General features: G+C 44.0%; 2 protein-coding genes across 3 annotated transcripts; one reads left to right on the top strand and one right to left on the bottom strand.

The window, feature by feature from the left end:
- Positions 1–45,082: 45,082 nt before the first annotated feature.
- On the bottom strand, positions 45,083–56,388 carry PUS1 (pseudouridine synthase 1). Its single transcript, XM_063457025.1, has 6 exons — positions 56,226–56,388; positions 55,595–55,827; positions 54,794–54,931; positions 53,479–53,581; positions 47,176–47,864; positions 45,083–45,310 (listed from the first exon to the last, which is right to left on the bottom strand). The coding sequence occupies exons 2-6, from the start codon at positions 55,811–55,813 to the stop codon at positions 45,260–45,262; spliced, it is 1,200 nt and encodes a 399-aa protein (XP_063313095.1). The 5' UTR covers positions 55,814–55,827; positions 56,226–56,388; the 3' UTR covers positions 45,083–45,259.
- Positions 56,389–56,466: 78 nt separating this feature from the next.
- Positions 56,467–138,848, top strand: LOC134610965 (uncharacterized). Of its 2 annotated transcripts, none has more exons than XM_063454389.1 (5): positions 56,467–56,550; positions 61,345–61,487; positions 116,314–116,697; positions 128,420–128,732; positions 138,507–138,848. In XM_063454389.1, the coding sequence occupies exons 2-5, from the start codon at positions 61,430–61,432 to the stop codon at positions 138,688–138,690; spliced, it is 939 nt and encodes a 312-aa protein (XP_063310459.1). In that variant the 5' UTR covers positions 56,467–56,550; positions 61,345–61,429; the 3' UTR covers positions 138,691–138,848. The 2 variants fall into 2 exon arrangements, with proteins under 2 accessions (XP_063310459.1, XP_063310458.1); XM_063454388.1 differs by lacking the exon at positions 56,467–56,550 and adding an exon at positions 56,567–56,640 and having other exon boundaries at positions 61,345–61,368.
- Positions 138,849–144,179: the final 5,331 nt, after the last annotated feature.

Here is a 144,179-nt window from a genome sequence, read left to right as displayed (position 1 = left end):
GGCTGCCACGTGGGGCGCTGCGCTGAGATTCAATCAGTAGTAGTAGTAGTAAAAATAAGTGTTCTTCTTGATGTGTTTCAAAGCGGATACATGAGCTTATCCTTACTGACAATATGTATTGAACTGAGGTATCGGTGGATTAAACCAAATTTATATATATATTTTTAAATTAATAATAATTAGTATTCGCACTTGAAGTGGTGTTGTTCACCTAGTTATTGTTTTATTATTTGTGCATTAATGTAACAATGCAAAGTTCCAAAATCTGGTGCTTCAACCGTGTTTTTCAGAGATGTTTGCAATGGTGTGAAATAACCAGCACTTTATTATTATTATTATTATTATTATTATTATTATTAATTATAAAGCGCCAACAAATCACAGCAAAATGCTCTCAATTTACATGTAGTCGATTTCCTGGCAAATATTCTTAACCCTTTAATACGATAATGAGATAATAATGCCAAACCAAATACATTGTGATGAACAAATGATTAAATATATAATAATATTAATAGTTATAATGTATTGTTACTTGCACAATATTCGAACAATAAAGTAAACAATGAATTCAATTACACTTTTTTTTTTTTTTTTTTTTAGTAAAATATGAACAGGTAGTAAATAGTGCTCGAAATTAAAGGAACACTCCGCTGAAAATGTATTTTTAACAGTTTAGTAGATATACCCTCAAATAAAATGCATGTATTTTTGTCTGCATGTTTCATTTGGGGGGGATGTGAAAAACAACTTGCAAAATCTGCAGACCTTCTGTTTCATAGATAAATAACAAAGGAACTGCTTTATCTTTCAACAAAATGCAAGAAAATATAGCATTGACTGTTTGCTGTTGCATGTTTGTTTAAAGTAAAAATGTTGTTTTGTTTTCAGTAAATATATTGCATGACTGGAATCTGACACAAGAGCAACAAAGACTGGGGGAAAGACAGGGTTATTTTTGCAGAAAACCCAAATATTAAAATTTAGAGTAAAATAGCCACGCTAAAGAGGTTGGAGAGTTTTTCCAGATCAACTATTTTGGCCTAAATTATTAATTCAAATATTCAATTAAGTGAATAGCTAAATATAATGTAAGCCCTGTACCATGTATAGCAAAGGATCTATGTGAGAAAAAGACAATTCATTTTAAGATTTTCTCTGTAGTAAATAACCATGCATTTCTTCAGTTCTGTGCGTTAGCGTTAACTCACAGTAAACATTGCAACCAATACAAAGAGCTGGAATATCATGGTTGTAATATCACTTTCCCACCACACTGCATGCAACATCAAACTGAAGACTAGGTATGGGAGGGCTGACAAGAGGGCAATTGCCTCCAATGCCTCTTGCATACAGTGATTGCGTGCTGAAGCCTTAAACCGCCTTTGCTGATATAAATAGCACGATGTGCATTTAGATGTTTGTTGTCACAGTACTGCAGGTTTTAGGCAACATTCAGGTTTGTGCAGGACATTACTGTGGTGGAATCCTATGGAATAGCCTGCCTACCGCCATCAGACTCTCCCCTAGTCTTGCATCTTTTAAGAAGTGCCTTAAAACCCATCTCTTTAGGAAAGCTTATGGCCTCCAAGACTAACCTCTACCTCACATACCTGTCTCTTGCCCTCTCCTATAGGGCAGCCCACCTTATTTGATTGTAAATTCCTGTCCTAATGTGTTTTACACCCCACCTCCTATAGAATGTAAGCTCGTTTGAGCAGGGTCCTCTTCAACCTATTGTTCCTGTAAGTTTATTTGTAATTGTCCTATTTATAGTTAAATCCCCCTCTCATAATATTGTAAAGCGCTACGGAATCTGTTGGCGCTATATAAATGGCAATAATAAATAAATAAATAAATAAAAATAAATTTACTAGGACAAGATTGCCACGTGGTATGCGCACTTGCATATGTTGATGTATCAGTTAGTCAGTTACACGTAGCTAAGATACAATCAGTAGTGTAAGGAGCATATGTAGGAATACAGGATATACGAGTATTTCAGTAAATAGAAGAAAAGAAATGACTACAGAGTTAGAAAAAAAAAACAACTAGCTCTGGAGTCAAAGAGGACTAGATGGGCAACATACATGGGCATAACCCAGAATGATATTGACTGAACAAAAAGAGGAAATCCCTTTTTTTTTTAACTTTATACATATGGAGCTTGCCTTCCTAAGTGTTTTGTAGGTTGGGGGCTGTTTAGAGGTGTCCCTACAGTGGCACTGACCCTCAATTCCACCTGTACCTACATAACTTACTGTAGAGGTCACCCGCTGGCTTTTGCGCTGCCCACAGACTATTATATAGGTGACACCTCCACCTTGACTGTTAGTCGTACTAGGTGGGCAGCTCATACCAGGGGCCGACTCACTGTATGGTCTACAAAGGTGACCGCACTACGCCTTTAAACTGTGCTTATGCAGGGGAGGTTCACTTACGTACCTATAAGTCCTCCATCTGTTTACACTACCACTAGCCCACCGCTGAGTTTGACTTGGCGTATCTAGCCTGTCGCTTTTATATGGTCCCCCTGTGATATACTCCACATATAGTATATTACTCCGCAGGGGTATACCCACGTGACCTCCAATTTAATTTAATTTACTTTACTTGTAAGGTTGAGACCTAGTGCGTGTTGCACGTGTTTCCACATATATACCCCCTCTACCCCTCTCCCCCCCCTTTCCCTTTTTTCACAGTTTATCTGCACCTCCTTGGTTTACCAATTTTTGGTTTTTAGCAACTTAACTTCTTATTAAAGACTTTTTTATTTTCTATGTACCTATTTACGTTTACCTGCATGATGCAGCAATGGGACTTTAGTTAATTTTGTACCCTCCTGTATGGGCACACCCTCGATTAGTGGTCTTTGGAGGCAGGGCCCTTGCTCTCCCTTCCATCTACCCTAATACTTGGGATTTCCTCTTTTTGTTCAGTCAATATCATTCTGGGTTATGCCCATGTATGTTGCCCATCTAGTCCTCTTTGACTCCAGAGCTAGTTGTTTTTTTTTTCTAACTCTGTAGTCATTTCTTTTCTTCTATTTACTTATATTTGTGTGGTTTTAATACCAGGACTAAACTAAATTACCAGTTACTTAAATTGTACCAAGCACGTCTTTCTATACATATCAGATATACTATGGCAGGATTCCTGTCCAATAAACCCGATAGTAACCTATGGTGTAGGGATTCGGAGAATGTGTTTTCAGTAGAACAACTAGAATACTCCTCCTCTGCTCCTGACATAAACCAGTCCTTCAACACCTTACAGAACCTCTATAAAAAACAAATCAAATCTAGCTGGGAGATCTCTTCCCTTGAGAACTATAACAAGAAGGAGATGATCCCCAGGGGTTTGAGAGTTCGTAATGTACCATCATCTCACACAGAAAATGTTGAGCTGATGAAAGAGTGGGAGGCGGCAGCAGGAACATGCTCTAAACATTTTATGGAAATCTTAATAAAATTCGAAAAAGAGAAAGTACTAGAAGTTAACTCCAGTCTTGAGAAAGAGATTGCTACGGTTCAACAATATCAATCTCATCCTGAATTTACGCAGTTCGAGTCTAGACTTAAAAACAATCTAGACAAGTTTCAAAACAACATCAAAATCCGCAAACATCAAAAATTCATTAGGGACACTAAAGACTACCAAACCAACAATGTATATGGTCAGTTCAACCGGAGGGTTAGGACCAACTCTGACAACTATCTGACATCAGATTATGAGTCCTCGGACACGGATAGCGATTTAACTAGTAGTGTCCCATCCGGTTCCCAGCCACAAAACGAGAACACCCCCACTTACACTAACCCAAAAGGGATACTTAAGAAAGGGGTTAATTTTTTAGAGATGGGCCAGGCAGATGGCATACAAACACGCAGAAACAGGTATTCCACACGAAACAGGGAAGGGAGCAGAGGAAGGGGAAATGGAAGGAGAAGATTCTGACCCCCAGTAAGGATTCAAACCTGGACCTGAGAGTTGTCAACCTATCTACACAGGTCCTCAATAAAAACCATCTCTCACTACTAGAGAAAGGTTTATCTTTTGTACCAGTACCCCCTTTTAATAAATTTATGTGGGTCAAAGATCTCCACTTGTTCGCTCGTAAACTTGCCCTCCACAAATTTCATGTAATCAATAAAGAAAAAAAGGCCCAATCCCATGGTATGTCAACTAGGGAATACGAATGTCTTATGACTCTCATGGATCTATGGGAAGAAAATAATGAGACTAGGCAACTAAAATACACTAACCTGAAACAAAAGAGTAAATTCACCCCATACTTGGGTAATTACCGCAACATTGACTTATTCCTAGAAACCATGAAAGATGAAATTGACAAATTAGACACCAGATCTCTAGATTTCTATCCAAACATGAACTTGTCGAGGAATGAACAAGCAGCACTAAAGTCCCTCAAAAATAACACCAAAATCATTTTGAAACCCGCAGACAAAGGCGGCAATATTGTCCTCCTGGACCTTGCAAAGTATGTGGAAATGGTACTCAATGTCTTAGAGGATGGGAATACTTACAAAATCCTAGGCTCGGACCCTACCAATGCTTTCCTCAACAAATACAAGGAAATCTTGGACAAAGGCCGCAGTAGAGGGTTGCTATCAGAGGATGAATATGGGTTCATCCTCAACCGTTACCCGAAGATAGCAACCTTCTACTGCCTGCCCAAAGTACATAAAAGTTTGACATCACCCCCGGGCCGCCCGATTGTCTCGGGCATAGAAAATCTAACTCAAAATGGGAGCTTGTATCTAGATAAAATCTTAAGACCTTTGGTTGAGAAACTTCCATCCTATCTGCAAGATACAAAGCAGACTTTGGCTCTTCTATCTAACCTTGAAGTACCACCCACAGCAAAACTCTGCAGCCTTGACATCGAGGCTTTATACTCTTCAATCCCGCATTCGAATGGTATTAGACACATACGCCATTTTTTAGAACAAAGAGGGGAGATAGACTCAGCACATACGACTTTCTGTTTGGAACTCCTAGAATACATCCTCACACACAACTATTTTATTTTTAAAAATAAGTATTACCACCAAATTAGGGGGACTGCGATGGGGACAGCTTGTGCCCCATCGTATGCAAACCTCCACCTGGGATGGTGGGAGGAAAACTTATCCAACCAGACAGGAGTTGCACAATACCTCCCCCTCATCTACTTATGGCGTCGCTACATCGACGATGTGTTTATGGTGTGGCTAGGGACCTCTGAGGAGTTTAAGGAGTTTGTACAAATCCTGAATATTAATGATGAAAACTTAAAATTCACAAGTGAGTTTGGTGATCATAAATTAAACTTTTTGGATTTAACAATCTCCATTACGGACAACCACAAAATAGAAACTACCCTCTACCGCAAGCCATCTGCGTCTAACAACCTACTAAGATGGGATAGTTTCCACCCGGTGCCTCTCAAACTAGGCATTCCAACAGGGCAATACCTCAGGTTGAGACGTAACTGCAGCTCTATCACAGAATATAGAGCCAAGGCAGGTGAACTCAGGAGTTTCTTTAAAGCAAAAGGATACCCAAATAGATGCCTCAAGAGGGCATACAAGAGAGCCCTCAATTCAGACCGCAATGATCTGATTACAGACAATACACGGAAAAATTCAGAAGACACCAAAGGGACTATACGCCTCATTGCAACTTATGATGCAGGCTGGGAGAGTGTCAAAAACTCTCTCAGACGGTTCTGGCCGCTCCTGACTAATGACTCACACCTCCAAGAGGTACTAGCACCAAACGTGACTATCACAGCCCGGAGGGGTAAAAACCTCAGAGATCTACTTGCCCCCAGCCACCTAAAAACAGGACCTCCCCCTACAACTTGGTTACAGACCCCTTTGGTTGGTACCTTTGGGTGCGGGAGATGTATCTCGTGTAAATTCATAAAAAGGGATTCCAAAAAAGTGAAAGACACCTCAGGGACAAAAGAATTCGCAATAACCTCATTTTTTAACTGTAACACTGCTGGCATTGTGTACCTTTTGACCTGTGGATGTAATAAGAAATATGTGGGCAAAACATTCCGTCCATTTAAGAAACGGATACAGGAACACATTAGATCCTGTAAAAACCTGAATGACAACCCCATTTCAAGACACCTCCGCGAACACCATAATAGCGATCCTAAGGAACTACGTTTTTGCGGTTTGGAACTTGTTAAAAAGAATCCAAGACGGGGAGATTACGATAGATTCCTTAGACAAAGGGAGTGTTTTTGGATCTACCAGCTCAGTACCTTAAGTCCTAGAGGTCTGAACGAAGGTTTTTCCTTCTCCCCCTTTCTCTGAACCCCTGCTCTTTAGACGTGCTTATTATTCTTGATTATGATCATCACTATGTACTATCATACATTTTTTCTGGTAATGTTCTATTAACTTTTTTATTTTCCCATTGCTTTCAATACTATTACCTCCAAGGAAGGTCTTACTGTCACTGTATCTATATTAGCACACTATAGGACTCCAACTTTATACAGGGGCTTTTATTCCCTGTTTTACCATTTATTATCTGAATATGTTGGGCTCCTGTATGTGTGTCTAGAACTACTTATTGGGACTTGTATTGTGATTGCTCTACTCTAGTTCACATATGTTGCCCTCTTGCCGAGTATGTTTATACCGGCATAATCAGTGATTACATTAAGCATCTCTTTTGGCAACATTTTGTCCTTTTGGGCTCTTGATGCTGTTTTACTTTGTAACTTTCTGTTACATTTTTTCAGGCATCAGTACCTTTTCCCCCCCCCCCCTATGACGTGGCAGTGTAACGAGCAGCCGCCCCCTTTTTCTCCCTCGGCCGGCATCATGCTCCCTGCCCGTCCTAAACTGAGGCCCCCCCCCCCTCCGTGACGCGGCGGAATCCGATTGGCCGCGTGACGTAGCATGAGGGGCGGGCTCTTCCTCATTTAAACCATGCTGGGGCACGAGTAGCCTTCACTGCTCTTGATAAAGGCGCCACATAGCGCCGAAACGCGCGTCGAGCTAGACGCTGGGGTGCTGGGGCTTTTTTTATTTTAACTTGTCTGGGTCTCTCTGGTAGCGATATGTCTCTTAGCGGTTAATAGATTTAGGGCTGTATCCTGCCTGGCGTTTTTGCCGCACAGTTTTAGGAAGGCTTTAGGAAGGCTTGCATCTATTTACCTACCTCCTTAGGGTTTGCCTCTCAGATACTGCAGTTATATTTCGAGTTATATTCAGGGACTCCTCTGCTGATATCTCCTGAGGACCTCTCAGGTACTGCAGTTATATCTCGAGTTATATTCAGGGACTCCTCTGCTGATATCTCCTATTTCTGTTAGCCCGCAATTACTCTGTTCTGTTCGGATAGGGCTACCTAGCATTTTTTAGTATCGTATGCAGTTAGGAGTTTAGGCTACCTACCCCTTTTACTCGAACCTGCAAAGAGGGCTTCTAATTATTATTATTTTTTTTTTTTTTTTTTTTTTTTTTTTTAACTTTATACATATGGAGCTTGCCTTCCTAAGTGTTTTGTAGGTTGGGGGCTGTTTAGAGGTGTCCCTACAGTGGCACTGACCCTCAATTCCACCTGTACCTACATAACTTACTGTAGAGGTCACCCGCTGGCTTTTGCGCTGCCCACAGACAATTATATAGGTGACACCTCCACCTTGACTGTTAGTCGTACTAGGTGGGCAGCTCATACCAGGGGCCGACTCACTGTATGGTCTACAAAGGTGACCGCACTACGCCTTTAAACTGTGCTTATGCAGGGGAGGTTCACTTACGTACCTATAAGTCCTCCATCTGTTTACACTACCACTAGCCCACCGCTGAGTTTGACTTGGCGTATCTAGCCTGTCGCTTTTATATGGTCCCCCTGTGATATACTCCACATATAGTATATTACTCCGCAGGGGTATACCCACGTGACCTCCAATTTAATTTAATTTACTTTACTTGTAAGGTTGAGACCTAGTGCGTGTTGCACGTGTTTCCACATATATACCCCCTCTACCCCTCTCCCCCCCCTTTCCCTTTTTTCACAGTTTATCTGCACCTCCTTGGTTTACCAATTTTTGGTTTTTAGCAACTTAACTTCTTATTAAAGACTTTTTTATTTTCTATGTACCTATTTACGTTTACCTGCATGATGCAGCAATGGGACTTTAGTTAATTTTGTACCCTCCTGTATGGGCACACCCTCGATTAGTGGTCTTTGGAGGCAGGGCCCTTGCTCTCCCTTCCATCTACCCTAATACTTGGGATTTCCTCTTTTTGTTCAGTCAATATACGAGTATTTCCCCTCCTCCATTGTGCTGGGCAAGCCATGTGGTCAAACAGGAATTTAGTCTCTATTCGGTTGATGGATAAGAGTATGTGTAGGTTGAACTGATTATGGGAGGAGCTACATGCCTATATAAGGGACCTACACTGTATGATCAGGGCTCAGATCTTGTTGTATTTTGGTGACATTAGTCCCTCTGAGTCCCGGTCGTTGAATCGAATAAAGAATCTCTTCCTTCCTGAAGATACCTGTGTCCATCTCTCTGTGCTTGGTTTCCGTCAGTTTCTCCGGTATCATTTGGTGCATTGGCCCGGGAAGCTCATCGTTCAACGGTAGCTGAGAAGCAGAGGCGTGAGACGGTCTATCTTTGCCCACGCTCCCTACGGCTGCACCCCTGAACTTCTGCGTGGACCTCCCTTCGTCTCGGCGCCACTGGTCTGTTGTCCAGGAAATCATCGGCCTCTACGTAGTAAGTGCTGGGGTGCCCCCGTCGATGAGTGTGAACCCAGGTTTAGGAACGAGGAGGTAAGACGACTACTGTTTTAGACGGTGGACCCACTAGGGGTATTGGATACCGATTGTGCGGCAGGCCCATAAGGGGTTATTTGTGTATGGAATCTGCCCCCTCCAGTGGAGGGAAGGAGCAAAGGCACACCGCTCAATTAAACGCCCTGTAGTCAGCCCGTTTAATTTTGGTTTGGAGTCAGGCTGGGTTCTGGTGTAAATAGCCCAAGCCGGACACCGGTGTCTTGTCTAGACTAGCGTTCTAGGGTGTATATTACGTTCGCTAGGTCGGAGGGACCGGGAGACTAAGCAGCGTCTGTGTAAATTCGGTCCGCTAGATCTCAACCTATCTTGGCTAAGTGGGAAGGCGTGTAAATTTGGAACCCACTAGATTTTTGATAGAGTATTTAGACTAATAGGGTTCTGTGTAAATTCCGCCCTCTAGTTCGCTATATGTGGTGCTTGGGCAGTGTGGCTAACCAAAACGGATGTAGATAGTTTTAGGTAGTCCATCAAGGTACTGGCCAATAGATTAGTTGGGAATTGTAAATGTGTTAAAGATTGTTGTAGTAGCGTGTATATCTTGCTAGATAGCGTGAGCTCTGCCGTCTAGCGAGAGTGTGAATAGTGTGTAACTGTATTATAGCGCACAGTACCATAACCATGTATAATTACTGATACTGTAAATAACTACTAATAACTGTCGTCTATGTTGTATGTTTAACACCATAACCATTACTAATTGAACTGTGACTTTAAATTGTACTCTAACCAATGCTAACCGTACTATAACTACTGTTTGTAAAGACGATGTTACTGGGGTATGTTATAGACGGGTAATTCAGATATAGGGAATTATAGCGTGGGTGACTGTATAGTTTCGCCAAAAGGCACAGTAATAGTTATTTAGTGACTGGTGTAAAAGCTGTGAGTGTTTTGTTGTGTGCGTTTCGCTTAGTAACTGTACACCTGTCCATTGTTATCATCCAGGAGATCAAGTTTGGATAAAGGAGTGGAACAGTGTACCGTTGGGGCCAAAGTGGAGGGGTCCTTATGTTGTTCTTTTGTCTACCCCTACAGCTATAAAGGTGGCTGAAGTGACTCCGTGGATTCATCACTCCAGGGTTAAACCAGCAGCAGTAGATTCTTGGCAAGCTACACCAGATCCAGAGAATCCCTGCAAGATCCGGTTAAAGCGTGTAATTCAGTCGGAGTGACGAGGAGGTATTGGGACTTCAAGAGTAAACAAAGAGATCAGCAAGTAGGTGTTTTGACGGCCATAATAAAGCCTGACCACCTACCCACGTAACATAGCCAGAGTGTCTTGAAGGGACCTCTGTGAAGAGAAGAGAGGACTTGAAGGACTCCATTCCTTACAGCCCTTACATCTTGGAAGCTGAGGTGCCATCGCACGGACGAAGAATTAGGATAAAGATGTCAGGAGAAATGCATTTGATAATGTGTATATTTGTGTTTTTAATTATTCAGGAAGGTAGAGGTACCGACACACCTGGCTGTGAGGTTTGCATTAAGACTACAAAAACAGGTAATCATATTTCCCAGACCCTTATTTGGCATTCACAATATGAGTGTAAAGGATATGTATCTAAGTGTAGATACTTATGTATAGATTATAGTGTATGCCATTTAGGAGTAGGAGAACCTAAGTGTTTTAGTCCAGAGTATCAACCCCGTACAATTTGGTTGACCCTTCGGAATGGAGACTCACAGGGGACCCTAATAAATAAGACAATACTAGAAACCGTACATTCTTCGGGTGTTCTGCTATTTGATGCATGTAAGGCGATATCAAGTGGTAGAAAACCGTGGAATGTATGCGGGGATCTTAAATGGGAAAGAACGTATGGGTCTAATGATAAGTATATTTGCCCCAGTAGTAAGAACAAGTATATAGATCCAAAATGCCCAAATAAGAATTATAATTATTGTCCATATTGGTCTTGTGTAGGGTGGGCAACTTGGGGACAGACAGTAGATAAGGATATGATTGTTACTAAGTTGCCTACCAAACCATATTGTAAATCTATGGAGTGTAACCCAGTCCATATACTTATTAATAATCCTGAACAGTTTATAGATAGGTTCGGAAACTTATTTGGGTTCCAGATAAATGGGGCAGGTTTGGATCCTGGGACAATATTATTTATAGGGATAGAGACCGATACTGTGGCAGCCCAGACTCATCAGGCTTTCCATTCTTTCTACGAGGAGATGAGTGTAGAGAATAAGATCCCCCATAATGCTAAGAACTTGTTTATTGATCTAGCCGAGAGTATTGACGGTAGTCTTAATGTAACCAACTGATATGTGTGTGGAGGTACTAATGTATTCCGGTTCTGAGACAATTGAACAGATAACATCTTCTCAAGCTGATTATCAAATGAGTGTTAGAGGTAAATCTGAGTGGCGATTAAAGACCTCCATTATAGGTTATGTTTGCATAGCAAGGAAAGGAATAATGTTTAATACATCTGTAGGAGAATTGACTTGTCTAGGGCAAAAAGCTTATGATGATGATACAAAGAATACAACTTGGTGGTCAGCTTCAAATGTCTCAGAACCACCTAACCCGTTTGCAAGTTATACCAATTTAAAGGATGTGTGGTTTGACCTATCTACTACATCTAGTTGGAAAGCACCAGCAAATTTGTACTGGATCTGTGGTAAGAAAGCCTATTCGGAGTTACCACAGGACTGGGAAGGGGCATGTGTGTTAGGTATGCTCAAACCATCCTTCTTCTTGTTGCCTATTGAAACAGGAGAGACTTTGGGAGTTAAGGTATATGATGTGAATCATAGGAAGAAAAGAGGACCCCTAGAGATAGGTACCTGGGAAGATAATGAGTGGCCTCCCCAGCGTATTATAGATTATTATGGGCCAGCTACATGGGCAGAGGATGGTACTTTTGGATATAGAACCCCAATATATATGCTCAACCGTATTATAAGGTTACAGGCAGTGGTTGAGATAATTACCAATGAAACATCGCAAGCGCTCAATCTCCTAGCGAAACATAATACTAGGATGAGGACAGCTGTTTACCAAAATAGATTAGCCTTGGATTACCTATTGGCAGTAGAGGGAGGTGTATGTGGGAAGTTTAACCTAAGCAATTGTTGTCTTCAAATAGATGATGAAGGGCAAGCAATAGCTGAGCTTACTAGCCATATGGTTAAACTAGCGCATGTGCCTACCCAGGTATGGAAAGGGTATAATCCAAGTAGTTGGTTTGGTAATTGGTATGAGCAGTTTGGAGGACTTAAGGCATTGGTAGGTGGAGTCATGCTAATTTTGATGCTGTGCCTTCTCCTACCATGTCTGATTCCTTTGGTAGTTAGGTCTGTGCAGAGCATTATAGAGAATATAGCAGAGAGAAAGGCTGCTGCACAGATAATGGCTATATATAGGTATGAGGCTCTAAATCAGGGAGAATTAGTACAGGAAGAGGAATGTTGAGGGATTCGTATCTTTAGGGAGTCTGGTCTGGTTCATGGCAACTTGAGGTGTAAGCAAACTATGGTTAAGTGATGCTTCTGAAATTGTGAAATATCAGAAGCGTCAAAGGGGGGAATGTGGTGGAATCTCAGTAAAAATAAATTGGAGCTGGAATATCATGGTTGTAATATCACTTTCCCACCACACTGCATGCATCATCAAACTGAAGACTGGGTATGGGAGGGCTGACAAGAGGGCAATTGCCTCCAATGCCTCTTGCATACAGTGATTGCGTGCTGAAGCCTTAAACTGCCTTTGCTGATATAAATGGAAGCGTCTGATTGCTCCCTGCTCGCGCCCGCCTATTTCGTCATTTTGACGAAATAGGAGGCGCGGCTTCACGAGGCTCCCGGCGCTGGATACAGGTAAGTAAAATCTCTTCCCTGGAGAGTCCCTTTAAAGGATCACTATAGGGTCAGGAACACAAACATGTATTCCTGACCCTATAGTGTTAAAACTACCATCTATCCCCCCTGGGCCCCTCATGCCTCCATAAATATAGCAAAGTCTTACTGTATTCAAGCCTGAAGCTGTAGATCTGCATGCTATGTTACTCAGAAAAACAAGTTGTCTGCTGACACCATCAGAAGTGGTGGCCTGATCCAATCACAATGGCTGAGACTGACAAGGAGGCTGATCAGGGGCAAAGCCAGCGTGATTCAAACACAGCCCTGGCCAATCAGCATCTCCTCATAGATATGAATTGAATCAATGAATCTCTATGAGGAAAGTTCAGTGTCTGCATGCAGAGGGAGGAGATACTGAATGTTTGGATGCATTTTAGGCAGCCATGACCCAGGAAGGATCTCAAACAGCCATCTGAGGAGTGGCCAGTGAAGTTATCACTAGGCTGTAATGTAAACACTGCATTTTCTCTGAAAAGATAGTGTTTACAGCAAAAAGCCTGAAGGTAATGATTCTACTCACCAGAACAAATTCAATAAGCTGTAGTTGTTCTGGTGACTATAGTGTCCCTTTAACTCGTGTCGGAAGAAACTAATTTTCATTTAAAAGGCATCAATAAGAATACCTGTCATTTCTGGGGTACAGGAAATCCACGGATAACTTATCAGCGCCAGTTGAAGGATGTTATAGGGTGTGTGTGTGTGTGTGTAACTCATCAGCATGAGGTTGTTTACCGGCTTGCTATTGAGGCTTGGTAACCAACCTCATGCTGATGAGTTGCATTAACAGAACAGCTGTCCATGAGTGGTTCACTGGCTTTGCATCTCTTCCCGAGTTGTGTTTCAGTGCTGTTGTATACAGAAAACATTATCTCCAAGGAATCATATTTAAAGGACCACTATAGGCACCCAGACTACTTCAGCTTAATAAGGTGGTCTGGGTGCCTGGTCCAGCTAGGATTAACCCTTTTTTCTATAAACATAGCAGTTTCAGAGAAACTGCTATGTTTATAATAGGGTTAATCCAGCCTCTAGTGGCTGTTTCATTGACAGCCGCTAGAGGCGCTTCCGCGCTTCTCGCTGTGATTTTCAGCCGAGGAGGAGGAGAGCCGAGGCGCATTCAGCAGAGGAGGAGGAGAGTTCCCTGCCCGGCGCTGGAGTAAGAGGTAAGTTTAACCCCTTCCACCCCCTAGAGGTAGGAGGACCCTGAGGGTGGGGGCTCTATAGTGGTCCTTTAAAATGAAATAATGAGGCAAAAAGGGGATACATTTTTTTAACTAATTTGCATATGCCCACCCAGAATACCTTGCGGTAGTAACATTACTGCAAATTTGAGATTTCTGTGGGAAAAGCAAGTCTTATGGCTTGACTGGTGTGTGCAGGTATGTTTTTAACAATGTATTGACATTATATTATTTTCTTATCCCTCCTAGTTGGTATGTACCTGGGAGTCTGAGGGTTCTGCACAATATCTTAGCTTTTCCTAGAACTGCACTCTTCTTGACAGCAATCTCAGATGTTCCACCTGGAATTTGTTGAAATCACTCCCCCAACTTGGTAGTCACACCACGAGTGCTCTTATCACAACAGAGACGACTACTACTACCTTAATTTTCCACATCCTTTCTAGCTCTTCTTTCAATTCTTGGTATTTGTCTATAGTCTCATGTCCCTTCTTTCTGATGCTAGTCACTGGATACTGCCACATTCACCACAACTGCAGTCTTGCAGTCTTCTGTTCCCTGTCTACCATCACAGTGCCTGATTGGTTGGCCAATACTTGCTTCTCTGTCTGGACCTGGAAGTCCCTCAGGCTTTTAGCCCTGTCATTCTCAACTACCCTTTGTGGTATCTCCCATCTAGACTTAGACAGGTCCAGCCCATATTCTGTACAGATGTTTTGTTACACAATCCTGACAACTTGGTTGTGTCTCTTTTTGTATGCTGTTCCTGCTAACATCTTGCATCGAGCTAATATATGCTAGATTTTCTCAGAAGCCTCTATGCACATTCTGCACCTTGGGACATGCCTGGTGTGGTAGACTCCCGCTTCTATTGATCTGGTGCTAAATGCCTGTTCCTGTGCTGCTAGGATTAGTGCCTTAGTGCCGTCTTTTATTCCTGCCTTTTCCAACCACTGGTAGGATTTTGCCATGTGAGCCACATCCACTCTCCGCCGGTGATACACCCCATGGAGAAATTTGTAATGAGTAAGGGCTAGAACAGGCCTTAAATAGGTTTAAAGTTCACATTGGTCCACATCATCTCTGCAACCCCAAACAGCATGGGGTCGCCTATTTAAGGCGGTGTATTTAAGGGCGTGACGTCATGGGAATATAATTATATAACAAGCTCGGCCAGCAAACCAGCAGAGGGAGTTGTTTGCGGGATTGAAGGTGAGTATACTATTCAGGCCATGTGGAGCTTTCAGGCCATGCGGCCTGAGGACTGCAGTAGTGTGTGCACACGGTGCGTTCTGCTCATGTGGCCAGAGGAGCGGGCGCTGGGCACAGGTAAGTTTGTGACAGAACCCTCCCGGGAGGATATGCCTACTGGGTGTGAAGGACCAGGCTTGCCCATGTGACAGTGATGAAAGGAACAGACCAACCTTGGAGAATGCCTATCAACTTGAGGGACCCAGGAACGGTCTTCAGGACCATACCCCTTACAAGTCCAGAACATACAATACAGGTTTCACGTTGTGCAGGATGCGGAAAGGACCAATGAAACTAGGAGCAAACTTTATCCAGGGCACACGAACACGGATGTTTCATGTAGAAAGCGAAATCCTATCCCCTGTCCCATAGGGAGAAGCTGCACGACGATGCCTATCCACCTGTACCTTCTGTCTCTGAGCAGCCTTAGCCAATAGTTGTTGAACCTGCACCTAAGTACTACGCAATCCAGCCATGTGCTCATCCAGAGCAGACATTCCCTGTGAGGAGAATGCAGTCGGAAGTACAACAGGATGCAAGCTATAAACTGTGTAAAAAGGGCTGAACCCAGAGGATTCGTGAGCAGCGTTATTGCGAGCAACCTCAGCCCAAGTAAGCAGGTCAATCCAATCATCTTGTTGAAGAGAAAGGAAACAACATAGATACTGCTCAAGAGACTTGTTGGCACGTTTGGCAGCTCCATTAGTCTGAGGATGGTAAGCAGAGGAAAAGGACAATTCAATACCCATCTCCAAGCAAAAGGCCCTCAAGAAGCAAGAAACAGATTGACTACCTCTGTCAGATTCCAATTTGTTCCATGTAAATGGAATATCTCTATGGAGAAAATCCAGCTAATTCTGCTGAGGAGTAGGAGTTTCCTCAGCGATATAAAAATTGCCATTTTAGAAAACCTATCTACGACCATAAGTATGACAGTATGTACATTGGAAGGGGGGAGTTACACGAAAAAATCGATAGACAAGTTGGACCAGGGTTTAGTGGGTATGGGTAAAGGTTGGAGCAAACCACATTGTACCCTGTGAATGGTCTTGTTGGCTGCACAATTGTCACAAGCAAGCACATAGTCTTTTATGTCCCTCTTTAGAGAAGGCCACCAGAAGTCACTAGCTACAAGGTTAGTGGTCTTGGTTATTCCAGGATGTCTGGCGGGTTTGCTAACTTCCTGCCTGGCAGTAGAAGTAACAAAAATGTATCACTGGGCTTGTCTTCAGGTGACTTAGTGTAAGTAGATATGATGTGACTTAACAGTGAAGAGGATATGGAAAGAACTGTTGTAGCTACAATTCTTTCTGGGGGAATGATATAACACGGGTTTCTCATCTTTACTCACATCGAACTGTCTGGAAAAAGCATCGACCTTGGAATTGCGGGGTCCAGGTCTATAACTAATTATAAAATTAAATCTGGACATGAAGAGAGACCATCTTGCCTGCCTGGAATTCAACCTTTTTGCCTCTCTGAGGTACAGAAGGTTCTTATGATCGGGTAGCACCATGATGGGATCTTGTGAACTATCTAGGAGATGTCTCCACTCCTTCAAGGCCAATAAACAGCTGACAATTTCTTAGGATCCATAATTAATCCAGAGGCTGAAATAACATAACCCAAGAAATGGACTTCTGCCAGTTTACAATACAGAACGTTGTTGAGAAGTGTTTGTAAAACCTTAGAGACATGTACGTGATGTGTACTTAGGTCAGGGGAATATATCAAGATATTGTCCAAGTACACTATCACAAATGAATGTATAAAGTCTCTGAGGACTTTGATAAAATTTTGGAAAACCGCTGGAGCAATACATAGGCCGAAAGGCATGACTGCATATTCATAATACCCGCTTCTGGTGTTAAAGGCGGTTTTCCACTCATGCCCCTCTTTTATGAGTAACAAGTTGTATGTACCCCTTAGATCCAGCTTTGTAAAGACAGAGGCCCCTTTTAACTTGTCAAAAAGCTCCGTGATAAGGGCAATAGGATACACATTTTTTATTGTGATCTTATTCAACCCTCTACAGTCTTTGCAGGGGCGAAGACACCCTCTTTTTTGGACACAAAAAATAAACCAGCCCCAGCCGGAGAGGAAGATCTACATATAAACCCTTCGCTAACAAATCTCTAATATACTCCTCCATGATAGTACTCTCCTGGGAAGACAAGGGATAAACCATTCCTTTAGGAGGCATAGTACCAGGTAGATCTATGGCACAATTATGAGGCCTATGGTAATCTGTCTGCCTCCCTCTTGTCAAACACCGCCTTAAGGTGTATGTAAGGAGAGGGTATGTCTGTAGACAGTGGTGGAGCAGTAAAAGCATTAATGCTATGAACAGGTGTAACCTTTGCTATGCATTTCACCTGACATGTATCACTCCATGATATGATTTCTCCCTGTCTCCAGTCAATAGTGGTGTTGATGCAGACATAACCAAGGATAACCCAGTACTACTGAGAAAGAAGGGAAGGTGATCACCTGAAAACATAAATTATCCGTATTTACCAGACCAGAACGCATTGTCAACTGTTCTCTCTTATGAGTAATTAACAGTGAATATAAAGGTCTACCATCTATGGCCTCAACGGCCAAGGGTGTCTTTTTCTTACTTAAGGGTGGTAGGTGGGTCCTGACAAAACCTCTGTCTATAAAATTATTAGCTGCTCCAGAATTTACGAGTGCTAAAATGTCTATAGACTTCTAGTCCCAAGATAAGGTGATGGGGAGAAGTAATCTTTTATGAGGCAATAAAGGGGATTCTGATGTCACACTCAAGGCCAGTCCCCTGAGCGACCTTAGATGGACAGTTTTACGGATGTATCGGGCAAATCAATCTAAGATGCCCCTTCTGGACACAATATAAGCAGAGCCCCTCTTTTTTCCTATACTGTTTCTCAGCCTTAGACAATTTGGTCACCCCTAGTTGCATGGACACAGTATCTGTAGATGAAGAAACATCAGGAACTGAGGCTCTAGGGGTTATGGTAACAGTAGGATGTCTAAGTCCTCTGTTGGGCTCTTTCCCTTATCCGATTGTCGATTAAATAATCAATAAGGTGTTCTGGAAGATCTCTGGCTGCCACTTCATCAAGGATGTTATCATTAACCCCTTTCCATGAATGCAGAAACCAAACCATTATTGGTCCAATCCACCTCAAAAACTAGACTGCGAAAATAGCATAATCTGCTATGAATCTGTTTCCCTGCTTAATCCTCATAAGATTTAGCTGCACTCTTTTCTCTGTCAGGTGGATCAAACACTTTACAGAAGGCTTTTACAAAGGTCTTGTAATCATAAACCAAGTCCTTATTTGCCTCACATAAAGCATTAACCCATTCCAAGGCATTGTCGGTTAGTTGGTGTATAAAGAAACCAACCTTGGACCTTTCGGTGCAAAAGACCTGGGAGACGTTTCAAAATGAAACTATCTAGTTTATAAACCCTCAACAGCTCTTAGGATCACCACCATATCTAGGAGGTGGTGTCAGGTTTGTGGTCATACTGTTCTGACCAGAAGCTTCAATCACCACAGGCTTAGAGGCATAGCTGCCAGCTGTTCTGGCTAACAAGGTCTGGAAGCCCTGAGTGAATTAGTCCATTCTGGGGTTCATTTCCTCAAACTTAGCCTCGCCACGATTCTGTGGAGCTCCCATTCCTGCAGGTCCGTGGCCTTATCATAAATGTCACAGGAGGCTTACCCCAACACACAGGAAAGTGGAAACCCACAAAAGGTGGATCAGAAAGACGTATTACCGAGCCTTAGAATGGCCGGACTTAAATTATTAATACAGCAAGAAACAAAATACATGCTTTTCCAAGATTGTATACAACGCCGGGTCAGGATACCAGAAAATCACGCATCAAATACGAAGCCAAGTCAGTATACCGGAAATTACAAGTCAAATACGAGCCGAGGTCAATAACAGGAATACAACAAGAGAGACATATATACAGCACTAATGTGTATCAGGACAGAAACTACGACAGGGCAATGAGTAAGGCCCTAAATAGGTTTAAAAGAGTTCCCATTGGTCCATGTCATCTCTGAGACCCCGAACAGCATGGGGTTGCCTAGATGAGGCGGTCTCTTTAACCCCTTGAAGGGACACTCCAGGCACCCAGACCACTTCTGCCCATTGGAGTGGTCTGGGTGCCAACTCCCACCACCCTTAACCCTGCATGTGTAATTATTGCAGTTTTTATAAACTGCAATAGTTACCTTGCAAGGTTAAGTCCTCCTCTAGTGGCTGTCTATGAGACAACCACTAGAGGGACGTCTGTGTTCTTAGAACACGAAAAATGAACCATGACATGAAAATACTAGCCAAAATACAAGCAGACAGGTTGAACCCGATTCTGGACTCGATCATCAACGCAGATCAGGTTGGATTCATACCTGGTAGACAACTTTTTGAAAACACCAGGAGGAATATAGATCTTATCTGGAAGCAAACGGTCACGAGTACACCCACACTGGTCTTTTCCATAGATGCCGAGAAGGCTTTTGATCGGGTCAGGTGGCCATACCTATTTACCCTGCTTACACACCTGGGATTCCCGGCAGAATATATTGCGCTTACCAAGGCGATGTACAGCAATGTGAGGGCTCAGGTACGGATCACGGGGGCTCGGCTACGCCCTTTTCAATTGCACAAGGGCACCAGGCAGGGGTGCCCACTCTCACCCCTGTTATTCGTCCTGGCCTTGGAGCCCTTTCTACAAGCGATACGTAGACACCCGAATATTCGGGGTGTGATGCTGGGCGGTAGCGAGTTTAAGGTCTCCGCCTACGCGGACGATGTTCTCTTGACCCTAACGGACCCGTTGGAATCGATGGAGGGTCTACGGGAAGTGATAAAGGAATATGGGTCGATTTCCGGGTACAAAGCTAACATCACTAAGTCCAGTGCCCTACCAGTAGGGATGTCTCCGGACGCGGTGGCCAGGCTGCGGGACTCACATCAGGTGCGAATGGAATCTGATTCCCTAAAATATCTAGGAATTAACCTGACTGCGGACCCTAGCACGCTATATGCTGCAAACTATACGCCGATGTTCAGAACTCTGATAGGGGACCTGGAAAAGTGGGTGGACAAGCCAATCTCGTGGATAGGTAGAATTCATTCTGTCAAGATGAATATTATCCCACGAATTCTCTTCTTGTTTCAGACGCTGCCCATACGCATTGCAAAAACACAACTTGTTCCCCTGCAACGCGCAATCGGCAATTTCGTCTGGCAGAACAGGAGACACAGGATCGCCAGGCAGGTCTTATACAGGAGAAAGGATAGAGGGGGACTGGGTTTGCCAAACCTTTATTTTTATTACCTGGCGGCCCAATTGGCGCAGGTGATGATGTGGCATTCCCCGCCGGACGAACGGAAATGGGTTGACATAGAGGCCCTCATGGCGGGATTGGACCTTCCGCAGTTTACGATGTGGGTTCCGAAGGAACACAGACCTATAATAAGAGCAACGTGCCCAGCAATCCTGAATGCACTACGAATCTGGGATGCGACTAATGTCAAATACGGTCTGGCGTCGTTCCCGTCCCCACTCACGCCGTTGCTCCGAAACAGAGCATTCCCCCCGGGTATGGCAGCGAGGGTCTTTCATAGAAAGGGCTGGCCTACAGAGAATTGGCAACATGTTCCAGGGTGGAGAAATAGTGCAGTTTACAGACCTTCAGCAACATCATCACTTAACACGGTCTGACTTTTTCAGATACGTTCATTTTTTTTTTTTTTTTTTTTTATTTTTATTTTTTTTAATTTATTTATTTTTTTTTCATTTTAAATTCTTTATTTTTGCAGTGCTTATAATGGTTACAGGTTGACATATGGTACCCCAACGGCATTCCATACGTTGATTGCTAAACATTTGTTACAGTGGGTATTAGGTAGACAAAGCACTTTTTTTGTTTTATGTTGCATATCAAACAGGTTCAAACGTAGATTGAGATTACAAATTGTATGAAGGTAACAGATTATTAGGCATCGCTTATGCGGTATAATATGCTTTAAGATATAGTTAGCTGCGCTTAAGGTGACTAAGTAAATTATGTGATCAACGTTATGCTTGACGTCAGCGTTTTACAGAAAAATATGCCAGGTCGCATGGACGCAGAGCATTGCTTTATAAGAAAGGAGAGTGTGGGAATAAGCCAATCGTGTTGGTGTATAACAAGCTTAAATTGCCATTTTAGGTATGGCCAGCTAATAAAACAGCGCGGTGGAGGTAGGCGCCTGTAGGCAACAGCGTGGGAAACTCTGTAAAGGGTGTAACAGCGGTAATTAAGACATATTAATGCAGCGCGCAATTCACAACAAATGGTGCATAAACTGAGTCTGATCAGTTGGATAGGCCATAAAAACGTCCTTGTGTGAGTCCCGCAGGCCAAGTCTAGGTAAGGACATGCTAGGGGCATATAGGGAGACCCTTACATGTGGAGAGTTCATCAGGGTGGACCAAGTCTGCAGAGCCGTCTGTGCCTGTGCCGGGAGACAGTCCGGGACCTCGTGCCTGTTCATCCAATGCCCAGTCTGTTATGCGGTCGTTGGTCTCTCCGCTTTGGGCTTGCATCCCGTCGGTGTGGTCCTGTCACAGAGGTTTGAGGTGATATTGTGTCTGGGTGCCTCGTGGTGATCCTTCGCTCAGGGCCGCCATCTTGTGGGGCTGCATGTGTCCTGTTGGTTTTATTTTTTACCTCGTCTCCTGTCGCCACTCGCTTTCTATGAAGGTTAACCAGGTGAGTACGTGGCTTGGTGACAGGCACTGCTTTCTTGTTCTCCGGGAACATAAGGGCTTCCAGCTTGTCCCAGAACGCCTGGAAGGTCCTGTTCAGACGGTGCTCTACATCTAGCTGTTCAGTGCATGCTTTAGGAGAGGTAGCTGCCTCCGCCATTTTAGTTGTTGTGCCTCCGCTTGTTTCAGGCCCCTGCATCTCCTCAGCCTTTTCGCCGGGTCGTTCCAGGGTCTCCTGAGGGTAGACCGGGATAACCCCCACCGGTCCAGGGGGGGGGGGGGGAGGCTCGGGTTGGTCGTTGCCGCTGCTGGCACAGAGTCGGGTGAGCGGCCGTCTCACCTCGGCTCGTTCAGGCATAGGCCGCAAGCCTCGGGCTGGTCTATTCAGGTTCCGGGGTGCTCATGTCGGGTATCACCGTGTGGAGCAGCTTCCCCCGATCTCGAGTGTGGCTATTTGTCGCCGGAATTTTGCAGGTAGTGGGGGATTTTGCCCCGAAATCTGCTGCTAAGCGCAGGAGCTCCAGCCAGGCACGTCTGCTCGGTTTGGCCGGCAAGCTCCGCCCCCTCAGATACGTTCAACTTAGAGATTTTGCTAACCGCCCCCACATAAAAACGGCAGCCTGTAGACGGCTGACCTTCTTTGAGAGGCTGTGTGAAGCAGGGAGAGCACCGAAGGGTCTAATAACGCTGCTGTATGCCCACCTCTGCTCCGAAAACACGGAGTGGGGCAGACTGACTTACACGGACCAATGGGAGAGGGACCTGGGCGAGACCCTGGAGGGGGTGGAATGGCAGGAGATCTGGGAAGCCACCAAAAATACATCAATATGCGTGACGCTTCAGGAACAGGCGTGGAAAACCATGTTCCGGTGGTATACCACCCCAGTGCAGTTATTAAGGATGCGAAAAATAACCACGGATGACTGCTGGAGGGGGAGGGTAATAGAGGAACTTACATCCACATGTGGTGGGAATGCCCGACCGTGCATGGATTTTGGAAATCGGTGGAGAACTTAGTATGACAGGTCTTCTCTAGAACACCGGCTATGGACCCGTGGGTATACGGGAATAGATCAGTGGAGGGGTGGACTAGGAGGGAGCAAAAATTGCTGCACAAAATCACTCTAAGTGCAAGTAGAACAGTAGCGACAGCATGGTTGGCGCCTGAGGGCCCAAGATTTACAGAAGTATGTTCTAAGGTCAGGGATAGTAGATTAATGGATGATCTTACAGCCAGGGTGAATGGCACAACAACAGCGTTCCAAAAAATTTGGGAACCCTGGGATAACAGCCCAATGGGACAGGGAGGTGGTTGAGGGGAGCCCTACGGGAAGCTAAATGGCAGGAGTGGCAGTCGCTGTAGAGAGTGCCGGTGGAAAGGCGACGAGGTTACTAACGATACGGTCCGGGCCGCCCGTGCCTCCCGCCGCGCGCCGCAGGGACCCCTCTTTTCCTTTTATATGTCTATATTTTCCTTTCCTTTTCTTCTTATTCTCTCCCCATGCTTTACATGGGAGCGAGCGTGTGCAGCACACAACACGATAAGAGACTGGGTGGCAAAAGCTCTGCAGACATAGAGAATTATGGGAAGCACGATGACGGAATAGCGAATAGGTAGCCGGTCGTAGCCACTTATCGTGTATCTCCACTGGTTGATTGTAGAGAAGAGACGTGTAAACATAGCTTGGTACTAACCCACCCACCGTATTCTGACGTTTGATTGACCGACTTGTATCACAGGCATCTGCTTACACCGGATTGTTATAACGTTAGGTCTATTGTTTCCGCAGTCTAGGACGCACTGAAAAACACGAGTTTCGTGTAACAAAAATCATTGGTGCATAGCTGAATAGGCCTAACGCCTGATGCGCCTGGAGTTGTATGTATGGTATGGGTAACTGTATCTCTACATTCATCTATGAGGTAACATATTGGGCTTTTGCGTAAGCCGTAATTGCACACTTATTACATGCTACCTTTGTCAAGATGGAAAAATGCAGAAATATAAAAATGTATGCATAACTAATGTGCCACATTCTTGTAATAATAGTATTATGCGAAATGAGCCTGCTAACGCTGTTGTGGCGACACAGGCACTGTTGTACTCACCTGCATACCGAAAAATAAAGAATTAAAAAAAAAAAAAAGAACACGAAAAATGTTTTAAACGACGCTGGACGTCCTCACGCACTTGAGGACCTCCAGCCTCCCCGGAATCCCCATAGGAAAGCATTTAATAATGCTTTCCTATGGTGAGGTCAAATGCGTGTGCGCGGGCATTGCCACGCATTAGGTCTCCCCGCCGGCTAACGTTGGCAGGGTAGGAACGAGGGCAGAGCCTGACCCAGCACCAACGGACATCGGCGCTGGATGCAGGTAAGTCACTAAAGGGGTTTTACCCTTCAGCAACATGAGATAACAGTACCCCCCATGTACAGATTTTATAGCGTTTTTGAAAGTTACAGGGTCAAATATATGGGTCAAATATTTTTACATTGAAATTGGCCAGGTTAGTTATGTTGCCTTTGAGAGCGTATGGTAGCCCAGGAATGAGAATTACCCCCATTTGCAAAAGAAGACAACAAAAAGTATTGCAAATGGGGTATGTCCAGTCTTTTTTTAGTAGCCACTTAGTCACAAACACTGGCCAAAATTAGCGTTCAATTTAGTTTTTTTGTTTTTTCACACAGAAAACCAATATGATCGCTAACTTTGGCCAGTGTTTGCGACTAGGTGGCTACTAAAAAAAGACTGGACATACCCTATATTGAATACCCTGGTTTGTCTACTTTAAAAAAAAATATGTACATGTGGGGTGTTATTCAGAGACTTTTGGCAGATAATAGTGTTACAATGTCACTATTGATAAATTTGAAAGAATATATGTTTTGAAATCGCAATATCCTACTTGTACCTATAACCCTATAACTTGCAAAAAAAAGCAAAAAAGCATGTAAACACTGGGTATTTTAAAACTCAGGACAATATTTTTAATCTATTTAGCAGTTTTTTTTATTCGCTTTTGTAGATGAGTAAAAGATTTTTCAAGTAAAAGTAAAAAAAACATGTATTTTTTTTAAATTTTTCATCATATTTGTTTGTTTTTTAAAATTAAATTACATGAGATTATATAAATAATGGTATGTAAAGAAAGCCTTTTTTGTCCTGAAAAAAACAATATATAATTTGTATAGGAACAGTAAATGAGAGAGCGGAAAATTACAGCTAAACACAAACACCACAAAAGTGTAAAAAGAGGCCTGGTCGCAAATGTACAACATCGCAAAAACAGTCCAGTCCTTAAGGGGTTAAAAAAAAGACACGTAGTTCTGCATGGCGTTTTAACTGTGAATGTCATAATACTGTTCAGGGCCGGACTGGGATAAAAATTCGGCCCGGGCATTTTTTTATCACAGCGGCCCACTAAGAAGGGGGCGTGGCAGAGAGGGTGTGTTTTGTCATCACTAACGACAAACACGCCCCCTCTCAAAGTGCAGGCCAGGGCAGACCATGCGCAGAGCTCTGCTAAAGAGCTCTAGCATGAGAAAAAAGCCCTGTATGTTGTATTTTCTGCACAGCGCAAGCAAATTTAATAACATGCTTGCACTGTGTTCCCTTGCAACTTGTCTCTGGTGTCTCTATAAATGGATACCAGGAGACAAAAATGCCAGGAAAGAGTATTGTGCATGTATTTGGAGCCTGCTTGTGGGATTGTGTGTGTGTATAGAGTGAGCTGATTGTGGTGTGGTATTGTGTAATAAGGTCGGTTTTAGTCGTGTTGTGTTTGTGGTGTAATGTAATGCATATGTGGCTAGGGGCTGTAGAGAATGTGTGTATAGGGGATGTAGCAAGTGTGTGTGTCTGTGTATAGGTGATGTAGTGTTTGTAGAGAGTGTGTGTTTAGGGGTGTAGTATGTGTTTGCGTACAAGGAATCTAGTGTGTGTATAGGGGATCCACAGTGTGTATGTCAGGAATGTAGTGTGTGTGTGTGTATATATATATATATATATATATCTATATATATATATATATATATATATATATATATACAAAATACAGAATCCAGCGCACTCGCTTATTAACTAAACAGTGATTTCAAATCTTTAGAGATTGTAATAGTTTTATTTAAAAACACCTCACCTAGGCAAAAAAATATGGGGGTTTAGTTACATTATATGATCATACATTGCATAAGCCTGCCAACTACGTCAAAGTACCCCATATTCGGCAGGTCTATACACACACACACACATATATATATATATATACACACACACATGTTTGGAAGTATTGTGTATGTGTGGTGCAGTGTGTTGGGGAGGTTCTGTGTCTATGTGAGGGGTGCAGCATGTGTGTATGATGGATGCTGTTTGTGATGTGTGTGAGGGTGTGGTGTGAGGGTGCTGTGTATGATGTGTGTGAGAGTGCTGTGTATGATGTGTTTTGTGATAGTGCTGATTTTGTGTAGACTCATAATTTCCTGTGATCCTTCTCGTGACACTCTGAGAGCTTAGCTAGCCTCATTGTGCACGTGGTAACCCACAGTTTCGAGTACTGGGGCTAGTGGAATTCCAATTTTGGTAACCACTGTCCCGAGTACCGAGGCTGGGGGGATTCCAGTTTTGGTAAACCTCAGCTTCGGCTGGGGGGATTCCAGTTTTCTCTTGGTAACCGCCGCCCTGAGCGCTGGGGGCTGGTGGAATTCCAGTTTTTCTGTTTATTTGTGGTAGTGAGACTTATAAGTGGGTTTTATAGGGGCACTACAGGGGTTGAGGGAGGTGACTTTGGGATAAGCACATGAGTAAAGGAAAGGAATTACTGTTGATTTCATTTGAACTGTGATGCATACACTGTATTTCAACTGTATTGTTGTCTTGTTTGTTTAATGAGGAGTCTCATGTACTCCTGTGTCTGTCTCTAAGGATTTTTCCTTGCCTTTCATCTTTTCTACACTTTCTATATTATTATACTATCCACTCCCATTCCTCTTAAAAGAGAAGTGATTGGTCACACACTTCTCACCTCGCTCCAATCCGTGTCTACCACCCCGGGTAGGCGGATTCAGTGACTAGTCTACGTTTTGGGAAGACGCACCTGAGAAAGTCCCACGATTCTCGGGTGGCAGTCGAGCATTGTAGACGTTCTTGTTCAATTTTCCTTCTCTCCCTCTATATCTAGGACGCTGGTATAGGGGTAAAGGGATTATGGGACAGGATTTAGATAAGCCCAGCAAGGGCTGGTTAGCATGTGATTTGGTAGAGAACAGAGAGGGTGAAGAGATGGTTAAAGGTGTTGAAAAGATTGCAAAAGTATGTAAAATTGCTGTACCGACATGTGGGAGATTGCAACCAGAAAGTTGGCGCAAGTTACTAGCAGAAATGAAAGGCAAGCTTACAGATAATGGTTTATTAAAGACTGCTGAAGCATGGTACAGAGTAGCGAAGGCTATTCAGTTAGAAGGTTGGGTTGAGGAAGAAGTAAATCACAAAGGTGTGAAATTGTTTGTGTATCATAAAAACTGTGTTGCTGGGGTTTTCCCTCAGCCAGCGCCCCAAAATGGCGCCCAGGGGATGTCCGTCCCTAAGGTTCAGTCAGCCATAGGTGATAGCCAGCTGACCATGTTCCCCACTCCCGATCCTCCCGAATCCCATCCCATCACCTCCCCTGTCTGCCCGGTCCTGAATTCTGATGGATCTTTCTTTACCCCTTCCCTTTCTCTAACGGTCCCATCATCCTCAGCCATCCCCACGCTCCCTTCCATGCCTAATCCTAACATCTCATCTGCCGCCTCCTCTCTGCAATCCCTCTCTATGGTTAATCCCCTTCCATCAGCACCCGTTCAGCTAACTACCCCTCCCTCCCATGCTACGACTCCTCTTTCTGCATCCATCCCTACTAATCCTGTCCTGTCTCCTCCGATAACCAGCTCCGCCCCAGTCCAATATCCTACCTCCTTAACCGTACCTGCCCACCCTACTCTTTTGCCCTCCCCTGCCTGGCCCTACCCCTTCCCATATCCCATGGCCCTGCCCTACCCCGGTTACCCTCCCTTTCCCCAAGCCACTCCCCAGGTTCCGGTCATGCCCAGTCCGGCCCAATCTGCCCCGGAAGTGCCCATATCAAATATGGCCGCCGCTTCTTCCCTTAATCCTGAAGCAACTCCTTTCCCCACCTCCAATATGGCGGCTCCCAGTTCAGCCCTGATGCCAGTAATTCCCGGCGACTACCTGTCTCCAGGTTACGACTCGCTAGCCACCCCTGCATCTGGGGCTCATTCCCAACCACCGGTCCTTTCACCTCACGCGGGACCTGCACCGCGTAGAAGAGTCAATATCATAGAATTCGATGATGACGAGATGGACAGGGTGTCCCATGTCTCATCGGAACTTGCTGCGGGAGCCCCATCTCATCGTTCTATCGATGATCCCTTCGGCCACAAGGGTCGGGGAGAACAGGCCCCTCCTAAATATGTAGCTTTTAACCCCACTCAAGCTAGTGCTCTGATGAAATCACTCCCGGACCCAGAAAAGCAGCCTATGCCCTTCTACCGAGGGATAGTTCAAATTCAAAAGACTTATTCAGCCGCATGGCGTGATTTATTGAGCATTTGTGCTATTAAAGCAGGGGATGCGTATTGGCCAAGTATGGCCCGACACCTCAGTACAGATCAGCTCAACAGTGATGTTGATTACCCCTCTGGAGTAACTTTTTGCACCCAATTAAAAGAATGGGCTAAGGACAAACTTGCAGATCAGGCTGCTGGCCTTACTGATGTTATTCAAGATAAAGGAGAATCAGTGGAAAGGTTTCATGCAAGACTGTATCAAATGTTTACAGATTTGGGGTTTGATCTTACTGACAAGATTCATTCACAAATGCTGTCAGGTGCGTTTGTCCAAGGTGTTAAGGACTCTATACGCAAGGGAATCATTGCTGCACGCCCTGAATATAAGGTTGTTCCCCTGGACACCCTACTTTTAGTTGCTAGAGGTTTGGAATCCGCTCAGACCCCAAGAAGATCCACTTCAGCGCCTCTCATGGTATCCCGCTCCACCCCAGTCCCAAAAGGTACTAGACCGGAGGAGGGGGGACATTGTTTTAATTGTGGAGCCAAGGGGCACTTTAGAAGTGACTGCCCAGAACCTAAAAAGGAGCCAAGGGAGCCCAGAAAGCCCTCCAAACCTGCCCCAGCTCCCAAAGCCACCAAACAGGTTCCGATAATTGAGGAACCAGATGATTAGGAAATTGGCAAGCCTGTGTCTGCAACCCCTGTTATGGCAGTGTCTACAGGGGATAAGGGGGGGCCACTTGCCACAGTGACTTTGCCCATTGAAGGCCACCCTACCACATTTCTGGTTGACACAGGTGCAGCCCGTAGTGTTCTGCGAGAACAAGACCTGCCAGACCCATCCTTTCTGTCAAATATTGACGTCTCTTGTGTTGGAGTGGATGGCCAGCCAAGACATAGCCCTCTAACAACTCCATTACGAGTTGGCTCTAGCCTGCTTGCTCGCTTTGTGGTATCCTCCACATGCCCAATTAACCTATTAGGTGCTGATGTTCTCTCACGCCTGCAAGCATCCATCACCTTTACCCCGGATGGGCAGGTAGAAATGTCCACGCCTCTATCTGAATCAGACACCTCAGCCTTGTGCTCCTTGCCTCTGATGCTGCATTTAGAAAAGCCCCGTGAGAAAGCAGCAGAATTAAGGTCCAATTTCCCAGAGGCATTAAAGATACAGGTGCCCGCCAAGTTATGGTCCTCAGGCCCAGAGGACATAGGTCACCTAAATGTTCCCCCTGTGGTGGTAAAGCTCATTCCAGGAGCTAAATTACCAAGAAAACCACAATATCCATTAAAACCAGCACAGGCCGCTGCCATTTCTACCCACATCAAGGCACTCTTGGAGAAGGGTGCCCTGGTGAAATGTAAATCTGAATGCAACACCCCATTATTCCCTGTGAAAAAGAAAACTCCCAAAGGTGAGCCAGAGAAGTACAGGATGGTTCAGGATCTCCGTGCTGTTAATGAAGCTACCGTCCTGGACACCCCTCTTGTACCAAACCCTCATACTCTGCTCTCTGGAGTCCCACCATCTGCAAAATTTTTCACAGTCATTGACCTAGCAAATGCTTTCTTCAGTGTCCCACTGGACCCATCCTGCCAATACCTGTTTGCTTTCACCCATGAGATGCAACAGTATACCTGGACTGTCATGCCCCAAGGGGCACAAAATTCACCAAGTCAGTTTGCAAAGGCCATGGCCACCATCCTTGACCCATGGCAAGCCGAGCACCCAGAAGTTGTTCTGCTTCAGTATGTGGATGATTTGCTGCTCTGTGGAGATGATATACCCACTACTGAAAAGTGCTCAATTAGCCTGCTTTGTTATTTGGCAGAACAAGGATGCAAAGCTTCACTCATCAAGCTACAGTTCTGCCAACCCTCAGTAATTTTCCTTGGACATTGCCTATCTCAAGGTACCAGACATCTTACCCGGGACCGGGTAAGAGCCGTACTGGATATTCCAACTCCAAGAACCTCAAAATCTCTCCATGCCTTCCTAGGCCTCATTTCCTACTGCAGAGCATGGATCCCAGAAGCCTCCCTGCTCATGCAACCCCTCTATGACGCACTTAAGTCTGACCCTTTCTGTTTAACTAATGAAGCTCTGGACAATTTCAATGCTCTCAAACGTGCCATTGCTTCTGCTCCTGCCTTGGGCCTACCTGATTACTCCAAACCTTTCAAATTATTTGTCTCTGAAAGACAAGGCCACGCAACAGGAGTTCTCACCCAAACTAATGACTTAAGAGGCCGCCAGAGGCCTATTGGATATTTCTCATGTCAACTGGACATTGTGGCCAGAGGGACTCCTTCCTGTCTCAGGGCTGTTTTTGCTGCAAGAGAGCTCATAGAAAGAACCTCAGACCTGGTCCTTGGCCACCCCCTGGTTGTTTTGGCCCCTCATGACATTTCTGCCATCATCAACCAAGTCCAGCTCAAGCACGTGTCTCCAGCCAGACACCTACGCCTCCAGTGCCATCTTCTTCTACCTGACAACATTTCCATCCAAAGATGTCAAGTTCTTAACCCATCCACTCTTCTTCCACTCCCTGAGGGGGGTATCTATTATGGATTTATCACAGATGAAACCTACATTTACCTGCTTTGTGGATGTATCAAGAAAGTCATGCATCCACATTTGACATTTTATGAAGGTGAAAAGCCTCTCTGTGAAGGCCCAGATCACGCCTTCTGTACCATGTGGTACAAACCAGACATTACTCCCGAGCCTTGCTATGAAGATGAGCTCTACCATTGGACTGATGTTAAGCTCACTGCTCAAGATTTCTATTGTGACTCTGAAGGCAATAGCATGGTCTTGGTCCAACTACCTCAACAACTTAACTACCTCTACCGCCATTGGGATACTGCTATCCCACATATTCCTGTTACCAAATTGAAGACAAGGTCATGGAATGACCTTGGGCCCATGGCAAAGCTATGGGCCACCATGGATGAAGAACAGCTACAGGAAAATGGTATTGTCAAATACCCAACAACTGACCTTCTGGAAGCATGGCCACGCCACTTCCTAGAAAAGGAATTTCAAGATCTGGTCATAGTGAATGATTATGACCCCGAAACACCTCATGACTGTTTTGAACAGATGAAAATGGAGACAGTGCACCTACCAACTGTGCATGAGAATCCATTACAAAATCCAGATTTTACCCTGTTTGTGGACGGCTCAAGATATGCTGATGAAGAAGGAAGATATCATACAGGATATGCCGTAACCACAACAGACGAAGTTATCAAATCATCATCTTTACCGCCAGCAATGTCTGCGCAAGAAGCCGAATTACAGGCTCTGACTTCAGCATGCAAAATTTCCGAAGGAAAACGTGCCAACATCTATACAGATTCAAGATATGCTCTGGGTGTGGCACATGACTTCGGCCTAATTTGGAAGACAAGAGGATTTCTTACCACCGCCGGTACACCAGTCAAACATAGTACTGCAATTAAGGAGCTAATGGATGCCCTCCTACTCCCTGAAGAAGTGGCCGTTTTGAAGGTAAAGGCCCATGGGAAATTGGATACAGATGAAGCAAAGGGCAACCATTTGGCTGATCAGGCTGCTAAGCTAGCAGCCAGGGATCTGCAGGAAGTGGATGAAGAAGTGTCCGGACAAGAAGAAGAAGAAGAAGAAGTCCCTATTTTTGCTCTGCAAACTCTTCCTACTGATTTGCGAATTTTGCGAGAACAGCAAGCTGCAGTCACTCCTGAAGAAACCCAAAAATGGAAAAATAAAGGAGCTGTCCAAAAGGACGGAGTATATTACAACAACTTCAAATTTTGCCTTCCAAAAAATTTATATCCAGCAGTTGTCCAATGGGCACATGGGCCTGCACACCTGTCAAAAGAATTGATGGCCGCCCTCATACAGAAGTATTATGAAGCACCCGGAATCACAACATTGATCAACAGCTTCTGTAAGGCCTGTGTTATTTGTGCAAAATGCAATCCAGGAAGACCAATCAAGGTGCCTGCAAAACACCTGGCAAAGCCCATGTACCCCTTCCAGCGAATTCAAATTGACCACATCCAAATGCCCAAGAGTGGGCCCCATGAATATGCACTAGTCATAGTGGACATGTTCTCAGGGTGGCCAGAGGCCTACCCAGTGGCCAATATCACTGCAAAGACAACCGCAAGACGCCTACTTACAGAGATAGTATGTAGATTTGGACTCCCAGAAGTCATTGAAAGTGATCAAGGCCCAGCCTTCACAGCAACAGTGACTAAAGAAATTTGGACTGCTCTAGGGGTGACCCTAGCCTTCCACACCCCTTACCACCCACAAAGTAGTGGTAAAGTAGAGCGCATGAATGGCACTCTAAAAGCCAGAATGTTAAAAATGTCGCAAGAAACAAAGATGCCCTGGCCAGAAAGCCTGTCAATAGCTTTATTCAGTGTTAGGCACACACCTAGAGGGAAGCATTCACTGTCCCCATATGAGATTCTATTTGGGACAGCACCCAGACTAGGTTGTTATTATCCGCAGAAGTTACAGCTCCAATCAGATGTTTTAGTAGATTATGTAACTGAACTTGCAAGTGCCTTAAACAAAATACATGCCCAAGTTTTCTCTTCAATTCCAGATCCCGAATTGGATACAGGTGCCCATAACCTGCTCCCCGGAGATTGGGTTCTGGTCAAGAAGTTTGTGCGGAAAAATACCCTGGAACCAAGATTTGACGGTCCATTCCAAGTTCTCCTGATTACCGCAACTTCCGTCAAACTGGCCGGTAGGCCAAATTGGATCCACGCTTCCCACTGCAAGAAATCTCCTGCCCCAGAGGAAGCAGATACCGCACAAGCATGTACCTCTGGCACATCTTCTCCTTAATCAGCCTCATAAAGGCCCAACAAGTAGCCATCACCAAAGATATTAGTGGGTATACCTTCTGGTACAATTCATCATGCACCCATGTGGCTACTTACACCTTTGACTATTGTGATATTGTAGAATGCCCGTTCCCCACATCACAAATCCAGAGTATTTACAGAGATATCCCACATTCAAAAGATCCATATGTTTGTGTAGTTGACAAGCAATGGGGGCACAATTGTAATCATTGGGGGGCGGCGGGATGGAATGCCGGGCCTGCCTGGGGTTACAAGCCAAAAAGTGCTTTATCTAAAGTAGATGATCAAGGTAGATCCCTTCTCCAGAGAATGACTTTAAGAAAGCCTGGGGGGGGTACACCAATGAAATTAATCCTTAACATTGAGCATCCAAGCCCAACGGATGCAGACCAGTATGTGATGGGAATGTATTGGAAAAAGGGTTCCTACCGTAAATTAGGGCATTTCTTCTTAAAAGATATGTGCAACTCTTCTGAGTGGCAAGGGGCCACCCACATGGTCCCTAACCCATTAAAACCTCACATCCAGACCTTTCAAGACATGATGGCCATTGCTAACCCCACCTTTGAAGATACCATGGCCGCTGAAACAGGTTTTAATGATGTAAATCTATGGTTAGAATGGATGAAATATAATGCCAATAAGCATAATAAGACTGCATGCTATGTGTGTGGTGGTGCCCGGCCTCACCTGGGCACTGTACCTCTAATCCTGCCAGTAGATATAGAGGAATGTGTTTTAAGCCTTTTTGCCTATCACTATGATTTTAACAGGTCCATATGTATTGCATGGACAAAGGAGTATCCTCTCCTAACCAAGGATGTCAAACCCCCAGATGGTATTACCGTGTATAAAGGTAATTACACTTGTTATGCTAATTATGATGGAATTGGTAAATTCTTGGGTAACTTCTCTAAGGGGTATTGTGCTACCTACAGGAGTGTCTCTATGAACTTGTTGCAGTTTCACACCAGGTCATTAGGGGATATCTACTGGTTGTGTGGGGATTTACAGTTAAGATCCAGAATGGACAAGGAGTGGTGGGGGGAGTGTACTTTGGCTAAAGCTATTATGCCTATACATATCATCTCTGACACACACCTCAACACCCATGAGTCCAGACACACTAAGGTTAAGCGTGATGCCCCAGTAAAAGGAAGTTTTGATCCTCATGTCTATATTGATGCCATTGGGGTGCCTAGGGGGGTGCCCAATGAATTTAAAGCAAGAGATGAAGTTGCTGCAGGATTTGAATCACTTTTTGCCATAGTTACCACAAACAAGAATTTAAATTGGATAAATTACATTTATTATAATCAACAGCGTTTTGTTAATTATACCAGAGACGCCCTCCAGGGATTGGCCGAACAATTGCAGGCCACATCCCAAATGGCTTTCCAGAATAGAATGGCCCTAGATATGATCTTAGCCGAAAAAGGAGGAGTTTGTAAAATTTTGCCCGACACCTTGACATGTTGTACCTATATCCCAGAAAACACAGGCCCTAATGGTAAAGTTACATTAGCCATAGAGAAATTAAATGACCTGTCTATAGAGTTGAAAAGGAATTCTGGGATACAAGATCCCTGGGAAAGATGGTTTGGCTGGATGACGGGATGGCAAAAGGCTTTAATGCATATTGGTATGGCTATACTAATTTTTCTTTTTCTCTTTGCTCTTCTCTTTTGTTGTATTCTCCCATGTCTGAGAAAATCCCTCCTGAAGACTGTTGACCAAGCGGCACCCACTTTCGCCCATCTTGAAGTTGATGACCAAGATTCCCAAGACATCAACTCACCCTGTCTGCCGCTGCAAACAATCCCTTTTGTTGATAAAGTGCAGGAATTCTAGGAAGGGACTAGCTCAGGGACAGCATCTGTCAGTGAATGGTAAAGGCCCCATGTGGAGAAGTGGTGGGTTAGCTGCCATGGGATACCCTTGGGTGTGAAGTGTTCGAGAGCCATACTGACGGATGAGTTAGCCTATTAGGGTCAGATCTAGGGACAGCCTTGCACTTTGCATTAACACCTAGCTAGCGGCCACGGGGTTTCTGTGCCTTTGGGTTAACACGTCTTCCTGGTACTAACTTAATAAAGTTTTATCTCTTAGAATCTAACATTTCATAGGGGGGACTGATGTGGGATTATTTAAAAAACCTTATTGTATTTGTATTCAATTATTGCACTAACTCCATTTTAACTTTATACTGTGACAATCCTCCATTTTGTCCCCCTAACCTGACTTCTTCAATCCTCCATTTTGTCCTCATAACCTAACTTGTTCATTTTAAAATCACCTTACATGACAGAATTTCCCAGCACATCTAATACAATAGAACAAAGACTGTATTTTCTATAAAGATATGATTAACACAGGAATTGCTGACTTTTCCTTAGATTTGCAACAAAGTATAATTTGAAGGCCATGCGAACACAGTAGTAATGAAATGTTCTATTCATAAGAGACCTTGCACCTGGCCACGAGGCCTGAGATCACCGACCGTGTAAAATGACGCTCAAGACCCCTTGTCCCCCACCCGTGTCCAGAACAATCCCACCTCTTGGTGGGTGGACACGGGATTAACCACTTAGTCTTTTGAGCCAATTAATAATATTGATAGGTGGACACTAATCCCGACACTTGACAATTAATCCAATTAATGATGTTTATTTACTGATATTCTAATAAGCAATGATGACGTAAAATGTCTCTTAAAAGGACCTGCGTGTCCGCTTTTTAATCACTTGCCAATAAATTTTCTCGAAGTTATTTTAACCTGAACCTTGTGTGTCAGACTTAATTACTTCAGCGTATATACGCAATTTATTTTATTAATTTGGACAGGAACAGATAGACATTTAAACATTTTGGTTTACTGCTAAAAAGTACCATAACAATAGTGCTGTGGATGATGTGTATGAGTAGTGAGGGTGCTGTGTGTGAGAGTGCCGAGTGTGATAGTGCTGTGTGTGATGTGTGTGACAGTGCTGTGTATGATGTGTTTTGTGATAGTGCTGAGTGTGATGTGTGTGAGAGAGTGCCGAGTGTGATAGTGCTGTTTATGATGTGTGTGATAGTGCTGAGTGTGATAGTGCTGTGGATGATGTGTGTGAGTACTGAGGGTGATGTGTGTGAGGGTGCTGTGTGTGAGAGTGCCGAGTGTGATAGTGCTGTGTGTGACAGTGCTGTGTATGATGTGTTTTGTGATAGTGCTGAGTGTGATGTGTGTGCTGTGTGTGATGTGTGTGAGAGAGTGCCGAGTGTGATAGTGATGTGGATGATGTGTGTGAGAGTGCTGAGGGTGATAGTGCTGTGGATGATGTGTGTGATAGTGCTGTGGATGATGTGCGTGAGAGTGCTGAGGGTGATAGTGCTGAGTGTGAGAGTGCTGTGGATGATGTGTGTGAGAGTGCTGAGTGTGATAGTGCTGAGGGTGATTGTGCTGTGGATGATGTGTTTTGTGATAGTGCTGAGTGTGAGAGTGCTGTGTGGGATGTGTGTGAGAGAGTGCCGAGTGTGATAGTGATGTGGATGATGTGTGTGAGAGTGCTGAGGGTGATAGTGCTGTGGATGATGTGTGTGATAGTGCTGTGGATGATGTGCGTGAGAGTGCTGAGTGTGATAGTGCTGAGTGTGAGAGTACTGTGGATGATGTGTGTGAGAGTGCTGTGGATGATGTGTGTGAGAGTGCTGAGGGTGATAGTGCTGTGGATGACGTGTGTGAGAGTGCTGAGTGTGATAGTGCTGTGGATGATGTGTGTGAGAGTGCTGAGGGTGATAGTGCTGTGAATGATGTGTGTGAGTGCTGAGGGTGATGTGTGTGAGAATGCTGTGTGTAAATGTTAGGGATTGTGTTTTGGGGTAAATAAACAAATAAATAAATCTAAGCAGGCATTAAATCCCCCCCTCCCTTCTTACCTTTAGCCTGGGAGGGGGGGACCGGCACGCTGGTGAGTGGGAGGGGAGGACCGGCACGGTGACATCATCCCTGGTGGTCCAGTGGGTGAGTGAACTCTAGTCTGCGGGCTAGAGTTCCCTCTCGCGAGATCCGGTCATTGACCTGGCAACGCGCCGGATTTTGCGAGAGGAACCCGGCGGAGCTGCAAGATAGAGCTCCGCCGGGTCCTCTCCCTCCCTCCCTGCCTCCCCAGCCACAGGTCTCTCCAAGGGGTCCGGTGAGGAGATCTTTGATATCCCCACGGGCCCGTCGTGGCACACAGCGGGGCCGGCGCTCGGATAGTGCCGGCCCTGCAAAGACCGGCAGGGGAGATCCTGGGACCTTCCCCTTCCGGCCTCGGCCCATGGCCACCGCGGCCCAGCGGGCGTTTGCCCGGTGTGCCCGATGGCCAGTCTGGGCCTGATACTGTTAGTGGTTACAGCAATAAAGCACACATTTGTATTATGAGTAAAACAGTACCCCCCATGTACAGATTTTATGGTGTTTTGGAAAGTTACAGGGTCAAATATAGCATGATAAATTTTTCAGCATATACACATTGAAATTTGCAAGATTATGTTGCCATTGAGACCATATGGTAGCCCAGGAATTAAAATTACCCCCATGATGGCATACTATTTGCAAAAGACAACCAAAGGTATTACAAATGGGGTATGTCCAGACATTTTTAGTAGCCACTTAGGCACAAACACTGGCCAAAGGTAAGGCTCATATTTTTTTGTTTATGAAAAATGCAAAAAAACTAAATTGAATGCTAATTTTGGCCAGTGTTTGTGACCTGCAGGCACTGCATAAGCTGGCTATTCCGGCCATGTGATTGCGAGGACCCCGCGATCACATGACCCGGGAGGGCCGGATCGGGTAGATGGGGGCTGCCTCCGGCGTTTAGAGCCACCCCAAAAAGGACGGCATAGAATGCCCGCCGTCCTTAAGGGGTTATATAATTATATAAAGAGCTGCAGTTCAGCCCGCAAACCAGCAGAGGGAGCAGTTTACGGGAGCAAAGGAAAGTATACTATTCAGGCCACACGGCCCGAATAGTATATTCACTTTTGGTGAGGACCTAAGGACTGCAGTAGTGAGAAGTGCGGCGTGGGCACAGGTAAGTTTGTGACATGTTGCCATGTGTTCGTGGTACCCCCAGGTATTGGTAGCTGTCCTCGACTTCATCTATTTGGCCTCCTGGTACTCGAACTCCTTATTTTCAGATCTTCTCATCTTTCCTCTTTTTGCTATTATCCACAAACACTTCTCTAGTCCAAATAACATTCCAATATCCTTGATGTATATCCTAGTTAGGTGGATTAGTGAGTCAATGCCTCGCTCATTCTTGGAATACAGCTTGATGTCACCCATGTAGAGTAGGTGGATGGTGGTAGCTCCACGCTTGATCCTGTATCCATATCCACTCTTCTTGCTGATCTGGCTAAGGGGGTTGAGGCCTATGCAGAACAGCATTTGAGATAGCGCATTACCTTGGTATATTCCACATTTGATGTTAACTTGTGTTATTCTTCTGAAATTGGCTTCTAGAGTTGTTTTACTCTTGTCCATCAAGTTCTTGATGAAGTCTCTCTTGTCTTGTTGACCTTGTATATTGCCAAGCATTCCAATATCCATGTATGTGGCATTGTGTCAGATGTATTGTAGTCAATCCAGGCTGTGCACAGCTTGGTCTATCTGGTCTTAAAATCCCATTTGCTTGGTCTAGAAGTGGTTTGTGTTTTGATCCTCTGGTGTTTCCAATCCCCTTCTGAGTATTGCTCATATGCCCATCAATCTTGGAAGCTACAATACCTGACAGGAGCTTCCATGTTGTGGGGAGGCAGGTGTTTGGTTGATAGTTGAATAGTGTTGTTTCTTTGTTAGAGTCCTTCATGACCAGTATTATTCTGCTTTGTGTTAGCCAGTCAGGGTGGGAGCCTTTTAGTAGCTGGTTAGTTTGTGCTGCTAGGGGTTCATGCAGCGCTGTTAACTTCTTTATCCAGTGTGGATCATGTCCGGTACTGGGGCTGACCAACTCTTCATGCATGTTGCTCATTGTTGAATATCTTCAACTGTGATGGTGACTGGTTTATATTCAGGCAGCATGCAGTAGTCTGCTTTCAGGTCTAGTATCCACTGGGCCTTGGTGTTATGAGATGCTTCTTTTTCCCAAATATTCTTCCAGTACTGTTCAGTCTCTGCTCTGGGTGGGTACCCTGCAGCTGTACATACACATTGGATGGTTCTTTGATAAAGAGGGCATTGATTCTCTTAGCCTCTGCTTCTCTTGTGTATTTGCTCAGTCTGGTTGCCAGTGTGGTCAGTCTTAGCTTAGTTGTTTCCAGCGCCTCTGGTATGAGCATATCCTTGTACTTCTGCAGTAGCCAGGATCTATCCTAGATCTTTCCACCAATGTGAAGTTGATCCAGCTTACTAACTTCCTTGAGTGTTCAGTGTCTTTATCTTGGCTTCCATTCGTAGTCTCAATCTAATTTTTAAACTTCCTTTATTGCATATTCTGTTTAAATTTAGAATTCCTTATCTCCTGCTCAGGCTATAGCCTGCTGTGTGTGATAAAAGTTTAATTTAGAAAACTTATAGAGCAAGTTAACATAGGATTGAAAATTAAACGATTTAGTGTCAGGAATACAAACTTGTTTAGGCCCCCTACCCTCCTTACCCCCAGTTATTCACCTTTTTTCAATGCCCCGTGCGTCCGGACGCAGCTGGCTCCCCCCATGCTCCACCACTTTGGCTGAGATTATTAAACTTGATGATCTCCCATAGGAATGCATTAGGAGTATCGCGCATGCGAGCAAGACGCCACACTAATCAGCATCTCCTCATAGAATCTCTAGCAGAACATTCTGCGCCTCAATGCAGAGTGTAGAGATGCTGAAAGTCAGTGCTGCACATTTAGCAGCACTGACCCAGGAAGCACCTTTAGTGGCCATCTGAGTGACTGTTACTAGATGTGTCCCTAGGCAGTAAACACTGCCTTTTCTATGGAAAGGCACAGTTTACATTAAGAAACCTGCATAGTATAATGTCCCTTTTAAAATGTAAATTTAAAGGGATACTCAAATAATCAAGACAACTTTCGCTTAATGAAGAAGTTTTAGTGTATAGATCATTCCTGTGAAGTCTCATTTCTCAATTCTCTGCCATTTAGGAGTGATTTTTTTTCTATTTATGCAGCCCTTGAATGTGACTCAAGCGACCTAAACAAAAATATGGTTTCCATTGAACTGTAATTGCACACAAGAGGCTCCTGCAGGCTATTAACCCCTTAAGGACAGAGCTTCGGAAGCTTGTCTTTCACTTTATGCCTAGGGCAGCACAAAACCAGGATACACCACTGGTTACAGGTCACAAAGCACAAGGAGTAAAATAAACTTTTAATGTGGAGCGATTTTAGAATTTGGTATGTTTGTCTTGTAAGCTTAATAGCCATAAAAGAAAACAAAATTGCCACACAAAAGTATATATTTATATAAAGTAGACACCACAGGCTATTTACCTAAGGTTGTTTTGACACTTTCTACGTAGCCATTTTACCACCAACCTCTGCTAAATATTGGAGTAAAATTGTGTTTTTTGGGGGTTTTCGCACACAAACTTATAACAAAGAACTTGTGTCAGGAGCTTTTGTTCAGTTTGCCCTGAGTTCCCAGTTCGAGGTGTCTTCATGTTAGGAGAGTGCTTTAGTCTTCTTGTGCGGTCGGCGGGTTTCCCCTTCTGTCGAGTACCAGGCCCCGGGTGGCTTTGGCGTTCCCGAGTGGGAGCTGGAGTCCCTGGCTCTGCAGGGAGCGCGGTGTCTTGGGCTCTTTGCTGGATTCGGTCCCAGAATGCCTGGCACACCATGTTGAATCTGTGCTCAAATTGTATTCTCCACGCTTGGATCTCTGGGCTGTCTGAGAGGATCGTGCGGTTCGACTTGGCGGCCATCTTGGTCGCGCCATGAGGTTGCTGGTTCACAGAGCGATGCCCCTCGTGGAGGTGAGGCTTCCCCAGTGGGGACCGGGATATCCCCCGCCGGTCCATAGGGGGGGGGTTGCGTTTTGGCAGGAGCTCTGTGGCGTGCAGCGAACCCAGCATCTGGAGATCGGCTGCTGCCCTCGAGCTTGGTGCAGGCCCCAGGCCTCAGGTCAGTCATTCCGGCAGGGATTCTAGGCGTGTGGGGTGTCCCCTAGGTCGCCAGCTTCTGCAGAGCAATTTGTGGTAAATTAGGGTTCAGGATTGCGCAGATTGCCCCTGATTTTAGCCGGTATTCAGGCCCAGGCCCAGGAGCCCTTAACATGTGCGACTGCACAGCTTCACAGTCAGGCCACGCCCCCCACGGATTGCATTTTTGCTGGGCATTTTGTATATTTCATATGTGCCACTAAGTTCAAACCCCCCAAATTATGCTCAGCTAAGTCTTCTGAGTAAAAGGACATCCCCATTGTATGTCTATGGCACTATTTCGTGAAGCTACAGTGCCATACAGGAGACCTGTCCTTTTCAGTATTCACAGTAGAATTTTGAGACGGATTTAATGAGCCTATGCTTCCATTTGGGGTATTATAACAGTTTGACTGTTCAAAAACACCCCACAAAGGCCTACCATTTGTAAAAGTAGACACTCCAGGGTATCTCATAAGGTGCATATTGTGCCTTAACATGCCCCCATTTTTTTACCATTACATGCCAAAGTATGTGGTAAAAAATAATTTTGTGCATTTTTTACATACGGATTGCATTTTTGCTGGGCATTTTGTATATTTCATATGTGCCACTAAGTTCAAACCCCCCAAATTATGCTCAGCTAAGTCTTCTGAGTAAAAGGACATCTCCATTGTATGTCTATGGCACTATTTCGTGAAGCTACAGTGCCATACAGGAGACCTGTCCTTTTCAGTATTCACAGTAGAATTTTGAGAGACGGATTTAATGAGCCTATGCTTCCATTTGGGGTATTATAACAGTTTGACTGTTCAAAAACACCCCACAAAGGCCTACCATTTGTAAAAGTAGACACTCCAGGGTATCTCATAAGGTGCATATTGTGCCTTAACATGCCCGCATTTTTTTACCATTACATGCCAAAGTATGTGGTAAAAAATAATTTTGTGCATTTTTTACATACGGATTGCATTTTTGCTGGGCATTTTGTATATTTCATGTGTGCCACTAAGTTCAAACCCCCCAAAATTATGCTCAGATAAGTCTTCTGAGTAAAAGGACACCCCCATTGTATGTCTATGGCACTATTTTGTGAAGCTACAGTGCCATATAGGAGACCAAGCCATATCAGTTTTTACCGAACTTTGAATTTTGACACCGGGCCTATGTGCAATTTCCAAGCATCTTTGCAGGTTTTAAATTCAAACTACCCCACAAAGGCCTACCATTTCTTAAAGTAGACACCCCAGGGTATTTCAAAAGGCATATTTTGAACCTTAGCGTGGGATCATTTTTCCGCTAGCGTGTACCAGGTGTAGTGGTAATAAGTGTTTTTTTCTGCCTTTTTGACACACAAAGTGAGTTTGCACCGTATATTTTGCAAACCATATGTGTACTACCACTGTATAATACTTCATATGTTGCTCAGCTATGTCTGCTGAGTACAAAAATACCCCCGTATGTACCTTTGCCAGGTATATGTGGACATTGGAGGGGCACATTTGGGACACAGCCATTCCATTTTTTTTTTCAAACTTTAAATTTTTACGCTGTGCCCATGTCCCATTTTAGAGTATTTTACCAGGCTATATAATCCAAATACCCCATAAAGTCATACCATTTCTTAAAGAAGACATCCCAGGGTATTTCAAAAGGCATATTTTGAACCTTAGCGTGGGATAATTTTTCCGCTAGCTTGTACCAGGTGTAGTGGTAATAAGCGTTTTTTCTGCCTTTTTGACACACAAAGTGAGTTTGCACAGTATATTTTGCAAACCTTATGTGTACTACCACTGTATAATACTTCATATGTTGCTCAGCTATGTCTGCTGAGTACAAAAATACCCCCGTATGTACCTTTGCCAGGTATATGTGGACATCGGAGGGGCACATTTGGGACACAGCCATTCCATTTTTTTTTCAAACTTTAAATTTTTACGCTGTGCCCATGTCCCATTTTAGAGTATTTTACCAGGCTATATAATCCAAATACCCCATAAAGCCATACCATTTCTTATTTTTTATTAAAATGGGTAAAGGCGGGGTAAAGGGGGGTGGGATTTGAAATAAACTTTATTGTTTTGTCACCAGGGGGCAGGATCAACACTGATCCGTCTCCCTGCACTTCACACTGAACCCGGAAGTGCAGGGAGGCGGAGGTGAGTATACAGAGCACATGTGCCCGCTCAGACATGCTGTCAGAGCGGGCACATGTACTGGGACAGCCCGATCCGGTGCTCCCGGTCTGCCTCTAATGCAGAGGCAGACCGGAGCACCATTAACCCCACGATCGCGGCGATCTGGGGTTAATTTTAACGGGTGACGGACGAGGTCCGTCACTCGTCATTAACGCATTCCCCTGAGTGACGGATCTCGTCCGTCACTCGTCGTTAAGGGGTTAAAGAGCAGGAGTTAGAAATTGTAAATTAAACAGACAGGAAGTGTGTAGGTCACATGCAGTGGAAGTGTGTCTAAGGCTGCATAAACAAAGCTATTTAACTCCTAAATTGTTGACAATTGAGCAATTAGACTGAAGGGTCTATACACCAAAAGCCCTCAATTAAGAACCTTTTTTTGGGTGGGGAGGTGCTTATAGTGCCCCTTTAATAGGCTTGACATTTAGTAACAATTCTAAATCTTAAGAGCTGAATTCCTTCCATTGAGTTCAAGTAGCAAATCACTTTTGCACTAAACGTTTCTAAGCAATCATAGAAATGGAAACAAACTTATATTTTACTAAGAAATAGAATGCATATGTAAAAACATTTCATTTTTATTGAAACAAAATATTCTGCAGAAATATGGCAATTTCTGTGCGATTTTGCAGTCTTATTTGTATAGCAGCTCAGTGATGTACATTCTAATTTGCTGTAGAAAGAGGCACATACATTTAAATTGAGATTGGAGAAAGTTTAAAATTCTTGTGACATAGGTTTAAAAGTTTATGCAGTCTTTCGGAGTACACCTTGTAACACAAAATGTATCCTCCTACTCAAAGGAAGATTCTTCATAAGTTAACCAATGGTCTATGGACAAATTGAGTCCTTTAACAAAGTTATCAGACATTTTGCCTTTCCATTTCTTAGAATTCCTGCAAGTCACATTTCAAGGGCGACAATTTTCTTTTCCTTCTTTTAAATAGTCAAGGAGTGACCATAAGCATGTTTTTCCAAATGAGAACAATTTGCCTACACAACACATCTGTGCTTTCTTTTCTGTCACACACACCAACTTGGCATATATAGAGGCATAGGGCAAAATCGAGAAGAGCATGCATTCTTAATTGTATGTAAATGCGAAAAGTAGGTGTGGTATAGAAATGCTAAGGATTATCGAAAAACTAGGACTCATACATCAAAGGTTAGTTTCTAATGTTATGTGCCATTTTACTTATAAAGAGTAATTTATATGCAGATGCTCAGTAAGATTTTTTATATTTCTGAATCATTTCATGCTATAATGCTAATTTTGGTCTAATGAAAACTTAAATGACCTAACCAAAAAAAAATAAAAAAATGGAAACCCTCTTACTTCCATGCATTTGTCCAGTGCCAGTTTGTATCACAAAGATGATATTTGAGACCTTTACAAAAAAAAAAAAAAAAATGTTGTGGGTGTTTGGGGGTGGGACAATTTCTTTCATGTGTAGTAGGTCCAAAAAAAAAAAAAACCCTCTGTTCACAAGACCAGTAGTACTGTGCATTGGAGAGGTGTATATTTTCATGCAGACAGTTTATAGTCTTGTAGCTATCACAACAGCCTTTTCATTCAAGGGCAGATTATCTTATTCATCAGTCTTTGATGTTTAGTCAGAGCCTCCCTCTTCATCGCTAACAGCTTGTACTGCAGCTTCACCCTAAACGAAAGATAGAAAAAAAAAATTTTTAATAATTAAAAAGACGTTTCAGTTCAGAAACCAGATACAGGAAACCGTCATTTTAAAGGTTGCGTATTCATCAGCAATTCCTGATAATGGCCAATGATAAGGAGTACAATAAAGTGCTTGTAAATATGAAAATTACCATTAAATAAACAATGCAGTTTAAACATTGAGCAGTAAAAGTTGCAATAAACTCTTATCTACAGCAGTAATAACTAGAACAGGTTTAAAATTTTTATTTTCCAAGTTCATGCTTTCTTTCATCAGGGGAGGACAAGCAATTCCCCTGCATGGTGTCCCAGTTCCCAGTACTGAATACGCACCAATTCAATATTCTTTACTTTAAAATGGCTGTGGAAAATTATACTCCAAAAATGTCAGTGTAAAGCAGCCACAAGCAAGTTAACCCACCTGTGCCACAAACATTAAGCTTCCCCTGCAGGAGTGTAGAGAACTAAATATTTACCATAATTTGCAGGCTCCCTAAAGTTTGAGTGGTCAAATGGTCGACCAGTTTACCAGTCGCTCTCAGACAGCTGACTGGTAGATAGCACATCAGTAGCAGTGATAGAGGGCACTCCGTGAAGGCTTATTTTGTTGGAGGAGGAAGCCTAGAAGACGCTCAGTCTGCTGGGTGCAGATAGAGTAATCATTTTAAGAGCCCAGGCCTATTCGATCATTGCCACGGGTTATCATGGAAACGTTTCACCATCACAGAGAGGTCTGCACTCGTCAGAGGTGTAGGCTACAGTCATCAAGTACCACCTTGTATTGTTCTGTCCCCTCTCCCTGGCTAGAGGTAAGAAGCCAAGAAGGAGGGGAAACTATTGGGTAATTAAAAAAATAAATAATATACATATCCATCCAACCACCCAAATTCACAAACAAACACAATGGATTCCATAAACACACACACACACACACTTTATCACCTGCACACACTCATTACATCCCTTATACCAGTGATGGAGAACGTATGGCATGCTTGCCACAGCAGGCACAAAGTGACCTCTCCAGTGGCACGTGAACCATAAGTTTGCCACATCAACTTGCAGCTGTTTAAAAATCTGACTGTGTGCCTGTATGACTGAGCCTGTTAGAAAAACAGCTTTTTGTTCATTAGTTCCACCTCTGGGCAGAAGGAAGAGCCTGAAGCAAAGGAAGCAGGCAGATTCTGCTCAGCTCAGCCACAAATTGGCTTCACAAGTTTAACAGAAGGTTTGCCTAGGCTAGAGAGTTTTTTGCTTACCTCGGCTAGAGAGTGCCTGCCTTTCCACTCTTCTGAAGGAGTGTGCCTTCAGGCTTCATAGCCAGTTCAGTTTTGTGAAGTGGTCATGTTGCTTTATGTCTGTATGTACAACATTTTTCTACGAAATACTGCACATACAAAGTTGCTGTTGTAGGTGTAATTCCACCTCCGGCAGCATCATTCGCCAGCCTGAAAACAAAAGCTTCTGCCAGGCTAATGTCAATTGTCTGACAGCAATCAGCTGGCCAATCAATGGCCAACTGTATCATCATTCTGTTTCTGCAGCTGTGCAAAAGCTGGATGTGCATCACCTGGCAAAACAGGATCCACCATGCCTGGCGGGACCCAGGTAGGAGTGTAGACCGATGCAATATTATTTACCCGGAATGGCGCAAGGGTACGCCTTGCATCATATGCACTAATGCAGGCTTTCAATATGGTATATATCAGGGGTTCCCAAATGGTACAACCCAAGATATTACAGAACTCTATGAGCACCAGAGCAGAAACACAGAAGGAATGAACCAATTGTTATATGTTGTCAAAATTATATACTAAAACCTACATTTTGGGAAACAAAGATTAACATTACCTTGTGGTTGCCTGTGTTCTGTGTTGACGACGCATCATAGTCATGTATGGGCAATGTGGTAAGCCAAGTGGACATTGACTTTTCCTGTATTTCGGTTTGTATGATGGTGGGGTAAATATGCTCTTTCTTAAATGACTCAATTTTAGATTCTTCTTCTGCCCAATCCAAGGATTCATGGAGTCCATCATTACCAAAACGTCTATTGTACTTCTCAAAGTGAACCTTTTCCAATACTAGGCCTAAACCAGGTGCTTTTGGTATGTCTACTTTTTCTTCTTCCCAGCTACGCTCAATGACGGACATGGGAGCATAGCCTTTTACCACTGCAATAACCAAACCAATCATCTTGCGAATTTGATGCATCATGAAGCTCTGTCCTTTCACCTTAATTACAGCAAGCTCTAAACCACCTTGCTGGAAAGGTGGCTCACAATGCATCTCCATGATGTAACGTTTCGCGCTGGGGTCCCATGGTCCCTTCTGAGAGGTAAAGTTGTGGAAATTGTGGGTGCCCTTGTAAAGAGCAAGCAGCTCATTAACCCTGCCCAGGGTTTCCTGGCTCAGCCGAAAGCTGTCTTCTTGTGTTTCATGGTCCTTGTGCAAGAAGGCAAAGGTTGGCAGAGTGTATGAATAAGTGCGAGCGTCACATGAGTTCTTTGAGTTGAAACGTCCCGTCACCCTCTTTAATCCTAAAACCAAAAACAGGATATAGGTTTTTATGTTATTTAGTGTGTTTTAGATTTGCTTGATCAAAGAAATGCAAAAAAATAAAGCTTGTTCCAATTCTTATAGTGTTAGAAACCTGGCCCAACTGCTTTATCTTAAGGCCTCATAAGATGTTGATGTATTTCCTCTAGTACCCAGACTACATCCTCCATTACTGTTCACCCGGATATTATAATTGGATGTGAGGCATTCTCATGCCTCCCTAAAGTAAATTTCCACAGCTCCTGCAAGTAGAGGAATCCAACTTAAATGGTGTAAGCAAGTAGGGATATATATAATTATATATATATACACACACACCCCCTACTTGCTTACACCATTTAAGTTGGATTCCTCTACTTGCAGGAGCTGTGGAAATTTACTTTAGGGAGGCATGAGAATGCCTCACATCCAATTATATATATATATATATATATATATATATATATATATATATATATATATTCCAAATATTTTCATAGCTTGTCACACAATCAATATATGACAAGTCACGGTTTAGCAAATCTGACTATATTTTGCTTGGTAGTAGCAGAAAGTAAGAGACATTTTTTTCCTCTCTTAAACACTATTTATTTAGTGAAAAGAGAAAAGAATTGTGTCTCTTATTTGCAGTACATATCGTAAAAGCCTTAGAATGTGGATAAGTCTCCATCTTTTACAGCCCTACACTGCACATAAAAATTTAAGTATTAGAAAGGAGGATGGGTGGAGGGGTTTGAGAAGAAGGCCAAGCTTACAATATAATTAAGTTTAGTTATACATTATAATAATACTCTTTAAATTCTTATATTTAAAATACTAATTTGAAAATATTTCATTATCATTAAATTCTAACACTAACTTTGTGTGTATTAAATATATAAACATATGTAAAAGGGACACTGTAGGCACCCAGACCACTTCAGATAATTCAAGTAGTCTGGGTGCTGTGACCCTTTTCCAGAGAACCGCAATATTTACATTGGAGCGCTAAGTCTGCCCTCTGTGGCCTGTTATCTCACAGACCTCCAGTCAGATTTTCCCCCATAGGAAAGCATTGAATAATGCGCATTAGGCCTCCCCCGCTAGCCGACGTCGGCGGGGGAGGAGCGTGGCCAAAGCCTGACCCAGTACCGAGGGACATCGGCGCTGGATTCAGGTAAGTGGCTGAAGGGGTTTTAACTCCTTGAGCCTCAAAAGGAGAGGGCCCTCCAGGAGCCTATTGTGCCATGAAAACTGTTTTTTTTTCCCTGGCACTATAGGATCCCTTTAACCCCTTAAGGACCAAACTTCTGGAATAAAAGGGAATCATGACATGTCACACATGTCATGTGTCCTTAAGGGGTTAAGACATTATCAGCAACACGTAGTCTAACACAATGGATGGTTAGTGAACCTGTAATGCAGAATCAGATAAGAATTGCCCATGAGACATACTCCTTACCAGCAATTCAAATTAAGAGGGAGTCTATGTTTAATGGAGATATCTACAAAGTCTTATTGTAAGTTGAAACTATTCCAGCTACTTAAAATTACGATACTACTACCTTTCTGTCTGTTAAAAAGTAAGCACACTCTTTGAAACTTGACAGCCATCTATAAAGATAACAGTTTTCCACGTAATTTGTGTAATGTATTTTAATTAGCCCCTTAGAACAAAGTAGTTATTGGAAATAGTGATGAAAATAATCATGAAATAACTACGCCATCTATTGGTTATTATCGATACAACTAACCACTAGGATGAGTTCAGCACTCATAATAGTGTACACCCATCTGATTCCATTGATCACTTTAAAAGGTTGACATGCAAAATAGAGATGAGAGAATTCCTTAAAAGTAAAAACACACACTTGTTGAAAAGGAAAACAAAAATCAAAGACATACATACACTCTTGCGAATAGATACTCAACACTTTTGAAGGCACACCTATCTTTTCCATCGTGAATTCTTGGGACTGAGAATTTCTTTGTTAGCCAGACTAATTCTGGATTTATTTATTTTTTGCATAACTGCTCTAACTTTGCTATTCTCATACTATATTCTATCTTTAAAGACTCTTAGCTCACATTCATATATCCATTGGATTATTTCATCCGGAACAGCAACAGATATTCTACAAGATTGGTAATTATATATGGGTTTAACTTAAATTTTACTAAAAACTAAATATACCTGGATAATGCTGATCAGATTTCAACATTTTGGAATCACAATTAGCTAAAAGGGAATAATATAATTCAGGATTTCAGACTGCAGCTAAAATTAAGGAATTATATTAATTTGCTGGTAATTTGCCAAGTTTAGCACATCAAGCTATTAGCCAGAGATATTAGACACATACTTAGTAATTCAGGGATAAATTTTAATATTGTATCAGATACCAAGAGATTGCAATGAGTTGTAATTAGTGTTAGATAACTAGTAAAGCAATTTTAAGACTTAGGATTTTCTTATGGTTATTGGATGGTAAAGAATAGTTAAAGCGGCACTGTCATGCCGAACTTACCTTTCCTCAATCTCTTCCTCTTCTCCCCCTCTCTCAGGATCTGTTCTTTTCTTCCGGTCTTCTTTAGTTTTCTTTAAAATCATAAGCCAAAGTAGGGACTCTTTGCCTTATGGAGGTTTCCTCCGCTTGACCAGCTCTGACCAGCGGAGGAGCAAAGTGTGCTTCATTTCCGCTGGTCAGAGCAATTTTCCCACAATCCTTAGTTCCCACGATGCTTCCTGTCAGTATTGCCGAACGTCCTGTCACTTAGAACGCCGGAAAACTGCCGAATTGCATCCTAACAGAATGAGAAGAGTTTCTCCATTCGTGTTAGGATGCAATTCGGGACTTTGCTCGGATCGCAATTTCATTAGAAAGAATGAAACTCCGATCCTATTCATGCTGTGGCTGCATCTTGCAGCCGCTTAGTAGATAGCTCCCTGATACTGTGGGAATTAGGGAGTTATCTACTAAAAGGCTGAAAGACCTAAATTGGTCTTTCAGCCAAATTTACTAATACTAAGTAAAGATTACTTAGTATAAGTAAATTCAGCCCCTACTCGCTATACCGCGAGTAGGGGCATGTCTATTAAACAGTGAGCAGCCTGTGGCTGCTCACTGTTTAAAAAAAACAAAAAAAACTACTAACCTATTGTCCTCCCCCCGGCCCCCACCCATGGGCGATGGGTGGGGGCCCTAAATAACAATGGGGGGGGCTATAAATCACAATTGGTTGGTTTAAGCCAATCAGAGTGCTCTGTGTCATTTTACACAGCGTGGGAAAATTCCAAAGAACTTTCCCACGCTGTGTAAAATGACACACAGCACTCTGATTGTGTGGCTTGAAATCCATGCAATCACAGTGCTCTGTGTCATTTTAAACAGCGTGTGCTTAGCCTAATTGCAGGGCGGGGCAAGGCTTTATAAGCCTTCCTCCGCCCTGCAGAGCTCAGTCTGCGCGGAGCCCTCCATGGGTGAAGATGGATTAATTTTTTTAGCGTCGGGTTTTTTCTTTTTCGTCAGGATATTTTTTTTGCGCTCGGGTTTTTTATTTTATTTTAAGTTTGACGGGTATGATGGCTTTTTATTTGGCCTTTTTTGGTGCTGAAAAATGAAGATTTTAGAAAAAAAGAAGACGTCGAATGGTAAGTTTAATTTTTGTTTACAGGTTAGTTATTTTATTCCCCCCTCACTATTTTTAGGGTGAGGGGGGTAGGTAGGGGATAGTTTTATTTGGGTGGGGGGGAGGACAGTAGGATTTTTATTTAGGGCCCCCAGCCACCGCTCAGGGGTGGGGGCCGGGGGGGAGGACAGTAGGCCTTATTGTTTTTTAGGGCCCCTACCCACCACTCAGGGGTTGGGGCCGGGGGAGGACAGTAGGTACCCCTCCCTTATTGTTTAGTAGACATACCCCTTCTCGCGGTATAGCGAGTAGGGGCATTCGGGATATTTTAATCTCCCTTGTGCTATTATGGGAGTCATATTGACCCCCATAGAGTGAGGGGGGACATGGGGGTTTTAGGAGGTGCCGGGGAGCACTGCTCCCTGCTGCTTCTATAGTTACATATTACAAGGAGGGAGCTGCACGCCGGTAGCTCCCTCCTTGTAATAAACTGAACAAACAAACGAACACTGATACTCAGTTTGTTCGTCTGATTTTTCTATTCATTTGTCTGTCTGATAAATGAATGAATAGATGAAATTCCTGTTCACATGTCCAAGTGTTTCACTGGGCATGTGCGGGAATCTCACAATGCTCTCTAGTGTGGGCAGATGACGTGTCCCACAGGGACTTCATCTACCCACACAAAGATGGTGGCGCCCTGAATAAAGATCGGGGCAGAAAAGATTAAAAAAAGAGGTAATATGGGGGGCTCAGGGGCATTTGGGGGTAACTAGGGGGTCAGTTACACGTAGTGGAGGCGGGTAAAAAAAAAAAAAAAAATTTTTTTTAAAAAAAAGGGATTCGGCCATGACAGTGCCGCTTTAATTTGACTATTTGCGTAAGATGAAACATTGTAATTTGGTTATAATGGTTTAAGTGTTTACTGTGTGAGAATTCAGAAAGCAGTGAACGTAACTGTTAATTTTATCTGAACTGCTAATATAAGTTAATGGCTTTGTTCTGTATACATTTTTCTGATCTATATTGATATGTCAATTAAGTTCTAGACAAGATATAAATTAGTATAATTCTTTTAGAAATGAATTGATAGGTGATGGAATATTGTTCCTAATAGCCTATTGATTATTCATGTGTATTGAAAATCTGTACTGTTACTTGCCAATTATACTGACCCCGACTGGTAGATAATTTCTGAGTGGACTGCTAACCCATCACTATAAGACAAGTGATCTAGAAATTATCTCTGTTGTTGTCATGGCTGCCATAATTTTGTCATATTTTATGCCTATTGTTATACTAAATATTCACCGATTATCATGCATGTTACATATTATTTATTGTCACAATAAATTATATTTTTATAAATTGGTTGTGATTAATGTGTGCAATATAAATAGCTAACAAACGTGCTCCAGGGACTAGAGTTAAAATAGTAACTCTTAGCTTTAAACCAATCAAGGGGACAATGTGCCAAAATATTGATTTCCATATTTAAAAATGTTCTCTTTTTTTGGTAATTTTTATAAAATATTTTTAAAATAGAATATTCTAACAGGCTGAATGACAATAGTCATTGAATAATAATAATTCAAATATCTTCCAAATCCATGAGGATTTAAAAAGGCACATATCGCTAGCACCATAATTATAATAAACTGTAGTAGACATGGTTTTTAGACTGTCCCCTTAAATGAACCGTAAACAGCCTTTAAATTATATATAAATGTCAATGTTTATTTCAGGGTGGTACAAATTTGTGTAGAATTTAGGAGTCAGCTCAGACCTGTTGTTTATGGAACTTAGAACGGATACATCTAGAGATAACAATATGAACTAGTACATACATGTGGTCAAGTACAAGCAATATGCTAGGTTACTGTTCAGCTCTGATAGATATATTTTTTTATTTGAAGTGTAGTTCTGATAGATAAATAGAAAATACTTTATAAAACAAGAGAGAATCATGCATAAATATACAATTACCCAAAATCCTGATGTGTGATGGAAGGTGTTCATTAATCTTTTCTACTACGTTGTCTATCAACCAGATCTTTAATGACACCACTTGCCCTGCAGCCGAAACACCCTGAGAGAGATATTACAATCCAGTGAGACAAACACTTGCCTTTAGAATTCACTATTCAGATTCAGAAAAGTATACTTGATATATGTGGATGGTTGAAATACTTATCTCTAACCTGTAGTCAATTCACTTATTATGAGTGCATATTTTCATCTTGCCAGATTTACTAAGGTCAGGGTTTGTGAGATGGTAGGTTTATGTGTATCAGGTTTTTTTTGCAATATGTTACACTGGGGGAAAAATCCACACTTCTGAGCTATATTATGATTTCTGCATTGTTTATCAGTAGATCTCAAGTAACACTACATGAATATCACATTCTGACAATGACAATTAGGACATGAGGGGAGCTAGAAGGAATGACAAAACATGTATTCTGGTTTGTGTGAATATCATTAAAATATATATATATATATATATATATATATATATATATATATATATATATATATATATATATATATATATATATATATATGGAGATAAACTTGGCACTCACCCTTTTTAAACAAATATTTCTCAATGTTCTTGCCTGGGTGCTGACCTCAGCGTCCGTGTAAATATTCCAATGTAATAAGGTGCACTCACAGGACTTTTTTCAAAGACTTACTTTATTTTTAAGAAGTGAATTCCATGTGAAAAAAATATCAAATCGACGTTTCGACCCCTATAGGGTCTTTTTCAAGATCAATGATCTTCATTGATCTTGAAAAAGACCCTATAGGGGTCGAAACGTCGATTTGATATTTTTTTCACATGGAATTCACTTCTTAAAAATAAAGTAAGTCTTTGAAAAAAGTCCTGTGAGTGCACCTTATTACATTGGAATATATATATATATATATATATATTTTTTATATAAAACAGCTGCTGCTCCGGGGATGCAAGGACTTGTACAGCGTGTGCGAGCATAGAAGTAGTAATATTTCCCCTCTACCATGGAAATCACTGCAGGTGCATAGATACAAGAAGCTGCTCTACTATGCAATACGCATAGATTGCTATAGTGCAGGGGACGGCAACCTTTGGCTCTCCAGATGTTCTGGACTACATCTCCCATAATTCTCTTACAGCCATACTGATAAAGCAATAGAGATGTAGTCTACTACAACATATGGATTGCTGAAGGTTGCCTACACCTGCTATAGTGCTTTGTGTGTCCCTTGAAGCCTTGCCATTAAATGTCCAAGTACATACAGTTTAAAGATTGCTTACCTTGTCTGTCCGAGCACACCGCTGAAAAGACATCTTTTTCATTTCTTCAGCATGATTCTCTGGGATACAGCCAGCCCCTACAAGTGCCTGGACTAGTTCATCTTCAATTGTTTTGAACTGGGAGGATCCCACATTTCTCTGAAGGGCACAGTATAATCATCAGAATAGGGCTGTGTTTGTAGTTCAAATCAGTGCGATACAAGGAGGTTCAACAGAATACTTTGACTATGAACACATATTGCACTATACAAGACACAATCCAACTGCTCCACTGGGTATGTTCTAAGTCTAAAGGAACTTTCTAAGGAAACTAGCCATTTCTTGGTTTTACATTGCAAGACTGCAGAGACAGGGACTGTTGCTCTGGTACTCAGAATGCATTTTAAGGCAATGAAAATAAAAATCTCAGATTTTAAAGTACCTAACTTTGCAACTACCCAGGCTTTACAGCATCCAAAGTGAGCTTTGTCTTGAGCAGAAGAGGAGCATACTCATAAACCCTGGCAAAGCAGAAGTTTATGGAGCATATATTTAAGTACTTGGAAGCAATTACATAGCATTACCTCTGTGGAGGTGTTTAAGATGATGGCAGCTTCACAATAAACAGCTTGTCTGGGAAGGTGGGGATTTGCATTGTGTGTGAATGCTGCATAAAATATGTTTAACAAGCAAAGAATTGAGTATAGCTGTATAAATACAGATTTATCATTGCACTATAACTTATTATTCTGCTTTCCTTTCTTTTCTACTTCCTGAATTTCCAAAGCATAGTAGTATTATACCCAAAAACAGAACTCTTACCTGCATTCCATGATAACCTTTCCCTGAATAGGCCATTAGTAGGACCACCTTCCTTTTCGGCGTTTTTTTGCTCTGTTCCTCATGGTCAGGTTTAAATCTTTTGGCAGTGTGTCCATTTTCCTCCACAGCCCCAGGCTCCTCTTGGAGGGCACATGCCTTTCTTGTCTCTTTAGTATCAGGGGGCTGAGACAAACCATCTTTATTAGGTGCAGCAGCCATAAGATAAAGGGTGACTGCAACAAGAGGTATAGAAAACATTAACTAAATGTTAAAACACAGGTGTATGCTGTACTTCACACTTCCTTGCAGGTAATTTAAACCATCACCCCTTCAACTTCCTACATGAAACTGATGTTTAATGACATATCTCACGTCAAAGTTACTGTAGAAGAATTGATGATACTGTTTTCTTGATACAATGAACATATACTGACAGATAACATGCCTACAATTATAAGGCATGCTAGATTTAAATGTTTATACCAAGCAGCTAAGGGAGGCAGGCACGGTTTAGAGTTAAACAGCCGCATAGCAGGCTCTGAGCACATGGTTACAATATATTGCTGAAGGCTGTTACCATGCACAGCGTGGATAAAGTACACTATGTAAATAGTAGCACGGCGGCTCTGACCTGGGCAGACACTGTATCCTCAGCGTGGCTCTGTCCTGCGAGCACTCTGCATCCGGCTTCAACACGTGGGAGAAGCAGGAGTCCAGGACAGAACCACTACGGATGCTCGGCAGGGCCAATACACGCGGAAACGCGGCTCGGTGTCTGTGGGCGTAGCTAGACTGTGCTCTGTGTGTGTGTATAGGGAAGGCGAAGAGCGCATAACTGTGGGCGCGAGGACTCCAGTCAGTTGGCAGCACAGAATGCTGGGGCCGTTTATTACCAGCCGGCTGCCAACTGACGGCAGTGCTCGTGCTGGCGGGAGTACCGTTACCAGAGGTCCCAGGTGAGCTCTGCCTCCCGGGTTTGGGGTGTTTTGTGTATTCATTGCTCCCCATGCCTTGTCATAGGGCTGAATGGGGAGAGACCGTGGAAGGTAAGGCTGGCTGCCATGGCTGATAGAGGGGGCATGGAGGGCATGGAGCTGGTATTGCTGTCTTTACCCAGCAGCAGACTCCTGTCACATACAATGGCACCTCTAGTTTTTTGTTGTTTTTTTTTTTTTAGTGCAAAAAATTGTTCCCGATCCAAAATTTTGTGCTGAATATTTGTGCAAATGTAAACCAGAAATAGTTTATATTTTCATGTTGGTACAGCTCGGCCTTTCTCTCTTGGTTATTATTATTCTTATTAGTGCCATTAATATACTGCCAACAGATTCTGTAGCGCTTTACAATGTTATAAAAGGGGGGATTTAACTATAAATAGGACAATTTACAAGAAAACTTAAAGGAACGATAGGTTGAAGAGGACCCTGCTCAAATAAGCTTACAGTCTATAGCTTATAACGTTACAGTATTGCTACATGATAATGTAGTATTAGTAGTTACACAGCAGTATTACTGTAATGTCATTCACACAGATAGGCCTCTCTGCTAGTGCTCATCGTGGTCCCCCAGACGGCCCATAGAAAGTATTAGGGACAATTAAAATTCTTCAAGATAAAGTTTCCGGCTTATTATATTTAAAAAAAATTCCAAGGTGCCCCAAATAAAAAAAAAAAAAGTTTCAAGTTGTATATCCGTGCAGCACAAGGGCAAAAGAGTAGGAAAGAGGGTTGATCTTGCGAATGACACGAAAAGGACCTATGTACTTGGGTGCACACTTCATAGAGGGCACCTTCAACTTGATATGCCGCGATGAAAGCCAGACTTTGTCACCAACCTGGTACACAGGTGTTGCATTACGCTGCTTTTCGGCCTGAAATTTAAAATGAGCAGCAGCATTGTTTAAGGCAGCATGAACTTGAGTCCAAGTGTCCTGAGGAATCATGAGTGGTATTGTTCCTAGCACACTCATCCCATGGTAACAAATCAGATCAGTTCTCTCGAGTGCTATTGATGAAGCAATGTAAGTATTGTTCCAGGGACTGGTAACTTTTTCAGCCGCACTGTTATTCTGAGGATGATAGGATAAGGAGAACGATAACTGTACCCAATTGCTTGCTGAAAGCCCTCCAAAATCTAGACACAAATTGAGAACCCCTGTCTGGCACAATATTCAGTGGAATACCATGTAACCTGAATACATCCTTTATGAATATGTGTACGAGTTCCAGGACGGTGGGCAGCTTCTTGTAGTGGAATGAAATGCGCCATCTTAGAGAAATGGTCTATGACCATTAGTATGGTGTTAAAACCTTTAGACACTGGAAGCTCAACAATAATGTCCATAGCTAGATGAGACCATGGAACATGAGTTATAGGTAGTGGTTGTAGCAAACCACATTGCTGTCTATATGGAACTATGGAAACGGCACAAACAGTGCATGTCATAAGATATTCTCTTATATCCCCTTTAAGAGAAAGCCACCAAAATGTTCTAGTGACACCGGATATCGTTTTGCTGATACAGCCCAGCTGTTATGTTATCATAAAACACCCTTAATATTTCCTTTCTTTCCTTAACTGGTATGGTATTTACCATGTGGTTTGTCGCTGGTAGCCTGCGTCTGAGCTGTCGCAATGGCACTAAGGAGAGGTGAAGATAACATAAAAACAGTTGAGGCACTAAGGAGAGGTGAAGATAACATAAAAACAGTTGAGGCAATAATGCATTCAGGGGATATGATAGGGGACATCTCTAGCTCCTTTTCCTCCTTGGAATCATATTGCTTTCACTTTTCTTGTGCCTGGTCTGTATGTAATCATGTAATTGAAACAAGACAAGAACAGAGACCATCTGGCTTGTCTGGAAGATAACCTCTTGGCCTCTCCTATGTAAGCCAGATTCTTGTGATCAATGATGATCAAATGTTGATCTTTAGAACCCTCCAAAAGATGTTGGCATACCTTTAAGGCCAGGATAATGGCTGACTGTTCTTTGTTGCCAATATCATAATTCCGTTCTGCTGGCAACAGCTTTCTGGAGAAAAACCCACAAGGGTGCAAATGGGTGTCCTGTCTTTCCCTCTGAGAAAGAACAGCACCTACCTCGGTTTCAGAGACATCAACCTCCTAGAATAAAAGGTTTGTGGTATCAGGGTGCACTAGTATGGGAGCAGAAGCAAACAAGGTCTTGAGATTATTAAATGCTTCTTTTGCTTCTTTTAAATATATGTGACAGTTTACATCCTTACGTGTTAGTAATGAGGGTTAAACAGTAGAGAACCCCTTTATGAACCTACTATAATAATTAGCAAAGCCTATAAAAATGCTGAATAGCTTTCAGTCCAATGGGTAGGGGCCATTTGGAAAACAGAAGCTGAAATCATGTAACCCAGGAACTGACCCACTGTCTGATCAAACAGGCGCTTTTCAAGTTTACAGTATAACCCATTTTTTAGTAAAGTTTGTAAAACTTGTTTTACATGCCCATGGTGAGTATAGATCAGCAGAATATATGAGTATATCGTCGCGATACACCAATACAAAATAATACATTAATTCTCTAAGCACATCATTTATAAGATCCTGAAACACAGCTAGGGCACTACATAAGCCAAAAGGCATGACTAAGTACTTGTTATGCCAATTTCTAGTATTGAAAGCCTTTTTCCACTCATGTCCCTCCTTTCTCCTCACCAAATTATAAGCACTTCTAAGGTCGAGTTTGGTAAAAACCTTGGTATGTGACCTTTAGACAAGGACTCGTTTAGGTATTCCTCTATGATTTTGCTTTCTTGAGGGCATAAGGTATATACACCACCCTTAGGGGGTACGGTACCAGGAAACAAATCAATGGAGCAATCGTAAGTTCTGTGAGGAGGTAAAACATCAGAATGTACTGTGTTAAACACTTCTTTTACCTCCAAATATGGGAAAGGCACATCAGTAGAAAGAGGAGTAGCAGTAGGCTCATTCACCATGCCCAATATCTTAGAAACGGGTTGAATACACTTATGTCTACATTCATCACTCCATTCTAGTATCTCTCCCTTAACCCAATCAATACGTGGATTGTACTTGAGAAGCCATGGGAAACCAAGCATGGGACAAGAAGGAGAGGAAATACCGTATTTTTTTTTCCGTGTACAAGACACCTCCATGTATAAAACAAACCCTATTTTTTTAACCCAAAATTAAGAAATCAATATTTTAAAGGACCACTATAGGCACCCAGACCACTTCTGCTCAATGAAGTGGTCTGGGTGCCAGGTCCCTCTAGTTTTAACCCTGCAGCTGAAAACATAGCAATTTCAGAGAAACTGCTATGTTAACTTTGAGGGTTTATCCAGCCTCTCGTGACTGTCTTCCTGACAGCCACTAGAGGTTGCTTCCGCAATTCTCTGTGTGAAAATCGCATTGAACTAATGCTGGACATCCAATGGAAAGCATTAAGTAATGCTTTCCTATGGGCGGCTTGAATGCGCGTGCCTCTGGCCGCGCATATGCATTCGGCTCCACTCGGGTGCTGATATCGGCAGGGGGAGGAGAGGTCACCAGCGCAGAGGGAGCCCAGCGCTGGATTAAGGGAAGTGACTAAATGGGTTTTAACCCCTTCAGCCCAGCGGGGGGGGTGCTCAGAGGGAGGGGGGACCTAATAACCCTATAGTGCTAGGAAAACAAGTTTGTTTTCCCGGCACTATAGTGTTCCTTTAATGCTTTCCTATGGGGAAAATCAGACGCTGGAAGTCCTCATGCAGAGTTTGAGGACATCCAGCATCAGATAATGGACCAAAGGTCCGTTTTGATTCCAGAAACACCCCCAGTGACTGTCTGGTAGCTATAAAAGAGAAACCAAGGTCAACAAAAATCACAGAAATGGGAAATAAGCCAAGGTAATGGTAGCAGAGAAACCAGGGTAGCTAGCATATGCGAAGTAAGAAAAACAACTATAACCAGAATTAAAACACAGTTCAGACCATAAAGCTACATAACCACATTAGGGCAATGATTTCCCAGTTTAAGTTCCCTCAGATCAAATGTTGCATCAAATGACTTCATAGAAAGAACTGAGAGAGCATATCCAGTATCAATGTGGCAAATTGAAGTAGATTAGGTTTCACGTGGGAGTAGTTGGCATTAGAAGGGCTGTTTGCCAGGCGAGGGCTATGGGCTGCCATGCAAGTAAGACTATGCTGTGACAAATCAAACAACACCTAAAAGACGTTTTGCTGGCTGAATCCAAAGGTGCCCTCCTTGCCACCAAAGATGGCATACATACACATCTAATAAGTCACATGCAGTGAGAATGGCTATGGATGAGAGGCCTGATGGTGTGTGTTTTACTACAAGTATATCTATAAATTGTTATATTATTGCCCCATTGCAAATATAGATATGGTACAGAATTATGTTTAATCATCTGAATAGACTAGATATAAAAAATGTGTTTGAAAATGTATATAACAAAATATTCTTACTTCCCAGATATATTTCTCAGAACTGAAAACCAATTAATCTATAAGGCAAAATTGCAGAGTTTTGAAATTCATCCAGCTTGATTATTTTGTTTAGCCAAAATTTTGTGAGGCCTTGCTTTTCAATTAACTGTTTACAATGTATTTAATTTCTTAATGTAAAAGTAATATGATATTTTTTAAAAGAGCCTTTATGTTTGCTAGCACTTGTTATATTATTTTGGTTGTGCATGACATTAGTATTAAATTAATAACAATATCATCCACTCATATTTTTAGGAGGAGTAAACATCCCACCTCTCGGTAATTCCCTCTGTTGTTTTTACATTGGTTGTTTGTGATTGAACATCTACATGACTTCTCAATGGGCATGTTCTTTTTATTCTCTGGGTTCATTCTTCTAAATTCACACTTCACATCTGGTAAGAAGCGATATACAAATATTTAGTGAATGCATTACATGTATAATGTAAACCTAAACAGGGATTTCATATTCATTCATATTGCCAATTGTTTTTTTGAATGTATATCTTCCCCTATCCTTTCCCTGCATATGGAGACTTGGGGTGTTAGATGATGATAGTAGTTATTCTAGAAGTAGATATTCTGGAAAATATAATTTTGTACTTTAAATTTTTTCTTTAACTTTTTACAACTATCTACATATTTGCCCAATATCCTTATTATTTAGGGTAGGCAGGAAATGATTTTTTAATTTTATTTCAGGGCAATTAATTAAATCAATTACCTTTTTTATTAAGGGGAATTCCTGTCCCATTATTACTTAAATTATATACTGTATCTTTGTCCGGAGTCAACAAATTGAGCTCACCAAGTCCAGTTCTTCGTGTAGGTTATATATGTGTTAGGAGAATATATTTAATATTGTGTAGGATGGGAATTCATTACTAGTATTTTCATTCTGCTGTAGTGGTTATGGTGCCAGGAGTGCCTTTGCAACCTCTCTAATTTTTTTGTATAATTAAAGATAATTGATGAATTGACATTGTCAATCTTAACAGTGCGTTTAAGTGAATATATTGTATACAGTGTACAATGAGAATATAAGCGGTAGAGACTGTCACGCAGGGCAGCATAATAACAAGTTTTAATGATACATCACATCCAGGGCCGTCTTTAATATGAATAGGACCCTGGGCAAAGAATTTTGTTGGGCCCCCACGGCCCTGCGACCCTCTCAATCAACCAACCCCCCAATTACGCCCAACCCCCAATCCCACTGACATATTGACACATACACACACACAGACAGACATATTAAAACATTCACAGATACATACTGACACACACATACACTGACACACAAATATATACTGGCAGACATATTGACACACATTCAGACATACTGACACACACACAAACACACACAGATGCACATACATACACACACAGACACATACACTGACAGACGTATTGACACACACACAGACATGCTGATACACACACGCATACTGACATACACACAGACACAGTGACACACACAGGCATACTGACATACACACAGACATACTGACACAGACAGACATACTAACACACACACATACACAGACACATACACTGACAGAAATACTGACACACACACACATAGACATACTGACACACACACACAGACAGAAATACTGACACACACACAGACATACTGACACACACACAGACAGACATACTGACACACACACAGACAGAAATGCTGACACACACACACAGACATGCTGACACACACTGACAGAAGTATTGACACACACACACAGGCATGCTGACACACACAGGCATACCGACACACACACAGACAGACAGACATACTGACACACACACAGACAGACATACTGACACACACACAGACAGAAATACTGACACACACACACAGACATACTGACACACACACAGACAGAAATACTGACACACACACACACAGACATACTGACACACACACACACACACAGACATACTGACACACACACACACAGACATAGTGACACACACACACTGACAGAAGTATTGACACACACACAGACATAGATACTGACACACACAGGCATACTGATATACACACACAGATACACTGAAACACAGACAGACATACACACACAAACATACTGACATACATTTAGCCACCCTCCAACCACCCTTACCTTTTCTGGAGGGTGGTTTCCCTGGGGAACAGTGGCAGGCTGAGGCAGTTGGTAGTTCTCCTCTTAAACTCCCCTCCTCCCTGCCTTTCTCCTCCTGTGCGGCTCTGATCTCCGGTGGGAGGAAGTGACTCGCGGCACTCACTTCCTCCCAGCCGGCTGACGAACAGGAAGGGGCCCGGTCGCGCTGTTTAAGCGTAACAGCGCCCGACTGGGCCCCTGCTGGCACATGTCCACCGGGTGGCCCTTAGTGCATGGGCCACCCGGGGGCCCTCTTTAGCATGCGGGATGGTGCGGCTCTGTGCAGCCGCACCACCGGGTCCAAGGGGGGCTGCCCAAATCGCAGGGCCCACGGAGCAGCTGCTCTGGGCCCCCCAGGAGCAACTGGGCCCGGGGCAGCTGCCCCTTTTGCCTCGCGCTAAAGACGGCCCTGATCACATCAATCTTTTTGTATATAAAATGAATTCCTATTAGTGGTTGTTAACGTGACTAAGAGGTTTCACCTGTTACAAAGGGCATTAGATTAACAATTCTAATTCGTAACAATAGGGTTATGTGACATTTGTGGGGTATCCGTGTGTTTTGTGGGTACTTTCGTGGTGTTAAAATGTATGTTTTCTGTGCCTGGGGATAATTGAGTTTAGTACAGTTCCAGACTCAATTATCTCTCAGGCACTGTGGGAGTGTCCTGGACCTGAGAGCCAATGTAATTACAGCGTGTACTTTGTCATAGTCCCCTCTCAGGTCCAGTGGGGAATGCCCCTGGAATATGTTATGGAAAACCCCTTGCATGGGGACTTGCATATAAGGCCAGTTGTGGCTGCCATTAAAGAGTTCTACTTTACCCTCCACACAGAGACTCATCTTGTGCTTGTAGGGAACAGTTATCCCAGCTTTATCACTAGCTCTTGTAAGAGCTATCCTGCTATACTCTCTGGAGGAGGAGAGGTCAACCCACTGGAAGCTGGATCCCTGACCCAAGTCCAGGGTGGGTGGAGGACAGCGAGACCCCAGCCAAGCTGCGGCGGCTAAGGGTCTACAGTGCTGATGGTGTTTGGTGGAGTGCTTGGAAGTACTTAGACTTACTATGAAGCAGTGATTGGCGGAGGCACCCAGTTGGGGTGCCAGGCGGTCCGCCACACTGGCAATACCTTCAACCTCATTTTCTCTTATTTGTTGTATCCCTGTATTTGTTGTATCTTGTTCTCTCCATTCTTTGAAGGGTTTGAGGGTTACCCTTCCCCTCAGGTGTGCAGCTCTATTCTCCCCTGTGATCAGTACTGTAGCGCTGTTCCTCTCCTATTTTTTTTTTCTGCTATGGTTATCATTTTCTCTTATGCATGTACAGTGGCTAACATCTCCAACACTCTATTTCCTCTCTCTGACCACCACCTCTTATCATTTGCTCTCGAGTAACCCCTCACCCAACAACCTAAGCCTAACCCCCCTCAACTCAGGAGTACATTAATTCTATTGACCTCCAGCAGCTGACAGCTTATATTGATTCACAACTCCTATCTATCCCTTCCCTCTCCTGTCCCTCACTGGCCATCTCCACATATAACAGTATCCTCACCTCTGCCTTGAACGCTGCAGCCCCGCTCCAAGCATGCACCTCGAGTAGGACACGCCCCCAGTCGTGGCATACTAAATCAACACACTACCTGCAAAGATTCTCCCATTGTGCTGAACGCTCCTGGAAGAAGTCTCGCACCCAGTCAGACTTTTTCCATTATAGATTCATATTTTGTTCATACAGCGCAGCCCTTGCCCTCGCCAAAGTCATACTTTCCTCTCTCATTAGTTCATGCTCCCGCAATCCCAGGCCTCTGTTTGACACCTTTAACTCTCTTCTTCGCCCTGCTGTGGCCACCCCTCAAACTAACCCTACAGCTGAGAGCTTTGCATGCTATATTACCAACAAGATTGAAAAGCTAAGGAAAGTAATCTCCCCACCCTGCCTTTCTCTTTCTCAACCACACGCAGATCATGCCTTTCCTACCCTTCAGACTTTATCCCCAGCTACTGAACAAGAGGTGGCTGCGCTTCTCCTTTCCTCTCGCCCCACCACTTGCCCACCACTTGATCCTGTCCCATCTCACCTTATCAGATCTCTCCCCCCTTGTCTTGTGCCTTCATTAACACACATCTTCAACTGCTCTCTCTCTCTCTCTCTCCCTCTTCTGGCATTGTCCCTGCTAACCTTAAACATGCTACTGTAGTACCTATCCTGAAAAAAACACCCCTCGACCCATCCACCCCCTCTAACTATCGTCCCATATCCCTGCTCCCTTTTTGCTCAAAGCTTCTGGAAATACTTGTCTTTACCCGTATGTCTCACTTCCTCAATTCCAACTCTCTCCTTGACCCTCTTCAATCTGGCTTCCGCCCCTCCACTCTACTGAGACTGCGCTTATTAACAACCTTATTGCAGCTAAATCCAAAGGCCACTACTCCATACTAATACTTCTTGACCTCTCTGCTGCCTTTGACACCATTGATCATGCTCTCCTTCTTCAAACTCTTCAATCGCTCGGTCTCTGTGACTCTATCCTCTCTTGGTTTTCCTCCTTTCTCTCCCAACACTTATTCAGTGTCTTCTTTTCTAATGATACCTCCTCCATAAAGCCTGTCTTTGTTGGAGTCCCCCAAAGATCGGTCATTGGTCACCTTCTATTTTCTCTTTATACTGCCAAACTTATTTCCTCATTTGGATTCCACTACCACCTGTATGCTGATGACACCCAGCTATATCTCTCCTCCACAGACCTCTCCCCTGCTGTCCTGCAACGTGTTACTTCTTGCCTTTCCTCCAATTCTGAATGGATGTCCTCCCGCTTTCTAAAACTAAATCTCTCTAAAACTGAACTCCTTGTCTTGCCTCCTCTTAATACTGATCCTCTTCATTCGCTCTCCTTTCAAGTCAGTGGTCAGGGCCGCCATCAGGGGGTGACAACCATGACGGTTGTCACGGGCCCGGTGACCCTGGGGGGCCCGGACTGCTCTGGCAGTCCTGGGCCCCACTTTCCCTCCCTGCACACATAGATAGCGAATATCGCGATCTATGTGTGCAGCCGCGGGCCCCCCGGCTTCCCTGTTACCGCAGAGGGGGCCCAGGCAGCACATAGACTCTTCTCCTCTCGTTTCTGCTAATAACTCTCGCGAGACCCGGTTGCCATGGCAACGCTCCGCGGTCTCGCGAGAGTTATTGGAGGAGAGAGAAGAGGAGAAGCTGTGTGCTGCCTGGGCCCCCTCTGCGGTAACAGGGAAGCTGGGGGGCCCCACCATGCCACCGGACCACCAGGGATGGAAACTCCCCCCTCCCTAGACACAGGTAAGCAGGGAGGGGGGAGAAACAATTTAAATAAATGTAATTTTTTTTTTATTATTATGTTAAAATGCCCCTCCTCCCCCTCACCCCAGATTGCAAATTTACACACATACACTGACACAACACACACACTGCATACACTGACACAACACACACACACTGCATACACTGACACAACACATACACTGACACAACACACACACTGCATACACTGACACAACACACACACACTGCATACACTGACACAACACATACACTGACACAACACACACTGCATACACTGACACAACACACACACACACACTACATACACTGACACAACACACACACTGCATACACTGACACAACACACACACTGCATGCACTGACACAACACACACTGCATGCACTGACACAACACACACACTGCATACACTGACACAACACACACACTGCATACACTGACACAACACACACACTGCATACACTGACACTGCATACACTGACACAACACACTCTGCATACACTGACACAACACACACACACACTACATACACTGACAACACACACACTGCATACACTGACACAACACACACACACTGCATACACTGACACAACACACACACACTGCATACACTGACACAACACACACACTGCATACACTGACACAACACACACACTATACACACACTATATACACTAACACAACACACACACACACTATATACACTAACACAACACACACACACTACACTAACACAACACACACACACTACACTAACACAACACACACACACTGCATACACTGACACAACACACACACTGCATACACTGACACAACACACACACACACTATATACACTAACACAACACACACACACTACATACACTAACACAACACACACTACATACACTAACACAACACACACACACTACATACACTGACAAAACACACACTACACTAACACAACACACACACACTGCATACACTGACACAACACACACACTGCATACACTGACACAACACACACACACTGCATACACTGACACAACACATACACTGACACAACACACACTGCATACACTGACACAACACACACACACACTACATACACTGACACAACACACACACACACTACATACACTGACACAACACACACACTGCATACACTGACACAACACACACACTGCATGCACTGACACAACACACACACTGCATGCACTGACACAACACACACTGCATACACTGACACAACACACACACTGCATACACTGACACAACACACACACTGCATACACTGACACTGCATACACTGACACAACACACTCTGCATACACTGACACAACACACATACACTGACACAACACACACACTGCATACACTGACACAACACACACACACTGCATACACTGACACAACACACACACTGCATGCACTGACACAACACACACACTGCATGCACTGACACAACACACACTGCATACACTGACACAACACACACTGCATACACTGACACAACACACACACTGCATACACTGACACAACACACACACTGCATACACTGACACAACACACACACTGCATACACTGACACAACACACTCTGCATACACTGACACAACACACACACACACACTGCATACACTGACACAACACACACACTGCATACACTGACACAACACACACACTGCATACACTGACACAACACACACACACTGCATACACTGACACAACACACACACTGCATACACTGACACAACACACACACACTGCATACACTGACACAACACACACACTGCATACACTGACACAACACACACACTGCATACACTGACACAACACACACACTATACACACACTATATACACTAACACAACACACACACACACACTACACTAACACAACACACACACACACACTACACTAACACAACACACACACACACACTACACTAACACAACACACACACACTGCATACACTGACACAACACACACACACTGCATACACTGACACAACACACACACACAAACACACACACACACACTACATACACTAACACAACACACACACACTACATACACTAACACAACACACACTACATACACTGACACAACACACACACACACTACATACACTGACAAAACACACACTACACTAACACAACACACACACACTGCATACACTGACACAACACACACACTGACACACTGACACAACACACACACAAACACACACACACACTATATACACTAACACAACACACACACACTACATACACTGACACAACACACACTACATACACTGACACAACACACACACTGCATACACTGACAACACACACACACACACACTACATACACTGACACAACACACACACACTACATACACTAACACAACACACACACACACTGCTTACACTGGCACAACACACACACACACACTGCTTACACTGGCACAACACACACACTGCTTACACTGGCACAACACACACACACTACATACACTGACACAACACACACACTGCATACACTGACACGACACACACACACTGCATACACTGACACAACACACACACACTACATACACTGACACAACACACACACTACATACACTGACACAACACACACACACACTATATACACTAACACAACACACACACACTACATACACTAACACAACACACACTACATACACTAACACAACACACACACACTACATACACTGACAAAACACACACTACACTAACACAACACACACACACTGCATACACTGACACAACACACACACTGCATACACTGACACAACACACACACACTGCATACACTGACACAACACATACACTGACACAACACACACTGCATACACTGACACAACACACACACACACTACATACACTGACACAACACACACACACACTACATACACTGACACAACACACACACTGCATACACTGACACAACACACACACTGCATGCACTGACACAACACACACACTGCATGCACTGACACAACACACACTGCATACACTGACACAACACACACACTGCATACACTGACACAACACACACACTGCATACACTGACACTGCATACACTGACACAACACACTCTGCATACACTGACACAACACACACACACTGCATACACTGACACAACACACACACTGCATACACTGACACAACACACACACACTGCATACACTGACACAACACACACACTGCATGCACTGACACAACACACACACTGCATGCACTGACACAACACACACTGCATACACTGACACAACACACACTGCATACACTGACACAACACACACACTGCATACACTGACACAACACACACACTGCATACACTGACACAACACACACACTGCATACACTGACACAACACACTCTGCATACACTGACACAACACACACACACACACTGCATACACTGACACAACACACACACTGCATACACTGACACAACACACACACTGCATACACTGACACAACACACACACACTGCATACACTGACACAACACACACACTGCATACACTGACACAACACACACACACTGCATACACTGACACAACACACACACTGCATACACTGACACAACACACACACTGCATACACTGACACAACACACACACTATACACACACTATATACACTAACACAACACACACACACACACTACACTAACACAACACACACACACACACTACACTAACACAACACACACACACACACTACACTAACACAACACACACACACTGCATACACTGACACAACACACACACACTGCATACACTGACACAACACACACACACAAACACACACACACACACTACATACACTAACACAACACACACACACTACATACACTAACACAACACACACTACATACACTGACACAACACACACACACACTACATACACTGACAAAACACACACTACACTAACACAACACACACACACTGCATACACTGACACAACACACACACTGACACACTGACACAACACACACACAAACACACACACACACTATATACACTAACACAACACACACACACTACATACACTGACACAACACACACTACATACACTGACACAACACACACACTGCATACACTGACAACACACACACACACACACTACATACACTGACACAACACACACACACTACATACACTAACACAACACACACACACACTGCTTACACTGGCACAACACACACACACACACTGCTTACACTGGCACAACACACACACTGCTTACACTGGCACAACACACACACACTACATACACTGACACAACACACACACTGCATACACTGACACGACACACACACACTGCATACACTGACACAACACACACACACTACATACACTGACACAACACACACACTACATACACTGACACAACACACACACTGCATACACTGACACAACACACACACTGCATACACTGACACAACACACACACTGCATACACTGACACAACACACACACTGCATACACTGACACAACACACACTCTGCATACACTAACACAACACACACTGCATACACTAACACAACACACACTCTGCATACACTAATACTGCATACACTAATACAACACACACTGCATACACTAACACACACACTGCATACACTAACACAACATACATACTGCATACACTAACACAACACACACACACTGCATACACTAACACACACAGTGCATACACTAATACAATACACACACTGTATTCACTAATACAACATGCACTCTGCATACACTACACACTAACCCACTCACTGCATCCACTATACTGACACACACTCTGCATTCGCTACATATTAACACACTCTGCTTTCACTACACTAGCACACTCTCTGCATCCGCTACACACTAACACACTCTCTGCATTCACTACACATTAACACACTGCATCCGCTACACACTAACACACACTCTGCATCCGCTACACACTAACACACACTCTGCATTCACTACACATTAACACACACTCTGCATTCACTACACATTAACACACACTCTGCATTCACTACACATTTACACACACTCTGCATTCACTACACATTTACACACACTCTGCATTCACTGCACTAACACACACACACACTAAATGCATTACACTGACATACTCTGCATTCACTACACACTAACACACACTCTGCATTCACTAAACTATGCACACACTCTGCATTCACTAAACTATGCACACACTCTGCATTCACTATACTGACACACACTCTGCATTAACTGTACACACAGCATCCACTACACAAACATCCTGTATTCACAGTACACACACTACATCCACCACAAATTGAAACACTCTGCATTCACTATACACAGACACTGCGTCTAATACACACACTGCATCCACTACAGACACTGCATCCACTAAACACATTTCATCTAGTACATACAAACACACACTACATCACTGTACACACACTACATCCACTACTCAAACACACTTTGTGTTCACTATACACACTGCATCCGCTACACAAACACACCCTCTGCATTCACTACACATTAACACACTGCATCCGCTACACACTAACACACACTCTGCATCCGCTACACACTAACACACTCTCTGCATTCACTACACATTAACACACACTCTGCATTCACTACACATTTACACACACTCTGCATTCACTACACATTTACACACACTCTGCATTCACTACACATTTACACACACTCTGCATTCACTACACATTTACACACACTCTAAATGCATTACACTGACACACTCTGCATTCACTACACACTAACACACACTCTGCATTCATTACACACTAACACACACTCTGCATTCATTACACACTAACACACACTCTGCATTCACTACACACTAACACACACTCTGCATTCACTAAACTATGCACACACTCTGGATTCACTATACTGACACACACTCTGCATTAACTGTTCACACAGCATCCACTACACAAACATCCTGTATTCACTGTACACACGACATCCACCACAAATTGAAACACTCTGCATTCACTATACACAGACACTGCGTCTAATACACACACTACATCCACTACAGACACTGCATCCACTAAACACATTTCATCTAGTACATACAAACACTACATCCACTACACAAACACACACTACATCACTGTACACACACTACATCCACTACTCAAACACACTTTGCGTTCACTATACACACTGCATCCGCTACACAAACACACACTCTGCATTCACTGCACAAACAGTATCTAATACACACAAACACTACATCCATTACACACATTCTAATTCACTTCCACTATACACACCACATTCAGTCCCGCATCATTGTCAGCGGACTAGGTAGGGCGTGGGCGCGCCCGGGAGGGAGGGGGCGGGGGGGGCCCAGACCTTGTGCTTTGTCAGGGGCCCCAAAATTTCTGATGGCAGCCCTGTCAGTGGTATCCACATCAGTCCATCCTTGCAAACGCGCTGTCTTGGTGTCATATTTGATTCAAGACTCACATTTGAGCCTCACATCCAGCATGTTACTAAATCCTGTAGATTCCACCCTTCCCTTTCTTATGCAAGATGGTACCAAAGAGCTTGTCCATGCTCTAGTAATTTCCTGCATGGATTATTGTAACCCTCTCCTAATTGGTCTTCCCAAAAAACGTATTGCCCCGCTACAGTCTGTAATGAATGCTGCTGCCAGACTGATTTTCCTCTCTAGTCGGTCCTCTCACACCTCATCCCTCTGTTAGTCCTTACATTGGCTTCGTGTATCCTAGGGAAGTCAATTCAAAATGCTAACCCATACCTATAAAGCATTGACTAATTCTAGACCCTCTTATATCACAAATCCATAGGTATGCCCCTTCTCTCTGCTCTGCCCGTGACCTTCTACTGTCCACTACTTACACCCGTACAGCCAACTCACACTTGCAGGACTTCTCATGGGCGGCTCCCTTCTATTGAACAGCCTGCCTACCACCATCAGACTCTCCCCTAGTCTTTAATCGTTTAAGAAGTGCCTTAAAACCCATCTTTTTAGGAAAGCTTATGGCCTCCAGAGTACCCTCTACCTCACATACCTGTCACTTGCTCTCTCCTAAAGGGCAGCACTCTACTCTTTCCTCCAGCTCTGCTTCAGTCCCACTTTATTTGATTGCTATTGCCTGTCCTATTGTGTTTTACACCCCACCTCCTATAGACTGTAAGCTCGTTTGAGCAGGGTCATCTTCAACCTATCTTTCCCGTAAGTTTTCTTGTAATTGTCCTATTTATAGCTAAATCCCCCCCTTTTATAACACTGTAAAGCGCTACGGAATTTGTTGGCGCTATATAAATGACAATAATAATAATAAAAAAGGAATTGTGTTCCTAGTCATAAGTTGGTTAGACACATTCAGTCTTGCTGGAGTCATTGGCATTCAGAGAGACAGAGCTATTTCTCTACTGAAGGTATAAAGGTGTCTGGGAATGTAAGGAGTTTCATTTGGTGTAAAGCCTAAAATTGGATCGTCCAAGTAAGGTTTTCACATTTTGCCAGATATCCCATGCTATTTGTCAATATTTTGCAGATGAAGTGTACGATCTAATGTTATGTTCATTTGATTCTGTTTGTGTAATTAATTATTGGTATTATATATGTTTTCCAATTTCTCCCAATTAAGGTTAAAGGGAAACTCCAGTGCCAGGAAAACGATCTGTGAAACTCCAGTGCCAGGAAAACCATCTCCAGTGCCAGGAAAACACCTTCAGTGACTTACCAGAGGCAGCGACAGGTCCCACGTCGCTGCTTCCTCCTCCCCCACCACTCCTCCTTCTGCTTACGTCGGCCGGTGGGCGAGACTGATCTCGCCCGCCGGCCGAGGAGACCTAATGCGCATGCGCGGCAATGCCGCGCATGCGCATTAGCGCACCCCATAGGAAAGCATTGAAAATTAATTTCAATGCTTCCCTATGGGGAATAGAGTGACGCTGGAGGTCCTCACACATGATATTTTGTAGAGAGGGATCATTTCTGTGGTATGGAGCAGACTGTCCTTTGTGGGGATATTTATGGGATAATAATAGTAAACAGTTGAGAATTGCCCACTATTTCAATTCTCAGATCCCAAAGATCGTTATCGTGTAAGTGAAATGTATTCCATATAAATAAAATCACAATTTGTTATAAAAATAGATACAATTTATTGTGACAATTTAAATAATAATATGTAACATGCGTGATAATAATCAATGAATATTTAGTATAACATCAGTATGCAATACAAATGGCAATGTTAAAACACGTTCCAATGGTTAACAGCTTCAATTGTCAAGACAAGATTTATGAGGGGCTTCACAGAGAAATTTTCTTTCACACAGCTTGCAGCATAAGGCCATAAAAACTTTAGCTAACAGTTAGAATAACCCTTTCAATGCTGGTTAGACCTCCTAGGTAATTAAGATCTATTCTCATGTAATTTGAAATAAAATAACATTTAAACCAGCTCATTAGTCATTTCCTGGAACCATCCAATAAGAGTAATCTACCATGTTCTATAAGCAGAATTTTAACTTGCCTAAACAGATATTTTATCTTATTTTAGAGCAAATCAATACACCTGGATAAATATCACGATATGCTAACATGTGATGTAATCACACTAATATATAATTAATCTTTTCCATCTGCAGAATGGAATGGTTATAACTATATACTTCTTAGTTAACTAAGATTTCTAAATATCTAAATCTGATCGTGATTTATCCAGTCATATATCCAGGGCCGGATTAAGAGCCCAGTGGGCCTGGTGCTGATAATTATGATGGGCCTAATTACAAAATCTTATTGACCAAAAACACTAAAACAGTCCTACCTCCTAAGCGTCATGTATCTGATGGAGATGATGCTGTAGGGAAACTCATAGGATGCAACTATGAGAAAACACATACCCTTTGCTAATCTCATGCTTTCATCTTTCAAGTAAACCCATACCTCCTAACAGCAGTGTCCAGTAAAGCAGGAAGTCTATGGATGCGGTAAAAGGGTGGGCTACTGACACAAATCACATAACCAGAACGGACGAAAGGGCGAACATACACAAAAAGGGGGAATGTCTGTGTCCCTATGTCTCCCAGTCCCTTAGTGTTTGTGTCCTCATGTCTCCCAGTGTCCCCATGTCACTAGGGAACATTGAGAGACATTGGGACACTGGGAGACATGGGGACACAGATACTATGGAACACTGGGAGACCTGGGAAATCTGAGACTCTTGGGGACACTGGGTGACAGACACGAGGGGAGACATGGGGCACCGAGACACTGTGATATATAGGGGACACTGGAGACTTGATAAAAACCTGGGTACAGGTCAAAATGTTGCGGTGTCCAATAAACCTGCTTAAAGCTATCACAGTGAGTGCCTGAGATTTTTTTTCTTTTATACTAGGGGGCACAAAGACACTACGGGCACAGAGACACTACGGGCACAGAGCCACTACGGGCACAGAGACACTACGAGCACAGAGAGACATGGGGCACTGAGACACTGATACATAGGGGACATTGGAGACTTGATAAAGACCTGGGTAGAGGTCGAAACATTGCGGTATCCAATAAACCTGCCTAAATCTATCACAGTGAGTGCCTGAGATTTTTTCTTTTATACTAGGGGACACTGAGACACTAGGAGACATGGGGACACAGAGACATTGGGAGTCTAGGGAACACTGAGACACTAGGGACACTGGCACACTACAGACACAGAGAGACACCAGGGACACATGGGGATACTGAGATACTAGGGACACTGGTTGGGAGACATGGGGACACTGCCATGTCTCCTATGTCTCAAAGTCGCCCAGTGTCCCCATGTCTCCATGCCTCTCAGTGTCCCCATGTCGCCCAGTGTCCCCTAGTGTTTGTATCCCCATGTCTCCCAGTGTCCCTTAGAGTCTGTGTCCTCATGTCTCCCAGTGTCCTGATGTCACTAGGACACTAGGGGACACTTAGAGACATGGGGACACTGGGAGACATGGGGACACTGAGCCACTAGGGACAGTGGCTGGGAGACATGGGGACACAGACTAGGGGCCACTGGGAGACATGGGGCCACTGTGTCCCTAGTGTCTCAGGGTCATGGGCGTCCGAATGGGGGGTAAAGGCTAGTACTTGCCTCCCCCCCCCCCAGATTTTTCAGCTTGTGCTGCTATTTTTCGTTTTAGTGTGAAAATACAGTGCAATACCAGCGCTGGCCAGTAGGTGGCGCTGTGAATGGAGAAAGGCAGGAAGCTACAGCTTATCCCTGCCTCTCTCTCATGACTGAAACTGCAGGGGAGCAGCACAGAGGCAGCCTACAGAGCAGGTAAGTGAGGGATGGCGGGTGGGGGAGACCGCATAGAAGAAGGTAAAGTAGAAGGAGCAGAAAGGTTCTGCAAGGGGCAGGAGGGGTCAGCAAGGAATAGAAAGGGGCAGCAAGAAGCAGGAAGGGGTCGAAAGGTTTTCAAGGAGCAGGAGGGTAAAGTAGAAGGAGCAGCAAGGATCAGGAGGGGTCAGCAAGGAGCAGGAGGGGTCAGCAAGGAGTAGAAAGGGTCTGCAAGAGGCAGGAGGGGGCAGCAGGAAGGGGTAGGGACGGTCTGCAAGGAGCAGGAGGGGTCACCAAGGAGTAGGAAGGGTCTGCAAGGAGCAAGAGGGGTCAGCAAGGAGTAGGAAGAGGCAGCAAGGAGTAGGAAGAGGCAGCAAGGAATAGGAAGGGGCAGCAAGGAATAGGAAGGGGCAGCAAGGAATAGGAAGGGGCAGCAAGGAATAGGAAGGGGCAGCAAGGAGTAGGAAGAGGCAGCAAGGAGTAGGACGAGGGAGCAGGAAGGGTCTGCAAGGAGCAGGAAGGGTCTGCAAGGAGCAGGAAGGGGCAGCATGGAGTAGGAAGGGGCAGCATGGAGTAGGAAGAGGCAGCAAGGAGCAGGCGGGGTCAGCAAGGAGTAGAAAGGGTCTGCAAGGGGCAGGAGTGGTCAGCAAGGAGTAGAAAGGGTCTGCTAGGAGTAGGAAGGGGCAGCAAGGAGAAAGAAGGGGCAGAAAGGAGAAAGAAGGGGCAGGAAGGGGCAGAAAGGAGCAGGAAGGGGCAGGAAGAATCAGAAGGAACAGAAAGGATCAGCAAGGGGCTGTAAGAAGCTGGAAGGGGCTGTAAGAAGCTGGAAGGGGCTGTAAGAAGCTGGAAGGGGCTGTAAGAAGCTGGAAGGGGCAGAAAGAAGCAGGAAGGATCTGCAAGAAGCAGGAAGGATCTGCAAGAAGCAGGAAGGGCCATCAAGGAGCAGGAAGGGCCATCAAGGAGCAGGAAGGGCCATCAAGGAGCAGGAAGAGCCATCAAGGAGCAGGAAGAGCCATCAAGGAGCAGGAAGAGCCATCAAGGAGCAGAAAGGGATCAGAAAGAGAAAGGAGCAGAAGGGCGCAAAATAAGCAGAAAGTAGCAGAAAGGTGAAGGAGCCTCAGAAGACAAAGAAGACTGTGTCAAATGAAGGAGAAGAAAATGAGATTAGAGCACTTCATTCTGGACACCACATCATAAGGCCTGGCAGGGAAACTTTGGACCTTCTCATCTCCCCAGGTAAAAACAAACAATATCAGTGTTAAAGTGTTCACTTTTATTTACTGAGTGTCAGGAAACACAGAGGGCCGCTGGATAGGGGTGCCGCTGATTGGCTAGATGGGTCAGCTAGCACTCATAAAAACGTAAAACATTTTTATGAATCGGGAACTAGCGATTGGCTTAGAGTGTCAGCTGACCACTCTAGCCAATCAGCGGCACCCATGCCCAACGTCAATCTGCACTTCCTGACACTCTGTTTCAGAAGTCGAATACCACTGAGCGACCTGGAGATCTGGAGCTGAAGGAAGCCTTTGGGGGTAAACCATTTGAGAGCGGTTTCACCCCTTCAAAGAAAGAGCACCCAGGGGCCTCCTTGCATCACAGCATTTTCATTTAGATAAAGTTGTTATGGTGACCAGAATGTTCCTGTAATTTGATGAAAGGAACACTATAGTGTCAGGAATACAAACATATATTCTTGACACCATCGTTGTGAAAACACTATTCATCCTTGCTTTATGTGAAAATGACTATGCTCCTTCCCTTTCATGACACTGTCAAAAAGGGGCCAAGCATGGATGTCATTACAATTATGCCCCCCTCTCCACCCCCCCGGAAAAATTCCTGCGGACGTCCATGCTCAGGGTCCCCATGTTCCCCAGTGTCCCAATTTCTCAGCGTCCCCATGTCTCGGAGCTGCTGTCTGGACTCTCTGTGCAGAGCTGCTCCCCCGCGGATCAGTGAGTAGAGAGAGGCAGGGAGGGAGATGCCGTAACTTCTTATCACTGCCTCTCTCCACACAAACAGCGACCCCTACTGTCCGGTGCTGGTATTGCATAATAATCTATGTTTATACTGAGACAGACATTTGTATTGCCGGTATTACTACAATACCGGCACCGGCTAGGCAGCCTCAAATACCTGAGAAATACTTTTGAGAAATACCTGGCAACCCTAAGAAATACATGAGAAATACCTGGCAACCCTAAGAGTAGTGTGTAAAAAAAAAAAAAAAAAAAATGCAAAAAAAAAAAATTTTTTTTTTTTTTTAAACCAATGGGCCTAGACCTGGAGCTGCAGCTCCATCAGCCCCTATGTTAATCCGGCCCTGGTGGTAACCGCGGCAACGATCTGTGCTCGCGCAAGAAGGACCCAGAGGAGCTGCAGGCTGAGCTCCCGGGTCCTCTCTTCCTCCCTCCCCTGCCGGCTGCCCGCACGGTGCCTGCGGACAGGGGAGGGGGCAATTGCCCTCCTCTTACTCCCCCCTCCCCCTCTTCTTACCCCCCTTCTTACTCCCCCCCTCTTCTTACTCCCCCCTCACTCACTTCTTTCCCCCTCTTCTGACTCCACCTTCTTACTCTCCCCCTCTTCTTACTCCTCCCTCTATTTACTCCCACTCCCCCTCTTCTTACTCCCACTCCCCCTCCCCCTCTTACCCTCTCCCCACTCTTCTTACCCCCTCCCCATCTTCTTACCCCCCTCTTCTTACTCCCCTTCCTCTTTTTACTCCCCCCTCCCCCTCTTCTTACCCCCTTCTTACTCCCCCCACTCTCTTCTTACCCCCTCCCCCCTCTTCTTACTCCCCCCACTCTCTTCTTACCCCCTCCCCCCTCTTCTTACTCCCCCTTCCTCTTTTTACTCCCTCCTCCCCCTCTTCTTACCCCCTTCTTACTCCCCCCTCTCTTCTTACTCCCCCCTCATCTCTTCTTACCCCCCCTCCCTCCCTCTTCTCACCCCCCCTCCCTCTCTTTTCTTACCCCCTGTTACGCTACTAGGGGTGATTTGGGTTGGAACTCAACTGCAGCTTGTAAACTCCCTAATTACAATAGTAAAGAAATGGAGAATCCTTAAGTATCAATACTGTAGCTTTAAGAAAAGAGAGAATCACTGGTAACTTGATTCAACCGAAGTTTTAATAAGAGTTAAACTTAAATGAATTGCATTTAGGCAATAATCCAATAATAAGAATTGCAAGTAATTCAACAACACAAAGTTCAGTATTAAGTATTCCTTCAGAGATGCATTAAATAACTTTAGTTCATAGAGATGCATTAAGTAACATTAGTTCATGAGAATAATCTTCAATAGGAACAATAATCAATTAGCTGAGAATAGTTGCAAAGCAAGAGCAGTTGTCCTTCATGAGATTAGTAACTTGTAGTAATGAATATATTTGCAGAGCAAGAAACAGTTCATAGTGAATAAGCATGATGGGAGTTGTCCTTCATGAGATTAGTAACTTGTAGTAATGAATATATTTGCAGAGCAAGAAACAGTTCATAGTGAATAAGCATGATGGGAGTTGTCCTTCATGAGATTAGTAACTTGTAGCAATGAATATATTTGCAGAGCAAGAAACAGTTCATAGTGAATAAGCATGATGGGAGTTGTCCTTCATGAGATTAGTAACTTGTAGCAATGGAAGTATTTGCAATGCAAGAAACAGTTCATAGAATAAATGATTTTGTAATCAATTAGCTGAAAGATATACTTAAGGTTTATATGGGTAGTCCTCCAATAGTCCAGACATATTGTCCACTTGTAAAGTAGCAAAGTTTCCTTTCTCCGGTAATCCTTTATGGCTTGCAGCAATCCTTGCATTTGCTCAAAGGCTGGAAGGGTTTGTCTGGTGCAAGTTTCCCAGTAGCTGAGCCTATGGAGCTTCCAGGAGGGAGCTCACACGTTAGCTCAAACAATCAATCACCAAGCCCCCTCCCTCTGGCCCAGTCTCCCTAAATACTGTCAGAGCTGTGTCAGAGGGGGGTGTCAGGCTCCTCACTGCTGAGAACTTAACCCTGAAGTGTTACTCCATGACACCCCCCTCTCTTCTTACCCCCCTCCCTCTCTTTTCTTACCCCCCTCTCTTTTCTTACCCCCTCCCTCTTTTCTTACCCCCTCCCTCTTTTCTGACCCCCTCCCTCTCTTTTCTTACCCCCCCTCTCTTTTCTTAACCCCCTCCCTCCCTCTCTTTTCTTAACCCCTCCCTCTCTTTTCTTAACCCCTCCCTCTCTTTTCTTACCCCCCTCCCTCTCTTTTCTTACCCCCCTCCCTCTCTTTTCTTACCCCCCTCCCTCTCTTTTCTTACCCCCCTCCCTCTCTTTTCTTACCCCCCTCCCTCTCTTTTCTTACCCCCCCTGCCTCTCTTTTCTTACCCCCCTCCCTCTCTTTTCTTACCCCCCTCCCTCTTATCTTACCCCCCCTCCCTCTTATCTTACCCCCCCTCCCTCTCTTTTCTTACCCCCCCTCTCTTTTCTTACCCCCCCTCCCTCTCTTTTCTTACCCCCCTCTCTTTTCTTACCCCCTTCCCTCTCTTTTCTTACCCCCTCCCCTGTAGCGTGGCCGAGCTGCTTTCCGGTCCGCTGTGCCCGGCCGGAGTGATAGGAAGGTGCACACTGAGTGTGCACCTTCCTGTCAGTCCGACCAGGTACAGGAAACAGAAACTCCTGTTCCGCACAGCGGACCGGAAAGCAGCTCGGCCACGCTACAGGGGAGGGGGTAAGAAAAGAGAGGGAAGGGGGTAAGAAAAGAGAGGGGGGTAAGAAAAGAGAGGGAGGGGGGGTAAGAAAAGAGAGGGAGGGGGGGGTAAGAAAAGAGGGAAGGGGGTAAGAAAAGAGAGGCAGGGGGGGTAAGAAAAGAGAGGCAGGGGGGGGTAAGAAAAGAGAGGCAGGGGGGGGTAAGAAAAGAGAGGCAGGGGGGGGTAAGAAAAGAGAGGGAGGGGGGTAAGAAAAGAGAGGGAGGGGGGTAAGAAAAGAGAGGGAGGGGATTAAGAAAAGAGAGGGAGGGAGGGGATTAAGAAAAGAGAGGGAGGGAGGGGGTTAAGAAAAGAGAGGGAGGGAGGGGTTAAGAAAAGAGAGGGAGGGAGGGGGTAAGAAAAGAGAGGGAGGGGGTCAGAAAAGAGGGAGGGGGTAAGAAAAGAGAGGGGGGTAAGAAAAGAGAGGGAGGGGGGTAAGAAGAGAGGGGGGTGTCATGGAGTAACACTTCAGGGTTAAGTTCTCAGCAGTGAGGAGCCTGACTCCACCCCCTCTGACACAGCTCTGACAGTATTTAGGGAGACTGGGCCAGAGGGAGGGGGCTTGGTGATTGATTGTTTGAGCTAACGTGTGAGCTCCCTCCTGGAAGCTCCATAGGCTCAGCTACTGGGAAACTTGCACCAGACAAACCCTTCCAGCCTTTGAGCAAATGCAAGGATTGCTGCAAGCCATAAAGGATTACCGGAGAAAGGAAACTTTGCTACTTTACAAGTGGACAATATGTCTGGACTATTGGAGGACTACCCATATAAACCTTAAGTATATCTTTCAGCTAATTGATTACAAAATCATTTATTCTATGAACTGTTTCTTGCATTGCAAATACTTCCATTGCTACAAGTTACTAATCTCATGAAGGACAACTCCCATCATGCTTATTCACTATGAACTGTTTCTTGCTCTGCAAATATATTCATTGCTACAAGTTACTAATCTCATGAAGGACAACTCCCATCATGCTTATTCACTATGAACTGTTTCTTGCTCTGCAAATATATTCATTACTACAAGTTACTAATCTCATGAAGGACAACTGCTCTTGCTTTGCAACTATTCTCAGCTAATTGATTATTGTTCCTATTGAAGATTATTCTCATGAACTAATGTTACTTAATGCATCTCTATGAACTAAAGTTATTTAATGCATCTCTGAAGGAATACTTAATACTGAACTTTGTGTTGTTGAATTACTTGCAATTCTTATTATTGGATTATTGCCTAAATGCAATTCATTGGGAGTAAGAAGAGGGAGGAGTAAGAAGAGGGGGAGAGTAAGAAGGTGGAGTCAGAAGAGGGGGAAAGAAGTGAGTGAGGGGGGAGTAAGAAGAGGGGGGGAGTAAGAAGGGGGGTAAGAAGAGGGGGAGTAAGAGGAGGGCAATTGCCCCCTCCCCTGTCCGCAGGCACCGTGCGGGCAGCCGGCAGGGGAGGGAGGAAGAGAGGACCCGGGAGCTCAGCCTGCAGCTCCTCTGGGTCCTTCTTGCGCGAGCACAGATCGTTGCCGCGGTTACCACCAGGGCCGGATTAACATAGGGGCTGATGGAGCTGCAGCTCCAGGTCTAGGCCCATTGGTTTAAAAAAAAAAAAAAATTTTTTTTTTTTTTTTTACACACTACTCTTAGGGTTGCCAGGTATTTCTCATGTATTTCTTAGGGTTGCCAGGTATTTCTCAGAAGTATTTCTCAGGTATTTGAGGCTGCCTAGCCGGTGCTGGTATTGTAGTAATACCGGCAATACAAATGTCTGTCTCAGTATAAACATAGATTATTATGCAATACCAGCACCGGACAGTAGGGGTCGCTGTTTGTGTGGAGAGAGGCAGTGATAAGAAGTTACGGCATCTCCCTCCCTGCCTCTCTCTACTCACTGATCCGCGGGGGAGCAGCTCTGCACAGAGAGTCCAGACAGCAGCTCCGAGACATGGGGACGCTGAGAAATTGGGACACTGGGGAACATGGGGACCCTGAGCATGGACGTCCGCAGGAATTTTTCCGGGGGGGTGGAGAGGGGGGCATAATTGTAATGACATCCATGCTTGGCCCCTTTTTGACAGTGTCATGAAAGGGAAGGAGCATAGTCATTTTCACATAAAGCAAGGATGAATAGTGTTTTCACAACGATGGTGTCAAGAATATATGTTTGTATTCCTGACACTATAGTGTTCCTTTCATCAAATTACAGGAACATTCTGGTCACCATAACAACTTTATCTAAATGAAAATGCTGTGATGCAAGGAGGCCCCTGGGTGCTCTTTCTTTGAAGGGGTGAAACCGCTCTCAAATGGTTTACCCCCAAAGGCTTCCTTCAGCTCCAGATCTCCAGGTCGCTCAGTGGTATTCGACTTCTGAAACAGAGTGTCAGGAAGTGCAGATTGACGTTGGGCATGGGTGCCGCTGATTGGCTAGAGTGGTCAGCTGACACTCTAAGCCAATCGCTAGTTCCCGATTCATAAAAATGTTTTACGTTTTTATGAGTGCTAGCTGACCCATCTAGCCAATCAGCGGCACCCCTATCCAGCGGCCCTCTGTGTTTCCTGACACTCAGTAAATAAAAGTGAACACTTTAACACTGATATTGTTTGTTTTTACCTGGGGAGATGAGAAGGTCCAAAGTTTCCCTGCCAGGCCTTATGATGTGGTGTCCAGAATGAAGTGCTCTAATCTCATTTTCTTCTCCTTCATTTGACACAGTCTTCTTTGTCTTCTGAGGCTCCTTCACCTTTCTGCTACTTTCTGCTTATTTTGCGCCCTTCTGCTCCTTTCTCTTTCTGATCCCTTTCTGCTCCTTGATGGCCCTTCCTGCTCCTTGATGGCCCTTCCTGCTCCTTGATGGCCCTTCCTGCTCCTTGATGGCCCTTCCTGCTCCTTGATGGCCCTTCCTGCTCCTTGATGGCCCTTCCTGCTTCTTGCAGATCCTTCCTGCTTCTTTCTGCCCCTTCCTGCTTCTTTCTGCCCCTTCCAGCTTCTTGCAGACCCTTCCTGCTCCTTGCAGACCCTTCCTGCTCCCTCTTCCTACTCCTTGCTGCCCCTTCCTACTCCTTGCTGCCCCTTCCTACTCCTTGCTGCCCCTTCCTACTCCTTGCTGCCTCTTCCTACTCCTTGCTGCCTCTTCCTACTCCTTGGTGACCCCTCCTGCACCTTTCTGCTACTTTCTGCTTATTTTGCGCCCTTCTGCTCCTTTCTCTTTCTGATCCCTTCCTGCTCCTTGATGGCTCTTCCTGCTCCTTGATGACCCTTTCTACTCCTTGCTGACCCCGCCTGCTCCTTGCTGCCTCTTCCTACTCCATGCTGCCCCTTCCTACTCCATGCTGCCCCTTCCTACTCCATGCTGCCCCTTCCTACTCCATGCTGCCCCTTCCTGCTCCTTGCAGACCCTTCCTGCTCCTTGCAGACCCTTCCTGCTCCTTGCAGACCCTTCCTGCTCCCTCTTCCTACTCCTTGCTGCCTCTTCCTACTCCTTGCTGCCTCTTCCTACTCCTTGCTGCCTCTTCCTACTCCTTGGTGACCCCTCCTGCTCCTTGCAGACCGTCCCTACCCCTTCCTGCTGCCCCTTCCTATTCCTTGCTGACCCCTCCTGCCTCTTGCAGACCCTTTCTACTCCTTGCTGACCCCTCCTGCTCTTTGCTGACCCCTCCTGATCCTTGCTGCTCCTTCTACTTTACCCTCCTGCTCCTTGAAAACCTTTCGACCCCTTCCTGCTTCTTGCTGCCCCTTTCTATTCCTTGCTGACCCCTCCTGCCCCTTGCAGAACCTTTCTGCTCCTTCTACTTTACCTTCTTCTATGCGGTCTCCCCCACCCGCCATCCCTCACTTACCTGCTCTGTAGGCTGCCTCTGTGCTGCTCCCCTGCAGTTTCAGTCATGAGAGAGAGGCAGGGATAAGCTGTAGCTTCCTGCCTTTCTCCATTCACAGCGCCACCTACTGGCCAGCGCTGGTATTGCACTGTATTTTCACACTAAAACGAAAAATAGCAGCACAAGCTGAAAAATCTGGGGGGGGGGGAGGCAAGTACTAGCCTTTACCCCCCATTCGGACGCCCATGACCCTGAGACACTAGGGACACAGTGGCCCCATGTCTCCCAGTGGCCCCTAGTCTGTGTCCCCATGTCTCCCAGCCACTGTCCCTAGTGGCTCAGTGTCCCCATGTCTCCCAGTGTCCCCATGTCTCTAAGTGTCCCCTAGTGTCCTAGTGACATCAGGACACTGGGAGACATGAGGACACAGACTCTAAGGGACACTGGGAGACATGGGGATACAAACACTAGGGGACACTGGGCGACATGGGGACACTGAGAGGCATGGAGACACAGGAAGACATGGGGACACTGGGCGACTTTGAGACATAGGAGACATGGCAGTGTCCCCATGTCTCCCAACCAGTGTCCCTAGTATCTCAGTATCCCCATGTGTCCCTGGTGTCTCTCTGTGTCTGTAGTGTGCCAGTGTCCCTAGTGTCTCAGTGTTCCCTAGTATAAAAGAAAAAATCTCAGGCACTCACTGTGATAGATTTAGGCAGGTTTATTGGATACCGCAATGTTTCGACCTCTACCCAGGTCTTTATCAAGTCTCCAATGTCCCCTATGTATCAGTGTCTCAGTGCCCCATGTCTCTCTGTGCCCGTAGTGTCTCTGTGCCCGTAGTGTCTCTGTGCCCCCTAGTATAAAAGAAAAAAAATCTCAGGCACTCACTGTGATAGCTTTAAGCAGGTTTATTGGACACCGCAACATTTTGACCTGTACCCAGGTTTTTATCAAGTCTCCAGTGTCCCCTATATATCACAGTGTCTCGGTGCCCCATGTCTCCCCTCGTGTCTGTCACCCAGTGTCCCCAAGAGTCTCAGATTTCCCAGGTCTCCCAGTGTTCCCTAGTATCTGTGTCCCCATGTCTCCCAGTGTCCCAATGTCTCTCCATGTTCCCTAGTGACATGGGGACACTGGGAGACATGAGGACACAAACACTAAGGGATTGGGAGACATAGGGACACAGACATTCCCCCTTTTTGTGTATGTTCGCCCTTTCGTCCGTTCTGGTTATGTGATTTGTGTCAGTAGCCCACCCTTTTACCGCATCCATAGACTTCCTGCTTTACTGGACACTGCTGTTAGGAGGTATGGGTTTACTTGAAAGATGAAAGCATGAGATTAGCAAAGGGTATGTGTTTTCTCATAGTTGCATCCTATGAGTTTCCCTACAGCATCATCTCCATCAGATACATGACGCTTAGGAGGTAGGACTGTTTTAGTGTTTTTGGTCAATAAGATTTTGTAATTAGGCCCATCATAATTATCAGCACCAGGCCCACTGGGCTCTTAATCCGGCCCTGGTTACCACGGCAACGTTACGGCTCTTGCGAGAGTAAACTCTAGCCCCCTAAACACACTGCCCCCACACACCATACACATTTACACACTGCCCCCATACACACACACTGCCCCCACACACACCTTACACATTTACACACATTGCCTCACACACACACATACACTGCCCACCCATACACACACAGCCCCCCATACTAACATTGCCACACACATACACAGCCCCCTCATACACACATTGCCCCACACACCCTACACATTCACACACTACACCCCCTCACACACACTGAACCTTTCACACACACACACTGCACCCCTTACACATTGCACCACTGCTCCTATACCCTACTACAGCCTCATATCCCAGCAGACCCCAGGTAAGTTGTCAAACTGTTCTTAAATGGTTTGACTACTTACTCTGGGAGGGGGGCCCGGCCCTCCTGGCACCATAACGACTACACAGAGCAGTATTGGTTATTATGCATGGATTAGTTCTTTAAATAATCTACAAGTGCCCCAGTAGCCAGCAAGCCAGCCAGCCCACAGGCCGGCCAGCCAGCCAGCCCGCAGGCCGGCCAGCCAGCCCACAGGCCACCAGTTAGGCTTACAGCCAGCAAGCCCACAGCCTGCCAACCACAGCCAGCAAGCCACAGCCTGCCAGCCAGCAAGCCACAGCCTGCCAGCCACAGCCAGCAAGCCACAGCCTGCCAGCCGCAGCCAGCAAGCCACAGCCTGCCAGCCGCAGCCAGCAAGCCACAGCCTGCCGGCAGTAGCCAGCAAGCCCACAGCCTGCCGGCAGTAGCCAGCAAGCCCACAGCCTGCCGGCAGTAGCCAGCAAGCCCACAGCCTGCCGGCAGTAGCCAGCAAGCCCACAGCCTGCCGGCAGTAGCCAGCAAGCCCACAGCCTGCCGGCAGTAGCCAGCAAGCCCACAGCCTGCCGGCAGTAGCCAGCAAGCCCACAGCCTGCCGGCAGTAGCCAGCAAGCCCACAGCCTGCCGGCAGTAGCCAGCAAGCCCACAGCCTGCCGGCAGTAGCCAGCAAGCCCACAGCCTGCCGGCAGTAGCCAGCAAGCCCACAGCCTGCCGGCAGTAGCCAGCAAGCCCACAGCCTGCCAGCCGCAGCCAGTAAGCCCACAGCCTTCCAGCAAGCCCACAGACTGCCAGCCAGCAACAGTAATTAAGGTAAGAGGAGCCAACTTGGCCTAGGTATCAGCGAGCTATGTTGTGTTGCTATATTGTGAATAGGAACCAGAGTGTTGGAGAGACCCCCCTCCAGGCCCCATTAGACTCCATTGTAGTCTCTAATGGGACCTGGAGGAAATTCTTTCTAACACACTCTCTAAAGGACACTGAGATAGCCTCTGCTAGAATGCTCCCCCCCTCCATGGCCCATTAGCCCTCAAGTGTAGTCTCTACTGGGGCCTGGAGGCGACTGTTTCCAGCAGGGACACTGAGATGGCCTCTGTTAGAAAGACCCCCTTCCAAGCCTATTAGACTCCATTGTAGTCTCTAATAGGGCCTGGAGGGGATTCTTTCTAACACACTCTCTAAAGGACACTGAGATAGCCTCTGCTAGAAAGACCCCCCTCCATGGCCCATTAGCCCTCAATTGTAGTCTCTACTGGGGCCTCGAAGGGATTATTGCACTTTTGTTCCTTGTGTCTAAAGATTGTGTAGGGTGTGGCTGGAGGGGGTGCATGGAGGCGGGACATGGGTGGCGCTTGCTGCGGAGTATGGGTGGGGCCTGTAAGGGGGCCCTTGATTTATTTTGCCCGGGGGCCCTGAGGGTTCTCAGTCTGCCCCTGACTGTATTACAAGGTTAACAATAAAAGCCTCATATAAGAATCAAAGTAAATTGAATCAAATTAAATCTACGTTTAAAATACTGTGCAGTAACTCTTAAAAACAACACCTACAAAATGAATGCAAATGCAAAGAAGAAATAAAGAAACAATGATTAGTATTTCTTCGCTATAACTACCATCATCTTTAACAATAGTAAAATTCACTAGCCCAGATAATACATATTAAAGCGGCACTGTCATGCCGAACTTACCTTTCCTCAATCTCTTCCTCTTCTACCCCTCTCTCAGGATCTGTTCTTCTTTTCTTCCTGTCTCCTTTAGTTTTCTTTAAAACCATAAGACAAAGTAGGGACTCTTTGTCTTATGGGATTCCTCCGCTTGACCAGCTCTGACCAGCGGAGGAGCAAAGTGTGCTTCATTTCCGCTGGTCAGAGCAATTTTCCCATGATCCCTAGCTTTCCTCCCTGTTCCCACAATGCTTCCTGTCAGTATTGCCAAACGTCCTGTCACTTAGACAGAACGCCGGCAAAACTGCCGAATTGCATCCTAACAGAATTCTCCATTGGTGTTAGGATGCAATTCGGTACTTTGTTTGTATCGGAATTTCATTCTAATGAATGAAACTCCGATCCTATTCATTGCCGCGGCTGCATCTTGCAGCCGCTTAGTAGATAACTCCCTAATTCCCACGGTATCAGGGAGCTATCTACTAAAAGGCTGAAAGACCTGAATTGGTCTTTCAGCCAACTTTACTAATACTAAGTAAAGATTACTTAGTATTAGTAAATAATATGCCCCTACTCGCTATACTGCGAGTAGGGGCATGTCTAGTAAGCAGTGCGCAGCCTGAGGCTGCTCACTGTAAAAAACAAAAAAAACAATAAACACCCCCCCTCCCCTGCGCGGGGGTTAAAGATTGGGGGGGGGGACCTACTGTCCCCCCCCCCCGGCCCCCACCCCTGCGTGGTGGGTGGGGGCCCTAATAAAACAATAAGGGGGGGCTCTGTGTCATTTTACACAGCGTGGGAAAGTTCAATTTTCCCACGCTGTGTAAAATGACACAGAGCACTGTGATTGGATGGCTTGAAATCCATCCAATCACACTGCTCTGTGTCATTTTACAAGCGTGGGAAAGTTCTTTGGAATTTTCCCACGCTTGTAAAATGACACAGAGCACTGTGATTGGATGGCTTGAAAACCATCCAATCACAGTGATCTGTCATTTTACACAGCGTGGGAAAGTTCTTTTGAATTTTCCCACGCTGTGTAAAATGACACAGAGCACTCTGATTGGCTTAAACCAACCAATCATTGTGTTATAAGCCTAATTGCAGGGCGGGGCAAGGCTTTATAAGCCTTGACCCGCCCTGCGGAGCTCAGTACGCGGCGTGCCCTCCATGGGTGAAGATGGATTAATTTTTGTTTGCGCTCGGTTTTTTTTTTTGGTTTTTTTTTAGTGCGACGGGTTTATGGATTTTTATTTGGCCTTTTGGGGGGCTGAAGTAAGAAGAATTTAGAAAAAAGAAGACGTCAAATGGTAAGTTAAATTTTTTTTTTTTTTACAGGTTAGTTATTTTATTCCCCCCTCACTATTTTTAGGGTGAGGGGGGTAGGTAGGGGATAGAATGTTTTGGGTGGGGGGTGACTAGGGGCTTGGGACCCCTAGTCACCTTGATGGGGGGGGGGTCATTTAGGGCCCCCACCCACCGCGCAAGGGTGGGGGCCAGGGGGGGGAGGACAGTAGGTCCCCCCCCCTTATTGTTTTATTAGGGCCCCCACCCACCGCGCAGGGGTGGGGGCCAGGGTGGGAGGACAGTAGGTCCCCCCCCCTTATTGTTTTATTAGGGCCCCCACCCACCGCTCAGGGGTGGGGGCCGGGGGGGAGGACAGTAGGTCCCCCCCCCTTATTGTTTTATTAGGGCTCCCACCCACCGCGCAGGGGTGGGGGCCGGGGGGGGGGACAATAGGTCCCCCCCCTTATTGTTTTATTAGGGTCCCCACCCACCGCGCAGGGGTGGGGGCCGGGGGGGAGGACAATAGGTCCCCCCCCTTATTGTTTTATTAGGGCCCCCACCCACCGCGCAGGGGTGGGGGCCAGGGGGGGAGGACAGTAGGTCCCCCCCCCTTATTGTTTTTATTAGGGCCCCCACCCACCGCTCAGGGGTGGGGGCCGGGGGGGAGGACAGAAGGTCCCCCCCCCCTTATTGTTTTATTAGGGCCCCCACCCACCGCGCAGGGGTGGGGGCCGGGGGGGGGGGGACAGTAGGTCCCCCCCTTATTACCATTTTTTTTTTTTTTACAGTGAGCAGCCACAGGCTGCTCACTGTTTAGTGGACATGCCCCTACTCACGGTATAGCGAGTAGGGGTATTGGGGAGATTTTAATCTCCCTTGTCCTATTATGGGGGTCATATTGACCCCCATAGAGTGAGGGGGGACATGGGGGGCTTAGGAAGTGGCGAGGAGCACTGCTCCCTGCCGCTTCTATAGTTACATATTACAAGGAGGGAGCTGCACGCCGGTAGCTCCCTCCTTGTAATAAACTGAACGAACAAACTAACACTGATACACAGTGTTAGTTTGTTCATCTGATTTTTTCTATTCATTCATTCGTCTGTCTGATGAATGAATGAATAGATGAAATTCCCGTTCGCATGTCCAGGTGTTTCACTGGGCATGTGCGGGAATCTCACAGTCTGTGTAGTGTGGGTAGATGACGTGTCCCACAGGGACTTCACCTACCCACACAAAGATGGCGGCGCCCTGAATAAAGATCGGGGCAGAAGATAAAGAATTAAAAAGAGGTAATGTGGGGGGCTTAGGGGCATTTGGGGGTGACTAGGGGGTCGATTGGATGTAGTGGAGGCGGGCGGGGGGTTAAAAAAAAAACGGGATTCGGCATGATAGTGCCGCTTTAAATAGATATAAGAAGAAGAAGATAATGAGGGTGAGAATACCTATTTAAAGTGCCCATTTCCATTTAAATATAGTGCAAATATTAAAGTGCTAATCCCCAGCTAAAATTATATAAAAGTACCAGACAATAAAAATGAATAATGTAATATAAAAACTGTATCTATGGAAAGAACAATATAAATTTAAAGGGTCCATGTCTAGTTTATATGGAGTTATATAGAAACATTCATAGAAAGTGGCATGACTCAAAATCATTATTCAGACCATATGGAATGAGAGTGTTAAGTTCAAAGATCCATCTTATTTCCATCTGCCCTAACTTTATTACACAATCTTCCCCTCTCCAATTATAAAGTACCTTTTGAATACCTAAAAAATTTTAATTTTGAAGGATCACTATTATGGTATTCCTTAAAATGGAAGGAGACCTAGTGTTGTGCATAGCCCCTACGGATATTATAAATATGCTCCCATATCCTTATGTACAATTTACATGTGGCGCGTCCAATGTATTTATGCCCACACGGACATAGGAGCATATTTATAATATTACTCGTATGACAAGTTATACATTCTTTGATCCTATATGCCTCAGCTTGTGTCTCAAATTGATCTCTAAATGCCTTATGGGAACCCGTGGCCAGGCAAGCCTTACACGTCCCACAGATCCATCTCATTTCCATCTGCCCTAACTTTATTACACGATCTTCCCCTCTCCAATTATAAAGTACCTTTTGAATACCTAAAATTTTTTATTTTGAAGGATCACTATTATGGTATTCCTTAAAATGAAAGGAGACCTGGTGTTGTGCATAGCTCCTACGGATATTATAGATATGCTCCCCTATCCTTATGTACAATTTACATGTGGCGCGTCCAATGTATTTATGCCCACACGGACATACGAGCATATTTATAATATTACTCGTATGACAAGTTATACATTCTTTTGATCCTATATGCCTTAGCTTGTGTCTCAAATTGATCTCTAAATACCTTATGGGAACCCGTGGCCAGGCAAGCCTTACACGTCCCACAGCGGTAGAACCCCTTTTTTAAGCCCATAAATGTTTCCATGGGTCCTGAATCCTTATTCCTACTTATATCTGATTTAAAGGTTAAGATTCTTTTAATGTTGGGGACACCCCTATGTACAATTTTAGGTTGAGCAGGTAAAATACTATTTCGCACTGGGTCTTTTAATAGAAGGTGCCAACTCCTTTTAATAATTTCCCTTACTCTCTTATTTTGGCTACTTGCATATTGGCAAATGAATGGAACCCCTTCCTTGCTCTCCGTTTCCTTTAGCTCAGGGTTATATTCCAATCAATCTGTACCACTAACCCCTGATTCTAAAATCCTCCTGGATTTTTTCTGGTCTATGAATGAACCCATGTCCGTGCAATTCCTACGGATGTGGACCAACTGACTTTTGGGCACGTTCATCAGCCAGGGACTATAATGACAACTCGATGTCTCTATATAACTGTTGACATCGACGGCCTTAAAGAAAGTCTTAGTCTTAATGACTCCATCCTCTATAAAAATTGATAAATCTAGGAAATCTACTGTAATTAAAAATAGGGGAAACCCTCCCAATCATTAGAATTAACCTCTTTTATAAAATCCTCTAAAAGGTCGTAGTTCCGTTTCCATATAAAAATCAAATCATCTATGTACCGCTTATACAGCACCAGATTTTCCCCCCAGCTACCCTCCAAGTCTACAAATTGAAGTTCCCATAACGCCATGAATAAATTGGCGTAGCTGGGGGCAAACCTGGTGCCCATAGCGCTCCCACAGAGCTGCAAGTAAAAACTATCCAGATACCAAAAGTAATTATTACGTAGAATCAAATCTATTGCTTCCAACACAAAATTAATTTGTTCCTCTGGATATTTTGAATGCTGTTTCAGAAGAAATTCCACAGACTTCAAACCCAGATTGTGTTTAATTATAGTGTATAGGGAGGAGACGTCTGCCGTAACTTGCACAAAATCATGTTCCCATTTTACACTCTCCAGGATTTTCAGTATGCTAGTGGTATCTTTAAGATATGATCTACATACTGGGATAACCTACTAGAAATAGTCTATGCCAGATATGATAGGCCTCCCTGGGGGCTTGTTAGGATTTTTGTGGACCTTAGGCAGGAAATAGAATATTGGTGTTTTGGGGTTTAAAACTTCCAGATACTTTTTCTCATTTGTATTTAAAATTCCCATTAACGAACCATTGTCTATTGATTTACTAAATGTAACTTTTATTTATTTAATGGGGTTGGCAATCAATTTCTGATAAGTTTTTTACTGTCACCCAGCAGTGTATGTGCTTTTCCATATAGTAAGTACTGCTCATGATGACTATCCCCCCCCCCCCCCCCTCCCCGTATCCCTCGGTTTTACCACAATTTCTGAATCCTCCCTTAATTCCCTAAGGGCCTTTAGTTCGGATTTTGTGAGGTTGTGTTCAAAATATCTTAATGGTTTTATTTAATTTCATATTGCACAATCTGTTCAAAAACTTGCATTTCCCCTGACATATGCCATTTTGGAAAAAAACTGGACTTATTTTTCAGATCTGTGTGGATAATATTGCTGTATAATGTACAAAGTATGGAGAGAACATTCAGTAATACAAACATAGAAAGTAAACAGACCTTTGGGTGCTATCCAATACTGGTACTCCCCCAAATACCAAAAAACCCAATAGTTAAGTCAAAAATGAATGCACGCCCAAAAACCTTAAGAAATCTCTATCTAGATTTATTAAATCAATAATAAGTATACATTGCTGTTACAACAGTCAGTGACACAATATAGGCTACAGATAATAAACAAAAGTATTTACCGCAATTCACAAGCCTAATCGGGCAGAAACACGAATCAAACAAAGGGGGGTTTGTTTGTTTAAATTGTGTTTCTGCCCGATTAGGCTTGTATACTTATTATTGATTTAATAAATCTAGATAGAGATTTCTTAAGGTTTTTTGGTGTGCATTCATTTTTGACTTAACTATTGGATAATATTGCTGCCCACATTTACTTCAGGGCTAACATACTCTTTCTGGATACCCTTCCCTTTAGAAAAATGTTTCTTTAAACACAATTTTTTATTAAATTTCTGTAAATCTATAAAAAAATTCAAATTGGTTGAAATCCTTAGTCGGTGCAAATTTCTTTTTTTTTTATTATTCAAGGTTTTTATTGAGGTCATTCAATAGTTACAAATGGATATAAACTCATACATTTCAGATTACAGTGCTGAGCAGTTCAGCATGGTGTACAATTTGATCTTCAGTATGGGAGTATACAACACATGTATAGCAGATCCCTTAACTAACATTGTGTGCTTAGAAATACATTTCCATTTAGGCAGGTGCTAGTGTGGTTACTGTATGTAGTAGGGACATGCTGTGGTGAGCGATACCTATATTAAGTCGGGTATGTATTTCCCTGGGGAATAAACCAAAAAAGAAAAAAAATGCCATTCTACCTGTGTATGATTTACTGAGAAGATTATAGGCTTAAAAAGTAACTTTTAATAAATACATCTAAAATAAAAATATATTAAAGAAAAATAATATGAACAGCAGGAGTGAGTGGAGACTATACAGCGAGTAAAACTCTGTGACTACTTATACAAACTGTAAAAGTGTATACATAATAACACTAATGCTGAAGCAATACTGTTTTGCTACAATATAACATCAGTGTATTCCCAAGTAATAGAAGTGATACTGTATAAAATCACTAATAGCTGTAACAAGAGGGGGGAGATAAGACAACTGCTAAACCAGTGCTGTCAATAGTTGAAAGATTTATGGATAAGTAAATCCCTATATGATAGTACAACTAACGACATGGGTTAACTCCACATACAATAATTGATAATGTTCTATGGTACTTAACCTCAGAAAGATCAAAGATAATGGTTCAGCTAAGACAGATTTCTGACAGACGGCGATTAGCCAGTTAAATATCACAAAAGCTGCCTAGATCATAGCAGCGTATTGATAATAAATAAAGGTTTCTATCAAGCAGTACAGTGAAAAATAAGGGGTTGCTGACCTGGCTCGGTTTTTTCTGCAAGATACCTTACTGTATATTCTAGTGTAACAACGGCTGCATGCACTGAACGATGTTATTCTATGCTTGACCACAGTGGAGCACAAAGTAGTAGCTCACCTGTGAAGGACTGCTGACAGGCAGCAGTTAACCGGTTAAAAGTCACACAAGTTCCTAAGTGCTAGCTGCATCTAAATAATAGGTCAAAGTATAAAGAGAGGGTTTACAAACAGTTTTGAACAGGTTGCCTAGGTGGTAGAAAATATACAGACAGTGACAGAAGATTCCTGAGTCTTGTGCCTTCGAGGGCACCCCTTAATAAAATGCCTGGACTTATCAATCTCCCCCCATAAACATAATAAAGGAAAAAGAAAGAGAAATAAAGTATGTACAGAGTACATAAAATTAGTGTTAAGAGTCTCCAATATGCACTCCTGAGATGCTGGACATGAAAGAACTTGATGTCGGTAATTTAGCAGTTGATAAGCAGAGAGTTAGGTGCCGACACCAATAATGTGTCAGTATGTGTCCAGAGCCCCTGACGTTGTCAATACCTTCTATCTTAGAATGGCCTTTGGTTTTCTTCCAATATATGGTTAAACCATTTTCCTTAAGTAACTCATCGATTTTACAAAACAATTTCCCATGGTTAACAGGTTTGTTATTGCTTTTCAGCATTTGGTTACGTTTCCAGCTAGGCAGATATTCAACGAAACTGTTGCGAACATAGTTGGAATCTGTTATGATAACAAATTCTGTGATACCATATTCTATTGCCATTTGAATGGTCTTATATACTGCACAGATTTCGGCTATCTGACTGCTTTTGGGACCAATATTGTATCCTATAGATACATTGGGATAATCACCTATCCAGGCGATTCCAATACCTGCAACTAACTTCCGTTCAGCACCAGCGACGTGGTGATATGAACAACCATCAATGTATACCCACGGTAGTGGTCGACAGTATTCCTCGTCATAAACTTTATAAGGGGATAGCAATTGCTCTTCTAGGAAGTCATCTCCGGTGTCATTATCATCCAGAGATGGAGCAGTACAGTCATGTAATTCTGCTAATCCTTGGGCAACTGGGCTTCTCTTATTATGTTTATAACTGACTTCTAATGGCCATCCCTGTAAGGATAGAGTCCATGCAGTAATCCGACTGTTAGAGAGATTACCGTCTCTAATTCGTTCACTCTGCAGATACTGTAGAGGTTGGTGAGCTGTTTCTACAATTATTTTCTCACCTTGGATAAAGCTACGAAAATGTTGTAGTGCCCATACAGTCGACAATAACGCCTTCTCACACGTGTTGCATTTAACTTCAACAGGTGACAAAGTCTTGCTAGCATATGCAATAACTTTGTTTAAACTGTCCTGCTTCTGATACAGAACAGCACTGATGCTTAAATCGGTATAACTTGTCTCCAGATAGAAGGGTTTACCCCCCTCTGGGTATGCTAAACAGGGTGCCTGAGTGAGCTTCCTCCTCAGTTCACTTACCGCTTGGTCCTGAGGCTTCCCCCAGTTCCAGGTAGTTTTAAGCAGGTGTAAGAGTGGTTTTGTTATTTCTGCATAGTTATCTATAAATTTACGGGAGTAGTTAGTCATTCCAAGGAACGATCTCAATTCCCTGATGTTTGAAGGTGTTTTAGCCTTTAGTACGGCTTCAACCTTCTTCCTCTGGGGATTTAATCCTTCAGAAGTTACCTCATGTCCAAGGAAGTTGACATGGGTGCGACACCATTGCGCCTTTTGTTTAATCCCTGCCTCTCTTAACTGAGTGAGAACATGTCTAATCTCTATGATATGCTTATCAAAGGAAGTGCTTTTCAGCAAGACATCGTCGACATATGATAATGTACCTCTCTCGAGTGCGTCATGCATAGCTTTATGCATGAACACAGCGAATTCATGACCAGAGTTTATGTAACCGAAAGGCATACGGGTCCAGGTATACTGCTGCTTTCCAAATGTGAAGGCCAATTTGTATTGGTCTTCATTATGGACAGTCAATGGCAGTGAATATTTTAGATCCCTGCATTTGTACCAAACATTGGTCTATGTATGGCACTGGTCTATGTATGGCACTGGCCAACCAGACATATAGACGCATTTATTTAGCTGTCGTAAGTCAGCGCATAAACGTCATTGTCCATTAGGTTTCAGAATCCCCAAGATCGGATTATTATACGAACTGTGCACTGGACGTATAATGCCCCTTTCGTTTAAATTCTGAATGATGTCTTGTAGACCATCATATGATGCTAATGGGAGTCTATATTGTTTGATAAATACAGGTGGTAAATTTGGATCAGTGTGTATTCTGGCTATGTGGAGGTTAGTTAACCCACAGTCGTAGGAATCTTTGAAAAAAATATCTTGGAATTCCATTAGGATTTCCTTTAGCTGTTGCCGCTCAGCATCGTTGGAGCAACCGTCAGCTAAAGATATTTGCTCTTCTAGCCTTTCCTGAAATCCTGGAAAGATTTCAGGCTGGCCTATCTCATAAGCTTCTTCAAGCCTAGAAGTTAGGTCAGTTCGGTGTTGACTTACCTTTTCTCACTGGTCGAGATACTCTCGTGATTCCTGCTCATTGAGCGGATGATCAAAGGTGATTGATGCTTCTTCAATTTTACACGAGCCGTCTTCGACGTTGAAGGGATTTACAGATAGGATAGTGAATAATCCTTCTGGGGAGGAATGGAATATTTGATCGACAATTTCGTCCTCAGTTAAGTATTCTTCAGGGATGAGGCCTATAATTTGGTTTTGGAAACCAAATGTATAGTACTCAGCATCCAATGCTAGACCTAATAATGTTCCTTTTGGTAAAGTAACACTATTGGGTGTAACATTGTTGACCATTTTATAGGTGGGATTCTTACCAATACTTACCATTGGTGTATGTGTTACCACCATCCCTAATTGTTGTATCCTGTTGGATAAACAGATTAGGGCATCAGAGTTTTCTAATCTCTGACCCTCCTTGACCTGTACAGGTAAAAAAAAGTTACTTGCCCCTAGTGGAATGGTTATGTCATCAGGTACTTGGATACTTACCGCATATGGTAGTATTTGTCCTGATTTCAGGGCGGTTTCCTCGTGAAGGTATCCACAAGGATTACCTTTTAACCTTGTCCACAAGTTGGAATTAATCAGGTCAAGGTGTATGGCAAAGCGATGTATGAATTAATTGCCGATGTAAACCTGATAGCGAGGTTCGTCTATCACTAGGAAGAAATGTTTAACTGTCTTATTTCCGATGGAAATAGGTAGTAAACATTTTGCTATCACATTGTGACTCTCTGATTCACCATCCAGGTTCTGGATCCACCTGTCATGTGGGGAAGTGTACCTGATCATTTTAGGATTAGCGATCTGCTTTAACAGACTTCTGCTAATATAGCTGTTCTCACTCTTTAAGTCCAGCTTTGCGTTCCTATTTCTTCCTAAGTCATTTATCTGAATAGGAAAGAATAAGTTGTCATTAACCCTTTCAATTCTGGCAAGGAATTGAGCATGACCTGCCAGATCGACAGATTCAACATAGTCCCTGTGGAGAGAAATGGTTAAAACATCACCTTCCAGAGAGACATTCTGAATCCTGTCTGGGGCAACTCTTACGGAATGCTCATCTACAGGTGCGATTGCATCATTCACCTGCAGGATAGTCACGTCAGGTGACTGACTATTCCTAAAATGTACCTCTATCGAGTCAGGTCTTTCTTCTATCACATGGCAGTTACGATCAGATTGTACATGTGATTTCTCATAGGTTATAGGAACCTTAGCTTGTGACCATACAATTCGGGATTATTCTAGCTCCTAGTGACCGAATAATCTAAATTTTATTAAAGACAGGAGGCGAATATTTGCTTATCTTTCTTTACTGAAACTCCCAGCAGCAAAGAAACAGTTAACAGCAGTGTAAAAAAGTTTAACCAATCAGAGTGCATCACAGCAATATAAACTGTCATCAGGCTCCTCCCAATTCCTCTTTCTTGATGTAGCCGATCAGTCGTAGAGTCAACCATGTAAAAGTAGTCATTAAAACGATGAACAGGTAACGGTGAAGGTATCCTTAAGGATGAAGGTAGTGATCAACCCGCAGGTAGAGTCAAGGCAGAAGGCAAGCGATCTTCACACTAGGAGGAAGGAGAAACATCGTGAAAGTATGGTCTCTTTGGCAAAAGAAAAACCAAATAAATGCAGTGAACTGACTTCCAATTTTAGTGCAAGCTCTAACTATGGTAATAACTGAGTGGTATAACAGTAAATGACCATCTAGAATTTAATGAACTAAATATAATAGAAAAAACGGGTTATAATAATAACGACCTAATGAGTATAGGTTAGCGAAAGAGAGGATGTAAGTCATAGTTAGAAATTGGAGATAGTACAGGATACTTACCTAGAAGGGTGGGAAAAGGAATCTAGGGTGGGAAAATATTCGCCTCCTGTCTTTAATAAAATTTAGATTATTCGGTCACTAGGAGCTAGAATAATCCCGAATTTTATGGCAAGACAGGAGGCTTCATATTTGCTATTTTAACGCACAGATAGCAAGGACAGAGAAACGTGAGGAGAGTGTCTAAAATAAAAGGTACGGAAGGTGGATTCTCTAGACCAATCAGCGGAGGATAGAATTTCCGCTAAGGAACCTCCAGCTAAGAGTGCTGAAGAGGCGGCTGCGCCTCTAACCGAGTGAGCCCCGAAAGATGCATCAATGCCAGCCAGGGCTAGGAGCCATTTAATCCAGCGTGCAATGGTAGGGCACGAGACTGGTTTGTGAGGCCGTACATAGGATACCAGGAGGGGCCCGGAAGGTGCTCTGAGAAGGGTAGTGCGAGCGATATAGTGTCTTATGCACCGGGCTACGCATAGGAGTGGTCTCTCCGAGAAGTAAGGGTAGCTCACGGTAGATGAGTTGGTCTTGGTGCGTCTAGTGATGTGAAAGTGTACCCCCTCTGGTGTGAAATCGAGGGCGTGAAAGTCGAAAGCCCTGATGTCGGAAACTCTTCGGAAGGAGACCAAGCAGAGGAGGAGAGCTAATTTGGCTGATAATTGGCGTAGGGAAAGCGCTTCGTTGTCCGGCCAAGCTTCCAAGAACGTGAGCATGACGGCAACGTCCCAGAATTGATTATATTTGGGATTCGGGGGTCTGCAGACAGACGGGTGTTTGCCCACGAAGAGCCTTCTATAGGAACGTGCGCTGCAGAAATAGCAGACCGAAACACGTTAATGGTCCGGTAGGATTTACCCTGGTCGAATAGAGACGACAGGAAGTTAATAATATTAATTATAGGTGTTGAAAAGGGATCAAGGTTCCTTTCCAAGCACCAGCAACTCCGTAGGCGCCATGCAGAGATGTAAGAGCGTCTGGTTCCTGGGGCCCATGAGTCCCAAAGGAGTCCCTGAGCAGTTGTCGAAAGTCCTGAGACATTCCACGATCCCCTGAAATGGTCCAAGCCACTAGTTGGAGATGGTCTTGGATCGCCAATGGGTGAAAGTTGCCTATCGAGTCTCTGAGGAGGTCGTGGGTGCAGGGTAGCAGCAGGGGAAAGTCCACTGACATTTCCAGTAGGTAAGGGTACCATGGTTGGGCCCGCCATAGTGGGGTCACTAGAGTTATCTTGACACCCTGAGTTCTGAGAAGTTGTAGCGTGCGTGGAATCATGGAGAATGGAGGGAACGCATATGCCCCTGACATCGGCCACTTCTGTAGGAAGGCATCGACTGCAAGGCACGCTGGGTCCGGTAACCAGCTGTAAAAAGCGTCCGTCTGCCTGTTGAGGCGAGATGCAAAGAGGTCCAGGTTGAATGGTCCCCGGCAAATCTGGAGATGTTGAAATATTTGTGGATTCAGTTGCCAATCGCTGGAGTCCCTCCAGTGGCGGGAGAACCAGTCTGCGACGAGGTTGTCTGATCCCGGCAGATATTCCGCTCGCAGGGAGATATTCCTGTCTAGGCAGAACTGATATAATTCCTTGGTCAGATCTGAGAGCATCTTTGATTTGGAACCTCCTAGATGATTCACGTAGCGGACTGCGGACACGTTGTCCATCTTCAGCACAACTGAACAGTTGTAGACATCTTTGGCGAAGCTGCGGATTGCAAATGAGCCTGCAATTAGTTCGAGGCAGTTGATGTGAAGTGCGCGTTCTGAGTGGGACCAGAGTCCTCCTGTAGAGGTTTCCGAGCAGGTTGCGCCCCATCCGAGCAAACTTGCATCTGATTCCAGGATGAAGTCTGGTTGGGATCCGAAAATGGCTCTTCCATTCCAGGCATCCATATGTTGTAGCCACCAATGGAGTTCGAGCCGGACCTTGTCTGTGAGTGTGATCTGTTGGTCGTAGGACGTCGACTGGTGTAAGTATTGGGTCTTTAATCGTTGCAGTGCCCGGTAGTGCAGTGGGGCAGGGAATATAGCCTGTATTGAGGCGGAGAGCAAGCCGATGGTGCGGGCTAGATCCCGTAGGCGAAGGTGTGGTGATATCAGTAACTTCCGAATGTCTCTTTTTATGGATTTTATTCTGGGTGCCGGAAGTTGAAGGACTGCTTGAACGGAGTCTATCTGGAATCCCAGGAATTGTATCGTCTGGGACGGTGTTAGAGATGATTTCTGGTGATTGATCACGAAGCCAAGATTCTGCAATAGGGCGGAGGTCATGTTTGTATGATGGAGGAGGGTTTCCTGGTCCTGTGCCATGAGAAGGATATCGTCCAGATAGATTATGGAGCGGATTCCTTGGGACCGCAGTAAGGCCATCACTGGTTTCATTAGTTTGGTAAAGCACCAGGGTGCGGAAGATAGGCCGAAGGGGAGGCAGGTGAACTGCCATAGTGCTTGTTCCCAACGAAACTGAAGGAGGCAGCGGTGTGCTGGTGTTACCGGCACCGTGAGGTATGCATCCTTTAGGTCGAAGCGAGAGAACCAATCTCCCTCGGAGAGTAGGTCTCTCAATAAATGGATCCCTTCCATTTTGAAGTGACGGTATACGATGAAATTGTTCAGATCTTTCAGGTTGATGACTGGTCGTAGACCCCCTGATTTTTTCTTTACCAGAAACATGTTGCTTACGAAGACCTGTGGGCCCACAACTCGTTCGATCGCACCTTTGGTGAATAGATCGTTGAGTTCGCTCCGTAGAGTCGACTCGTCTAGCAAAGACATTTTTATTGGGGTAGGAAGGGAATTTTTAATTGGTTCGACTGAAAAATCCAGGTGGAACCCGGACACCGTTTGAAGGATCCAAGGATCCTGAGTTAGTTGAGACCACTGTTGGGAAAAAAGGGTTAACCGGCCTGCAATAGGAATAAGAGAATAAGGAAGGTCCATTACCTGTAGCAGAGTGACCGCGTAGGGAAGCGGATCCACGTCCTCGGATTGCTCCGCGAGAGGGAAAAAATTGTCTGTGTTGGAATCGGGTATTGCCCGAGTTCCAGGTGTCTGAAGGTCGAGGCCTGTAGCCTGTGAAGGCGGCTCTGCCAGTCGCTCGGCCTCTATAGCGACCAGCTCTTCCGGAAAAACGCTGAGAGCGAAATACCTTGCGAATAGAGGATTGTGCCTTTGTTAGTGTTGTAAAAACAGAGACGTGCTTACTTAGTTCTTTTATGAACTTGTCTCCAAATAACATGCCTTGAGCCTCTGGACCAAGTTCTTTAGTGCCTAGTTCGGCAAGTTTAGCATCAATTTTATAAAGGACGGCTTTCCGCCGCTCCGTTGATATTGCCACATTGGCATTGCCTAAAAGGCATAAGGCCCTTTGTGCCCACTCTCGCACCATATGTGCGTCAAATGTGCCACCTGATAAAGCCTCGTCTGCAATAATGAAGATTTGTATGAGCGGGCCCGCCACATCCATCAACTTGTCTTGAGTAGTTTTAAGACCCTGTTCTAGACCCTTACAGGGGTCTTTCCCTGACTTGGTTAGAAAGGTCACAAGGAAGGGGTCGAATTCTGGTGTATTGGCCACCTTGTCTGGGATAGTGGGGCGTGGGCATTCAGCCCTTAATTTGGCTCTCACCTCTTTTTCTAAAGGCCGACGGAGCCACATTCTACAATATTTGGCAATGTGGTCTGGGGGCGTCCATTCGGCCGATCTAGGGTGCCTAATGCACCTGAGGTCAAATAGAGGGCGTCCAGAGGTGTCAAATAAGGTATCCATGGGGTCAGACTCCGATTGGAGTTCCTCTAGAGGTATGAGGGGTTCATTAGTTGCAGAATCGGATGGATAAAGGTCTCGGAATGTCTTATGAGGCGGAGCCTCAGTATCAGAGTGTTCTGCGTAGTATTCGTCTAATACTTGGAGGTTAAAGTTAGAGGTAGAACCCTCAAATGCGTCAAAATCATGTTTGGGTTTTGAATAGGGCACTTTAGGGTGTTTAGCAGGCGCTTTGCCTTTACCGGCGGTGGCGCTATCGCCCTTCCAAGGGCGTTTGCGAGGGGCTCCTTCATGCTCTGAAGTGTGAGAATCTTCGGAGTCTGAGAGTTGGGTAATGGTCGCCGTAGGGGCTGGTATTGTCTGCTCGCTGAAAGCCGCTAAAGCTTTAGGAATAGATTCAGTGATGGCATTGAATAGCCAAGCCTTAAGTTCGGCAGAAACTGCTGGTTCTGGCACATCAGACATAATGTCAATAACAGTGGGGTCACCACAAAAGAAAATAATATTATATACAATATATATATATAGTTTAATTTTTTTTTTTTTTTTTTTTATTATTTTTTAATTTTGGTATGCAGACAAACTAATTACAATGAGGCGGTGGACTTATACAGAAAGTAATTTTGTAACAGTGGGGTTCATCCACAATATATCAATGGGGTTCACCCAGAGAGAGAAGGACAATAAAATGTCCAAAATCAAATAACAGGTATGTGCCTGTGTTATCAAATAGGGATTACCCTGTATAGAGGCAGAAAAAAAGGGGGGTCACCCTTGAAGGAAGGCTAGAGGGGGTCACCCTCTGAATAAAGGCTTGAGGGGGTCACCCTCAGTATCAAGCAAGGATTTTTTAAGTTGAAAAAACCTGTCAAGAAAAAAGGGAAATTTTGAGTATGTATCTTGAATGTTTTAAAATAAAAAGGTCTGGGGCTTTAAGAGATAAAAGTACTTACCGAACAGCTGGGTCGCGTTCTGCAGTGGGAGCCGAAATGCGAGTGAACCGCCGCGCATAAAATTTCCGCAAGATGGCGCTGAGAGGAAGCCCGGGAAAAAGCTAATAGAAATGGCCGCGGCAAGAAAAGGGCGGGAAGCGTCTCTATGGAGACGCAATGCAACACACGAAGTGTGTGAGGGGAAAAAACAGAGCGGAGCGGACCGGCAAAATGCCGGGCGCTGCGGGGAAAAGTGTGTCAGTTAAACAGACAGTATAAGAATTATAAGTATGGAGAAAAATAAGAGAGGCAATTGTGTTTATAGGTTGACTGGGGAGTCAGCCCATGTCACCTAAGCAGAGAGTAAAAGCACAGAAAAGGCTGAGAAAAAATACTAGAATGAGTAAATGAATAAATATATATAATATTAAAGCAATATACTCATATATATATATATATATGGCTAAAATAGAGCATAAATAGGAGTATAATTAGAATAGACTCACCTGGGAGGCTAAGCAGCAAAGAAAGAGGAATTGGGAGGAGCCTGATGACAGTTTATATTGCTGTGATGCACTCTGATTGGTTAAACTTTTTTACACTGCTGTTAACTGTTTCTTTGCTGCTGGGAGTTTCAGTAAAGAAAGATAAGCAAATATGAAGCCTCCTGTCTTGCCATAAAATTCCATTCACACAGTCAATAATTGTGTTAAGTCTTCTGACTATGTCTATACCCAGAATCAGTCGGTTATAGGGGAGATCTACCATTATCACCGGGTGTCTAAAGGTTTTGTTACCTATTTTAAACTTTAACCAGGTATTGCCAATAACATGAAGTGCATTTCCTCCTACACTCAATAGAGCATTGGGGTTATCTCTTAGCTTCGGCTTATCCACTGCTAAGTCCATTACCTGCTGGAAGTAGGTATTGGATGAAATAGTGGCTTGTGAATAGTGATGTTGCGAACTCGAAATTTTCGGTTCGCGAACGGGAACTTCCGCAAACGTTCACGAACCGGCGACCGGGCGAACCGCCATTGACTTCAATGGGCAGGCGAATTTTAAAACCCACAGGGACTGTTTCTGGCCACAAAAGTGATGGAAAAGTTGTTTCAAGGGGACTAACACCTTGACTGTGGCATGCCGGAGGGGGATCCATGGCAAAACTCCCATGGAAAACTACACAGTTGATGCAGAGTCTGGTTTTAATCCATAAAGGGCAGAATTCACCTAACATTCCTAAATTGTTTGGAATAACGTGCTTTAAAACATCAGGTATGATGTTGTATCGATCAGGTAGTGTAAGGGTTACGCCCGCTTCACAGTGACAGACCAAACTCCCCGTTTAACGCACTGCAAACAACCGCAAACAGTCCATTTACACAACCGCAAACTCCCCATTTGCACATGTTTTAGTGCAAACTAGTCTAACTACTAATATAGTTGAAACATTCTACTTTTATTCATGCCAGACAACCATGCAGGCCAGACTAACAAACATGCCAGGGCCAATCATAGTTAACCACCTCAGATAGTAACATGGCTCCCTCTATATACAGAGTAAACATGGCTCCCTCTATATACAGAGTAACATGGCTCCCTCTATATACCGTGTAAACATGCTTCCCCTCTATATACAGTGTAAACATGGCTCCCTCTATATACAGAGTAACATGGCTCCCTCTATATACAGAGTAACATGGCTCCCTCTATATACAGTGTAACATGGCTCCCCTCTATATACAGAGTAACATGGCTCCCCTCTATATACAGTGTAAACATGGCTCCTCTCTATATACAGAGTAACATGGCTCCCCTCTATATACAGTCTAAACACGGCTCCTCTCTATATACAGAGTAACATGGCTCCCTCTATATACAGTGTAAACATGGCTTCTCTCTATATACCGTGTAACATGGCTCCCCTCTATATACAGTTTAAACACGGCTCCTCTCTATATACAGAGTAACATGGCTCCCTCTATATACAGTGTAAACATGGCTCCTCTCTATATACAGAGTAACATGGCTTCCCTCTATATACCGTGTAAACATGGCTCCCTCTATATACAGAATAACATGGCTCCCTCTATATACAGAGTAACATGGCTTCCCTCTATATACCGTGTAAACATGGCTCCCTCTATATACAGAGTAACATGGCTCCCTCTATATACAGAGTAACATGGCTTCCCTCTATATACCGTGTAAACATGGCTCCCTCTATATACCGTGTAACATGGCTCCCCTCTATATACAGTGTAAACATGGCTCCTCTCTATATACAGAGTAACATGGCTTCCCTCTATATACCGTGTAAACAGGGCTCCCTCTATATACAGAATAACATGGCTCCCTCTATATACAGAATAACATGGCTCCCTCTATATACAGAGTAACATGGCTTCCCTCTATATACCGTGTAAACATGGCTCCCTCTATATACAGAGTAACATGGCTCCCTCTATATACAGAGTAACATGGCTTCCCTCTATATACCGTGTAAACATGGCTCCCTATATATACCGTGTAAACATGGCTCCCTATATATACAGAGTAACATGGCTCCCTATATATACAGAGTAACATGGCTCCCTATATATACAGAGTAACATGGCTCCCTATATATACAGAGTAACATGGCTCCCTATATATACAGAGTAACATGGCTCCCTCTATATACAGAGGAACATGGCTCCCTCTATATACAGAATAACATGGCTCCCTCTATATACAGAATAACATGGCTCCCTCTATATACAGAATAACATGGCTCCCTCTATATACAGAGTAACATGGCTCCCCTCTATATACAGTGTAAACATGGCTCCTCTCTATATACAGAGTAACATGGCTCCCCTCTATACAGGGGCGTACCTGGAGCATTTGGCACCCGGGGCGGATCCTTTATTTGGCACCCCCCTCCCCAACTTTGAAATGTAAAAAACAGCTGCAGCTTTTTTTAAATGTATGTTTATGCAGTGTGTGTATAGTGTGTGTGCAGTGTGTGTATAGTGTGTATGCAGTGTGTGTATAGTGTGTATGCAGTGTGTGTATAGTGTGTATGCAGTGTGTGTATAGTTTATGCAGTGTGTGTAGAGTGTGTATATTGTATGCAGTGTGTATATTGTGTGCAGTGTGTGTGTATGCAGTGTGTGCATAGTGTGTATAGTGTGTACAGTGTGTGTGCATAGTGTGTGCAGTGTGTATAGTGTGTGTGCAGTGTGTATAGTGTGTGTATAGTGTGTGTATAGTGTGTGTATAGTGTGTGTATAGTGTGTGTATAGTGTGTGTATAGTGTGTGCATAGTGTGTGCATAGTGTGTGTATAGTGTGTGTGTATAGTGTGTATGCAGTGTGTGTCCCCAAGCCCCTAGTCACACAACCAAATAAAAAAGCCCCTACCTACCCCCCTCACCCTAAAAAATAGTGAGGGGGGAATAAAATTACTACCCTGTAAAGTAAAATTCAACTTACTATTCAACGTCTTCTTTTTTCTAAAATCTTTATTTTTCAGCCCCAAAAAAGGCCAAATAAAAAGCCATCATACCCGTCGAACTTAAAAATAAAATAAAAAAAAAAGAGCGCCAAAAAAAATGAATCCATCTTCACCCATGGAGGGCACCGTGTCAGTGTTTATCAGGGATCCTTAGGATAGGTGTCAATCCATATCTGCCAAGTGACCTTATGTAGGGGGAACAGTCCCTATTCTGCTCTGTGTCAGTGTCTGGAGGGAGTATCTGCAGTAACACAGGGTGTCTGGAGGGAGTATCTGCAGTAACACAGGGTGTCTGGAGGGAGTATCTGCAGTAATACAGAGTGTCTGGGGGGAGTAACTGCTTGTAACATTTATATGCACAAAAAAAAAAATAATACATTGAAAAAAAAAAAGAAATGGTGGCAGCTTCCGAATTAATCTAAAATGGATGCTGTCCAGTAGGTGAGAGGGTCTGCTAGGGAGGGTGTGCTGCTTATTGGCTGTAATGTGTCTGCTGACTGTGAGGTACAGGGTCAAAGTTTACTCAATGATGACGAATAGGGGGCGGACCGAGCACCGCATGTGTTCGCCCGCGTTGGCGGACGCGAATATGCTATGTTCGCCGGGAACTATTCGCCAGCGAACAGTTCGGTACATCACTACTTGTGAACCAGTATCTATCAACCCTTTGAAAGGCTGGGGTAGCGAATCCTGTATTTCTACAGGCATGTAGTACCTTCCTTCATGTTCTTCTAATTCACATAAGAATTTAGAATGTGTCAACATATTACTTGTTTTCCATACATTACCGGTCACAGCAGTAATTTCTACCTGTACTGAGGAATGCTCAGTCTTACCCACAGGCCCATCCTTTTTAGGATTATCTTGAACTGTCAAGCGGTAACTAGTGGTCGGCATCTCATCAGTTAACCCTTTCAGGGCTGGATCCTGGAAACTAGTGGCTGCTGGGGCTACTTTAGCCTTTGGCTGAAATGAAAAAAACAGAGGAACACGTTGCGCCTCCTTCACCCGGAAGTGAAGTGACGAGGTAGGCAATAGGTTTCCTAACACAACTATCGTTTATTTGACTGTTAGTACCTGGAAAGGAAACAGGGTTAGGTATTATATCTATTGACAACCTAGCCTGTTTAGTCACTGTAGCTATTTTTGCTGCGGCACTTGTTGTTGCTGCTGCAGTTGCACAGGTGGCTCTGCAATTGAAGCTGTCCCTAAAAAAGGATTGATAGCAAAGACTTGGTTAATCTTTGTTATTTCCTCCATTAATTTGCCCATCTGGTCTGTCAATTGACCAACCTGACAACGAAAATTATTTCCCCCATTGCCGTTTTGTCTTTGCCCATTAGAATTTGGCTGGGATGGCTGAGACTGTTGTGAGTTATTGGAAGCAGATTGGTTGTTTCTGTTTCCATATCTCCTATTTCCCTGAGGATTCCTTCTCCATTGGGAATTGCCTTGGTTCTTATTAACCCTGGGGCGTTTATTCCCATTGGCATTGGATTTTTCAGAGTTATCAGAGGAATTTGCAGAATTGCTTCTGGCGTTTTCCTGTTTCTGAGGTTTTGGTGTTTTCAAAACCTCGGAATAGGTCCCCTTTTTCTGTTGGGTTTCTAAACCTAACTGAATTTTAGTCTCTGACACCATTTTATCACCAGGTTTCTTAACCTTTGGCTGATTTTCATCATGTGCATGGTGTATGGTATACAATTTCATGCACTGACTGACTAGCCATTCTAACGGTAACTTACAATCGTAATCTCTTGCGAGATTCATTTGTATGTTTACTGGCATGGCATGAAAATACAGATCTTTGAAGTCTGTGCTTTCATACCTGGGTTTTCTTTGAGCCACGGAGTATGCATTTTTAAGAATTATAAAAAATTCTCTGGGGCTTTGATCTGGACGGCACTTTAAGTTATAAAGCGCCTTCTTTGCAGAAGCAATGGTTTTATACTTACCATATTCCATGATTATTTCATCTTGGACCAGGACATTAACTGTATAGCTTGAAGACTTTCTAGATAAACACGGCACATTGAATCAAAAGTCCACGTGATGACCCATTTCTTATGAATGTCATCATACATGCCCAATGAATTCATTGCTCTATCATAATTTTCCAGATGTTCAGATATGTTTCCTGAGCCTCTATAAAATTGTGGGACAGTCTCTCTAAGGAATTTAATAACCTTTTGGCGTTTCATAAACAGGCATCGTTGATTTACAACCTCTTTTACTTTCCCTGTGTCTGGGTAAGCGTCTATGCGATCTGTCTGCTGAAGAGGAATTAGATCCGTACAACAGTGCAGATGGCATATCAGTCACATGTCCTTCAGAGTGTACAGTGCAATCACTTTCACTCCCATCACTCTGAGCTTCTCGTTCACTGTCACAATTCTGATCAGCATCAGAATCCTGCCAGTGTACAGAACCATGTCTGTTTTCATTCCTATCACCTTGAACTGGACTCTCCCTCTCAAGTTTGGCCAAGACAGTCTTTTCAAACTGTTCTGCCCAAGATTGCCAAGAATCTACAGGTGTTTTCTCAGAATTACTCACATCTTTACTTTGAGACTGTTTTATGAAAACCTGGTCTGGTGTGGGAAAATCATAACAAGGAGGGGATTTACAGATAGTCTTTGCTTGCCTTTTTGTGCAACTTTTTGGCACAGAATGATGGATGCTAGCCTCACTGATTTCTGACTCTCCTTTTCATACTCATCCAATTGTGTTTTAAGCTGATTTATTTCCTGTGTATATTTATCCGTCAAAGCTTTCATTTCTTTTTCATGATCAGCCTGACGAGTTTTATACTCAGCAAGTAAATCTTGGTATTTCCCATCTTGAATGCCAAATTGTTCAAGAGTGTATTATGAACGCCATTTTCCTTTCTATGTTCTTTTGTCCAGCAATTTATTTAAAGGGACACTATAGTCATCTGAACAACTTTAGCTTAATGAAGCAGTTTTTGTGTATAGAACATGCCCCTACAGCCTCACTGCTCAAACCTCTGCCATTTAGGAATGAAATCCCTTTGTTTATGAACCCTAGTCACACCTCCCTGCATGTGACTTGCACAGCCTTCCATAAATACTTCCTGTAAAGAGAGCCCTATTTAGGCTTTCTTTATTGCAAGTTCTGTTTAATTAAGATTTTCTTATCCCCTGCTATGTTAATAGCTTGCTAGACCCTGCAAGAGCCTCCTGTATGTGATTAAAGTTCAATTTAGAGATTGAGGTACAATTATTTAAGGTAAATTACATCTGTTTGAAAGTGAAACCAGTTTTTTTTTCATGCAGGCTCTGTCAATCATAGCCAGGGGAGGTGTGGCTAGGGCTGCATAAACAGAAACAAAGTGATTTAACTCCTAAATTACAGTGAATTGAGCAGTGAAATTGCAGGGGAATGATCTATACACTAAAACTGCTTTATTTAGCTAAAGTAATTTAGGTGACTATAGTGTTCCTTTAAGATATGTTATTATGTGTTCATCACTTAGAATGGTGTGTTTAGCTTCCCATTCTATGCTTTTCAACCAAACCTCATAGGTTGAATCATTTTTCATATGTTTATGAATATGGACTATATTTCAGTATTATCTGTTACAGATGTATCGCTGCCGCTGGCCATATTTTTATACACTAATTTAATCTCAATACAAAACTCTTTTCTATATCAAAATTAATATTGCATGAATTACACCAATATTATTGTATATGGAATATAATTTCTACTTAAACGATCTCAGCACCGTGCCTCCAATTTGTGGGGATATTTATGGGATAATAATAGTAAACAGTTGAGAATTGCCCACTATTTCAATTCTCAGATCCCAAAGATCGTTATCGTGTAAGTGAAATGTATTCCATATAAATAAAATCACAATTTGTTATAAAAATAGATACAATTTATAGTGACAATTTAAATAATAATAATAAGTAACATGCGTGACAATAATCAATGAATATTCAGTATAACATGGTATGCAATACAATGGCAATACATTTCACTGGCTAACACAGCCAATTGTCAAGAAGATTTATGACTGTAGTTCACAGAAAGAAAGTGAAAGTTTCACACAGAGAAAGCTTCCAGCGAATAGCCATAAAAACTTTAGCTGACAGTTAGAATAACCCTTTCAATGCTGGCTAGACCTCCTAGGTAATTAAGACCTATTCTCATGTGATTTTAAATAAAATAACATTTAAACCATCTCATTAGTCATTTCCTGGAGCCATCCAATAAGAGTAATCTACCATGTTCTATAAGCAGAATTTTAACTTGCCTAAACAGATATTTTATCTTATTTTAGAGCAAATCAATACACCTGGATAAATACCACGATATGCTAACATGTGATATGTCACATTAAATACATATTGTTATTCCTTTCTATCTGCAGAATAGAATGGTTATAACCATGTACTTCTTAGTTAACTAAGATTTCTAAATATCGAAATCTGATCGTGATTAAATGAAGCCAGTATAATTACCAGTTAAGTAGATATTTTCATCAGATTAGTAGGTAGTCTCAGGAACTGAATGTCATGGGTCTCTTTCTCTGTCTCCTGACTTAGCCTGCTTCCAACTGCTTCCTCTGCATACTCTCTGCATACCTTCTGCATACCTCTCTCTTCCCTTTGTCTTAACTTTTAAAGGAAAATTCACTAGGTGATAGACCAATAGGGACACTGTAGGTGTGGTTACCTTCCAGATAACAATTTAAGTATTTGGTCTATAGAGGGCAGTCTCGTCCCACTAAACATACCTATCGAGGAAAGAGTTAACTTTTCCTGGTGGCTATTTTGACGTCTTTTACCTTATCTTATGGTTAATATAATTTAAGTTTTCTGTCAGTTCAAAGTGTTTCTTTAAGTTTTGTCCAGACTATGTGTCTGGTAAATTCTGCTATAATTTCTAATCTGACAGTTATAACTAAGGATGACCCCTAAACTTACAATGGGACGTTATACAATATCGAAAGTAAAATTAAATTATTTAATCTTCTCTGTCACAAATGTCTGGGTTTAGAATTAATTATATTCCATTAGCATTTAGCTAACAGTCTGTCCATCCCCCGTTCTCATTTCTTATCAACAGGTTTGTATATACTAAGCATTCCTTTAGCTCTGGCAAAGTGGTTAGTTTTACAGAAAGGATAGAAATTTCGTGTCTCTTTGTTAACTTGAAAATAACAAAATGGAGTCTGGTCTGTTCAGAGTGACTCAGAATATACACTTTTAATTTCTATCATAGCACAAAATGTCTGCCGATATAAATACCCTGACAATTTTGCAGGTGTGGGTATGCAGGGCTTGTGTGCCGGTCATCCGATCTGCACCTCGCAGAATATGGCTGGTGCATCCATGGTGAGGCCAATTCAGCCAACGCCCCGCTTGTGCAGGAGTGTTGGAGCTGGAGAGGGTGTTTGACCGGGAGCCATGTTGTTCCTTTGTATGCGAGGCAGGTCGGTCTCTGGGGTAGGGGTTCTCAGAGGTGCTGTGGGTGTGCGGCAGGGTGCTGCTGAGGGTCTCTGTGGCCTGTCGTGTTGGTTCCCCATATGGTGGGTGCTGAGGTTGTGAAGGGGTAGTCCCTGCTGGGGGGTAGGAGGACTCACCGCTGTTCTTGGTCTGCGGTTTCGGGGTTTGTGTCGAGGCGTCCTCCTCCTCCCTCTTGCCATCATAGCTTTGGCGCTGCCCTGGGCGGAAGTTGCGAGTCTCACCCCAGCCTCTCCTTGGGTTGTTGCTGGTGGAGTCTCCATTCCGTGTCCCCTTGGCGGTAGATTTTAGCCCAAAAGGCTTCAAACAAACGGTCCAATCTTTCTTCCAGAGATAGCCTCTGGGCGCTGTTTGGGGGTTGACACGTGGTGTCCGCCATAGTTGCCGGTGTTGGTTCAGCTGTGTGGGACTATCCCCTTTGTGGTTGTGCTGCTGCGTTCCAAACTTTAGGTACCGGGATATCCCTCACCAGTGGGGGGGGGAGGGAGTTCGCCAGAGAGACCTCCAAGTGAATGGCTGCAGGCAGCGCAGGGATCAGCCGCCTCCCTGCCCCATCTGAGTAGGCCTCAGGTCAATCCCCGGTTAGGAGCCGCCGGTCGCGGTCAGGATACTAGGCTTTTTACTCTGCGGTCTAGGGCTCCATACTCAATGTCATTTAATCATCGTTTTGTCAGGGGTTTTGCCCCAATTCTGGCTGGATATGAGCGGTTTTGCACGGAGCTCTTCTCCCGTGCGACCGCTCAGCTTGGCTCGGGAGATCCGTGCCTAATCTTTTAACATTGTAAACTGATTGTGGAAACAAGGGTATTCCACTTTATGTGTTTGAGCTGCTTCTTTGTCTAGGCACTATAAAGTATCACTCACTATCTCTGCAAAGAGACTGTTTTTGATTGTATAAATAGCTTAAAGGGACACTATAGTCACCTGAACAACTTCAGCTTAATGAGGTTGTTCAGGTGAGAACTATAGCTCCCTGCAGCCTTTCTCATGTAAACACTGTATTTTCTAGGAAAATACAGTGTTTACATTGAAAGCTAGGAACACCTCCAGTTGCAGTCACTCAGAGTGAACCAGAGGGACTTCGGAGTTGATGAAGGCATAATATGCCTCCATCCACTCAGATCTGCTGTCAGCAGAGCACAGGGCAGCACTGTGCACAGCAGACACTAAACTCTCCTCATAGAGATTCATTGATTCAATTAATCTCTATGAGGAGATGCTGATTGGCCAGGGCTGTGTTTGAATCATGCTGGTTCTGCCCCTGATCTGCCCTTGTCAGTCTCAGCCAATCCTATGGGGAAGCACTGTGATTGGATCAGGCTACCACATGTAAGCAGACTGTTTGTTTTTCTGAGTCTAACAGCATGCACATTTACAGCTTCTTGCTTGAATACAGTAAGATTTTTACTATATTTATGGAGGCATGAGGGGTATAGGGCTGGCCTTAGGCCTTTTGGAGCCCTGTGCGAAAACTTCTCTCAATTTTAAGCGAATTTCATATTTGGCGCCAAAATGGCTGAATTCAAAGCATAGCTGACTTTGAAATTCACTTTCTTGACAATTGTCATTTTAGTGAAGAAGCTTGTCAGATATGAACTAAGACACCATCACAATCATCACACAGGCACACAGAAACACATCACCGTCACATAAATACTCACAATTGTGGGTTCAGGGTCCCACACATACTGTATACAGACTGATTATATATAGCATGTTCATTGGTGAATAGAAATGGGGTTCAGATGAGGGTATATGGCAGACAGGATAGGAAGGTAGTGCTACACCAGCATATAATAAAAATGGGGTTCAGATGAGGGTATATGGCAGACAGGATGGGAAGGTAGTGTTACACCAGCAGACTAATGCTGATGTAACACGACCTATACTCAGCATCTTCTTTCCCTTTTACAGACTGGGGGAGTTTCTGTGGCTGGGAACTCAAGGTTGTGTTTCAATGCAACCACTCAGTCTCCTACCTTGTCCCAAGCTGCCTCTGCTTCCATGCAGTTCCCCTTCTCTCTGGTGCCCGATCACAAGTCTTCTCTTTCCCTGGTCTCCAGTGCCGGCCTCTGGTGGGCTGGAGGTGAATAGCAGGGAGTGCTGATCATAACTTCTCCCTCGAGGTTCTGGCGCTGTGTTGAGTCAGAGCGCAGGCTGGGAATCTCTGAGGCTGCGTCTGACTCACTAACTGAGCACCAGAACCGCGAGGGAGAAGTTATGATGATCTGGCTGCAGCTCCTGCTAGGTGCACCACTGGACCATCAGGGAGTCATTTTTCATGTAATAGGATGGAGTCAGCTTGCGAGCTGTGTCGGCTGCCAGGGCACCCCTTGTGTTATGGCGCCCTGTGTGACTGCACAGCTCGCACACCCCAAAGGCCGGCCCTGATGAGGGGCCCAGGGGGGCTAGATGGTGGTGTTAACACTATGGGGTCAGGAATACATATTTGTGTTCCTGACCCTATAGTGATCCTTTAACTTTTAAATATTTCTTTCCCTCTTCCAGCTATAAAGATCAAAAACATCACTTTGTACACAGATGAACTGGTAGTAAAATCACCTTCACGACTCTTCATCCCTTGCCGATTTTACGCAGATGAACAAGTTGGGACTAACCATTTTCTGCTTGAATGGGGATTGACCCCAGAAAACAGTGACAACTATACTCCAATCCTCCGTCTCTATGACACCATTCTGGAATATATGGAGAATGGCAACAGCAGAGCTCAGGTTTTTGTATACCTTGTGCCAGAAGGAAATTGCTCTCTTGTCATCAATCCCACCTACACCAATGACAGTGGAACATATGAAATTCGGCTTACCATTAATGGAGTGCAGCATTCTCCAGTCCCGGTAATTAAAGTCAAGGTGTTAGGAGACAAGACTGTGTGTGAGTATTAGTAAAGTCAAATATATTATCTCTATGAAACCATAGTACCACAGTGTCTCACTCAGCATGTTAATCATCTGGGCTATTTATTTTCCTTTTTTATTTTTATAATTAAGACTTTTATTGGGTTTTATGCATAGCAAGACAAAAGCAAGACGTTATAAATGAGTCTGCTAGTGGAGAATAATGGTAACAGGTAATTCTAGAACAGGGCATGTCCCCACAGGTGTGGTCCTGTAACTAATTTACCAAGTTGGTCACAAGATAATATAGAAAGGAAAGAACCCAGAATGAGAAAAAAAGGTAAGATGTGAAGAGAAAAATAGAAAGGTATTCGCAAGAGGGCTATTTAATTTTTTATGTGCCTTGGGTAGCCCCCTACCTGAGCCCCTCACGCCACTGTTCCACATACCACAAGGCTCAAGTACAAGCATTATCTATGATCTCTTTCACACCAAGCCCTATTATTAACACCTACCAAACTCTGCACTTGGATATCACTTAATTCACGGACACAGCTAATGATCCACCCTCAAACTCCAGCCTTACCCATTGCCCTTTAGTTTTAATTCGCACCCTTAAAACATTACTCATTCCTAAATCATTTCCTTCCTCTCAAGCATAAACTGATGCATTTCTCAGATCAAACAGAATTAGATTACCAGTGTTTCAATAGTTAAAATCCCAAAACCATTTTTTTGCAACTGTAGGGATTTGAAAAATCAAAAGTATGCATTAAACAATATTTAATAAAGTGCCTTACATGAGCAGATGTAACACCTGGACAAATACTGTGGTCTACGTGTTCCAGTACAAAAACAGTTTATCAAGACAAATCATCTGCGTGCACATCCCAAGATTAATGACGACTAGTAAGTTGGGAGTCAGACACCATATCCCCCTCTCCCAAAAAAACTGAAAAGCTAAAGCTAAAACCCTTCAGTGGTAAATCTAAAAAAAACAGGCTACATGCGAGAGTAAACATACATTGTAAGCAGTCAGACTAGCATCCATGTACTAAACAGCAAAAAACATTAGTGACCAAATAAAGATCCAATCCTTCATATATCATCTATTAGCTAGTAATATAATCCTACACTGAAACTAAAAAATAGGGCATCAAATAAGAATTTGTACCAGGCACATGTAGTGTCTATGAATCAAATGTATGACTGAAAAAATGAGGCTAACAAGAAACAAAGTTGCATAATGTATGAAGCTAAAAGGACACAATAGGTATGCAGACCTCTTCGTTTCATTGAAGTTATCTGGGTGCATTGTCCCTGTTCATGTAAACCTGCAATATATATATGTATATATTTATAAACATTAAAAGCACCTGCCTAATATCATGTAGGTCCTCCTGGAGCTGCATTGAGACATGAACTCCACAAGACCTCTGAACGTGTCCTGTGGTATCTGGCAACAAGACATTGGCAGCAGATATTTTTTCTGCAAGTTGCGAGATGGGGTCCCATGGATCGGATTTCTTCTTCCAGCACATCCAGCTGATGCTCATTCTAATTGAAATCTGGGGAATTTAGATGCCAAGGCAACATCTTGAACTTTTTTTCATGTTCCTCAAACCAATCCTTAAAAAGTTTTGCAATATGGCAGGGTGCATTATTCCACTGAAAGAGTCCTGCCATCAGGAAACACCATTGACATAAAGGGATCTACACAGTCTGCAACAATCTCTAGGTAGGTGGTATGTGCCAAAGTAACATCCACATGAATGCCAAGACCCAAGATTTCCCAGCAGAACATTGCCCAGAGCAAATTACTTTCTCCACCTTCCTTCTTCCCTGCTGCCATACCCCAGGTAAACAACACACATGCACCCGATCACTCACCTGATCTAAAAGAAAACGTGATTCATCAGACCACGCAAACTGCTTCCATTACTTTTGGTGGTGGACAGCAGTCATCATGGGCATTATGACTGGTCTACGGCTGCTCAGCAAACTGTGATGCACGGTGTTCTGACTTTTTTCTATCATGGCCAGCATTACGTTTTTCAGCAATTTGAGCTACAGTAGCTCTTCTGTGTGATCTGACCAGACTGGATAGCCTTCACTTCAAATGTCCATCAATAAACCTTGGTTGACCATGACACTTACACCGGTTCACTGGTTGTTCTTGCTGCACCACGTTTGGTAGGTACTGACCACTGCATACTGGGAACACCCCACAAGACTTGCCGTTTTGAAGATGGTCTGACCAAGTCATCGAGCATCACTATGTTGCCCTTGTCAAAGTCACTTAGTTTTTTTCGTTTGCCCATTTTTCATGCTTCCAACACATTAAATTCAAGAACTGGCTCTTCACTTGCTGACTAATATATCCCACCCCTTGACAGGAGCTATTGTAACAATTTAATCATTGTTAATCACTGCACCTGTCAGTGGTGTTAATGTGTAAAAAAAAAAAATATATATATATATATAATATATATAAATTTGCTACAGCGTTCTCCTTTTAATTTGTGATCTGTTACCATAAGCCAATAGCTTAATAATGATGATACATAATTATATTGAAAAGTCGGTTGTGGTGTGCCAAAGCGGACAAGGTTAGGCCTGTAAAATAAAAAAAAAAGGGCAAAATTATAATGCAAAACTTTATTACAGTAACATATGTATAATGTTCCAGAGTAATAGTATTGAAGGCATTTCTGATTTCTTGTTCTGGTTGTGGTATGTACCTATAATAGGCAGATGACTTCCAGCGGCCCATTTTCTTTATGATGTGTGCAGGAACATTATGACTGGAGGCTGCGGAAGCCGCATCTATGCAAAACGAAAAATTAGGATTTAAACATTAGAGAATCCTAAGGTATAAGATAAATGTTTGTGTTGTGAGAGGATTTCTATGTATCGGTAGCAAAGTAAAACAGGGGAGTTTACTGGTCAGTGATTTGGTGAGATCATCTAGAACTTTTACTGGACACCATTTGGTATTTGAAATTTAGAAGGGGATTTCTACCGCAGGGCCTGTCTAACTGGTCTTACTATGTTTTAATGACAGGGTGTAATGATCTTTGGTATTATTTAAGTCTTGTATCTCAAGGCAATTTTAGAGTGTCTGAAAACTTAGTAACCATTAAAGGGACACTATAGTCACCAGAACAACTACAGCTTATTGAAATTGTTCTGGTGAGTAGAATCATTACCTTCAGGCTTTTTGCTGTAAACACTGTCTTTTCAGAGAAAATGCAGTGTTTACATTACAGCCTAGTGATAACTTCACTGGCCACTCCTCAGATAACTGTTCGAGATCCTTCCTGGGTCATGGCTGCCTAAAATGCATCCAAACATTCACTATCTCCTCCCTCTGCATGCAGACACTGAACTTTCCTCATAGACATTAATTGATTCAATTCATCTCTATGAGGGGATGCTGATTGGCCAGGTCTGTGTTTGAATCATGCTGGCTCTGCCCCTGATCTGCCTCTTTGTCAGTCTCAGCCAATCCTATGGCGAAGCACTGTGATTGGATCAGGCCACCACTTCTAATGATGTCAGCAGACCGCTTGTTTTTTTTTTTGAGGCAAACAGCATGCAGAGTTACAGCTTCTGGCTTGAATACAGTAAGATTTTGCTATATTTATGGAGGCCTGAGGGGCCCAGGGGGACTAGATGGTCGTGTTAACACTATAGGGTCAGGAATACATGTTTGTGTTCCTGACCCTATAGTGATCCTTTAACTCTTTGGGTCCCCGTAAAAGGCCAAGTAAGTGGCAACTTTTATAACAACGTTGGTATGTTGTTCAAATGGCGCGTTGTCCAATAAATCAGAGATTGCTCGGAATTTGGGACTATCTATTGGAAGTCGTTTTGGTGTTTATATGACATAACATTTTTCAATTCCTTTCAAAACACTCTTAATGGGATAAGATGAAAGGAAAGGTATAGTATTGTAGTATTGGGAAATTATGTAAGCATATGATGTTTTACGGCAGTGAGCTATTTTGATGGTGATGTGAGCTAGTTTGAGCAATAGGTGGCAAAAAGTGGGGAATTGACCAGTGTTTCAACAGAAAAGGTGTTTATTATTTGAAGACCGAGACAAACATTTAAAATATGTTAAATGCTCTATTATAAGATTTTCTTGTATTGTTGGACTGTCCCACTTGTGTTAAAGTTTTACTGTGTGACATTATAACATTCAGTTCATGATAAGTTCCTGGATGTTCGGGGGTCCTGTTGCCTATTGGTTCGCTGTGGGATGAACTTAAAAAAAATTGCCGGAAATTTAAACGGGTGTATTAGGATTTCCAGGTATCTATGTACATACAATATAAAACTGCTGAGTGGCCACCAGCCAGGTTAATTTCCTGACTAATTTCATAATTATTAAGGAGTTTGAACAACCTTTATTTAGTATGTGACAGGCTGCTTGATTGTCAAGAAAACACCTTACCTGCTTAACCTTTTCATTAATGACACCAAACATCTGCCACCACTACAATGGAGAAAATTTCAAACATAGCGGAGGAATTATTAAACTTGAGCAATTCAGTAGTATCAACAAACTACAATCTTTGAGTTTGGATTCCAATATTGTTGAATGGGTAAGGCAGTGGCTGAGTGACAGGCAACAGAGGGTTGTAGTCAATGGAGTATATTCGAAGCTTGGGCTTGTCACCAGTGGGGTACCTCAGGGATCTGTACTTGGACCCATTCTCTTTAATATTTTTATTAGTGATATTGCAGAAGGTCTTGATGGTAAGGTGTGTCTTTTTGCGGATGATACTAAGATATGTAACAGGGTTGATGTTCCAGGAGGGATAAGCCAAATGGAAAATGATTTAGGTAGACTAGAAAAATGGTCAGAGTTGTGGCAACTGACATTTAATGTGGATAAGTGCAAGATAATGCATCTTGGACGTAAAAACCCAAGGGCAGAGTACAGAATATTTGATAGAGTCCTAACCTCAACATCTGAGGAAAGGGATTTAGGGGTGATTATTTCTGATGACTTAAAGGTAGGCAGACAATGTAATTGAGCAGCAGGAAATGCTAGCAGAATGCTTGGTTGTATAGGGAGAGGTATTAGCAGTAGAAAGAGGGAAGTGCTCATGCCATTGTACAGAACACTGGTGAGACCTCACTTGGAGTACTGTACACAGTACTGGAGACCCTATCTTCAGAAGGATATTGATACCTTAGAGAGAGTTCAAAGAAGGGCTACTAAACTGGTTCATGGATTGCAGGATAAAACTTACCAGGAAAGGTTAAAGGATCTTAACATGTATAGCATGGAGGAAAGACGAGACAGGGGGGATATGATAGAAACATTTAAATACATAAAGGGAATCAACACAGTAAAGGAGGAGACTATATTTAAAAGAAGAAAAACTACCACAACAAGAGGACATAGTCTTAAATTAGAGGGACAAAGGTTTAAAAATAATATCAGGAAGTATTACTTTACTGAGAGGGTAGTGGATGCATGGAATAGCCTTCCAGCTGAAGTGGTAGAGGTTAACACAGTAAAGGAGTTTAAGCATGCGTGGGATAGGCATAAGGCTATCCTAACTATAAGATAAGGCCAGGGACTAATGAAAGTATTTAGAAAACTGGGCAGACTAGATGGGCCGAATGGTTCTTATCTGCCGTCACATTCTATGTTTCTATGTTTCTAGAGGGTATGAACATGGATCTGCCATTCCATGATGACAGAAACAGTTGCCACATGGAAATGTCAGCTGTTGCATATTCATCAATTGTAAACCTACTGTCGTCATCGGGAAGGCTTTGCAACATCCATAACAGTCTGGAAATAAATGATCTACCTTTTGGAATAATTTGCATGGTGAAATTCATGGGCCCAAGTAGTGACTGTAGTTGCTCATGAGTACATGAACCTTGTTGTAAACAGTTTGCCATGTATTCTTGTATTTTCCAAATTTTATCATCTGTAAGGCTAGCTTCTATAGTGTCTGAATTAAGATGAATACTGAGGGAAATTATACTGGTATATGGACCTTCTGTTCATATGCAAGTTGAGAGACTGTGGATTTTTGGGGGCGGATTGTAGATTGGCACATTCAATGTTACCCATGACAAAAACCCCAAAGTTAGAAACTCTACCAAGTGAGGTGATGGGTGGTTTGCTAAGCTAAGGGTTAGTGTAACAGCATTTGTATTACCCTGGTGACTATTCTGTGGTGGGGGAATAGATAGTTGGAAATCTGGAGCTCAAGATGGGCCAGCTAGGTTGGCCGATTCCTTGATCTCAAGTCTGTTGTTTATGGAGTTGATGGATATTGATATTGACAACATCATGGCATGTAAATCTGAAAGACTGCACTGGACTGATCCTTCCTCACTGGGACCTGGTATTGCTGTGTCAGTTTTTTACCTCATTAGTCTTACTGGCTCAGCCTTCCTTGCTGTGGCTGGATGTTCTTGCGTTTTTAATTCTGCTGTTATTCTTTGGATAGTCCAAGACCTTACTGAACTGGGCCTTGCCGAAAGTCTGGTTGGGGACTCTGTTCTAGCCAGAGTACTAGGCAATGAAATGAAATTCTACGTAATGGAAATTAGCAGCTATTATCTCATTATTATTGCAATTATTTAGTGTGAACCAGCGGCTAATTGGTGGAAAGTGGCAAAATTATATTACTAGATGTTACTAGTTGGCGTGTGGCAAGAGTTGTCCAACTTATGAATTTGGGGTGTTGATGCCATAAACATAGTGGCAGGGAGTTTTCCTCTTGGTGACAATTATCAAGCATCAAGATAGATCTGGTGTGACAGGTGAGACCCTAACTATACTGTGTGCGAGGCACTACCTATGCATTGGGCTGATGGGCGAATGTACCTCCATGTTTAAAGAAGGAAGTTCGCCTCACTGGACCACTGAATTAAGGCGAAGAAGCCTAGGAGTGTATTATTCTATTGGGCCCTTATTGAAACTCTGTAGCTAGTTCACTTTACTTAGTAGTCAAGGGAGGGATGTTTGTTTCAAGATATGTAATGTGGTATGTTTGTGAGCTCTTTCCTTGGATAAAGAGTAATGAGCCTGGAGTATAGATGAGTTTGAGTGGGTAAGGAATACCTGTATGAGAGCAGATAAATAACCTATTATATAAGGGACTGCTGCCATGCCCCTGGCCTTTACACATTTTATGGTGTCCATACATACCTTCCTATAATTTGCAAAATTGTTTTGAAGGAAACCTTGTCCGACACAGGGATCAGACCTATTATTGGTAACATAATTGAAAGTTATTTGAGGATATGTTTATTAACATGTACATGTATCATAATGATTGGTATAGAGCAATGAAGAGAAACTGAGACACCCACCTACTCCTATATACTGAAGTGAAAGACCTAATTTAAATTTTGGGATACTATGCACACCGGGGCCTGGATTATTTTTGGTTTTTAGAGTAAGATTGCTACAGACTAGAGCAAAAGGTCTAGACATTAAGACTAATTATATCTAAGTATTTCTGTGTGTAAGAAGGTTTAGGACTGTAACATAAGTCTGGGGTATATGTAATTCAACATAATGAAATATATGAGAATGTACCGAGATTTGGAATCGTTGTTTAATGATATCAACAAAATTCCCCTTTTTATATAATAGTAACTTGACTCTTCAAATAAGTGCACCGTAAGAGAACCAGACACAATAGATAATAAGATGCAGATCCATAAATGACCCTTTCACCATTTCACCATTTCGCCATTTCTGATAATACATAAAAAAACACAGAAGTGTTCACTTGAGAAGAGCCCCTGACGCCAAAGTGGCCTAATGAGGCCGCTTAGATTTACTCACTGTTGGCAGGGAAACCACGGGAATGTTAGTCAGCTGACTGCGATTTCACTGACTTTGTGGTAATTTTTTAGGAGGCCCGCTGCTTGTTTTGTGTCACAGCTTACATTGTCCGACTCTCCCACAGCATGCTGGGGCCTCCGGTGCCGGTTTCTACTCCTGCTGGCTCCAGGTTCGGTGTTGAGCTACGCGAGGGGCCGCCACATGGACACCTGCTCGGTGTGTATCAGATGGTGGAAGGTCCGGGGGGCTCAGAAGAGTGTCCTGTAATTGAGGAAGCATGGTGTGCTGCATGGAGCCGAGTCCCTGCTCCTCTTAAATAGCCAACGGGCTCTGCATGCATGACTGGCCTCCCCTATAAGTCAGTGTTTAGTTGTTCTGGTCTTTGCTTCCAGTCTCCTGGCATTCTTCACTTCCTGTGTTCCTGTTCTTGTTCCTGATCCTGAACCGTGTCCTTGATCCTGGTTAATGTCCTTGGTCCTGGTCCTGGTCCCGGTCTGTTTTCCTGATCCTGGTGCGTGTCACCAGTAATACTTTAATACATCTTGGTTTCTGACCTCTGGCTTGACCCTGACCACGCTTCTTGTTTCCAACTCTTGGCTACTGATGTCCTGCTCTCTATTTGTGGTTCTCCTGGCTTCTGCCCTTCGGCTTGAGTTGCTGCTAGGGCTGACCATCGGACCACCTGACACCACTTCCTGCCTTTTACTTTCTGGCTTCTCCTTTTCCTCTGTAAATAAAGGCACCTGTGCCCTCACAGATCTCCCAGGTTCCCGTATCACTCTCAGACACCTGGGAGGGTCGTGTTTGCAAGGAGTTGCCAATCCACTGCTACTGAGTTCCTCTCCAAGCAAACCAACTGGTAGGTTGTCACATTGTGTCAGATACAAGGTACTGCAAGAAGATTTGGGGGCGGCGAGAACTTGGCCTCTGTGTCAATTTGTGAAATGTGGCTGTGGGAACATATTCCTAGCCAGAAGTAGGAGCCCTCTGAGGCATCGACTGCAGCTAATGGAAAAGGATACATGTTATATAGGCTAGATAACCCCTTCCACAACTACAGGCTCACACATTTTTATATATCAAAAAAGTTAGGGCAGAAAAATGATACACCAAATAATAAAAAAAATATCCTAAATTACAGGAGCACTATAGTCAAAATATAACTATTATGCCTGGTCCCCTAGCCTTCTTTTTCGCCTTTATATTAATTTCATCTAAAAAATTTTTTTCATTTGAGTGCATATTAATTTAAAAACTTACCTCTGTTCCAGCACCGAGATCCTCAGCAGGCTCCGCCCCCATTTTTGTCAAAATTGCGATGTAGCAGGGCTCAATCAAATCCTTCTGTTAGAGAAACGAATGCCGCTCTATAAGTGAACACCAAGGGCATTAATGCGCGTTCACAAGCTGAGCTGACTTATAGCTCAGCTCACTGTCTATGTCCTCCACTTCCTAGTGCAACCCTCAACCCAGATACATGAAGGCAGCATCCACTACAGTACAGAAAATATAGTGTATATACACCATATATAAAGTTTGTGTTTGTATAGAAACACTATATATATCGAGATATTTCTCTATATATAGTGATTGTATACACACACAAATTGTATATATTATGTATATACACTATATCTATCTCTCTCACTCTCTGACACTCTCCCACTGACTCTCTATTTGACTCTCTCTGACTCTATTTCTCACTCTCTCTAATTCTCTCTGACTCTCTCACTCCAACTCTCTAACTCAGACTCTAACTCTCTCTCTCTCTCTCTCTAACTCTCTCACACTCTCACATGCTCTCTTTGACTCTCTCACTCCAACTGTCTAACTCCAACTCTCTAACTCCAACTCTCTAACTCCAACTCTCTAACTCCAGTTCTCTAACTCCAACTCTCTAACTCCAGTTCTCTAACTCTCTTTTACTCTCTCTCTCTCTAACTCTTACTCTCTTTAACTCTCTGACTCTCTCTAGCTTTCTAACTCTCTCTTACTCTTTCTATCTCTAACTCTCTGGCTTTCTCTCTCTGACACTCTCTGACTCTAACTCTCCATATCTATATCTATCTCTCTAACTCTCTCTGACTCTCTAACTGTCTCAATCTATCTTTATCTATGTATCTATCTCTCTCTCTATATATATATATATATCTAACTCTCTCTGACTTTCACTCTGACTCTAACTTTCTCTCTCACTCTCGCTCTATCACTTTAACTCTCTAGCACTCTCTCTAACTCACTGACTCTCGCTCTCTCTCTCTCTGACTCTCTTTCTGACTCTCTCTGACACTCTCTCTCTCTGACTCTCACTAACTCTATCTATCTCTAACTCTCTCACTCACGCTCTCTCTAACTCTCTCACACTCTCTCTCTCTAGCTCTCTTTCTACCTCTTTTCTCTCTCTCCGGCTCTCTTAGTCCTAGCCCAGCAGTTGCAAAACTGTGTGCTGTGGCGCCCTGGGGCGCCGCGACAAGCACACAGGGGCGCCGCAATACATTTTCCTGGTGCTTTGATCATAGCAACGGGAACTGTGCCTCTCTCTTCCCTGCTGGCTCTGCAGGACTGGAGAGGAGATCGGAGATCTCCCTTTCTAGCCTGCTAGCAGTGTAATGCTGGCAGCAGGCAGGGGAGGGAGGGAGGGAGAGAGGACCCGGGGAAGCTCTAACCTGCAGCTCTGCCGGGTTCTCTTCTCGCAAGCTCAGAGCGTTCCCCCGGTTACCATGGCAATGCTCAGAAGCTCGCGAGAGTGAACTCTAGCAGCTCCTGAGGCTGCTAGAGTTCACTCTCACCACTGGGACCACAAGGGCTTCCCCACCGGAACACCAGGGTTTGCAGGCAAAGTCCGCCCTGTCAGCCAAAGGTAAGCAGGGAGGGGGGATATCAAAATTATTGGGGGGTTTTAAAATAAAAAAAATATATTTATTAATCTACCCTCCCCCTATACACATACACTGCCCCTATACACACACACACACTGCCCCACATACACACACACACCGTCCCGCATACACACACCGTCCCGCATACACACACACTGCCGCCTATACACACACTGTACCCATCACACACCCTGTCCCCCCATACACACACACTGTACCGCACACACACTGCCCCCATAAACATACACACACACACACACACACTGTACCCCTCACACACACTGTACCCCTCACACACACTGTCCCACATACACACACGTCCCACGTACACACACACTGCCCCTATACACACACACTGTACCTATCACACACCCTGCCCCCCCATACACACACACTGTACCATCACACACCCTGCCCCCCCATACACACACACTGTACCGCACACACACACTGTACCCCTCACACACACTGCCCCCCATACACACTCACTGCACCCCTCAATCACACTCTGCCCTCTCAATTCACACACACTGTACCCCTCAAGCACACACTGCAGCCTTCAAACACACAAACACAATGCACCCCACACACACACTACATCCTTCACACAACCACACTACATACTTCACAAACACAATGTACCTCCGTACACACACACTTAACCCCACATGCATTGCACCCCTCACACACACACATACATTGTGCCCTGAATTAAAGACAACACTGCTAATCAGAAAGTGCAAAACATTTCAAGGTTAGCCTAACCCTAAGAGGAAAGTTTTTTTTGAGCTGGAGATTTGTTTTCTGGTATAAAAGTTTGGTTTACATTTAGCAAATCGCACAACAGAACAACACACAGTACAGTCAACAGATCACCCTGCTTCATATAGACCACAACAAGTGCCTTCAAGTTCCAAATGTATTCAAATATAGGTACATGTCAGAACATGAAAAAGGATAACACATGCAGTTATTATTTATTAGGAAATAAAAAACATTTAATTTAGACTTTGTTTCAGTTTATTATCTTAATTTCTCCTCTGCAGCCCTGCCTGAAGAAATCCAGTCTGTGAAAGAAGAGGAGGGGGAGAAAGAAAATACTATAAATGAGGCGGAATCTAGTGAGGAAAAGGAGGCGGAGGAGGTCGTGAGTGTACCGCTTCATGCAACCACAGAAGGTGGAGACAGTGAAGGAAATTCAGAGTCATTCGACTGCAACAGCTTTGAACCCCAGATCTTGCTATATGCTCAAATTCTCCAAAAACTGGAGCGTGAACATAAGCTAAAATTACTAACTTATGGTGTGATAGTGTTTGGAATTCTTCTCAGCGTTGGTTCTTCAATAGGTGTAGTTGTTGGGTAAGATGCTTTTATTATTGGTCTTGTGTCAATTATGTACCAACTAGCAGCTCCTCAGATGTTGAAATACAAACCGAAGGATTTCTCACTAGCCTGTAGCACTTGAAATCCTGTCTGGAATAATGGGAATCTCTTGTTAAAGGGACACTCCAGGCACCCAGACCACTTCTGCCCATTGGAGTGGTCTGGGTGCCATCTCCCACTATTCTTAACCCTGCAAGTGTAATTATTGCATTTTTTTATAAACTGCAATAATTACCTTGCAGGGTTAACTCCACCTCTAAGCCACTAGAGGGCACTTCCTGCTTCATAGCACAGAAAACCTGTGCTAGAGCGTCGCTGGACGTCCTCCAGCATCGCTCAGTTCCCCATAGGAAAGCATTGAAAAGCATTTTCAATGCTTTCCTATGGTGAGCTCTAGTGCGCATGCGCGGCCGGTGGGCGGGATCAGTCTTGCGCACCCGCCAACGTAACGCAGAGGAGGAGGAAGCAGCGACGTGAGACATGTCACTGCCCCTGGTAAGTGACTGAATGGGGTTTTCACCCCTTCAGCAACCGGGGATTGAGAGGTGGGAGGGAGAGGGGACTTGCAGTGCCAGGAAAACGGATTGTTTTCCTGGCACTGGAGAGTCCCTTTAAGCTATTGCTGGAAAGCTACTTTTTAGTTACCTCTCTTTTAAAGGTAATAACTCATAGCCACTTCACTAATATCCTTTGATACTGTCCAGATTTCTGGAAAAACTGAGGTTCAGAAGCCAGATGCCACCTGGGGGCATCGGCGTTGGAGGCACACTTTAGGGTTAAGTCATTCGAGAATAAGAATGAGATAAGAATGCGGCCGGTGGGTTCCTGGCACCATTACAATTTCATTTACATGACGTTGTTATGGTTTCTGGAGTGTCCCTTTAACCATGTAATGTTTCTAAACAAAAATGCAATGTTTTTATATTGCAGGTTTAAAATGACAGGAACACTGCACCCAGACCACTTCATTGAGGTTAAGTGGTCTGGGTGACTTAACAGAGATAACAGAGGACTTAAAGGAGAAATTTATGCACCAAACAAAAACATAAGTATTGGGCCTTATATTCATGTTTTTCTCCCTTTTAATATCTCTTTATTACTACCAAGTAAACTTAAGTTGTGTTGGTGCCTAAAATAAATCTGGAGAGTTTTTTTAAGATTTAACAAAAAAAAAATTACATGACTTTATTCTAAATTTTATTTAAAAAATGTACTGTAGAACTGTATAGAAGTGTTTCTCCTTTTACAGAGAAGCACCTCTGCAGTACCACTGTCTTGAGAAATTAATGTGTAGACACTGATATTTAAGTTAATGCCATATTACAGAACAAGCATGATTACAGGGCAAGTAATATTTTTAAAATAAATATAAAATAATGCGAATATTGTTTATTTAAGAAGGAATATATGGACTATTAATCTGAAGTACAATAGTTACAAAATGAACATATAAAACACACGTAATAGCCATACACGAGGACACTGACACCCACACCCACCCATACAGTTACACACAGTGGACACTGACAAACACACTTGTATGCAAAGGATACGGACACACACATTTACTCACAGAGAATACTGACACACACTCACTGACAGACACACTCGCCGATTTAACACACATTGACAGACACACTTACTGACACAAACTAACTGACAGACTTACTGATTTGACACACACTGGCAGACACATCCACTAACACAGACACTCACTGATTTGACACACACTAACAGACACACACACATTCACATATTATATATTTTGTGTAGTTAATTTCCCCTCAGATCCCTTTGTGTCATTTTTTCCAATCCAGCTCCTCAGTGTGTCTCTTCCCCCAAGCACCTTTGTGTGTCTGTCACCCCATTGTCTCTTACAATTTCCTTGTGTGTCTTCCCCCTAATGCCTTTGTTTGTTTCTTTCTCCACCCCAGCTCTTCTGTGTGCCTCTTCCACAAGCACCTTTGTGTGTCCCTTTCTTCCCTTCCACAGCCTTTTTGTGTATCTCATTCTCCCCTCCCCCCCTCTCTGTGGTTCTTCCTCCCAGCCACTTTGTATGTCTCTTTCTACCACCAAGTTTCTCTGTGTCCATTTCCCTACTTCTCGCCCTCCCCAGCCTTTCTGTGCCTATCTGTGCCACGGCTTTTATGTTAGCATACGAATTTTCTCCCTTTTCGGTAGTCTATGTCTCCCGAACACTGTATACATAACAGTTCGGGAATAGTGATGTCCCGAACTGTTCGCTGGCGAACAATAGCGTGTTCGCGTTGGGCGAACATATGCGATTTCCGGTCCGCCCCCTATTCGTCATCATTGAGTAAACTTTGGCCCGGAACCTCAGTCAGCAGACACATTCCAGCCAATCAGCAGCAGACCCTCCCTCCCAGAATGTGTCTGCTGACTGTGAGGTTCCGGGTCAAAGTTTACTCAATGATGACGAATAGGGGGCGGACCGGAAATCGCATATGTTCGCCCAACGCGAACACGCTATTGTTCGCCGGCGAACAGTTCGGGACATCACTATTCGGGAAGTTGGATGGGCAGTGGTATCAATTTACCAGGAGTTCGCTGGGTCGTGTAGCCAAAAACAGTTCCATGTCGTCAATGACCATGTACCGCTACCCGCGTGCGAGAGACAGAAATGGCAGCCATTTGTTTGCACATGTGCGTTCAGCTATACAAGCCGCGGACACACTGGGAACCATTTTCCTTAAAAAGCTATTTGCTGTTAACAGACATGGTTGGTCGTTTAACAGTTAAAAGATGCGAACACATGGACCACACAGATGGGGGTTCGGTAGACGAACAGGGTGGGGGTACGGACAGCCGAATGAAGGGAATAAAAAGTATATAATAGCATTAATTTCTCTACACCCTTTTGTGTGTGTCTCATTCCCCCTTTCCCCTCTGTGTGTGTCTTACCCACTGGCGTACATACCACGGTCGCCAGGGGGCCTGGCTGCCCTGCGACCCGGGTATGTACGCCAGTTTGCCAGCCTCTTCTCCTGGGGGCCCAGGAGCTGGCCACCTCAGGGCCCCCCGAGGTTGGCAGTGGTGTCAGCGGGTGAGACAGCTACTAGAGGCTGGATTAAGCCTCAGTTGCAGGGTTAAAACTAGAGGGACCCGACACCCAGGCCACTTCATTGAACTGAAGTGATCTGAGTGTCTATAGTGGTCCTTTATGTGGTCGCAGGGATCGCAGCCCTGTGACCAGGTGCCCGCTGCCATGTGTTGCGGCCCCAGCCCGTTAAGTATAAGCGCGGTAAGGGGGGCCAAGGTTCGTGTGTACGCCACTGATCTTACCCCCTAAACCTCTGTGTGTCTCTTTTTCCTCTTTAACAGCCCTCCTCACTGTCTCTTTGTCTCCCTCCAGCCTCCCGCTGTTCCTTTATGGACCCCCCCATTCCTACTGTGATCCTCTTCTCAGTCTGACAGGAAGCTGCTTGTTGCTCCCAGTGAACACTTGCAATCAGATTGGGTAGAGAATACAGATGATCCTCAATACAGCGAAGAGACCCTTGAAACAAGGGGATCCTAAAAGTAGCTCTGAACACACAGAAGAAACATATGTAGTTACCAGATAATAGGAGAGAGAAGGGGGGTCACATATAAATGGGTAAAGGGATGGAAAAGGTGGAAGGGAGTAGACAAAGTTAACCATATCTTCACCTTATACCACCCACAGCTTACTATCTATTCTAGAAGGATTGAATATCCCCAAAATCCACAACAAAAAATTACACAATGTATAAAAAGGGGTCCAACCACTCCTCCCAATATAAATGGTAAGGCCTCCTAGATCTCAGGATACACAGACTGAGTGGGCTGATAAGAGCTAATAACCCAAAAGAATATGGGTGATAACCCCACTAACATAAGGCAGACAAAGAATCCTGAACTAAATGGGGTAGACAGACCCAGTGTAAACAAACCCCATACCAGGTCCAGAGAAGCCCCACAGGACTAAAGCTACCTGCCTAAAAATCCTTTAAAAGCTGGTAAACTAACTAACTTATTCCAACATACTAACTACCTAAGTGCTACCGAATGTGAAATAAAAAATAAATAAAGAGAGCGCTCGACGCGCGTTTCAGCGTGAATACACAACGTCGTCAGGAGCTATTACATGTGCATGTCCCACTGAGCCGGTTAAGTACCTGCTTAAACAGGGAGAAATCCTTCCAGCTGATCCGACGTGTTAAGGGGGGTGGGCGAGTGACGTAAAGTCACCACTCCCCCTTGCCGCGTCATATCTTAAGGTGTGTGACCATTGGAGTGTAACGAAGTCAGTCACTGCAGGGGGAGGGTGCACAGTCGGACACACCTCCCCTCGACATCGCGGCTGGCGTGAAGTTGATTGACAGGTTACGAAATTAATTGTCACGCCTACTGTCAGTGTCTAAATCATGGTGATAGAAAAATTAAGGGTTAAAAACTTTAACCCCATCATACCCCACATATCCTCTATATAGCAATAGGAATACCCTCTGCTGTCAGCACACTGTAATTACTATTTCCTGGACATTTAAGCTTAGGATGGTGAGAAGCCTAGCAATCTAAGGCTTCCACCATCAGTCCATTAGTATAAAAGTCACTCTATGTGAATGCTCACATAACAATATGGAGGAGGGATTTATACATAATTGATCCTCTATAGTATTATTAGAGTGTATACTGACGCCAGTTGGTTGCTAAATTCTAAACTAAATGTGACTCACACTATGAAAAATGAGACAGAAAAAATTCCAGTATATTAGTGTCCTTATACTGAGTATAGTAGAGTATAGAAAAAAACACACCATTTAGGGTTTAGGTTTAACTATTAATTTTAACTATTTTTTTACGCGTTTTCAGAACAAGTGTACTAACCATGTCCAACTCTGCATCCATGCCAGTCCTGCACATGTCTGTTTCTATGATAAGTCCATAATAGCTCTTCTTGATCTCATTCTCCAGCTATATTCACAGAAATAATCTTGGACCATTTGTATCCTAGTAGATCCTGATATCATATCATACTCATATTCCCTCTACTATACAATAGTTCTAAAAGTACCTGCCAGAAATAGTCTAATATCCATTTAGGCTAAGCCAGACTCAGGGCCGGCGCTACCATGAGGCTATCTAGGCAGTGGCCTAGGGCGCCAGCTCACTGGGGGCGCCGCAGAGGAGAGCCTGCTGCTGAACAAGCCGGCAGGGATATCAAAAGATTTCACAGACGGGGCGAGGTGTTGGCCGCCCCCTACCTTTCCCTTAAAGCAGCACTGTCATGGCCGAATCCCGTTTTTTTTTTTTAACTCCCTCTCCCGACTCCACTACATCTAATTGACCCCTTAGTTACCCCCAAATGCCCCTAAGCTCCCCATATTACCTATTCCCGACCTATATTCAGGGCGCCACCATCTTTGTGTGGGTAGAGGAAGTCCCTGTGGGACACGTCATCTGCCCACACTAGATAGCATTGTGAGATTCCCGCACATACCCAGTTAAAACACTTGGGCATGCGAACGGGAATTTCATCTATTCATTCATTCGTCAGAAAGACGAATGAATGAATAGAAAAATCAGATGAACAAACAAACACTGTGTATCAGTGTTCATTTGTTTGTTTAGTTTATTACATGGAGGGAGCTACCGGCTCGCAACTCCCTCCTTGTAATATGTAAAGATAGAAGCGGCAGGGAGCAGTGATCCCCGCCATTTCCTAAGCCCCCCATGTCCTCCCTCACTCTATGGGGGTCAATATGACCCCCATAATAGCATAAGGGAGATTAAAATCTCCTGAATGCCCCTACTTGCTATACTGCGAGTAGGGGCATGTCTACTAAACAGTGAGCAGCCTGGGCGGTGGGTGGGGGCCATAAAGATAATGAGGGGGGGACCTACTGTCCTCCCCCCCCCCTGGCCCCCACCCCTGAGCGGTGGGTGGGGGCCATAAATTACAAAGGGGGGGACCTACTATCCTCCCCCCGGCACCCACCCCAGTGCGGCGGGTGGGGGCCATAAAGATAATGAGGGGGGGGACCTACTGTCCTCCCTCTGGCCCCCACCCTTGAGCGGTGGGTGGGGGCCATAAAGATAATGAGGGGGGGACCTACTGTCCTCCCCCCCCACCGCCCCTCACCCCTGGGCGGCGGGTAGGGGCCATAACGATAATGAGGAGGGGAACTACTGTCTTCCTCCCCTCGGCCCCCACCCTTGGGCTGCGGGTGGGGGCCATAAAGATAATGAGGGGGGGACCTACTGTACTCCCCCCCGGCCCCCACCCCTGGGCGGCGGGTGGGGGCCATAAAGCTAATGAGGGGGGCCTACTGTCCTCCCCCCCACCGGCCCCCACCCGTGGGCGGAGGGTGGGGGCCCTAAGACAAATTTACCCCCCCCACCCAAATAAAAAGTTACCTCCTACCTACCCCCTCACCCTAAGAAATAGTGAGGGGGAATAAAATAACTAACCTGTAAAGAAAAATTCAACTTACCATTCAACGTCTTTTTTTTTTTCTAAAATCTTCATTTTTCAGCCCCAAAAAAGGCCAAATAAAAATCCATCATACCCATCGAACTGAAAATAAAATAAAAAACCAGAGCGCCAAAAAAAAAACCTGACGAAAAAGAAAAAACCTGAGCGCAAAAAAAATAATCCTTCTTCACCCATGGAGGACTCCGCGCAGACTGAGCTCTGCAGGGCGGGGCAAGGCTTTACTTAGTATTAGTAAAGTTGGCTGAAGGACCAATTTAGGTCTTCCAGCCTTTTGGAAGATAACTCCCTGCGAACAAAGTGCCAAATAGAGTTCTAAAACAAACGAACATACTGTTCTCATTCAGTTAGAATGCAATTCGGCAGTTTCGTCTAAAATGACAGGAAGCATTGCGAGATCACAGAGGAAAGGTAAGAATTATGGGAAAATTGCTCTGACCAGCAGAAATGAAGCACACTTTGCTACTCCGCTGGTCAAAGCTGGTCAAAGTTGGTCAAGCGGAGTAAACCTCAATAAGGCAAAGAGTCCCTACTTTGTCTTATGATTTTAAAGAAAACTAAAGAAGACAGGAAGAAAAGAACAGATCCTGAGAGAGGGGGAGAAGAGGAAGAGATTGAGGAAAGGTAAGTTCAGCATGACAGTGCAGCTTTAATAGAGCAAGACCTGGCAGCACTAGAAGTCTCCCTATTAGGTCTTGATGTCTGTTTGCTGGGAGGAGTGCTCAGTCCTGAATAAGAGGAGGGGATAGGGAGTAACAACACTGCTAGGAGGACCTGCCTGCAGGAGGAAAAATTACTGCAGAGGCATGCTGCTCAGGGGCTGGAGGAGAGAGAGAGTGAAGAGACACCAGGAAGAAGTAAGTTAGAGCAGAAATAAAAGGGGGGATTGAGGAGAAAGAAGTTAATAAATGGTTAATTTGGGCAGAGGTACAGCTAGGGGGGTGATAAGAGAAGGAAGTGGAGTGATAGTGAGAAAGTAAGGGGTGACATACTCACAGGAAAGAGAGAGTCCTGGACTGTGGCTCTGCCTAAAGCTGAACATAGCCTGGCTCACTAAACAGTGAACTGGGTTATGTGAAACTGATAGCTGCTGTGGTACTTGCTATCAGTGTTTACAGCAGTTTCAGTCATTTTAAACACTGATAGCAAGCTATCAGTTTCACATAGCCCTGCTCACTGTTTAGTGAACCAAGCTATGTTCAGCTTTAGGCAGAGCCACAGTCCAGGGCTCTCACTTTCCTGATTCTAACCCCGTCTACAAATGTTAAACCCCACTACAGCCCTCAGCCCCCATTATAGGTCCTAACAACACTCTTGCCCCCTAAGCAACCACTACAGCCCCTAACCCCCATTACAGCTCAAAACACCCACCTATTGCCTCTGATCGACCAATACTGCCCCTGACCCCTCCACTACAGGCCCTGACCCATCCCTTCTGCCCTTCACCCCCACACACAGGTCAGACCCCCACAACAGCCTCTGAACCCCACTACTGCCCCTTATATCCCTTATTCCCAGTCAACAGCCCCTGACCCCCACTACAGGTCCCGATCTGCCCCTCATCCACCACTACAGTTCCTGACCACCCCCCTTCAGCCGCTAACCTCCAGTACTGCCCCTATCCCACATTACAGCCCCTATGCCATCAATACAGCCCCTGTCTCTGGCACCTGCCTTTAAACCCCCAATACAATTGGAGCTAACCCTGATTCTCCCTTCCCATCTTATGCTAAATGGAAATTCCTCTACTTTTTACATGTTTTTCCTACACCTCACACATTGCCACACATCACTCACAGTTGCCCAAACTTTTCGCTCATGGCTACTCACACAGCTACACATACCACTCACATCTACCCACATGCAGCCACACACATCACTCACAGCTATAAACAGAGCCAGCCTTGTACATCACGCACAGAAAGCCACAACATACACCTAACACATAGCTACAACACTTACAGCCACCCATCACACCGACACAAGACACACACCCACACCACACATCCACTCAACATTTTAATAAATATTCACGTTACATAATATTAACAAAAAAATAACATAGGGGAATCATTTTCTGGTACACATCCTATTTGAAATGTACTGCACATCCCTATGCGCAGCACGTGGTGGCTTTACTGGAATCTGGGCAAATAAGCTGAGATGGGCGGGTCATATGGTTGTGATGTCACATAATGGGGGGGTGGAAGGGGCGGCAAATTATTATTTTTTGCCTAGGGCGGCAAAAAATCCTTACACAGGCCCTGGCCAGACTTGATCTTTCACATATATTTATTCAATGTTAGAGTGCATTTTCTCTTTAAGAACTGTTTCTTGGATTGACCCAAAACTCAAAATTCTCTCTGCAAACAGTTTAGACACTGAATGAAATTCAGTTGTATGTTATGCAAAGGAGTAAAGGCTAATCTCTGATGCTCTAGCTCAGGGGTAGGCAACCTTCTAGTAGTACTGTGCCAAAACAAGATTTTAAAGTCCTTTAGTCTGCTGATCCTATTTTTTTTTTAAATTGAGGTGTGTGTGTTGCTCTATTATGCTTGTGTTATATATGGGTGCTGCAGTTGCTTTGTAGCGTTGTATTTGTGCATATGTGGGCTGTTATATTGTACAGTATATGCTCATAGTTTGTGGTATCGTGTATGATACCAATGTATGTGGGCTGTGTATAGAGGCTGCTTGTGTATTTGTGTGTGTGGATGATATGTCACATTGCGTGTTTGGTGTGTGTGTATGTGTGGGGGTGTAAGTGTGTATATGGATTGTGGTGTTTGTAACTGCGGGGACTGTGAGTGTGTGGGATGTTTTTATTATTTGTATGAGGGGAAGGCTTCTTCTGCAGCTCTGGGTATATCTAGCAGTGTCAGTGACTTCCCAGGGGTCCACTGGAGACTGGCCTGGCTAGGTACAGGTGAAGGGCAGGAGCTGTGATACCTGCAGCGGGCTGCTCTACTCCAATGATCACTTCCTGTAAGTGCTGCAATGTGTAAATTGAGGATCGCCCCTTACCACCTGCAATCACCAATAAAGTTGCACTAGGGACTCCTGATAGACCAGAGCCTGTTTGTCTCTGGCAACCTTGAGGGTCATGCAAAGGCACCTTGAGTGCCATGCATGGCACACATACAATACATCTTCCATTTGGCAGGCTGAGCACTTTAAGTTATAGTCCACAACAGCTAAAAGGCATTGGCACCCCAAGACCATCCCAAAATGGAAAAATACTTAGGTTGTTTGTTTAAATCTCCTTCTTCACACAGAATTCTTTATTGCAAAAAGAGGAATGAAGGGTCCAAGAAGGGAGAAAGATCTGCAGATGTAGAAGCATTTCCACCACCACCAGTTGAAGTGTTCAGGCCAATGAGAGCACCGTTATTTGATGATGAAACACCTTCACCTCCACCAGTGTCTATTACTGAAACACTACCGCCACCACCAGAGTGAAGATGAGAAGTAAAATAACAAGGACCTATATTTAAACATATATTTGGCATTGTGGCCACTAGGTGTCCTTATATCTCAATCTTGCACACATGGAGTATTAATTAAAGTAGGTTTGTCATATTTGTTGTAAGAATATTTTTGAAGCCAGCAAAATTAAAAGTAGCAATTACATTTAATTTATTTATTTTTCAACAATTCTTTTTTTTAATTTACATAAAGATATATTTTCTAAAACACTCAGAATGGAAATGATAGGACTGCACTTTATGGGCATATATAACCCTTTAGGGACAATTCACATTATATTCCATTCCATGTTGCATTATGACAAAAAGTATGAATGCTAGGCAGTAAATTACGGTAGTCAAAGGAATTATATTTAGGACCCTGATCCTATTGTGTTAAAAACACCATCTAGCCACCACCCCATTACCTCCCTAAACATAGTAAAATCTTACTATTATCCAGTCTGCTGCTGCTGGCTCTGCCCCGATCTGCCTGCTTGATTGACATCATCAGAAGTGTTGATCAAAGCCAATCACAATGCTTTCCCATAGGGAAAGCATTGGATTGGCTCAGACTGTCAAGGAGGCAGATCAGGGGCAGAGTCAGCACAAGCCAAACACTGCCCTGGCCAATCAGCATCTCATCATAGAGATGCATTAAATCAATGCATCTCTATGAGGAAAGTTCAGTGTCTCTATGCAGAGGGTGGAGACACTGAATGGCAGTGCAGCACTGTCCCAGGAAGCACATCTAGTAGCCATATGAGGAGTGGCCAGTGAATGTATCCCTAGGCTGTAATGTAAACACTGCATTTTCTCTGAAAAGACAGTGCTTACTGAAAAAAGCCTGAAGGGAATGGTTATACCCACCAGAACAAAAGCAATAAGCTGTAGTTGTTCTGATACTATAGTGTCCCTTTAATGCAGTGGTTCTCAACCTAGGGGTCGCGACCCTTTTGGGGGTCGAATGACCCTTTCACAGGGGTCGCCTAACAGGGCTGGACAGAGGCGGCTCTCTAATTAGGTGATTTAGGCGGCCGCCTAAGTCCTCGCGCTAAAAGGGGCCTCGCGGCCGCCTAAATCGTATCATTAGAGAGCTGCAGGCTGCTGTGATTAAAAATATGTCAGCAGCCTTTCCCGGTCAAAATTTTTAATTGCTTAGCCCCTTTCTCGCCACCCGATCGCATCCGCGGTATATTACTGTTCGTTTCATCATGTTTCATGATGATGCTGGAGTGAGTCCCCTCCGCTCCGCCTTCTGACCTGGTAATCCACCAATCCGCATTCCGCAATAACGATTACGTCATGACGCAACGTAACCCCCTGCATTCCCCCGCCCGCGGTACCAAGAAGAAGAAGAGAAGAGGAAGGAAGAAGACTAGCTGCTGCTGCTGCAGGAAAGCGAGCAGAGCACAAGAGAGAAAAAGGTAAGCAGAAAAGAGATAAGGGGAGAAGGGCAGAGGAAATGGGAAGGTTGAGCAAAGAAAAGGGATATTAGAGCAGCAGATAAGAGGAAGGAGAGCAGCAGGAGAGCAAATAAAATGGGAAGAAGAGCAAAGAAAAGGGAAGGAGAGCAAAGAAAAGGGGAAGAAGAGCAAAAAAAGGGATGAGTAGCAGATAAAATGGGAAGGAAAGCAAAGAAAATGGGAAGGAGAGCAAAGAAAAGGGAAGGAGAGCAAAAAAAAAAGAGGAAGGAGAGCAGAGAAAAAAGGGAAAGAGAGAAAAAGGGAAAGAGCAGTACCCCCAATTTTTCCACAGTAAAATGGTGGTATAGTATAAATACATATTGTTTTTGTGATTAATCACTATACTTTATGTTCAAAACAATGAAAATACATCCTGCATATCAGATATTTACATTACAATTCATAACAGTAGCAAAATTAGAGTTATGGAGTAGCAACGAAAATAATTTATGGTTGGGGGTCACCACAACATGAGGAACTGCATTAAAGGGTCGCGGCATTAGGAAGGTTGAGAACTAGTGATGTCGCGAACACGAAATTTTAGGTTCGCGAACGGTGAACGGGAACTTCCGCAAACGTTCGCGAACCGGGCGAACAGACATTGACTTCAAAGGGCAGGCGAATTTTAAAACCCACAGGGACTGTTTCTGGCCACAAAAGTGATGGAAAAGTTGTTTCAAGGGGACTAACACCTGGACTGTGGCATGCCGGAGGGGGATCCATGGCAAAACTCCCATGGAAAATTACACAGTTGATGCAGAGTCTGGTTTTAATACATAAAGGGCAGAAATCACCTAACATTCCTAAATCACAATGGATATGGATTGACACCTGACATATGACATATTGACACCTTGACATATGGATTGACACCTTGACATATGGATTGACACCTGTCCTCAGAGACCCTGATACACACTGACAAAGGGCAGAATAGAGACTGTTCCCCCTACATAGGGTCACTTGGCAGGTATGGATTGACACCTGTCCTCAGAGACCATGATACACACTGACAAAGAGCAGAATAGAGACTGTTCCCCCTACATAGGGTCACTTGGCAGGTATGGATTGACACCTGTCCTCAAAGCCCCTGATACACACTGACACAGAGCAGAATAGAGACTGTTCCCCCTACATAGGGTCACTTGGCAGATATGGCGTGGTCGTGGGAGGAGGAGGATGACTTTCACCTCTTCCCCTGTTAGATTCCCGTTGTGCTGTGACATCACCCTTATACGCTGTGTAAAGCATACTTTTTAATTTATTTTGCAAATGCTGCATCCTTTCCGACTTGTAATTCGGTAACATTTCCGCCACTGTATGCTTATACCGGGGGTCTAGTAGCGTGGACACCCAGCACAGGTCGTTCTCCTTCAGCCTTTTTATACGAGGGTCCCTCAACAGGCATGACAGCATGAAAGACCCCATTTGCACAAGGTTGGATGCCGAGCTACTCATTTCCCGTTCCTCCTCCTCACACAGAGCAGAATAGGGACTGTTCCCCCTACATAGGGTCACTTGGCAGATATGGATTGACACCTGTCCTCAAAGCCCCTGATACACACTGACACAGAGCAGAATAGGGACTGTTCCCCTTACATAGGGTCACTTGGCAGGTATGGTTTGACACCTGTCCTCAGAGACCATGATACACACTGACACAGAGCAGAATAGAGACTGTTACCCCTACATAGGGTCACTTGGCAGATATGGATTGACACCTGTCCTCAAAGCCCCTGATACACACTGACACAGAGCAGAATAGGGACTGTTCCCCCTACATAGGGTCACTTGGCAGGTATGGATTGACACCTGTCCTCAGATACCATGATACACACTGAAACAGAGCAGAATAGAGACTGTTCCCCCTACATAGGGTCACTTGGCAGATATGGATTGACACCTGTCCTCAAAGCCCCTGATACACACTGACACAGAGCAGAATAGGGACTGTTCCCCCTACATAGGGTCACTTGGCAAGTATGGATTGACACCTATCCTCAGAGACCATGATACACACTGACAAAGAGCAGAATAGAGACTGTTCCCCCTACATAGGGTCAATTGGCAGATATGGATTGACACCAGTCCTCAAAGCCCCTGATACACACTGACACAGAGCAGAATAGAGACTGTTCCCCCTACATAGGGTCACTTGGCAGGTATGGATTGACACCTGTCCTCAGAGACCATGATACACACTGACACAGAGCAGAATAGGGACTGTTCCCCCTACATAGGGTCACTTGGCAGATATGGATTGACACCTGTCCTCAAAGCCCCTGATACACACTGACAAAGAGCAGAATAGCGATTGTTCCCCCTACATAGGGTCACTTGGCAGGTATGGATTGACACCTGTCCTCAGAGACCATGATACACACTGACACAGAGCAGAATAGAGACTGTTCCCCCTACATAGGGTCACTTGGCAGATATGGATTGACACCTGTCCTCAAAGCCCCTGATACACTGACACAGAGCAAAATAGGGACTGTTCCCCCTACATAGTGTCACTTGGCAGGTATGGTTTGACACCTGTCCTCAGAGACCATGATACACACTGACACAGAGCAGAATAGAGACTGTTACCCCTACATAGGGTCACTTGGCAGATATGGATTGACACCTGTCCTCAAAGCCCCTGATACACACTGACACAGAGCAGAATAGGGACTGTTCCCCCTACATAGGGTCACTTGGCAGGTATGGATTGACACCTGTCCTCAGAGACCATGACACACACTGATACAGAGCAGAATAGAGACTGTTCCCCCTACATAGGGTCATTGGCAGATATGGATTGACACCTGTCCTCAAAGCCCCTGATACACACTGACACAGAGCAGAATAGGGATTGTTCCCCCTACATAGGGTCACTTGGCAGGTATGGATTTACACCTGTCCTGAGACCATGATACACACTGACACAGAGCAGAATAGAGACTGTTCCCCCTACATAGGGTCACTTGGCAGATATGGATTGACACCTGTCCTCAAAGCCCCTGATACACACTGACACAGAGCAGAATAGGGACTGTTCCCCCTACATAGGGTCACTTGGCAGGTATGGATTGACACCTATCCTCAGAGACCATGATACACACTGACAAAGAGCAGAATAGAGACTGTTCCCCCTACATAGGGTCAATTGGCAGATATGGATTGACACCAGTCCTCAAAGCCCCTGATACACACTGACACAGAGCAGAATAGAGACTGTTCCCCCTACATAGGGTCACTTGGCAGATATGGATTGACACCTGTCCTCAAAGCCCCTGATACACACTGACACAGAGCAGAATAGGGACTGTTCCCCCTACATAGGGTCACTTGGCAGGTATGGTTTGACACCTGTCCTCAGAGACCATGATACACACTGATACAGAGCAGAATAGAGACTGTTCCCCCTACATTGGGTCACTTGGCAGATATGGATTGACACCTGTCCTCAAAGCCCCTGATACACACTGACAAAGAGCAGAATAGAGACTGTTCCCCCTACATAGGGTCACTTGGCAGATATGGCGTGGTCGTGGGAGGAGGAGGATGACTTTCACCTCTTTCCCTGTTAGATTCCCGTTGTGCTGTGACATCACCCTTATACGCTGTGTAAAGCATACTTTTTAATTTATTTTGCAAATGCTGCATCCTTTCCGACTTGTGATTCGATAACATTTCCGCCACTGTATGCTTATACCGGGGGTCTATTAGCGTGGACACCCAGCACAGGTCATTCTCCTTCAGCCTTTTTATACGAGGGTCCCTCAACAGGCACGACAGCATGAAAGACCCCATTTGCACAAGGTTGGATGCTGAGCTACTCATTTCCCGTTCCTCCTCCTCACACAGAGCAGAATAGGGACTGTTCCCCCTACATAGGGTCACTTGGCAGATATGGATTGACACCTGTCCTCAAAGCCCCTGATACACACTGACACAGAGCAGAATAGGGACTGTTCCCCCTACATAGGGTAACTTGGCAGGTATGGATTGACACCTGTCCTCAGAGACCATG

The sequence above is a fragment of the Pelobates fuscus genome, chromosome 5 (genome assembly GCF_036172605.1).
Source record: "Pelobates fuscus isolate aPelFus1 chromosome 5, aPelFus1.pri, whole genome shotgun sequence".
NCBI classification, from domain to species: Eukaryota; Metazoa; Chordata; class Amphibia; order Anura; family Pelobatidae; genus Pelobates; species Pelobates fuscus.
This window is presented reverse-complemented; position numbering and strand designations above follow the sequence as displayed.

Excerpts from the sequence above, each read along its gene's own strand:
- PUS1 (XM_063457025.1), bottom strand. The coding sequence starts at position 55,813 with ATGGCTGCTGCACCTAATAAAGATGGTTTGTCTCAGCCCCCTGATACT. Across the intron at positions 54,932-55,594 it reads AAGGTTATCATGGAATGCAG|AGAAATGTGGGATCCTCCCA; the intron begins GTAAGAGTTCTG and ends TGTGCCCTTCAG. Across the intron at positions 53,582-54,793 it reads GGTGTGCTCGGACAGACAAG|GGTGTTTCGGCTGCAGGGCA; the intron begins GTAAGCAATCTT and ends TATCTCTCTCAG.
- LOC134610965 (XM_063454388.1), top strand. The coding sequence starts at position 56,601 with ATGCCTTGTCATAGGGCTGAATGGGGAGAGACCGTGGAAG. Across the intron at positions 56,641-61,344 it reads ATGGGGAGAGACCGTGGAAG|GAGGAGTAAACATCCCACCT; the intron begins GTAAGGCTGGCT and ends TCATATTTTTAG. Across the intron at positions 116,698-128,419 it reads GTTAGGAGACAAGACTGTGT|CCCTGCCTGAAGAAATCCAG; the intron begins GTGAGTATTAGT and ends TCTCCTCTGCAG.